The 120298-nt window shown below is 42.4% G+C and overlaps 5 protein-coding genes and 1 long non-coding RNA gene across 10 annotated transcripts; 3 read left to right on the plus strand and 3 right to left on the minus strand.

Moving 5' to 3' along the window:
• Positions 1-3861: 3861 nt before the first annotated feature.
• Positions 3862-22892, plus strand: LOC110528535 (stathmin-3). The gene is made up of 5 exons (XM_021610648.2): positions 3862-3990; positions 19255-19350; positions 19678-19853; positions 20035-20226; positions 20889-22892. The coding sequence occupies exons 1-5, from the start codon at positions 3972-3974 to the stop codon at positions 20946-20948; spliced, it is 543 nt and encodes a 180-aa protein (XP_021466323.1). The 5' UTR covers positions 3862-3971; the 3' UTR covers positions 20949-22892.
• Positions 17251-20110, minus strand: LOC118965318. Its single transcript, XR_005052674.1, has 3 exons — positions 20007-20110; positions 19662-19833; positions 17251-17756 (listed from the first exon to the last, which is right to left on the minus strand). It is a non-coding gene; the product is annotated as an uncharacterized LOC118965318 (long non-coding RNA).
• Positions 22893-23611: 719 nt separating the features above from the next.
• LOC110528534 (helicase with zinc finger domain 2) lies at positions 23612-59877 on the plus strand. 2 transcript variants are annotated; one of them, XM_021610647.2, is made up of 20 exons: positions 23612-23759; positions 40203-41357; positions 41660-41843; positions 42357-42464; positions 43033-43547; positions 45187-45825; positions 46560-47358; positions 47481-47556; positions 47866-51349; positions 51702-51787; positions 51934-52071; positions 52164-52319; positions 52447-52591; positions 52898-53014; positions 54809-55001; positions 57486-57629; positions 57992-58201; positions 58297-58453; positions 58594-58761; positions 59057-59877. In XM_021610647.2, exons 2-20 carry the CDS (start codon positions 40357-40359, stop codon positions 59170-59172), a joined length of 8436 nt encoding a protein of 2811 aa, XP_021466322.2. In that variant the 5' UTR covers positions 23612-23759; positions 40203-40356; the 3' UTR covers positions 59173-59877. The 2 variants fall into 2 exon arrangements, 1 of the variants encoding a protein (XP_021466322.2); XR_002474271.2 differs by lacking the exons at positions 58297-58453; positions 58594-58761; positions 59057-59877 and adding an exon at positions 56386-56438 and having other exon boundaries at positions 57992-58150.
• Positions 59878-64868: 4991 nt separating this feature from the next.
• Positions 64869-71252, minus strand: LOC110528536 (ADP-ribosylation factor-related protein 1). Of its 4 annotated transcripts, XM_036984109.1 has the most exons (8): positions 71116-71200; positions 70873-70971; positions 69276-69363; positions 69082-69164; positions 68861-68942; positions 68381-68451; positions 66449-66549; positions 64869-65939 (listed from the first exon to the last, which is right to left on the minus strand). In XM_036984109.1, the coding sequence occupies exons 3-8, from the start codon at positions 69313-69315 to the stop codon at positions 65852-65854; spliced, it is 465 nt and encodes a 154-aa protein (XP_036840004.1). In that variant the 5' UTR covers positions 69316-69363; positions 70873-70971; positions 71116-71200; the 3' UTR covers positions 64869-65851. The 4 variants fall into 4 exon arrangements, with proteins under 4 accessions (XP_036840004.1, XP_036840003.1, XP_021466324.1 ...); XM_036984108.1 differs by lacking the exon at positions 70873-70971 and having other exon boundaries at positions 71116-71252; XM_021610649.2 differs by lacking the exons at positions 70873-70971; positions 71116-71200 and adding an exon at positions 69475-70105.
• A 9220-nt stretch (positions 71253-80472) lies between these two features.
• LOC110528537 (NACHT, LRR and PYD domains-containing protein 12) lies at positions 80473-96475 on the plus strand. The gene is made up of 12 exons (XM_021610651.2): positions 80473-80586; positions 82009-82124; positions 87907-88046; positions 88231-88365; positions 88935-88964; positions 89528-91292; positions 91593-91766; positions 92420-92581; positions 92665-92838; positions 93953-94117; positions 94275-94324; positions 94495-96475. Exons 2-12 carry the CDS (start codon positions 82114-82116, stop codon positions 95142-95144), a joined length of 3456 nt encoding a protein of 1151 aa, XP_021466326.1. The 5' UTR covers positions 80473-80586; positions 82009-82113; the 3' UTR covers positions 95145-96475.
• A 69-nt stretch (positions 96476-96544) lies between these two features.
• LOC110529034 (neuronal acetylcholine receptor subunit alpha-4-like) lies at positions 96545-106160 on the minus strand. The gene is made up of 6 exons (XM_036984458.1): positions 106133-106160; positions 104316-104467; positions 103936-103980; positions 103723-103832; positions 97528-98878; positions 96545-96931 (listed from the first exon to the last, which is right to left on the minus strand). Exons 1-6 carry the CDS (start codon positions 106158-106160, stop codon positions 96794-96796), a joined length of 1824 nt encoding a protein of 607 aa, XP_036840353.1. The 3' UTR covers positions 96545-96793.
• Positions 106161-120298: the final 14138 nt, after the last annotated feature.

A 120298-nucleotide genomic window follows, 5' to 3' on the forward strand; every position in this document is an offset into this window, starting at 1 on the left:
TCTCATTCATTTGAAACCCTTGGCCATGGGGATCAGTTTGAGTGCACTAAAGATGGTGAAAAAGCGCTAATTCGGCTTAAACGGGCACTCCCGTTGTCACCTTGTTTGGGGTTATCTGATCACTCCAAACCTTTCCATTTGTTCGTTTCAGAAAATAATGGGTTTATGTAATCGGTACTGACACAAACTGTGGTAAGATGAGACCTGTTGGTTTCTACTGGAAACGTTTCCACACTGCTCCCCTGCCTCCGCTCTGTGGCGGCAGCAACGGAGGCAGTGTTGTCCTGTGCTGACATTGTAGCTATGCGGCCAATGACTGTTCATGTGCTTCATTCTGTATTTTTCCTTATCTCACAGGAAAGGACAGAACAACTCACCCCCGCAAGGCTGTTACATTGGAAGAACGTGTTGTTAACAAAGCCCCAAGTTACTCTGAAACTCTGCACTGTCTTAAACCCTGCAATCTTACTCCCCACACAGTCTGACGGTGATGCACATGACTGCAGTGAGGTGGTTGACCTCTTTTGTAAACCACGTCCTGATCTCCAAGATGGGCCAATTCCTAGCAGTGATTCAATCTATTTTGTGGATGGTTGTGCTTAACGTTCTTCTTCAGGTGATCCAGTTGCATCTTATATTGTGTGTACACCCCGCAGTATTGAGGAGGCAGCTAGACTGCCCTCCCACTTCTCTGCACAGGCAGCAGAGCTTTTTGCTCTTACAAGCGCATGTGTGTTGGGAAAAGGGAAAATCCCTCACAGTGTATGCTGACTCTCAGTACGCTTTTGGTGTCTGTAGCATATTTGGAACCCTGTGGCAACATCGTGGTTTCCTCACCTCAACTGGTAAACCAATAGCACACCATAACATGGTTAAATAACTGCTTGAAGTAGTACTCCTCTACACATGCAATTTGTAAATGTCAAATCAAATCAAATCAAATCGCACATGTGCCAAATACAACAGTTGTAGACCTTACAGCGAAAAGCCCTTAAACAACAATGCAGTTTTAAGAAAAAATAAGTGTTAATAAAAAATAGATGAGTAAAAAATAAGAAATAGATAAAGACAGCCGTAAAGTAACAGTAGCGAGGCTATATACAGGGGCTACCGGTGCAGAGTCAATGTGCGGGGTTACAGGTTAGTCGAGATAATTTCGGTAATATGTACATGTACTGTAGGTAAAGTGACTATGCATAGATAACAAACAGAGAGTAGCAGCCGAGTAAAAGGGGGGGGGGGAATGCAAATAGTCTGGGTAGCCATTTGATTAGCTGTTCAGGAGTCTCATTGGGGGTAGAAGCTGTTAAGATGCCTCTTGGACCTAGACTTGGCGCTCCAGTACCGCTTGCCGGTAGCAGAGAGAACAGTCTATGACTAGGGTGGCTGGAGTCTTTGACCATTTTTAGGGCCTTCCTCTGACTGCCTGGTATAGAGGTCCTGGATGGCAGGAAGCTTGGCTCCAGTGACATACTGGGCCGTACGCAGTACCCTCTGTAGTGCCTTGCGGCCGTAGGCCGAGCAGTTGCCATACCAGGCAGTGATGCAAGTCAGAATGCTCTCGATGGTGCAGCTGTATAACTTTTTGAGGATCTGAGGTCTCATAGCAAATCTTTTCAGTCTCCTGAGGGGGAATAGGCTTTGTCGTGCCCTCTACACAACTGTCTTGATGTGTTTGGACCATGTTAGTTTGTTAGGGATGTGGACACCAAAGAACTTGAAGCTCTCAAACTGCTCCACTACAGCCCTGTTAATGAGAATGGGGGAGTGCTCGGTCCTCCTTTTCCTGTAGTCCACAATCATCTCCTTTGTCTTGATCACGTTGAGGGAGAGGTTGTTATCCTGGCATCACATGGCCAGGTCTCTGACTTCCTCCCTATTGGCTGTCTCATCGTTGTCGGTGATCAGGCTTACCACTGTTGTGTTGTCGGCAAACTTAATGATGGTGTTGGAGTCGAGCCTGGCCATGCAGTCATGAGTGTACAGGGAGTACAGGAGGTGACTGAGCAATCACCCCTGAGGGGCCCCCGTGTTGAGGATCAGCGTCGCGGATGTGTTGCTACCTACCCTTACCATCTGGGGGGCGGCCCATCAGGAAGTCCAAGATCCAGTTGCAGAGGGAGGTGTTTAGTCCCAGGGTCTTTACTTAGTTATAAGCTTTGAGGACACTATGGTGTTGAATGCTGAGCTGTAGTCAATGAATAGCATTCTCACATAGATGTTCCTTTTGTCCAGGTGGGAAAGGGCAGTGTGGAGTGCAATAGAGATTGCATCATCTGTGGATCTGTTGGGGCGGTATGCAAATTGGAGTGGGTCTAGGGTTTCTGGCATAATGGTGTTGATGTGAGCCATGACCAGCCTTTCAAAGCACTTCATGGCTACAGACGTGAGTGCTGTGAGTCAGTAGTCATTTAGGCAGGTTGCCTTAGTGTTCTTGGGCACAGGGACTATGGTGGTCTGCTTGAAACATGTTGATATTACAGACAGGTTGAAAATGTCAGTGAAGACACTTTCCAGTTTGTCAGCGCATGCTCGAGTACACATCCTGGTAATCCGTCTGGCCCTGCGGCCTTGTGAATGTTGACCTGTTTAAAGATCTTACTCACATCGGCTACGGAGCGTGTGGTCACAGTCTTCTGGAACAGCTGATACTCTCATGCATGCTTCAGTGTTGCTTGCCTCGAAGCGAGCATAGAAGTAATTTAAATAGTCTGGTAGGCTTGCGTCACTGGTCAGCTCACGGCTGTGCCTCCCTTTGTAGTCTGTAATAGTTTGCAAACCCTGCCACATCCGACGAGTGTCCGACACGTTTTTCTGACAGTGATGATGTTTTGCTTATAATGTGATTTCATTGGTGTGAAGCCAAATCCAAACTGGCCTCTCCTGTTTGGCTAACTCTGATATATTTTTATTCAGGGAGGCCAAATGCTTGCTGGCATCAATCATACAAATGCTCTAGCGCCAACATACTCTTTTGTTTCAGCAAGCGGTATTGGAGCACATCTAGGTCCATGAGGCTTCTAAACAGCTTCTTCCCCTAAGCCATGACACTCTAATCAAATGGCTACCCAGACTATGGCTACCCAGACCCCCCCCCCCCCTCTTTCACACTGCTGCTGCTCTATGTTATTATCTATACATTGTCACTCTAATAACTCTACCTACATGTACCTCGATTAACCGGTGCCCCCGCACATTGACTCTGTACTAGTAGCCCCTGTATATAGCCTCGCTATTGTTATTTTACTGCAGCTCTAAAATTATTTGTTACTTTTATTTCTTGTTCTTTTAGGTATTTTTCTAAAAACTGCATTGGTTAAGGGCTTTCTAAGTAACCTTTTCACTTTTCACTTGTGACTGTCTCCACCCCCCTCCAGGTGTCACCCATCTTATTTTTTATTACCCGTTTTTTTCTCCCCAATTTCATGGTTTCCAATTGGTAGTTACAGTCTTGTCTCATCGCTGCAACTGCTGTACGGACTCGGGAGAGGCGAAGGTTGAGAGCCACGCGTCCTCCGAAACACAACCCAACCAAGCCACACTGCTTCTTGACACAATGTACATCCAACCCGGATGTGTCGGAGGAAACACCGTACACCTGGCGACCTGGTCAGGTGCGTCGCCCCATGTCAGAGATAAATCCACTTAAATCACTGTAGATGAAGCGGAGGAGACGTGGATTGTGTATGTGTGCCATTCAGTGGGGGAATGGGCAAGACAAAATATTTACTGTATGTGCCTTTGAACAGGGTATGGTATGTGCCCCCCCACCCCGGCAGGTTGCAGCAGCCCCTAGTGCTGAACCGGCTGCACAATGTTAACGCAGCCACGCAGAAAAGCTTGTGCACTGCGCCACTCGTGGGCAGATATATACACTCAGCCCTCTGTCTCTCCTTCTCCTCCTCCTCGCTCACATTCTCTCTTCTCCTCTATCAGGCAACATCCTGCTCTCGCCTCCATCTCCAGCAACCATGTCCAGCACTGTATCAGGTAAGGCATATGTTACAACCTATCGTTTATAAAAGGGGGGGGTATGTATTTATCAGATAAAATCCTTCTGTTGTATGTTTTAGATGGAATATCTAGATGTTATGGGAGATGCGCTGATGGTTGGGGTGTATTTTGATTGCTCAAATAGCTTCTTCATTTTATATGTCTTTTTTTTTTTTTTTTTACATGTAAAATAGATCTTCAGAGCATGTTTTGTTTGATCTAATGTCTGGCCACATCAAAATCTAGGTTTCGCATTTGTTTCATTTGAGTGCTTCTAACGGTCGTATGTTGAAACTGAGTATGTTTCTCTAAAATGACTTTGTGTGGATTATTTCAGGGGATCAGATGGTTTCCATTTGTGATTAGAGATCTCAGGGATTTACATCTAGTCATACCAAGGGCTGCGTCTCAATTGGTACCTTATTCCTTATGTAATGCACTACCTTTGACTAGGGCCCCAGGGGGAACTGAGGGGCCATTTGTGACACAGCCAAGGTGTGCCTGCTGGTAAAATGCCGGCTTGATGACGCAGATCTGAAAAAAGGAATCTCACATTGTGTCTTGCAGTGCACGCAGCAGATTATACAGTTCAAATTCTAGGTCCTATACAGTTCATTATATAGGAATCACCAGGGGTGTAAACCTCTGACAAAACTATGGTACAGTATCGGATACAAAATATTATATTGAATTCATCTGATTTGATATAGTTTGATACTGACCTTTATTTGCTAATCCCTCTTTTGATGGCGTTCATGATCATGACATTTCACTTTTGTGTGTGTGTGTGTGTGTGTGTGTGTGTGTGTGTGTGTGTGTGTGTGTGTGTGTGTGTGTGTGTGTGGGGGGGGGGGGAGGGGGGGGGGGGCACCCTAACCCTAACCCTAACCCTAACCCTAACCCTAGTGTATGAATTGTCTTTGAAAGGCCTAATGGTTTAAGTTGGCATGTGGGTAATTTGCAGTGATCTCTGACATGATTACCCCATCCAATTAGACATGTACATAGGATGTCAGTTCAGTTGGATGTCATATACATTTTCAGCCCTAAAAGTTAAATCCAACATTTCTGTTATTATGAATTGTAATTTGCAACCTTATATTTAAAATACAAACATTTTCCTTAACTATTGATGGTCTATTGCAACCCCCATGGGCCACCGAATTAACACGAGGGATATTAACCAGCGCTAACTCAGTGTTCCATGCTCTGTGCAGCTTCTTTAGGTCTTGTCCTTCCATTCATCTGTTCACACAGATTAGTCTCATCTCTGTCTGAACATTGACCTACAGTATAATTAGCTCCACGCTTGATTGAGGAAAAAGACAATAGGCACCTCATTGACAACAGCTATAGGATCTGGAAGCATCATTCCCCATGCATCCAGCTAAAAGTCAGGCAGATTAACAACCATACTAATTTCACCACTTTTTCATCAAAGAATAACAGTTCTCTGCACAGGTATTACTGATGAAGTATATATACAGCACGGGAAAAAGTAGTAAACATTTTATGGCAATGTGGATTATCATCCTTTCTTGTCATTACTGTTGTTACAGTGTCAAAAGAATGTCTCAAGTAACCGTTTACATAACAATATCCTGTCAGTCAATAATGTATTTTGTGGGAGTATGGTGTTATCCTAACCGCTGCGCTCTCAAAGCTTCAGGGTGGTTGTACGAGGCTAGTATACTGTACGTTCACATTAGTGATCTTTTAGCTAAAACCATGGTAAATATACATTTTAAATCCTGTTAATAGGACGTTCATAGTATCCGTTTATGAAATTGAAGCGTTTGATCAACGTAAATCCCCAAAAATCGCTAAAACATTTATTTGCAGAAACCCAGTGAATTATGCATTTGCTCATAGCCTATGGCCCTAGTGGCCTAGCACTGATCATTCAGCTAGAGATACTCCTTTTGTGGTTTGAACCTGTTCTCAAACACACAGATTGTTATATGCTACTGGTTAAACACATCTCTATCACACAGTAGGGAGTCAAAAGGAAAGACTATAGGAGAAAAGAGATGCATGTGAATGTGTCTAATTTATGCCCAGATTGTCGAGCAAGACAAGAGTTCACATTCTGAAAATGAATCACTGAAACATTTCCTTAATCTCCTAAACAGGCCTTGAAATATGTCAGTTATATTTTCAACCTGAAAATGGGTTGTGATTAGATAGAGTGCAGCAACGGCCGGAAGGGACTTTTCGTGGCAGGTTAGGAGAGCAGCTTAGCTAATGCAATTAAAATTGTATGACTGCCTTAATTTCACTGGACCCCTGGAAGAGCAGCTACTGCCTTGGCAGGAACTAATGGAGATCCATAATAAATACAAATACAAACCCTATGTTATATCTGCTCCTGCCACACCCTCTACTGCTCATCCTGTGTCTCCTTGACCTGCCACCACTCCCCCAGTACTCTCTCCCTCTCTCTCTGTGTGTGTGTGATTGTGTGGGCGGAGACAGGTGTGCTGGAGTCACAGCAGATCCCCACCAGCTGCAACCTGTTCCATAATCAAGACCTCTACAAATACTTAGTCCTGCCACTTCCACACTGCCAGATCGTAATCTCTGCTCAGTCAGTCTAAGTTTCTAGCCGTTTGTTACTATTTAGATCCTGTTATCCTGTTGTGCCTGTTTTCCTTGCCTGACACGGTTTTCCTCTCCGCTACAGTCCTGCCCCGCTACTTTGGTCCCTGTATCCAGTCCCATATTGATTCCCCTCCGGACCTGCTTACCCTGTCCCAACCCCTCCCCCTCCAGCCTCAGCCAACCTGGTTTCCTGCAACCCGCCTGAGCTTCCCCTGGCCTGCACTCCATCTTCCCCCTGTGTTTCAATAAATACCTTGGTTACTTCATCCCAGTCTCCTCGTCTGAGTCTGCTCTTGGGTTTCTCTGTTCCACTCCGTGTAACACACTAACCCTTTTCCTAACCTTAACCCCAGTCTCCTAACCTGCTACGTTAATTCTCCTAACCTGCTGAGTACGTTCTCTTAACCTCCTAAAAAGTAAATTCTGGTCATGGTAAATTCTGGTCAACCTAGTCAGCACCCTGAAAATGACCTGGTATACAAGGCGGCCATTTTGAAGTATTTTCGGGGAATAATGACTTACAGCTCACACAGTAGGTGTCTCGTTAGGCGTTCACTTTTTTCACATTAGGTACATAACAATATACAGTATGTCATAGATCCATAGGCATCTCAGCTCATCATTGAGAGAGAGAGAGAGAGAGACAGGTGTAGTCTGTTTAGTCTCTCTCTCTCTCTCTCTCTCACTCTTTGTAATATACAGTGAAGGCTGCAGATGGGCAATCTGCAGTGAAATGACATGTTTTCGGCCTGGGGCTGAGAGGCTGGATATGATTCACCACTATGTCCTCTGCAGCTCAGATCTGTTTTAATAGAGCTCACAGAGGTAACAATATATACAGCTTAGTTCTGTTTTAATAGAGCTCACAGAGGTAACAATATATACAGCTTAGTTCTGTTTTAATAGAGCTCACAGAGGTAACAATATATACAGCTTAGTTCTGTTTTAATAGAGCTCACAGAGGTAACAATATATACAGCTTAGTTCTGTTTTAATAGAGCTCACAGAGGTAACAATATATACAGCTTAGTTCTGTTTTAATAGAGCTCACAGAGGTAACAATATATACAGCTTAGTTCTGTTTTAATAGAGCTCACAGAGGTAACAATATACAGCTTAGTTTTGTTTTAATAGAGCTCACAGAGGTAACAATATACAGCTTATATACAATATACAGCTCAGAGGTAATAATATGGCTGTATCAGTCCAAGGTTTTTACCTGTCTAGAGAGGGGTCATTTTTCAGCCATAGAGCCATGATGTTTCTCCACTCCGTTTCATAGATAGCTGACCACAGGGACTGATGTATGAAGATGTCACGCCCTGACCATAGTTTGCTTTGTATGTTGTGTTTGGTCAGGGTGTGATCTGAGTTGGCATTCTATGTTGTATGTCTAGTTTGTCTGTTTCTGTGTTTGGCCTGATATGGTTCTCAATCAGAGGCAGGTGTTAGTCATTGTCTCTGATTGGGAACCATATTTTCAGGTAGCCTGTTTTGTCATTGTGGGTTGTGGGTGATTGTCTTATGTTAGTTGCTTGTGTCAGCACATTTGGTATATAGCTTCACGGTTGTTGTTCATTTCTTGTTTTGTTCAGTTTACTTCTTGTTTTCGTCATCCATTAAAATGATGCATTAGGCCTCCCGGGTGGCGCAGTGGTTAAGGGCGCTGTACTGCAGCGCCAGCTGTGCCATCAGAGTCCCTGGGTTCGCGCCCAGGCTCTGTCGTAACCGGCCGCGACCGGGAGGTCCGTGGGGCAACGCACAATTGGCCTAGCGTCGCCCAGGTTAGGGAGGGCTTGGTCGGTAGGGGTGTCCTTGTCTCATCGCGCACCAGCGACTCCTGTGGCGGGCTGGGCGCAGTGTGCGCTAGCCAAGGTGGCCAGGTGCACGGTGTTTCCTCCGGCGCATTGGTGCGGCTGGCTTCCGGGTTGGATGCGTGCTGTGTTAATTAAGAAGCAGTGCGGCTTGGTTGGGTTGTGTATCGGAGGACGCATGACTTTCAACCTTCGTCTCTCCCGAGCCCGTACGGGAGTTGTAGCGATGAGACAAGATAGTAGCTACTACAACAATTGGATACCACGAAATTGGGGAGAAAAAGGGGGTAAAATTCAAAAAAAAAAAAAAGTATATATATATATATATGATGCATTCACACCACGCTGCGATTTGGTCTGCTTCTTACGACGATCGTGACAGAATCACCCACCACAAAAGGACCAAGCGGCGTGGTAACGGGCAGCAGCAGCAGCAGCAATGTCAGGATTTCTGGACATGGGAGCGAGATCTGGACTGTGTCACTACTTGGGAGGAGATAGACAGGTGGGCGGTCAACCCAGGGAGAGTCCTGGACCCCGCCTGGAGCAGTGTGAGGAGGGATACCGGCGAATGGAGTCAGCACGGCGGCTTGGTAGGAAGCCCGAGAGGCAGCCCCAAAAATGTATTGGGGGGGGTGGCGAAGCCAGGTAGGAGACCTGCTCCAACTCCCCGTGCTTACCGCTCTCCGGTGCGGGTGCATAGCCTGGTGCGGTACATTCCAGCTCCTCGTATCGGCCGGGCTAGAGTGGGCATCGAGCCAGGTGCCATGGAGCTGGCTCTACGCATCTGGTCTCCAGTGCGTCTCCTTGGGCCAGCCTTGTGCATGGTGTCCCCGGTTCGCCAGCACAGCCCAGGCCAGTGCTGGCTATTCCACCTCGCCGCACTGGCCTGGCTACCGGGAGCATGCAACCAGGTAAGGTTGGGCAGGCTCGGTGCTCAAGAGCTCCAGTGCGCCTGCATGGTCCGGTCTATCCAGTGCCACCTCCACGCACCAGCCCTAACGGTGGCAGCCCCCCGCACCAGGCTGTCTCTCCGTCTTCTGCCTACAGGTGCTCCCGTCTGTCCAGCGTTGCTAGAGTCTCCCGTCTGTCCAGCGCTGCTAGAGTCTCCCGTCTGTCCAGCGCTGCTAGAGTCTCCCGTCTGTCCAGCGCTGCTAGAGTCTCCCGTCTGTCCAGCGCTGCTAGAGTCTCCCGTCTGTCCAGCGCTGCTAGAGTCTCCCGTCTGTCCAGCGCTGCTAGAGTCTCCCGTCTGTCCAGCGCTACTAGAGCCGCCAGTCTGTCCTGAGCCATCAGCCAGCCAGGAGCTGCCAGAGCCGTCAGCCAACCAGGAGCTGCCAGAGCCGTCAGCCAGCCAGGAGCTGCCAGAGCCGCCAGCCAGCCAGGAGCTGCCAGAGCCGCCAGCCAGCCAGGAGCTGCCAGAGCCGCCAGCCAGCCAGGAACTGCCAGAGCCGCCAGTCAGCCAGGCGCTGCCGGAATCCCCCGTCCATTCGGGACCCATGTCTAGGGTCCCCAGTCCAATGTCGGTGGCGAGGGTCGCTGCTTTAAAGAGGCCTAGGAGGCCACAGAAGCAGACTAAGACTATGGTGGAGTGGGGTCCACGTCCAGCGCCAGAGGACCCCCGCGAACAGATGCCCACCCAGACCCTCCCCCTATGGGGGGGGGGGGGGGGGGGGGTACTGTCACGCCCTGACCATAGTTTGCTTTGTATGTTTATATGTTTTGTTTGGTCAGGGTGTGATCTGAGTGGGCATTCTATGTTGTATGTCTAGTTTGTCTGTTTCTGTTTTTGGCCTGATATGGTTCTCAATCAGAGGCAGGTGTTAGTCATTGTCTCTGATTGGGAACAATATTTAGGTAGCCTGTTTTGTCGTTGTGGGTGATTGTCTATGTTAGTTGCTTGTGTCAGCACATTTGGTATATAGCTTCACGGTCATTGTTCATTTATTGTTTTGTTCAGTTTACTTTGTGTTTTCGTCATCCATTAAAATGATGCATTCACACCACGCTGCGCTTTGGTCCGCTTCTTACGACGATCGTGACAGAAGATAAAACCATGATCCATCTCTGTGGAGGTACTGAACATTTGGTCCTGTCAGAAGCTGCCCTCTGGTATTCTAGGGTACAATTCTAGAATTTTTGTGCATGCTACCCCCTCTCCACACGTATGCATGCACACATGCAAGAACACCCTAATCCTAAAATTAATCCTAGCTCCTAACACTAGCTCCTGTCCTTAAAATTAATCCTAGCTCCTAACCCTAGCTCCTGACCTTAAAATTAATCCTAGCTCCTAACACTAGCTCCTGTCCTTAAAATTAATCCTAGCTCCTAACCCTAGCTCCTGACCCTAAAATTAATCCTAGCTCCTAACCCTAGCTCCTGACCCTAAACTTAACCCTAGCTCCTGACCCTAAAATTAATCCTAGCTCCTAACCCTAGCTCCTAACCCTAGCTTCTAACCCTAAAATTAACCCTAACACACACACACACACGCACAAGCAAACACATATACACATCTTTTCCTGAGTGGGTCTAATGTGCATCGTACTCAGCCGAGCGTGTCAATAATTGATGATGGTGCCTGTGAGGATGCCCTTTATCCGTGATGTAAGCAAGGAACATAAAACTAGCAATCTGCTCCACTGTTATTACATCACTAGGCCATTAGCTGTAATGCATCTTGCCATCTTGATGTAATAAATGTATCACTAGCCACTTCAAACAATGCCACTTTATATAACATTTACATACCCTACATTGCTCATCTCATATGTATATACTGTACTCTATACCATCTACTGCATCTTGCCTATGCCGTTCTGCCATCACTCATTCATATATTTTTATGTCCATATTCTTATTCATTCCTTTACACTTGTGTGTATAAGGTAGTTGTTGTGAAATTGTTAGGTTAGATTACTTGTTAGATATTACTGCATGGTCGGAACTAGAAGCACAAGCATTTCGCTACACTCGCATTAACATCTGTTAACCATGTGTATGTGACAAATAAAATTTGATTTGATTTGTATATCTAAATAGCTTTATGTATGTATTGATGATGATTGAATGTTGTGTCTAGGGTTGATCCCACCTTGAGTTGAACAATTGTTGTCCAAGGTCCTTTTGGGACTTTATCCCGCTCTCTTGTCCCACGCACTTTCATTTGTTAACTACAGTGCATTGCCCATTGAGAATTGTTGTGAGAAACACCCTGAAACGTCAACAAACATAGAAAAGTCTGCATTTTCACGGACGGCTCAAGCTATTTGGGGCCCAAAGCAGGATTTGAGTTAGGGTTAGATTAGAGCACAGTGTGGATTGTTTGAATAGTGGCCATGGACAGAGAGTACACACATATATATATATATATATACAGTTCTTAATTCAAGTAGTACTTGGGAGAGCGTTGGACTAGTAACCGAAAGGTTGCAAGTTCAAATCCCCGAGCTGACAAGGTACAAATCTGCCGTTCTGCCCCTGAACAGGCAGTTAACCCACTGTTCCTAGGCCGTCATTGAAAATAAGAATTTGTTCTTAACTGACTTGCCTAGTTAAATAAAAGGTAAAATAAAATAAATAAATAAATAAATGAACCATGTAATGACAATACTTGACACACTACTGCTATTCTCAGTTTATTATCTATGCATAGTCACTTTAACTCTACCTACATGTACATATTACCTCAATTACCTCAACTAACCGGTGGCCCAGCACATTGACTCTGTACCGGCACCCCCTGTATAAAGCCTCCCTATTGTTATTTTTTTCTTGCATTTCACTGTAAGGTGATACCTGTTGTATTCGGCGCATGTGACAAATAACATTTGATTTGATTTGACTTGTATGTGGTATGATTTGAATAATGAATGACGAATCAGAATGAAGAAACTGATAAATAGATTCGTCAGTGAAAAGAGGCCCTTGAATAGCCCGATAGCCAGGTGTTATTGTTGGGGCACAGTACTAGAGGTAGACCACAGCCTCAGGGTGTTCTGTCTATGCCTGCTGCTTCAGACATGGCCTCCTCTAGCTGATATAGAGAACCTGTTCCCTGCCTAGCAGCCAGAGATGCCATCTTGGCAGCACACTGTGATTGTAGAAATTTTTAGGAGCACTGAACTCACAGACACACAAGCTACCCCTCCACTCTCTCTCTATCTAGCTCTCTCTCTCGCTCTCCCTCTCTCTCGCTCTAGCTCTCTCACTCACTCGAATGCACACACACACCCTCCCGTCTCTGAGCTGCTGATTTGAGTACTCCTGCTGCAGTGAGTGGAGAGAAAGGGAGGGTTGGGTTGGGTTTGCACTCTGCCTAGCTAAGACTGCGATTTCCAGAGTGCCTTGCTGCCGCCCACGCCCATCAGACATCTACCCGCAGTGACAATGCTTTCAACTCGGCACAGCACGAACCCACTGACCCACATACTGTGTCGCCCGGGAAACGGTGCCTGTGTGTGCCATTGTCTGATTACATCCGCCTCTATTAAATTACCTGGGGTGTCTGTGAGAATTTACGAACATGCATTCAATGATAAAAAAGTACATTCATCTAAGTATACGGTTTCTTAAAGCAGGAAGACTGTTCCTTTGGACTCCTGCTAGATAACACCTGCCTGGATTTGATTATAAGGTTCATTGTGTCATCCTAACATTTCTCTATGACTGCTGCCTGACTGTGTCCAACACCTAACAACAACAAAAAAGTCAAACAATGAGGATGCACTCTGCATATTTTCACAACATTATTTTGATATGAGGAAATCTCTGTGGCTTCCCCCTCCCAAGGCAGGCTACATACCAACACAATGACTGGATCTTTGCGGTATTTTAGATTGTTTAGATGTTGTTTAGATATGATTCATTTGGATAAAGTGATATTTTGGGGAGAGGAAATGAGTAATACACATGCATAACAATTACCTCTATAAAGGTGATATAAACGCTAGAAGCTGGTTTCATTAGCATAGTGTTTGTTGTACATTCAGATAAGATGTGCTGTTCATACTCTACTGGGGTGATTTCTGTTCATACAGCGTCATGACTCATTTCAGAGAAAAGCTAACGTTTGTGTCAGTTGTGGGCCTACCAGTATGTCCAGATCTAACACTGTGTTGTATACACAAAAATAATGGTTCTAAACAGTACCAGATAGGGGTTATTTGGCTTATAAACATTGTTTAACCTTTTTTTGGTGCTATATAGAACCCTTTTTAAAAAGCTCTATAAAGAACCATGCTCATAAGGTTCTAAATGGAACCTGTATGGTGCTACAAAAAAATGTAAAACTTTCCTAAGGTTCTATAATGAACCATTAAATAAGATTTTATTAAGCACCAAAAATGGGTTCTACTATGGTTACAACCCTGATTGGGGCTATATAGAACACTTTTTTGAGTTCTTTATAGAACCTTTATAGAGAATGTTTTTTTATACCTTTATTTACCTAGGCAAGTCAGTTAAGAACAAATTGTTTATTTTCAATCACGGCCTAGGAACAGTGGGTTAACTGCCTTGTTCAGGGGCAGAATGACAGATTCAGCTCGGGGATTCAAACTTGCAACCTTTTGGTTACTAGTCCAACGCTCTAACCACTAGGCTACGCTGCCGCCCCAGGTTATATAACAGACCTTTCTCAATCTGATAGGTTCTTTGTGGATCCTTTTGAAGAATCATACAGTTCTTTTTTTTATTCTAGTCAGCCATTTTACATTGTTAAAATTATTATTGTGTTAATTCACAAGTTGCGTTGTTCTGTGAAGGGAGTAGTACAGTTGTGGCCAAAAGTTTTGAGAATGACATGTGTCTTTAGATATTTTTGTTAGATGTTACTATGGAATACTGAAGTATAATTACAAGTATTTCATAAGTGTCAATGGCTTTTATTGACAATTACATGAAGTTGATGCAAAGAGTCAATATTTGCAGTGTTGACCCTTCTTTTTCAAGACCTCTGCAATCAGCCCTGACATGCTGTCAATTAACTTCTGGGCCACTGATGGCAGCCCATTCTTGCATAATCAATGCTTGGAGTTTGTCAGAATATGTGGGTTTTGTTTGTCCACCCGCCTCTTGAAGATTGACCACAAGTTCTCAATGGGATTAAAGGTCTGGGGAGTTTCCTGGCCATGGACCTAAAATATCTATGCTTTATTCCCCGAGCCACTTAGTTATCACTTTTGCCTTATGGAAAGGTGCTCCATCATGCTGGAAAAGGCATTGTTCATCACCAAACTGTTCCTGGATGGTTGGGAGAAGTTTCTCTCGGAGGATGTGTTGGTACCATTCTTTATTCATGGCTGTGTTCTTAGGCAAAACTGTGAGTGAGCCCACTCCCTTGGCTGAGAAGCAACCCCACACATGAATGGTCTCAGGATGCTTTACTGTTGGCATGACACAGTTCTGATGGTAGCGCTCACCTTGTCTTCTCCGGACAAGCTTTTTTCCAGATGCCCCAAACAATCGGAAATGGGATTCATCAGAGAAAATTACATTACCCCAGTCCTCAGCAGTCCTATCCCTGTACCTTTTGCAGAATATCAGTCTGTCCCTGATGTTTTTCCTGGAGAGAAGTGGCTTCTTTCCTTTCCTTCTTGACACCAGGCCATCCTCCAAAAGTCTTCGCCTCACTGTGCGTGCAGATGCACTCACACCTGCCTGCTGCCATTCCTGAGCAAGCTCTGTACTGGTGTTGCCCCGATCCCGCAGCTGAATCAACTTTAGGAGAAGGTCCTGGCGCTTGCTGGACTTTCTTGGGCGCCCTGAAGCCTTCTTCACAACAATTGAACCTCTCCTTGAAGTTCTTGATGATCCGATAAATGGTTGATTTAGGTGCAATCTTACTGGCAGCAATATCCTTGCCTGTGAAGCTCTTTTTGTGCAAAGCAATGATGACGGCTCGTGTTTCCTTGCAGGTAACCATGCTTGACAGAGGAATAACAATGATTCCAAGCACTACACTCTTTTTGAAGCTTCCAGTCTGTTATTCGAACTCAATCAGCATGACAGAGTGATCTCCAGCCTTATCCTTGTCAACACTCACACCTGTGTTAATGAGAGAATCACTGATATGATGTCAGCTGGTCCTTTTGTGGCAGGGCTGAAATGCAGTGGAATTTTTTGGGGGGGATTCAGTTCATTTTCATGGCAAAGAGGGACTTTGCAATTAATTGCAATTCATCTGATCACTCTTCATAACATTCTGGAGTTTATGCAAATTGTCATCATACAAACTGAGGCTTCAGACTTTGTGAAAATTAATATTTGTGTCATTCTCGACTGTACACAGCGTTGTACGAGATCTTCAGTTTCAATTTCTCGCATGGAATAGCCTTCATTTTTCAGAACAAGAATAGACTGACGAGTTTCAGTTCCTTGTTTCTGGCCATTTTGAGCCTGTAATCAAACTCACAAATGCTGATGCTCCAGATACTCAACTAGTCTAAAAAAGGCCAATTGTATTGCCTCTTTAATCCGAACAACAATTTTCAGCTGTTTAAACATAATTACAAAAGGGTTTTCTAACAATCAATTAGCCTTTTAAAATGATAAACCTGGATTAGCTAACACAACATGCCCTTGGAACACAGGAGTGATGGTTGCTGATAATGGACCTATGTACGCCTATGTAGATATTCCATAAAAAATCAGCCGTTTCCAGCTACAATAGTCATTTACAACATTAATAATGTCTACACTGTATTTCTAATCAATTTGATGTTATTTTGCACACAATGTATATAGACTCTCTTTTTTTTCTACTGTGTTATTGACTTGTTAATTGTTTACTCCATGTGTAACTCTGTGTTGTCTGTTCACACTGCTATGCTTTATCTTGGCCAGGTGGCAGTTGCAAATGAGAACTTGTTCTCAACTAGCCTACCTGGTTAAATAAAGGTGAAATAAAATAAAATTAAATAAAATTATGGACAAAAAATTTGCTTTTCTTCTAAAAACAAGGACATTTCTAAGTGACCCCAACTAAAACTAGTAACTTAAACCCCTGTTGAAAGAGCTTGTGATACTAAAAGTCGCTGTGATAGTAAAAGTCGCTGCTACAAAGACAAATGAACTTGATGAACCTAGCCAAGTTCAGTTGTGTTGAGGCTATCCTTGCTAACATGGGAAGCCTGGCACATGCGTTTCGTGAGGGCCCTTCTGCTCATCTACACTATATAAATATTACATGAGCCAAAGCACAGTGAGTCGAGAGGGAGTAGGAGGTTTGCGGCATACAAGTATTACTTTAACGTCATTGAACTTGTAGCCTGTGCGCCAGTTTGTTTCTGCCTCAGTCAAATCCTTCATCGCTGCCCAAACATGATTTGGCATGAAAATGACAAGGGAGTTGACTAAAGCCTGAACAACTTACTTTATGTTCATTGTTGAGTTGGTTGGAAGTATTTTTTCAGCATGAACCAGTTCTATTGTCACTTACTGTCGACGACAATGGAGCAGAACCAACCGCTGACTCCAAATGTCAACATGGTTAGCGTCATTCCCAAAGCTGAATCAATACGTTTACTTGAACATCAAGATGTATATTTGTATTTATTGTGGAACCCCATTAGATGTTGCCAAGGCATCAGCTACCCTTCCTCCGGTCCAGCAACATTAAGGCAGTTTTATACAATTTTAAAAACATTACATTCACAGATTTCACAACACACTGTGTGCCCTCCGGCCCCTACTCCACCACTACCACATACTGTATCTACAGTACTAAATGCATGTGTATGTGTGTGTATAGTGCGTTATGTTATTGTGTGTGTGTGTGTGTGTGTGTGTGTGTATGATATTGTGTGTGTGTGTGTGTATATAGTGCGTATGATATTGTGTGTGTGTGTGTGTGTGTGTGTGTGTGTGTGTGTGTATAGTGTGTATAGTGTGTATGATATTGTGTGTGTGTGTGTGTGTGTATATAGTGCGTATGATATTGTGTGTGTGTGTGTGTGCAAGAGGTGTCAAGAGGTGAAACAAAATATAATTCTCTGCGGTTGTGAATAAACACTTGTTATAATTATATATTATTTACACGAGGCACAGGGTTCAGTGGAGATGCTACTGGCAGCTTGGGCTGTTTTTGTGGCAGTGCTCCCAGTAACTTGACTGAAAGGCCTCCTTAGTAAGTTGACTGAACGGCCTCCTTAGTAACTTGTCTGCACGGCCTCCTTAGTAAGTTGACTGAACGGCCTCCTTAGTAAGTTGACTGAACGGCCTCCTTAGTAACTTGTCTGCACGGCCTCCTTAGTAAGTTGACTGACGGCCTCCCTAGTAATTTGGCTGAACGTTTTTTTCTGGCAAGCTTCATCCATTTCCATTTAGAGTGGAGGGAACCTAACCCACCTGCACACACACACACGATCACACACACACACGATCACACACACACACACACATCACAGTCCCAGTGGGTGGAGTTAAAACCAGAGATAAAAGTATATGTATGAATAATTGAGAATACTTCACGTTACTGGAAGTCGGGTAAAAAAATAAATAATTTAAATGAATGAAATACCTCCTGGCATATACAGCATTCGGTAAGTAATCAGACCCATTTACTTTTTCCACATTTTGTTACGTTAAAGCCTTATTCTAAACTTTATTTTAAAAAATGTCCTCATCAATCTACACACAATACCCCAAAATAACAGAGCAAAAACAGGTTTTTAGAAATGTTTGCTAATTTATGATGAATTACAAAAGGAAATATCACATTTACATAAGTATTCAGGCCCTTTACTTGGTTGAAGCACCTTTGGCAGCGATTACAGCCTCAAGTCTTTTTGAGTATGACGCTACAAGCTTGGCACACCTGTATTTGAGGAGTTTCTCCCAGTCGATCCTGATTAGTCTTCCAGTCGATCCTGATTAGTCTCACAATCCCTGCCGCTGAAAAACATCACCACAGCATGATGCTGCCACCACCATGCTTCACCATAGGGATGGTGCCAGGTTTCCTCCAGACATGATGCTTGGCATTCAGGCCAAAGAGTTCAATCTTGTTTCTCATTCTGGAAGGTTCTATCTCCACAAAGGGACTCTGGAGCTCTGTCAGAGTGACCATTGTTTTCTTGATCACCTCCCCGACCAAGGCCCTTCACCCCGATTGCTCAGTTTGGCCCGGCGGCCAGCTCTAGGAAGAGTCTTGATGGTTCCACACTTCTTCCATTTAAGAATGATGGAGGCCACTGTGTTTTTAAGGACCTTCAATGCTGCAGACATTTTTTTGTACCCTTCCCCAGATCTGTGCCTCGATACAATCCTGTGACGGAGCTCTACGGACAATTCCTTCAACCTCATGGCTTAATTTTGCTCTGACATGCACTGTCAACTGTGGGACCTTATATAGACAGGTGTGTGCCTTTCCAAATCATGTCAAATCAATTTACCACAGGTGGACTCCAATCAAGTTCTAGAAACATCTCAAGGATGATCAGTGGAAACAGGATGCACCTGAGCTCAATTTCGAGTCTCATAGCAAAGGGTCTGAATACTTATGTAAATAAGGTGTTTTTTTTGTTTGTTTAGCTTTGTCATTATGGAGTATTGTGTGCAGATTGATGAGGGGAAAAAAATTGTTAATACATTTTTGAATAAGGCGTAACCAAATGTGTAAAAAGTTAAGGGATCTGAATATTTTCCGAATGCACTGTACAGTACAGCCTTGATTCACCATTTTACCATTAGACTGTTCACGCATACATTATCTAGTCATATGACGATATCAGCCAGTTTAGCAAATGCTAAATTACTGTGGCATTCACAATAAATTACATATGCCAATTTAAATGTAGATGTAAGGATAACCGTGGATGTCTTTTCTCGTCTCCCTGTTTTTCAGCCTACTCCGACAAGATCAAAGAGATGTCCATGCTGTCTCTGATCTGCTCCTGCTTCTACTCACAACCACACCCCAACAGCCTCTACCAATATGGAGGTTAGTAGTGAAGAGCTCTGTGTTTGTCCGTGCCCCATAGAGATTATATAAATTCTGTATGATCTCTCTATGGTCTGTCTCTCTCCACTTCTCTCTCTCTCTCTCTCCTGTCTGTCTCTCTCCTGTCTGTCTCTCTCTCCTGTCTCTCTCTCCTGTCTGTCTGTCTGTCTGTCCTCCCCTTCTCTGTCTGTCTGTCTTTCACTCTTTCTCTCTTTCTCTCTTTAAGCTGATGTGTGTTAGTACCATAGCAATGTGTACAAACAGGCCAGTAATTCTGAGTCCTGGCCGCCACAGCCTTACTGCCCTAATACCTGCTGTTCTCCACAGACATGGAGGTGAAGTCCCTGAACAAGCGGGCATCCGGCCAGGCCTTCGAGATCATCCTGAAGGCCCCTGCTGACCTCTCTCCGGACAGGCCCCAGCCCCTGCTTTCTGCTCCCAAGAAGGACCTCTCCCCGGACGAGCTCCAGAAGAGGCTGGAAGCTGCGGAGGAGAGGAGGAAGGTAAATGGAGAGCATGACAGAGAATGGGTCAACATCTCTTCTCACCCTTCGATTCTTCTCACTCTTCACAATCTCTCTCATCATCTATCCCCTTTCCTCTCGCCCCTCTCTCTTTCTCCCTCTTCACTATCATTGTCTCCTTCTCTCCCTCACCATCTCTCTCCCTCGTCTCTCTCTGCAGTCTCAGGAGGCCCTGGTGCTGAAGCAGCTAGCTGAGAAGCGGGAGCACGAGCGACAGGTGCTCCACAAGGCCCTGGAGGAGAACAACAACTTCAGCAAGATGGCCGAAGAGAAGCTTAACTACAAGATGGAGGTCAACAAAGAGAACCGCGAGGCCCAGCTGAATGCGCTGAAGCAGCGGCTCCGGGAGAAGGTAAGACACCCACTGACTGTCAATCAAAGCTATGGCCTAACTTAGAAAAAGTGTTTTGTGGGTAGAGAGTAGAGTATCCAAAACAGGATTGGAGGTGATCTTTTGTTTAGGGGTCTACTGTAATGAAAAAACAAGGAGAACTAAGGCCATAGACATGGGCATTGTGAATACTTACTGGAGGAGTGTGATGACCTAGCCGCCTTTCTGGCAACAGGAGGATATGCATTAGCATGAAATTATTAGCCTGAACGCCAGTCTGTAAATGGATGACCAGTCTGTAACTTAAATTGGCAAGGAAACAATTTAGCATTGCTGAATGCAGAAACAATCAGATCCCTCCATTCTTCACTTTTGTTTGATGGCAGTTGATGTTGAAACTCTAACCAGTGTTAGAAGAACAAAGGAAAGAAGGGCGCTGAGGAGTATTTCTCTCCACTCATACAGGAGTAATAAAAGCCTAGTTCACTAATTTGGTGGATTTTTTTATATATATATTTTTTTACTGCAGTACCCTCAACACCCCTACTTCCTGCGACTAAATTTCTGTTTAAAATATGGAAATAAAAAGAGAATAGAGAACAATGGTGGTGACTATGTAAATGACCTTCTATTGCAGTATTTTATAGCACATCTTCTCTAATTTTCACTTTGTTTCATCACAGGAAATCCATGCCGCTGAGGTCCGTAGAAACAAAGAGCTCCAAGCTGACCTCTGTGGTTGAAAACATTTTCTACAGTTTTGTCAAGAGATTCTCAACTGATGGGTTTTGGTTGGAGGAAATGCTACTTTTTAAAATGTCAATGTCTCAAAGGCTCTTGCATTGTTCAGTATGCACTGGTTTCACAAGCTAATAATTTACACAGATTGTTTCTCATCTCTGTGTGTATTTTTTTTTTTAAACGACAAACATTTTGAAATGCGATTCACAGTAGGTCAAAGGTCAGATTTACTAAACCTTTGTACCTGTGTTAAGACTGCACCTGTGAGTTCATACAAAGGAACAACATGATAACAATTGAAAAGTTATTTCTCTGACCTTTTTTTTTAACCTTTTGTTTAAAATAATTATGAATTTTTGCACTAGTGTAAATGCTTGGAAAATCTGTCTGTGTGTCAGACCTAAAAAGCTACTGTAAAAGTGTGGCATATGGTGAAATATTTGATTGTTTTGGCACATGGGGCAGGCGAGAAGAGCTGGTGTGTGTGTGTACATCTTTACTGTTTGTTTCTGTGTTGGGGATGTTGGGGATTTTGTACAGATGCTAGTTTTATGTGTGTTCATGCACACCTTTTCAGAAGGGTGTGTCTGCGCCTATGTCAGAGAGAAAGGCTGTGAGTCGATTCAAAACAATAGGTAATGTTCAATTCTCATAGGAAGTCAATGTCTACACTGCATCTGTACTGTACTGTGAGTGAATTTGTTCCACATATTTCCAAACTGTCATTATCTTGAAAAATGAGCTTGAGGTCATAACACAATCCCTAATTCTATTGCATAAGGTACTTTATGACATGGGAGCAGAGCCACGCTAAAAGTTGCCCCTGTGCTAGAGGCTTGCTCAGACCTCGTGAAACGGGATAATATACCATATTCAGCACAATCTACAGGCAAACACACTAACCTGGCCATTCATCATGTATAGTGACACCCATTGTCAGTTTGTGTAGCTGTCTTCAATCAAACTTGTAAAGTTAATCAATTGAGTGTATAAAATGGAGCATAGTCACATTTAGGCCTCAGTTCAATAAAGTTCAGTATTCACGTTGCTGTAGGTCAGGAAATGAATTAGGTTACGACACATATGTTTAATTTGCTTGAAGAGTGGCTTTCGTTCTCGCTTCAGTTTCATTTCCGAGCTACTGAAATCTCCCACACAGTCTGTTTATTTCTGAGAGTCACTCACTTGTGACTGTTGAGTAAGTACCACTGTAGGGGACTACATTGAGTAACAAGATGACTCCACGACAGAATGCTGTAGTTAGTTTGCAGTGAGTTAGAGTCAATGTGACAGAACTAGTTTTATGCAAATAAGAAGGATTATGATGTGAAATTTGGCATGTGATGTAGAGGTATCAAATGCTGACATAGCCTGAATGTATTACCAGACACACTTGCCCTTCTAGCAGCATATAGGCAGGCCTAGGTTACCCGTGCCAGGTTTCCCTATACAGTATTATACAGGGATAATGCTGGGATAATGCTGCTAAGCTTCAGTGGGGTTATGCTAGGACACAATCCCATTATGCTGGTGCTTGACTTGGTTGGTTGTCGCCTTAAGTAACCTTGACATCGTGCCAACTACTGTTTAATTATCTTTGTCTAAGATGGGTCCACCAGTCCATTATGCTTACATACACACAGTCTCTGCACATACGACTCTATGTGAATAAATCAACAATAGCTCACCTTTGATACAAGGTCAGCTGTTGTGGCTTGCATATAAAGTCTGATAAACTATAATAAAGTTGGTGATACCTTATGTTTTTATTTACATTTGTGACATTTAATAATTTACATATGTATTGTTTACAATTGTAGTAAAATATATCACCTGAGATCTGATATCATACCCTTCACACGTCTTTGAAAAATCTAGCCTGGTAAAAAAATTATGCTTCAGAATGAATTTCACTGGATCAATAAACCCTTCATGGCACGTTCAAACATTTTTGATTTTCTGGTTCATCCGAAGAGGAGCAGGGGACTGGTGCCAAATCATCAACAGGTAACGAAATGGATGATGAATCATCATGTGATAGTTATCTGCTATTTCCCAGACGTTTGCATGATTTGTCTGTCATAACGTTTGACCAGTAAAATGTGTTATGTGATAACGGATATAATCGAGGCTCTATAGCAGAGATTATGGAAGAATTCTCTAGTCTTATTCGTATTATTTATCAACTGTTTGTTTATACTAGAGTCATTCTGCACAGTATCATATGATGATGCCCTCATGCTGACGCCCAGAATGACAGAAACGAAACTTAACTGTGCATACAATACTAGTGATGGGCATTCCGAGTCTTTTCGGTGTAGGCCAAACGGTTCTTCGTTGAAAATGCTTAAGAATCGACCTACAACCACAAAAAATAGCTAAATTGAATTCAAATAAACGTTTACCTGGGGCCAAATTAGATGGCCTGCAAAGAAATCTGGACTAGATTGACGTATTCTCCCCCGTAGTTGTTGTTTCTGCCCTGAATATTCACCCTCCTTAGATAATTATTTTGTAACTTCTCTGCAGAAAAAAGTTATTTTGTGCTCAAAAAGCAGTAGCAGGAGGGAAAAAGCAGTACTAGCAGTATGCAAATCAGGGAGCCAAATGATCGGCTCTTTCACCGATGCGATTCGGTTGCCGACGTTCACCAAAAAGATCCGTTCAAAAAGAGCCGTTCGTTCGCGAAATTATATTCCAGCGATGGGAGGGATTTATTGGCCCCATATCCACTATAACAGATACAACGGAAGAAACTGGAGTTTCAATTTAATGTGAAATGTCTGACTGTTAAAACTCCTGAAACTATTGCGGTGAGTTCAGCATTTTAAAATGACTTAATTAACCATGTGTGGGTTATAAGCGAACGTTTTGAAAATAATTGTAAATGTGACGAACCTGCCACTTCCTTCTAGATCAAACCAGGAATTACTTGATGTTGTATTTTTTTTTATTTATGAAAACAAATGATCTAATTGTTTCCTGGTGAAAGGTATGCAAGGTAAAGCGGCCTATAAGATCCGTCCAAAACGTGTACGCACAAATATTGGACCATATGTGTCGTTCATACTTTTCGCATTCTTAGCTCGGCTCTAACAATTTCTGTAAACTGTAAACACATTCAAATTAATAGAGGACGGGTACGGAGCCGCGTTGGTTGGGAATTTGAGCTGTGCGTCCATCGTGGACCGTGGTCAATAGATCCATATAGCAAGTTGGGGGCGATGAAACAACAGAAGCACATTAATTTTCAATGAATGAAGCGAAGTGCGCGGGAGGACCGTTGGGCGATGCTAGAATGGCCAGAGAGGGAGAGGAAGAGAGGCCCAGCTCGGCAGAAAATCTGTCTCCCTCTAGCAGGTGGCGTTTTTTCGTTGTTTCGCCCACCAAGCAAGTAGTTTGGTCAACAAAAACATTTATGGCTTATTTGCTACACGAGGCTTATTTGATGGAATAGGCGTTTTGTAAGAATGTACTGATATAAATAGGACACGTGACATCCCGGTCACTGAGAGAAAAAAAACTTAACATCAATATCAGAGTTGTCTCAATATGGTTTTGCATATTCATGACATGAGGCTCGTAGCTTAGCATATCTTTCCATTGAATACTGGTGGTTGACGTCAACAACCTAATCTAATATATATTTTAAAAAAAACATTAAAATAATGAGATGTATTCACCAATCCAAAGAAAGGATAGGTGGGAGCTAGACAGCCCGCAGTGGGGCTTTGCGGACAAAGACTCCCATTGTTTAGGGCGGAGAGAAATGTATCTTGTCAGTATATCCATAGTCTTTGGAATGGGCGAGGGAGCTTGAACAGGGCTGGACCAAAGTTGGGAAAACTTTGTACTTGCTATTGACCAATCAACTCTCACTATAGTTTCCAACCCCTAGTGGATTGGCTGTTGATACTTAGCACTACCTAGCCTGGTTTTTAGCTTGCTATCACCAACATGAGGGCGAAGAAATCTTGACTATCTGAATTTACGAGTTAAAAGGATCTCGGCTATCGCAATCGGACACTGGTGTCTCAGCGTCTGTGAACTATGATTTAAGAGTAAACAATAGTCCACAGACTGCTTTACTAAATAAATCTCTGTTGGCCAACAGCCTATCGACCAAACAATCGACCAGTCGACTAAATGGGATCAGTCTTAGTTGACTCCATTGCTTCCAACAGTTGTGTCAAGTTGTCTGGGTGTCCTTTGGATTGTGGACCATTCTTGATACACACATCTTTTGTCTTGCCTATTCACCCTCGGAATGGCACACACATACACAATCGATGTCTCAATTGTCTCAAGGTTTAAACATTCTTCTTTAACCTGTCTACTCCCCTTCATCTACACTGATTGAATTGGATATAACAAGTGATATCAATAAGGGATCATAGCTTTCACCTGGACTCACCCGGACAGTCTGTTATGGAAAGAGCAGGTGTTCCTAATGTTTTGTACACTATTTGTCTTTAAATAGGCCTACCTCCTTTCTGCATTGGACTCAGGCCTCATGTCTGGGGTGGAAAATTAACTTCTGAAAGTACAATGCTTAGATTCATAATGACATCTTAGATTTAAATCTTTACAAAACAGCGATAGTTTCTTTGCAAAGAAGACACACAGGTTTGGCATTGGAGAAATGCTGTACGATGAATATCTTTTAATAGAGTAGGTAGGTAAAATCTTTCCTCATCAATAGCGCTTCAAGCTTGGCACACCTGAGCACTCTGGAGCAGGTTTTCATCAAGGATCTCTGTACTTTGTTCTGTTTATCTTGGCCTCGATCCTGACTAGCCTTCCCCAGCATGATGCTGCCACCGCCATGCTTCACCGTAGGAATGGTGCCAGGTTTCCTCCAGACGTGACACTTTGCATTCAGGCCAAAGAGTTCAATCTTGGATTCATCAGACCAGAGAATCTTGTTTCTCATGGTGTGAGAGTCTTTAGGTGCCTTTTGGCAAACTCCAAGCGGGCTGTCATATGCTTTTTAGGAGGAGCTCTGTCAGAGTGACCATCAGGTTCTTGGTCACCTCCCCGATCAATGCCATTCTCCCCTGATTGCTCAGTTTGGCAGGATGGCCAGCTCTAGGAAGAGCCTTGGTGGTTCAAATTTCTCCCATTTAAGAATGATGGAGGCCACTTGTGTTCTTGGGGACCTTCAGTGCTGCATACATTTTTTAGTTTTCTTCCCCAGATCTGTGCCTCGACACAATCCTGTCTCGGAGAACTATGGACAATTCCTTCGACCTCATGGCTTGGCTTTTGCTCTGACATGCACTGTCAACTGTGGGACCTTGTATAGACAGGTGTGTGCCTTTTACAAATCATGTCCAATCAATTGAATTCGCCACAGGTGGACTCCAATCAAGTTGTAGAAACATCTCAAGGATGATCAATGCAGACAGGATGCACCTGAGCTCAATTTCGAGTCTCACACACACCAAACTGGCTGCGCACGTGCGCCATCGTGCATAAATATATATTTATATTTACACACACCAAATATGATCACGACAAGCAGGTTAAAAATATCAAAACAAACTCTCAACCAATTATATTAATTCGGGGACAGGTCGAAAACCATTAAACATTTATGGCAATTTAGCTAGTTAGCTTGCACTTGATAGCTAATTTGGCCTATTTAGCTAGCTTGCTGTTGCTAGATAATTTGTCCTGGGATATAAACATTGAGTTGTTATTTTACCTGAAATGCACAAGGTCCTCTACTCTGCCAATTAATCCACACATAAAACGGTCAACCGAATCGTTTCTAGTCATCTCTCTTTCTTCCAGGCTTTTTCTTCTCTTGACTTTATATTGCAATTGGCAACTTTCATAAATTAGATGCATTACCGCCACTGACCTCGTTCTTCTTTCAGTCACCCACGTGGGTATAACCAATGAGGAGATGGCACGTTGGTACCTGCTTCTATAAACCAATGAGGAGATGGGAGAGGCAGGACTTGCAGCGTGATCTGCATCAGAAATAGAACTGATTTATATTTTAGCCCTTGTTAACGCAGACGCTTGTTGGAGCGCGCAATAATTGAATAACGTAGATTTCTAAATTTATTTTGCAATACGTACGCGACCGGTGTGGTCAGCCTGTCAAACATAGCAAAGGGTCAAAATACTTATGTAAATAAGGTATCTGTTTTTTTTATTTTAATACATTTGCTAAAGTTCTAAAAAACTGTTTTTGCTTTTTCATTATGGGGTATTGTGTGTAGATTTCTGAGGGGAAAAAAGAATTGAATCAATTTTAGAACAAGGCTGTAATGTAACAAAATGTGGAAAAAGTCAAGGGGTCTGAATACTTTTCGAATGCACTGTAGCTCCCCAATACCGTCTGATGAATAAATTTAATTTAATACATAAATGGTGACCACAGCCCTTCAAAATACCTCTGAATCGTGTTCTAATGCGATTTTTCCCACCCTGCTCCATGTATTCACTGTATTCGATTTCAAATTTGGCTCCCAGTGCAGCTAGTTCCGGGGGTATTTTGACGCATCTGACAGTTCCTTCTCTGTATGTTCCGAGACGCGTACACGTTTGCTACACTGATAGACTGTCTATCAGACACAGCATGTTGGTGGCACCTTCATTGGGCAGAACAGGCTCGTGGTAATGACAGGAGTGAAATTAGTGGAATGGTATCAAATACATCAAACACATGGTTTCCAAGTGTTTGATGCCATTCCATTTGCTCAGTTCCGGCCATTATTATGAGCCGTTCTCCCCCCCCAACAGCCTCCTGTGCTATCAGAGTACCAAACTGTACACATAAGCACAGCAGAGTTATAGAATATTGGACCGTTGGCTTTCATACTTTTCTAATTCTCAGCGCAGCTCCAGCAATTTCTCCAACTGTCAACACATTCAAATGAATAGAGGACAGGAACCAAGAGACACGTTGCTTGGGTATTGTGGGGAGGTGCGCATTCAGGCTGTGCGACTCCCGTGGATGGTGGGGGCCGGACTATCGCTTCCTCATTAACGCTTAAGATTGAACAGTCAAAGACAAAGGTTTCCTCTGAAGTAGCCTACATGACAGCAACTTCAGATATTTTACTGTTACTGGAAGCACATTGCTGGACTGTTGGGACTGGAAGTGAAATGTGATGGGAAAGTATACACTGTCTTTTTTCTTTAAAGAGCGACTGAATGCACAGATGTGTTAAGAAAAACAAGATTTCAGTCTTGGGGGTGTGGTTCATGTGGCAGTTACTGATGTTTGTCTCCCATGAGACACCCTAGTAACAAAGCCAGTATTTATTACTTCCTCAAAATAGTAGTGCTGAGCGATTTAGTGTTGAGGTCATTTCGGTTCGATTATAAAACATGTATAATGGTTTTTGATTTCAATTTTGATAATTTTTTAAAACATTAAATGCATTATGAAATAGAGCTTTTTGATGGAAATTACAAGGCCCAAAAGAGTTAGCATTCAACTGCCAAAACATTGTAAGTAAGTCCACATTAGGTAGACATCAGTAGGGAAATAGGAAATTAATATGAAATAATACAATATTTAAGGTGTGTATGTTACTTAGTTTTTATTTGATGACTTTATTATTTTTCATTTCATAAAGTCTTCATCTGATCTCTGCTCAGGCAGTAGCAGTCTGCCAGCCAGACCTAACGTTATCTATGTGCTCCCCATACTGTATTGTATGTCTTTAGTCATCCTATTTAGCTACCTTGCCTAAGTAGTCTATGCCAAAGAGCTGTCTGACAAAATCATTTTACTACTTCTTCAAAGGCATACTTTCACGAACTGTCTCTGTCCCTCTCGTCATTGTGTAGATTCCTCTCTCATGCGGTCTATATGGTCTGTGTGTATCTAAACTAATGACACGTTTACATCTTAAAGTATTTCATTATGCAGTAAGTCTTCCTCAGTCTTGCCCCGCTACTGAACGAACAAGTTTAGCGTTTGTGCAAAATGGAGGAGAGACTTTTTTTAAATTCAAGACAGGATACATATATTATTTCAGGAGATAAAAGATTAAACATGTTTTGTTTAACTACTTTATCCACAACTTGTTTCTCAAAATGTATAGCAAGTCAAGCAAACTTGCACTGCAGAACAACTAGCTAACTAAAAGCTAGGCTAGGTTGAAGATACCATTGTAGCTAGCGAAAATACCGATAATACCTAATAATTATCATCAAAAAGCAAATGTCATTACAATCACAATAAACTTAGATGCATTATGCAGAAATAGCTCTGCCATTGCTAAAATTTCAGTTTATGTGACAAAACAAGAAAGTATAGTGTAGAGCAGTGGTTGTCAACCTTTTCTGAGTCAAGATCACTTTCTGAGTCAAAAATCTGAGTCAAGATCTACCGCTCAGGTAAAAAAAAAATATTTAAAAAAAGACTTAAAAAAACATAAGCCTATTCAACTTTGACCAATTCAAAACAGTTCTGTAGCAATACGATTTGCGCAGTAGGCTATAGGCCCAATACATTATCACTGCACATAGAATTGCCCTGCCAATGTTTTTCTTCTCAGACCATTTTGAGAATTTTTTTAACTTGCTGTGTCTCTCTAGTCATGGTTTTAAAAGTTTTGAAATCTCACAGTATCAACGTTTTACAGTCTTCTTATACTTCTTTTTACAGTCTATGTCTCGAGGAAACCTTGCAGGCACAGTGATCTGAGCTATCTGTTGGGCCAGTTTATAGGTGCAGTTGATTAGCTCTCTGGGCCTGCCAGATAGGTGGAGTTCTACCTACAGACACATGAAATTGGTCAAAATGGGAACATTTTGCCTTCCTGTCGATAAGGCTGCTGAAGGAAGTGCATCTACCGCCAACAGCGCAAAACAAATAAAAAAATTGGAACGCAAGGCATTATCATATTTTTTTTTTTACAGAAATGTTTGGTAATCAACTAGGTTGGTGACCACTGGTGTAGAGAATCATTGTACCACCTTAACCACTGTGAAATATATTTTCCATAACCCAAAATATTGTAGATTCATCTGTCTGGAGTTGGTGTACAAAACCTAAAGTTCAAGACAAACAGGAAGCATAGAAATGTCGCACATAGAACAGTTCTACAGCTTCTTAGACATGCTTTCAATGAGAATGACAGATCTATAACACAAATTTCTATGGTCATTTGGTTGGGTCGCCCAAAAAGTTAAGTATTGCAGCTTTAAACGGGAGGCAACAGTCATATAATATAATTGGCTTAACAGCCAATGTGTATTATTTAACATGAACTATTAAAATAGTAGGTAAAGGTAAAGCCCCACGTTATCTCAGCTCACTGGTCACCATAGCAGCACCCACTCGTAGCAAGCGCTCCAGCAGGTGTATTTCACTGGTCATCCCCAAAGCCAAGTCCTCTTTTGGCCACCTTTCCTTCCAGTTCTCTGCTGCCAATGACTGGAACGAATTGCAAAAATCTCTGAAGCAGGAGTCTTATATCTCCCTCTTTAACTTTAACCATCAGCTGTCAGAGCAGCTTACCGATCATTGCACCTGTACACAGCCCATCTGTAAATAGCCCACCCAACTACCTCATCCCCATATCATTATTTTTTTTGCTTCTTTGCACCCCAGTATTTGTACTTGCACATTCATCTTCTCCACATCTATCACTCCAGTGTTTAATTGCTAAATTGTAATTATTTCGTCACTATGGCCTATTTATTGCCTTAAATCACTAATCTTATTACATTTGCACACACTCTAGATTTTTCTATTGTGTTATTAACTGTACGTTTGTTTATCCCATGTGTAACTCTTTGCTTTATCTTGACCAGGTCGCAGTTGTAAATGAGAACTTGTTCTCAACTGGCCTACCTGGTTAAATAAAGGTGAAATAAAAAAATATACATATATTTTCATATTTTCTGTGGTTTAGTAACTTCTTGTTCATCGACGAACTCCGGCTGGACTGAAGACAATGTAGAGTTAGAAAAATGTCAAAGTATGCGGTGTCCTTCAACCGCAAATTGCGTTTCCACTCTATTGTGGATGTCCCCATTGAAATGCATGACATCCAGCGCATCGTAACAGAGTGCTTATGGGTAATATGAACAAGGCTTAACGTAGCAGGCTTAAAAGTGTATTCGTCCAGAGATCTGCATATTATGACAAGATGCTCATGTCGCCGCCCTTACAATGGGGTCGTTGTCCCAAAGGCGGGAAGGCAGGCGACAAAAAAATAAATGCATTAGGATTATTTTTGATAGATTTTTGGTGATAGTGAAATCTCCCTCTTCACCTCTTGCTCTATGATTCATCTCCGTCTTGAAAAAAACTGCCGCAATGGATTATTGTCATTGTAGTTACTGCATTTCTGAGCAGAACTAGATTGAATATTTGCTGAATGAAAACTACAACTCCCTCCAGCCCAGCATCCTACATCAAATAAAATAAAATGTAATTGTATTTATCACATGCGCCGAATACAACTGGTGTGGACTTTACAGTAAAATGCTTGCTTACAAACCTTTCCCAATGATGCAGAGTTAAAATAGTAACTAACATGAGGAATAAAATAAAATACACAAGAATGGAGCTATATACAGGAAGTACCAGTATCAGATCAATGTGCATTGGTACTAGGTACTTGAGGTAGATATGTACATAAAGCCAGGGTAAAGTGACTAGGCATCCAGATAGATAATAATAAGAGTAAAATAGATTACCAGCAGCAAACGATGAGTGTAAAAGTGTGTGTGTGTGTGTGTGTATGTACAGTATGTTTGTGTTGTGTCGGTATGCGTGTGTGTGCGCGTATGTAGTGTTTGAATGTTGGAGAGATTTCTGTGGAAGTGACAGTGGAGTGTGTGTGAGTTAGTGTGTATATAAAGTCTAGTGAGTGTGCATAGGGTCAGTGCAAGATAGAATCAGTGCAGATAGTGTGGTTACTATTAATTAGCTATTTAGCATTTGTTTCAGAGCCTGTTGGTCCGAGAGCCGATGCTCCGGTACCGTTTGCCGGATGGTAGCCGGGTGAACAGTCTATGGCTTGGGTGGCTGGAGTCTTTGGCAATTTTTGGGGTCTTCTTCTGACACCACCTTATATAGAGGTCCTGAATGGCAGGAAGCTCAGCCCCAGTGATGTACTGGGCTGTCCGCCAACCGTGTTGAGGGTCAGCGTGGAGGAGGTCTTGTTGCCTTCCCTCACCTCCTGGGGCCGACCCGTCAGGAAGTCCAGGATACAGTTGCTGAGGGACGAGTTCAGTCCCAGGGTGCGTATCTTGGGGATGAGCTTGGAGTGGACTATAGTGTTGAATGCTGAGATGTAGTCTATGAACAGCATTCTCACGTAGTTATTTCTCTTCCTCAGGTGGAAGAGGACAGTGTGAAGTGCAATTGATATTGCGTCATCTGTGGATCTGTTGGGGTGGTATGCGAATTGGAGTGGGTCTAGGAAGATGGTGTTGATGTGTGTCATGACCAGCCTTTCAAAGCACTTCATCATTACAGATAGTCATTTAGGCTGGGTACTTTGGAGCTCTTGCGAACAGGGACAATGGTGGTCAGCTTGAAACATGTTGGGATTACAGACTGGGACAATGAGAGATTGAAAATGTCTGTGAAGACACCTGCCAACTGGTCTGCACATGCTTTGAGAACGCGCCCTGGTATTCCGTCTGTTAACCGGTTTAAATGTTTGGCAACGGACAGCGAGATCACACAGTCATACGATGAGCTTCGTAGCTGGTGAAATAGGATTCCACCTTCCTCCTATATTGTCCTTTTGCATGTTTGATGTCTCGTCAGAGGTCGTAGCGGGATTTCTTGTATACGTTCATGTCTGTGTGTTGTTCATCGTAAGTGGTAGTTACAGCTTTTAGCCCAGCACTGATGTTGCCTGTAATCCATGGATTTGGTTGGGATATGTTCTTATAGTCACTGTGGGGATGACATTGTCTATGCACCTATTGATGAAGCCTGTGACTGTTGTGGTAAACTCCTCAATGTTATCGGATGAATCCCAGGACATATCCCAGGCTTGTACAAGTAAAACAGTCTTGTAGACTTGTTTCTAATTCGTCTTACCACTTCCGTATTGAGCGGATCACTTGTACTTCCTGTTTGAGCTTTTGTTTGTAAACAGGAAGCAGGAGAATTAAGTCACGGTCAGATTAACTGAAGAGAGAATGAGGAAACACCATTATGACAAAGCAAAAACAGGTTTCTATACATTTTTTCAAATGTTTCATTTTTTAAAACTGAAATATCACATTTACATAAGTATTCAGACCCTTTACTCAGTACTTTGGAAAAAATCACATTTGGCAGCGATTACAGCCTTGAGTCTTCTTGGGTATGACACTACAAGCATGGCACACCTGTATTTGGGGAATTTCTCCCATTCTTCTCTGCAGATCCTCTCAAGCTCTGTCAGGTTGGATGGTGAGCGTTGCTGCACAGCTATTTTCAGGTCTCTCCAGAGATGTTAGATTGGGTTCAAGTCCGGGTTCTGGCTGGGCCACTCAAGGACATTCAGAGACTTGTCCCGAAGCCACTCCTGCGTTGTCTTGGCTATGTGCTCTGGAGCAGGTTTTCATCAAGGACCTCTCTGTACTTTTCTTTGTTCATCTTTGCCTCAATCCTACTCTCCCAGTCCCTGCCACTGAAAAACATCCCCAAAGCATGATGCTGCCACAACCATGCTCACCTTAGGGATGGTGCCAGGTTTCCTCCAAACTTGAAACTTGCCAATCAGGCCAAAGAGTTCAATCTTGGTTTCATCCGAACAGAGAATCTTGTTTCTCATGGTGTGAGAGTCTTTAGGTGCCTTTTGGCAAACTCCAAGCGGGCTTTTGTGTGCCTTTTACTGAGGAGTGGATTCTGTCTGGCAACTTGACCAATAAAGGCGTGATTAGCGGAGTGCTGCAGAGATGGTTGTCCTTCTGGAAGGTTCTCCCATCTCCACAGAGGAACTCTAGAGCTCTGTCAGAGTGACCATCAGGTTCTTGGTCACCTCCCTGACCAAGGCCCTTCTCACCCGATTGCTCAGTTTGGCCGGGCGGCCAGCTCTAGGAAGAGTCTTAGTGGTTCAAACTTCTCCCATTTAAGAATGATGGAGGCCTCTGTCTTCTTGGGGACCTTCAATGCTGCAGACATTTCTTTCTTTCGGGATTTGTATACCGAGTATGTCCACATCACCGTCAGACCATTTTATTGGTAATGTCAAAGTTGTATTTTTTTGTGATCCAATTAAGTAATAAAGGCCCGATTGGGAGTGGTATATGGCCAATTTACCATGGCTAAGGGCTGTTCGAATGCACTGTGCCTGGATACAGCCCTTAGCCGTAGTATATTGGCCATATGCCACAACCCCCCGAGGTGCCTTATTGCTATTATAAACTGGTTACTAATGTAATTAGAGCAGTCAAATGAAATGTTTTGTCATACCCTTGGTATGCGGTCTGATATACCATGGCTGTCAGCCAATCAAGCACAGGCTTGAATCACCCAGTTTTATAATACATAATATAGTACACTTGTAATCCAGAGAGGTTAGAAAAAGTATCTAGATCCTCTGTAAGGCTTGTGGAGGGATCCAAATTGTGGATTTATTAAAAAAAACATGAATCATCAAAAACAAACGACACCTTTGTTTTTAAGCCATGGATTTCGAATCCCTTAATATTATTGTTGGATCTGATTTTAGTAGCTAACATTTCAATGTCCATAATAAATACAGCTGAAGTTGGAAGTTTACATACACCTTAGCTAAATACATGTAAACTCAGTTTTTCACAATTTCTACCATTTAATCCTGGTTAAAATTCCCTGTTTTAGGTCAGTTAGGATCACCACTTTATTTTAAGAATGTGAAATGTCAGAATAATAGTAGAGAGAATGATTTATGTTCAGCTTTTCCCCCCATCACATTCCCAGTAGGTCAGAAGTTTACAAACACTCAATTAGTATTTGGTAGCATTGCCTTTAAATTGTTTAACTTCTTATGGCTTGGGGGCAGTATTTTCGACATCTGAATGAGAAGCGTGCCCAAAGTAAACTGCCTGTTACTCAGGCCCAGAAGCTAGGATATGCATATAATTGGTAGATTTGGATAGAAAACACTCTAAAGTTTCCAAAACTGTTAAAATAATGTCTGTGAATATAACAGAACTGATATGGCAGGTGAGGAAAATCCATCCAGGAAGTGGGATTTTTTTTTTATGTGGGAAGTTTTCAATTGAATGCCTATAGAGTATCTAATGGGTTAGGCCCCAGATTGCAGTTCCTATGGCTTCCACTAGATGTCAACAGTCTTTAGACATTGGCTTGTTTTCTGAAAAATGAAGAAGAATGTGACCTTTCTGTCAGTGGACTGGAGAATCATGCAGTGCTGGGTTGCGCGCGTGACCGAGTGCGAGCCCTTCGTTATTTTTCTTTCTATTGAATATGCTATTTTCCGGTTGAAATATTATTGATTAATTAGACAACTGCCAACCTATGGATTAATTATAAACATCGTTTGACATGTTTCGACGAACTTTACCAGTACTATTAGGATGTATTCGTCTGCATGTTAACCGCCTTTGAGACAGCTGCGGTCATCCCCCTCTTCAAAGGGGGGGACACTCTTGACCCAAACTGCTACAGACCTAAATATATCCTACCCTGCCTTTCTAAGGTCTTCGAAAGCCAAGTCAACAAACAGACTACCGACCATTTTGAATCCCACCATACCTTCTCCGCTATGCAATCTGGTTTCAGAGCTGATCATGGGTGCACCTCAGCCACGCTCAAGGTCCTAAACGATATCTTAACCGACCTCGAGGTCTACAAATTTTTTTTCTGAGGTCTTGGCTGATTTCTTTTGATTTTCCCATGATGTCAAGCAAAGAGGCACTGCATTTGAAGGTAGGCCTTGAAATACATCCACAGGTACACCTCCAATTGATTCAAATGATGTCAATTAGCCTATCAGAAACTTCTAAAGCCAAGACATCATTTTATGGAATTTTCCTAACTGTTTAAAGGCACAGTCAACTTAGTGTATGCAAACTTCTGACCCACTGGAATTGTGACACAGTGAATTATAAGTGAAATATTCTGTCTAAACAAGTGTTGGAAAAATTACTAATGTCATGCACAAAGTAGTTGTCCTAACCGGCTTGCCAAAACTATAGTTTGTTAACAAGAAATTTGTGGAGTGGTTGAAAAACGAGTTTCAATGACTCCAACCTAAGTGTATGTAAACTTCCAACTTCAACTGTATGTCCCCATTACCAGTAAAACATAATCTAGACCTATTTCTTTCACTTACTTGCTGTGTTGTTTCGTTGTTGATTTGTTCAGTCGTTTCATTCTCAACCAGGATTTCTATGGAACGCCGTTTGGGTCTTTGCGTGTCAAAAAATATACTAGAGTCAAATAACACTATTTCACGTGTCAAATAACACTTTCACGTGTCAAATAAGCTTGTTGGCCAATCTGGACCTAAATATGACTGCATGTCACATAATAATTTAATGCATTAATACATTTTTTACGTAGTTATTACACATTGATTACAGTATCACTCATATTTCATATGTGACAACGATTAATCGATACGTATGCTATGATGCTGGTACAGTTGTCTCGCGCACCTACAGTGCTGGTCATAAAAAAAGCTAGCTAGCTAATGGATGCAAACAATGTTCTTCCTAAAAACATAGCAAAACGACAATCTGGTTCAGTAGCTATATTTAGCTAGCTAACTATATAGCTAGGTGTCATCTAAAATAACCCTAATTTATAAAACAGTTGTTATTTGATTAACTGGTGGTCGGACCCATCTATGAGAAGCTAGCCACAATAAGGATTAGCCGCAATAGTGAATTGTGCGGTTAGCCTTCAAAATAAAAGTATGTCATTGACATTTATGCAAATTAATACAAATAATAGAATTATGCCTTAATTGAATAGATCATGCTAAACGAAAATCTGCTAAACAAAAATCTGTTGAAATCACACTGGATGTATTATACTTTAGAAATGCATTAGGGGCAAACGTATTTCACTGTACACCCTTACTTATGGATTGTGGATCAATGACATGGGGTATCAGTCTACTCAGTGACACCCAGAGAACATTAGCGTCGTAGCTCTTATTGCGGGACTCTGAAACAACTGTGAATTGAGCCACATTTATTTTCAACCTATGTGTATTGAACACTATTCCTGAGGATAAACAATACTGCGTGGATGTTTTGGAGTCTGATAACTCTGAGGAGGACGTTAGAAAAAAATATATTGGGTATTGAGAGACTGATACCTCATTTCATGGATCCCCAATCCTTAGGTAAAACTGTACAGTGCAATATTAATGTCAATACACATAATAGGCTGACTGGAGAAGTGATTTCACACAATCACAGTCCCGCGATAAGAGCAACAACGCTAATATTTGCGTAAACTCTTCAGAGTTGTGTTCTGTGGGTGTTACCGAGTAGACTGAAACCTCATTTCATTGTTTCACATTCCAAACTTGTTTAACATTATCTAGTCTATTTATGGCATGATTCCACCAATTGTAACTTTCAAAGAGGTACTTTTATTTTGAAGGCAAACCGCAAATCCACTATTGTGCCTAATCGTTATTGTGGCTAGCTTCACAAAACATAACCTGGTCCGGTTGATTCTCACTAGCCAGATGAAGCTATCTGGCTGCTTATAACATTAGCTTTGGGCAACAGGGTTAAGTAGCTGGCTAGCTATTTATTTTCATGAACTGAAGTTAGGAGGCAGCTCCTGTTTTCTTTGTGACTTGTGGTATCTCTCCGTTGTTCTAAATAAATTTAGTAGTCCGAATATGTCGGAAACACTAACTTGCTTGACCATGCTGTAGGTCATGTAACTGTTTGTTACATGCTAAGTATGCTTTGTGTACTTGACCGGACAGATGTTGCTTTCTGGTTTTGTGATGAAACAAAGGTGTGGTTGAATTAATTCTGCCACTGTGTTGTCTTGTCGTCTCGGCCCTAGGTCTATATATCACGGTCGCAAGGCATATGGACTAACAGGTTATAGAACAAACAATGCAATTATCACAACACATACGTTGTAAAATGGTATTTTTTTCTGGCTTGGCTTCCCCAGCTATTTTACCCACGCACCGCTACTGGATAATAGTATGAACATTCTGTATAAAATAAAGTAAAGATACATACAATAAAACTAACTAAATAGCAAAGTTGGGTTGGAACTCGTAAGATGTCACCCTTCTCCGTTGGCGCCATCTTCATCCAGTTAAAAAATGAAAAAGGGAAGGATTTGATTTCTCATTCGAGAAACGGTGCGTTGGGCTCACAAAGAAACAAACTAAATGGAATTCAAGTAATTGTTTAATAACCCAAAATAGTCCGAATGAAGCAACATCGCATTAGTGGAAACCAAGACTGTTCTCAGGACAGGCCTGGTTGTAGCTACATTTTTACATTTTAGTCAGTTAGCAGATGCTCTTATCCAGAGCGACTTACAATTGTATCAAGTACATTTTCCCTCAACATAGTATTTATCAGCAAAGTTTGTGCTAATGGGAAAGACGAGTTCTGTTTTTTTTAAAGATACTCTTCGAAGTTGGGTTTCGGACGTTTTCTGAAGATGGGAACCTGCCCTGAGAACAGTCTTGGTTTCCACTAATGCAATACAGCCAGAATGAATCTAAGATAACTCAATAAATCTTGAATTAATTTTGACGTTATTGCCGAGGAGGTTTTAGTTACTCAATTTTACATCTAGCTAAGGTGTTTGGTGCATCATGTGCATCATGTTGTCTTACGCCAAGTTAACAAACAGATTACTGACCATTTTGAATCACATCGTACCTTCTCCGCTATGCAATCTGGTTTCCGAGCTGGTCATGGGTGCACCTCAGCCACGCTCAAGGTCCTTAACGATATCATAACCGCCATCGATAAGATACATTACTGTGCAGCAGTATTCATCGACCTGGCCAAGGCTTTCGATTCTGTCAATCACCACCACTCTGTCAATCTTATTGGCAAACTCAACAGCCTTGGTTTCTCAAATGATTGCCTCGCCTGATTCACCAACTACTTCTCTGATAGAGCTCAGTGTGTGAAATCGGAGGGCCTGTTGTCCGGACCTCTGGCAGTCTCTATGGGGTCCTGTACGCTCTCGTTGGCTGGCCCTCGCTTCATACTCGTCGCCAAACCCACTGGCTACAAGTTATCTACAAGTCTCTGCTAGGTAAAGCCCCGCCCTATCTCAGCTCGCTGGCCACCATAGCAGCACCCACTCGTAGCACACGCTCCAGTAGGTATATCTCGCTGGCCACCCCCAAAGCCAATTTCTCCTTTGGACGCCTATCCTTCTAGTTCTCCGCTGCCACTTCCTGGAACGAACCGCAAAAATCACTGAAGCTGGAGATTCCCATCTCCCTCACTAGCTTTAAGAACCAGCTGTCAGAGCAGCTCACAGATCACTGCACCTGTTCATAGCCCACCTGTATACAGCCCATCTATCTACCTCATTCCCATACTGTATTTATTTATTTTTGCTCCTTTTGCACCACAGTATCTCTACTTGCACATCCATCTTTTGCACATCTACCATTCCAGTGTTTAATTGCCATATTGTAATTACTTCACCACCATGGCCTATTTATTGCCTTAACTCCCTTATTTGCACTCACTGTATATAGACTTTGTTTTCTACTGTATTTTTGAGTGTATGTTTTGTTCATTCCATGTGTAAATCTGTGTTGTTGTATGTGTCGAACTGCTATGCTTTATCTTGGCCAGGTCAAGCTTACCTGGTTAAATAAAGGTGAAATAAAGTAGTAAAATGTAATGATCTGCTGCGCTGGGCAGGTGTTTCACTGTCCGTGTGTTCTGCCATACGACTGGATAGAGCACAATCACCGCATCTGTGTATCTGTATTAGTGGGCAAGTGAGCATTGTCGAATCAACACCAAACCCTTAAGTAAGTTACCACTTGCAAAACTCAGTTTTTAATGAGACTGACCTTATGACCAAAAGTATCCTTTTGTAGTCAATTTTGACTTCACTGTGTTGGAGCTCCCAAGTGGCGCAGCGGTCTAAGGCACTGCATCTGTGTGCTAGAGGCATCACTACAGACCCTGGTTCAATTCCAGGCTGTATCATAACCGGCCGTGATTGGGAGTCGACATAGGGCGGTGCACAATTGGCCAAGTGTCGTCAGGGTTAGGGTATGGCCAGGGTAGGCTGTCATTGTAAATAAAAATGTGTTCTTAACTAACTTGCCTGGTGTTTTCATCTCCTCTAGAATCAACTGGCGAAAGGAGGCCATGGACATAGATTACATTGTCTTTGAATAATTGCCACATTCTTGACATTTGCAAATCTTGAACACCATCGTTGTGTTCCCTCCATAACGTAAATCCCACTGTCTTTATATCGGATTCTATGAAGATTCAACAATGCCAGCCGAAGGGACAAGTAGGTCCAACCTGACTGGTCTCTTGTTGACATATAACTTCAAAGTTGTGTGTTCTGCATGCTCTGTAAAAGAAAACGAAATCTCGTACACCCTTAAAGCAGTCGACCACCATTGCAGCAGGGAACTTCTATTGGCTAAAGGCAAAGGTACTAACAAATGGAGGCTTGTTTCCCGTCGCCCTGAATTTCCAAACCCAAGCCAGTATGAAGTTTGTTGGTTCTTCAAGGAGGGCTCTGGGTGTATGAAGCACAGGAACCGCTGCACCTTCGCAAGGAGTCATGAGGAGGCCACAGTATGGAACTTTGTAAAGCACCAGAGGATAGATCACAGCACGTTAATTAGACTGATAACCGAGTCGGATAGAAGTGCCGTCCAACTGCAAAACATGGCTGAAAACATCCTCACTGAGTTCTCAGGGACATTTCAAGAGCTTTGTAAAGACTGCTTCCTCGGCACTCCACCAACAATTACAGGTAAACGGTGGAACAACACTTGCTCAGTGGATGCAGCCCATGTCTGGAGCCCAGTCTTGGTTCATCACCTGGCAGAAAGTCAGGGGAAGCAAGTCTACAATCAGATAAGGCCTCTGCCCCCAGTCTGCCCTTTCCAGTACTGCAACCATGTCATGCAAGGTATGCCCTGTTGGCATGGGCCCAGACAGTGCCAGTTTGCCCACAGCGAGGTGGAGATGGCTGTCTGGCGAGCAGAGGCTCATGGGGGGAGTCGCCAGGAACTCCTGCAGCTCTCCCAGGAGAGGCAACGTCAGAAGCAACAGTCGGCTCAAGACGTAGTGCCCGCCCCTAACCTGCAGGTGGCGATCTACTGCAAGGCTTGCCTCGTAACCCTCTCCTCCCGGGAGAGCTTTTTCAAGCACTGTGCCTCATTGGAGCATGCCCAGATGATCTCCGGGGACACGACCACAGATTGGAAACATCGTCCCCCGCCCCACGGCCGCAAAGCAGAGTTTTGGCTGTGCGAGAGGTAAACATGTTTTTGTAAACTCAAGGAGACAACCTCCACACACAATGCACATTCCAGAACGTTTTTGTATACACCTGAGTGACTGCGAACACTGCAAAGCCTAAAAGTGCCATTTGTATGATAGATGCATATGTAAATAGCCCTTATTGTCTATATTATATTGTCATCAATAAGCCATTTTCTTAACAAATCATGGGATATACAGGAAATGTAATTTGTTGAAATGATCAATAAGCAGCAATAAATCTTACTGGTTGTGCCTTTAGCGTCTCATTATAGTTTGTACTGACATTTCTTCTCAGGCCTGACACCTGTGAATATGGCACCAACTGTGTGAAAGCTCACTCTGAGGAGGAGCTTGAAGAGTGGGTAATGCGAGCCAAAGAGGACAAGGAGATAAGGCGCAACATAGAGGCTCAAGGCCTCATGTCTTACAGGGATCGTCTTTTGGAGGAGTACAGACACAGCAGCAATGAAGTGCACATTGTAAGTCATCATAGTTCAGATCAGGAACAAATGTCTCCATGCAATTGAGATTCAATCAAACCTGTACTTGATAAACCTGCACTGCTTCATAATAATAATGTTCCTGCACAATTCCACTGAGGCAAATAATTAGATGATGCCTCACGTGTGAAATTAACAAATCAATATTAAATGTTGACAAAGTGGTGCATTCTTCCAGGAACAGAGTGATTAGTCAGCAACACAGGTTTCCTGCATTGAGTGTCAGTTATGTTTCAATGTAAAGAACAAATGGTTGATTTATTCAAGTGAACAAGTGACATGAACTATTACATCTGTCAACATATGCCATAATAACACCGGTCATAACTGTTTCCAATACATTTAATATGACACTGTTATACCGTTTTGTTACTGCCCTCCAGCACACTGATATAACTTTTAGATATTCTACCTACTACATGTTATCTACATTTGTTTACTATAAAATGCTCATTGTCCCCAAACAACTAACAGTGTGACTAAATGTTACAGATGTCAGAGCAAGTTGATGACGTGACTGTCACTTTTGAAGAGGATTTGTGTGTGGAGTGTGTGGAGACTGATGCAGAATTCCAATGGAAGTTCCAGATCAAAACAGAGGTAACAGTTGGCCAGAAGTATGACATTCTGTTGTTTTGATGGTTATTCCTAACTGCCCGTTATGTCAATATATAGGGCTCTTGAATACAGTCAATACACTGTGAGAACATTTATCTGCTCAGTGTCTGTGAATATAATACGCTGTGCTTTTTCTTTGTGTCCACTCCATCTAAGTTTACTGTTGGCAGTAAAAGATTCAAGGCCAGGGCTCTTTCTCACAACTGTTTCCACTTTTTTGTCCTTCATTGCTATCTCTTTGGGCTCTGGGAAACAAGAGTACATTCTCTCCACTAAAGTTTCTATGTCCAACCTCTAATTTCAAGTGGAATGATTCTCATATTCGTGATTTTTATCAACTGGCTGGGGTGGAAACAAACTGGGCTACTACTAATTAATTTTGTCGTACAAAACAATAAATGAATTATTTTCGCCCCTCAGCTAGCCAAGTTAGCGAACTAGCAAGGATGAGGTGACTCATGAGCGAATTTAGCATTTTGCAAACATAATTCATATTGTATTGTGTTTAAGTGTCATTGGTCACCTGTATATTTTGCCTGTGTCTTCACAGAGACTACTTGCACATGTAGCATTACTGAAACAGGAACCTGGAGCCTCTTTCTCCCTGGATGAAAACAGTCCTGAGCCCTGCACTTACTCCATGGGTGAATCGTTCTGTAACTCAGACATGACCTATGACATCACCGTGTCCTTCAAGTCCAACAACCCGGGTCTTTACGAACAGTGGTTGGTGTTCGACTTTGACATGAGGCCAGTGCTCCTGCAGAAACTGAAGGTTAAAGTCGGACAGCAGCTATCCCCTAAGCTCGAGGAGCCACCTGAGGACGTTGGGCCCCCTTCCCAGAATCTGGAACGCTGGCATCGGGGGAACAGGGTCTTCATCCCCTGCTTGGAAAAGACAGAAGTACAGGAAGAGCTTCTGAAGGAGTACAAGCCTCCTCAGATTAGTTTGCGGTATAAACCACTTGACGACCGCAACACGCCCATGAATCACCAGAATTACAAAGAGAGGATGCACAGCTTCCTGTACACAGAGGAGCAGGCAGAAGATCAGGTGGTTTCAAGGTAACTTTTTTTTCATGGTTTTAATTCCTAGCTGATCATCAAATCAAATCAAATGTATTTATATAGCCCTTCGTACATCAGCTGATATCTCAAAGTGCTGTACAGAAACCCAGCCTAAAACCCCAAACAGCAAGCAATGCAGGTGTAGAAGCACGGTGGCTAGGAAAAACTCCCTAGAAAGGCCAAAACCTAGGAAGAAACCTAGAGAGGAACCAGGCTATGTGGGGTGGCCAGTCCTCTTCTGGCTGTGCCGGGTGGAGATTATAACAGAACATGGCCAAGATGTTCAAATGTTCATAAATGACCAGCATGGTCGAATAATAATAAGGCAGAACAGTTGAAACTGGAGCAGCAGCACGGCCAGGTTGGACTGGGGACAGCAAGGAGTCATCATCTTTAATAGTATTGTGTCATTCCACAAAATGAGTGCACATTTTAATATCCCTTTGATATTTTAAATAGAAATTGTTCACTAATATTACATCTTAAAAGCCTGTTTTATTCAATGAAGTGCCCATTATTATAGACCACATGGAGAATTCAATGAATCAGATTGTAGTCTGTTCATGACACTATACTCCAGTAGGCTCTGCCCTGTGGCCCCAGTAGAGATTTATGATGATCTATAAAGATATGCTAAAGTCCCAAAATGTCCTTCTGTGAGTTCCAGGAAGATTTGAACCCACTTCACCCTAACATTTCACCTAGTTATTTTGTTGCTTTGACAAAGTAATTTATTATTATTCGATTTTTATTTATTTCATGTGTTTAAGGTCAAAGGTCAAATAGGGGATAACCTGCACGAGTGTGAGATAGAAATGTGAGTGGGGTCGTGGCCAGGGATCAGCCATTATTAATGGCGACCATGGAGCAATTATGGTTAAGTGCCTTGCTCAAGGGCACATTGGCAGATTTTTCACCTAGTCAGCTCTGGGATTCAAACCAGAGACCTTTCGTTTACTGGCCCAACACTCTTAATCACTAGGCTACATTCCGCCCCTAGTGATTCATAAAAAAATGTAAGTTCAACCCTGTTACGCGAACTGAACTCTCGTTTTAATATGGTGAGACTATTTTTAAATACCTTTTATTTTATTGAACATGTAATAGTCAAATCATAGTGTAAAAGCAGGTGAGCTGGTTCTACTCTATTTGGCCATTTTCTGGTGTTTTGTGTTAGAAAACTGAGTGGATCACGCATAACACTCCAACCCTGTTACCTATAGATCGGTAGGCTAGACATTTTTTCAACAATACATTTGTTTTGGTGAAGCTTGCATTCAATTGTCCCTCCCTGTTGCAGACAAGCTTCCATTTCCTCTTTCACAAGGGATTTATGGCTGATTTAAGATTAAATCGTCAACCCGGTTACAGTCAACCTTGTGACTTTATTTGGCACTTATACTATAGTATATATTATTTTTATTTAACCTCTTGAGATGGGAAAACGCATGTTTTATTAGGTTGAATGTGTGCTCTTTATGACAGAATGTTACATTTATGTGACATCAAACGTTTTTCTTCTCACCAAGTTACACATCTCAAAAGACAACGAATTGGGGGAACGACCCTATTATAAATTATCTTCGGTTAAAAGGACAACAACCTCAAAGTCCCTCCATTTTATTTTGTGTTTTAGACTCAATGTTCGAGGGACCATCACCTTGTCGGCCACCCTAGACAACCCTCTGTTCGGGATGAAGATAGCTCCTCTGGGGGAACTATTCTGTGCCGTCTCAGTTCCTTATAATCTCACCCCAGACACCCCAGAGGGTTTGATGCTGAGACGAGGCATCCAATCAGCTCTCATAGCACCAGTATCTTCAGATAATCAAAGTCACAAGGTCTACGAAGCCATCATTCTCAGAGACGCCACCAGTGAGTATAAAATACACTTGCAGCTGTCTAAAAGATGCTGCTCTGACCTGAAGCTCCAAAAAAATGAAACATGTGAAATGGAAGTTCAGTTCCAGCTGAATCGTCTGAAGTTTTGTGAGATGCACAAAGCCATAGATCTCCTTCCAGACACAGAGAGAGTGTTACCAGACTTCAGGAACTGCAGTGTCCCTGTTAACAAAATACAATACCCCAAACTCAATGCAAAGCAGCAGGCAGCCATTGATTTCATCATAGGGGACTCCGATGGAAGAGAAAGTGTGGCCCCCCTCCTCATTTATGGACCATTTGGAACTGGAAAAACCTTCACGCTCGCTACAGCAGCCAAAGAGCTGGTACGGCAGCCTCACACCAGAGTACTGATCTGCACTCTTACAAACAGGTAATGACCCCAATGTTCTATTGACCCCAATTCACTTACACCGAGTTCAACTTTCTAGTCCCTTCATGTATTTTCAGTCTTACCTAATGCAATTCATTGACTGGCACAGATACTCATCTTTACATAATACATAGTGCTTAAGACTGGTAAAAACTTGTTTGTGCAAGTATTCCTACTTATGCGAGCTTTTTGTAAACATTAGATTAGCAACAAAGGAAGTTTATTTGACATCTTTGTAATGATTACTTAAAAGAACACAGTGAGGCTGTTGCACTATTATGAGTGGGTCCATCAATCATTTGTATTGTGTAAGCCTCATATCAGTTTGACAGTTACAGTATACACTGACATTTAAGTATTATGTAACAAATTGTGAAAATACACTGTGGTTAATAATCCTGCAGCAACAGGAAATTTGAATTATGTGGATTATAATAAATTGACATTTTGTTGCATTTTTCATTAGGACAAATCAAGTCTGAAATGTTAAAGTGGAAATTACAAACTGTATATACTCTTAAATTGGCATTTTCTGCGACAACAGAATGATCAAATTAAGATGGCACATCTGTATGCCATGTATTAATCCCAATGTTAATACATATTTGAATTCCACTCGTAGTTACAGTGTAAGCATCAATTTCATTTAAAAAAGTAGGGCAAGCAATTTTCAGTTCTGGGTTTAAGGACAATCACTGTTAAAAGTTAAGCACGACTAAACTCTCTCTTGTCAGCTCTGCAGATTTGTATGTCAAAGACCACTTCCACTCATACATTAACTCTGGACACCCTGAGATGAAGCCACTGAGGATAAAAGCAAATAAACTAGGGGTTCCAGTGAGTGCCACAGATGAGATCACACAGAAGTACTGCCTTCTATCAGAAAACGGACAGTTTTTCCTACCTCCTGCCAAATGTGATTTAGATTGCCATCGAATAGTCATCACAACTACTGCAATGGCAAGGCACTTCCAGGACCTGAAGCTCCCTGGCGGCTACTTCACCCACATCCTGATTGACGAAGCGTCCCAGATGCTTGAATGTGAAGCTCTGATGGCCCTTGGTCTGGCTGGGCCAGTAACTCGAGTGGTTCTAGCTGGAGATCACATGCAGATGGGACCAAAGCTCTTTTCAGTGGACGATGACCAACGCTCCAATCACACCTTGCTGAACCGTCTGTTCCACTACTATCAAGCCCAAGAGAGTAGTGCAGCTTTGAAAAGCAGAATCATTTTCAACGAGAACTATCGCTCCACCAAAGAGATAGTAGAATTCGTGTCCACTAACTTCTATGTTGGCAAGTCTGATGCCATCAAGGCTGTAGGTAATGTCCCAGCTCATCCGAACTGCCACCCCCTGAGGTTCCACCATGTCAGAGGAGAATCTCACTTGGACAACACATCCATGTCGTGGTTTAATCTTGAAGAGGTTACATGCGTGGTTAAAATAGTGCAAAATCTACTCAGAGATTGGCCACCCGCATGGGGGAATAAGGATCAACGCTCAGTCTGTGTTCTCTCTGAAGGATGCCAGGTAAAAATTGTTATTTGTCATTTGAACTTAGTTTAGGAAATCTAATAAATTTCTTGAGTAAATAGGGGAACAGCAAAAAAAAATGGTGACTTTTTTGTATCATCGTTTGTCTTTTTTCGTAGGTTCCAATGATCAGGAAAGAGCTTCGGAAAATATCCCTGAGCCGAGTGACTGTGGAAAATATTGCCAATGTTCAAGGTATTTATCATTAGATGTTAGATATTACTACACTGTTGGAGCTAGTGTATTGTAGGAACATAAACATTTCGCTACACCCGCAATAACGTCTGCCAAATATGTGTATGCAACCAATAAAATGTTGTGATTTGATTCATTTGCAAACATTGGTTCCAATAATTTGTTATTGTTTCCTAGACATGTACATTAAATAACACTATTTTGTAGATTTAACTACTGGTATGTAATTTTGATCTTTGTATAGAAACCTTTTTATCTGTCAAAATAATGAGTCCTTAACCATACAATTTTTTCATTATTTCTTGACAGGCAAACAGTTTAGAGCAATAGTATTGACAGCCGTTCAAACCCGTGACAGCATTCACCCTTCTGACTCACATTGTGTGGAGTTTTTCAACGATGCTCGCGTGCTGAACACGGCCATGACTAGGGCTCAATCCCAGGTTGTTGTGGTTGGAGATGCTGCCGCTCTGTGCTACTTTGGAAAGTGCTCAAGAATCTGGAGGAACTACATTGACCAGTGTATAACAAAGGGAAGTGCTGAACCGAAACACCTTACACAAGACATAATTGATAGTGATATCAAGGAAATGTCAAGATTCCAGCGGTCAGAAGACCTGGATGAGACCAGCGCTCAGTCAGTTATGTTCGGCACAGGGAACAACGTGGATGCGATTCTCCAACAGCTGCAAGAGGAGCAAAACATGGCAATGTACAATTCATCTGATGGAGACAAATCGGAATCGAAAAATGTAGACCAAAAAAGACCATACGATAGTACCAAAGATGAAAGAGTTGAGTTGTTGCGGTTGTTGAGAGAGCAGCCAAATGTGTACAAGCAAGGTGAATTGGTCATGGAGAAATATAACGCCGGTTATATCATACCATCTGACAACCCAACTAAGCACATTATCATCAAAGGTAGAGCTAACCTCGGCAAGTCCTTCGCTGGTGACGAAGTGGTGGTAGAAGAATTTCTTCGTGAGGGCCATTCACAGGGAAAGGTGATAGGCACCATCAAGGCAGCTGAATCCTCTCGTGTGTTTGTTTGTACCCTCGAAGATGAAGATTACCATAAACGCAAAACGTCTGAATATCAATATCTCAGAAAGATAATGGTACCCCTCAATAAGAACACTACCAAAATTTGCACCTTGGTCAATAAGAAGAGTCGCAATTTTATTCCAATATGGAAGCACGATGACGGAGAATGGGAGATTGTCAGACGTCAATACCTTGATGAAGACATCAAACGCAATCATGTCTTTGTGGTGGAGGTCTTTGACTGGAAAACGAAAAAAGAAAGCAATGAAATCTATCCCTTTCCGTTAGGGAACGTGATAGATATTGTTCCCATAGGATCATCTTTGGAAGAGGGCTTAAAGATTTTGGACGCAGAATTTCAAGTCGAACCATCGCCTCCCAGACATGTTTTAGATGAAGTGTGTTCCTGGGAAGACACCCACATTGGTAACAGAGAGGACCTCCGAAGGTTGACTACTTTCACTGTTGACCCAAAGAAGTCCCAAGACTTGGATGATGCAATTAGTGTCATTGACAAGGACAGCTATTATGAGATTGGAGTCCACATAGCAGATGTGGCAAGTTTCGTGAAGATTGGTGATTCGTTGGATGATTGTGCACAAAAACAGGGTGCTACATTTTACAGTCCTAAAGAACCAGTTTACATGTTCCCAAAACCATTTAGCCTCAACCACTTGAGTCTCCTGCCTGGTCGAGATCGTATGGTGATTTCATTAGTGGTACAAGTAGACAAGGCAACAGACAAAATCATTGACAAGAACTTCAATCTTTCTCAGATCAATTCTGATAGAAAGTTATCTTATGAAGAGGCGGAGGACATCATCAGTAAGCAGTCAAGAGAAGAGGCCAAGTTTGATACTGTAGAAGACTGTGTTGCTGTGGCATATCGTTTTGCCAAAGTCCAAAGGAAGGCCAGGCTTGGCAAGGATTGGAACTATAAACGACTGGATGATCACCAGATGCCGGGGAAGAGGAGATCCCATCAGATGATTGAGGAGCTTAGTGTACTGTTCAACAATTCTGTGTCTGAATTTTTGATCAACGCAAAAGAAACCACGCACTGCACTCCTCTCCGATGTCAAGCAAGACCTGACCCTAAAATGGTCAAAGACTTGAAAGCGCAGTGCAAAGACATCATATCACTGTCCTCACACCTAAGGCACAACCTTGACCACGACCAAGAGGTCTTGGAGAGCAAAAGCTTCCCCGTGCTAACATCAGTGTGGAATGAGATCCTATCAGCTGCTGGGAACGGGGAAGTTGACACTGACAGAATGATTGATCTGATAGCTACAGATGACATCTATCCCCAGCTCCTTCCAGTGATATATAAGTTTAGGAAGTGTCTTGGCAAAGCGTATGTCATCCGTTCCAATTCATCCCCTAAGGCAACTGTTGGGCACTATTCCTTGCATCTGAAGTCCTATACACAAGCATCCTCGCCCATACGTCGCTACATGGATGTTATCCTGCAAAGGCTTTTGCATTCAATTCTAAGCGGCACTCCAGTCCAATATTCTCCACAAGACATTGACATTCTGGGTCAGAAGAATGAAGAAAGATACAAGAAGGCCAATGAGTATGAAAAGAGGGCTGAGATGATTTCCTTTGCCATGGACATGAAGAAACAAAATGCTTTGAAGATAGCATTTGTTGTTGGTGTTGAGGTAGGAGACAGTTTCAAGCTGTCATTTCCATTTGACAGTCACTCATTTCCAGACAGTTTGCCTGTTATGTACAGAGATTTGCAACTGGAGGATCAACCACTGTACGACTCAAACGAGAATCACATGACTCTAACATGGAGAAGACGAGTGTACTCAGTTGACACTGCCAAAACTCACCAAGAGCTAAAAAGGGTGCAAAATTCTTCTGCATGTACCGAGCTTTCACAAAAGACTTGGCGAGACATTGTTGATGCAATTGACCAGGAAAAATGGAACATAGCAAGGTCTCTCATACTAAGCGCCACAACAAAGCAAATGGAACATTTTAAGAGTGTGCCAAAACATACCACAATGGATTTGCTTGACACTGGGAATGACTCTCATAGAACTGCACATGGACAAGATGAAAAAATTGAAATGGAGCACTATGTTGATCTTACTCTCCGGTTGAAGCCAGGAGACACACTTCCGGTCCAAATTACATCTGAAAAAAAGCGAGGTTATTGGACACCCACTCTTCAGTTGGTGTGCATCAAACCAACATTTGAGGTGTGTGTAGACCATGCGCACAGCCCTATCACATGCTTCTCCAAATGTGCAGACCGTCCATCCAAGAGTGAATATAGAAACGCTGAAGAGTATGTGGGAATCTGGAAACCACTTTGTGAGATGGAGTCTGCAGCCAATGCTGTGGATGAAAGTGACATCATAATCATTGAGGACCTGGAGCTGAACTTGCAAGCAAGCAAACGAGAAGGAAGTTTTGACCTTCCTCTCGTATACATTAAAGAATGGGCCATTGAATGCAACCTTAACAAGTGCTTACTGTGTATCCGAAAAAGAGGGTTGAAACTGGCCTCAACCCCTGACCAATCAGATGAAGTAGTTGACCCTCAAAACTACACATGGGTGGCCCATGGTTTTACAACCAAGTTCGACGAACCAAAGAAGAACTCTCCAAATCAAGCCAGAAAAGTGCACTTCTACATCAACCATTTGCCAATGGTTACCATTCCAGAGTGTGTCTCCCAGAGAAAGACAAAATATACAGTTGAGATAATCCCAAAGCTTCTACCAGACGTGTAAGTATTACATTCATTAGTAAGAGAAAGAAGAGAGAGCCATGAATTTATCAATTGTCATTTCAAATGTATAGACATTTCAGTAACACTTTATATTACAGTTCCGGTACTTATTTAAAACTAAGTCAACAAAATGTTGCTTAAAATGTCATTACCATTTAAACATGTAATGTTTTAGTAAATACCTGATAATTTCTGCACCATAAAATACATTGTTACCAACGTTGCATTCTGTTTAAAATAAGGTCCTAATGTAAAAGTACTATCCCATATTTGTATTGGATGGGCATAATGTTCCTATATTAATTCAGTATATTATAATTAATGGTGTTTAACATTTTCTACTATCTAGACGTAAAGAAATGGCTGTGAACAATGTTGTGCATGCAAATGAGCTTGTGCAGAAAATAGCCCTAGGACAACCTATTCCAAAAGGAGGTAAGTGCTGGACAATAACATAAATAGACAAAAAAAAAGTGTCTCAAGTAATCCCATTTTACATCTGAGGAGGTTTACAGTTCACAATGTCATTGTTAAACTATATGTTTGAAAGTATTGTTTTGTTGTCTTTTTTGGGATTGTAGCTTCGCAATCTGTTGTACCACGACACATACGCATGAGAGAAAAGGCACCAGAAGGTCTCCCAGAGCTGAATAAGAGTCAATATGATGCAGTGGAGAAAGCTCTGAATAACAACTTCACACTCATACAAGGACCACCTGGTAAATTATTAAATTGTACTACCAGAGTACATGAAGCTGTTATATGGCTCTTTGATATGTTTACTGGAATAAAAACCACACCTGTTTCATAGGGACTGGAAAGACCGTTGTAGGAGTGTACATTGTGTACTGGTACCATGTGCTAAACTCCCACAACCCCAGGATATTTGAAGATCCCAAGGACAAGGACAAGAAAGAAGTTATTCTCTACTGTGGTCCTTCCAACAAGTCTGTTGATGTGGTTGCTGGCAAGTTTCTTAATGCATACATTTAAATTGTCATTACAAAATAATGTATAATACATTCACAGCTTAAACATGAGTAAAGTTCTGTAGGGAACATTCTAGCATTCTATGAATTGTGAACATTCTGTAGAGTACCTGTTGAGGTTTGGAGACAAGCTGAAGCCCCTCAGGTTGTACAGCCGACAAATGGAGATGCTGGAGTACCCATACCCAGGCAGTATCCTTCAGCTGTCTCCCAGGTCACTTCGCCAAGAGCGGTCCAAGCCAAAACTCAGGTATAAAACACATGAAATCACTCTGCAGTTGTGCACTGTAAAAAGTCATTCAGCTTTTTAGTTGTTTCGGGTCATTTTCCAATATCGACTCAACTGAAAAAAAATATAAATTGTTTACATGTTTTTTATGAAAACAAATTAAATGTTTTTTTGGCCACTTTTTCAGGGAAACCATCTCACTTGTCTTTGATAACCTGGTCGTAGTGCTGGCTTCATCATTTGTCTGACCGGTGTCAACAAGTTTTTTGTCAAATGTTTCCTGCAATTGTTAATGAATTTGGATCTCACACTATGTACCATTTTCAGAGCTATTACCTTGCATCATCGCATACGGGAAGAACAAAATCCGCATTCTGGGGAAATACAAGAGTTTGACCGCAGAATACAGGAGAGAGAGGAGCTGACAGACGAAGAAGTTGAGGAGTGAGTAAAGATGTATTACAGTATTCCCATGTAATATACAGTACATTCTTATTGAATTTTCTGTGAAACCTACATCTGATAGAATTGGTAATATGTATTACAGTATTCCCTTGTAATATACAGTACATTCTAATTTCTTTGAAACCTGATAGAATTAGTCTAATAAATTAAATTAAATAAATGAGTCAGTGCATTCGGAAAGTATTCAGCCCCCTTGACTTTTTCCACATTTTGTTACAGCCTTATTCTGAAAAATGTTTTAATTGTTTTTTCCCCTCATCAATCTACACACAATAAATACCCCATCATGAAAAAGTGAAAACCGTTTATTTTTATTTTTAGCAACTGTAAAAAAAATAAAAAAATGAAATACCTTATTTACATAAGTATTCAGACCCTTTGGTATGAGACTTGAACTTGAGCTCAGGTGCATCCTGTTTCCATTGATCATCCTTGAGATGTTTCTACAACTTGATTGGAGTCCCCCTGTAGTAAATTCAAATGATTTGACATGATTTGGTAAGGCACACAGCAGTCTAAATTAGGTTCCACAGTTGACAGTGCATGTCAGAGCAAAAACAAAACGATGAGGTTGAAGGAATTGTCCGTAGAGCTCCGAGACAAGATTGTGTCGAGACACAGATCTGGAGAAGGGTACCAAAACATTGCTGCAGCATTGGAGGTCACCAAGAACACAGTGGCCTCCATTCTTAAACGGAAGAAGTTTGGAATCACCAAGTCTCTCCCTATAGCTGGCCGCCCTGCCAAACTGAGGAATTGGGGGAGAAGGGCCTTGGTCAGGGAGGTGAACAAGAACCCGATGGTCACTCTGACAGAGCTCCAGAGTTCCTCTGTCGGGATGGGAGAACCTTCCAGGACAACCATCTCTGCAGCACTCCACTAATCAGGCCTTTATGATAGAGTGGCAAGGCGGAAGCCACTCCTCAGTAAAAGGCCCGCTTGGAGTTTGCTGAAAGGCACATAAAGGACTCACAGACCATGAGAAACATTCTCTGGTCTGATGAAAGCCAGATTGAACTCTTTGGCCTGAATGCCCAGCGTCACATCTGGAGGAAACCTGGCACCACCTACAATGAAGCACGGTGGCGGAACATTCTGCTGCAGGGATGTTTTTCAGTGACGGACTGGGAGACTAGTCAAGATTTAGGGAAAGATGAACGGAGCAAAGTACAAAGAGATCCTTTATGAAAACCTTCTCCAGAGAGCTCAGCACCTCAGACTGGGGCAAAGGTTCACCTTCCAACATGACAATGACCCTAAGCACAATGCCAAGACAACGCAGGAGTGGTTTCAGGACAAGTCTCTGAATGTCCTTGAGCGGCCCAGCCAGAGCCCGGACTTGAACCCAATCTAACATCTCTGGAGAGAACGGAAAATAGCTGTGCAGCAACGCTCCCCATCCAACCTGACAGAGCTTGAAAGGATCTGCAGAGAAGAATGGGAGAAACTCCACAGATACAGGTGTGCCAAGCTTGTAGCGTCATACCCAAGAATACTCTAGGCTGTAATCACTGCCAAAGGTGCTTCAACTAAGTACTGAGTAAAGGGTCTGAATTCTTATGTAAACGTGATGTCAGTTTTTTATAAATTAGCAAACATTTCTAAAAACTGTTTTTGCTTCGTCATTATGGGGTGTTGTGTGTAGATTGATGAGGGGGGAAAAAACAATTGAATACATTTTAGAATAATGCTGTAACGTAACAAAGTGTGAAAAAAGTCAAGAAGTCTGAATACTTTATGAATGTACTGTATATACATTGTTTTTTTTTCTAGCTACAAAAAGCTTCTGAATAAAGCTCGTGTGTATGAGCTGCAGAGACATGATGTCATTCTGTGCACCTGCACAGCAGCCTCCACTCCTAACCTGATTAAAACAGTCAGTGCACGCCAGATCCTTATTGATGAATGTGCTATGGCAACGGAACCTCAGGCCCTCATCCCATTGGTCAGCAACAAACCAGAAAAGGTAAGTTAATATAAGGTAATATAATTCATCAATAAGGCCCGAGGAGGTGTGGTATATGGCCGTATAGCACAAACCTCCGAGGTACCTTGTTGCTATTATAAACTGGTTACCAACGTAATTAGAACAGTAAAAATCTATGCTTTGTCTTACCCGTGGTATACAGCTTTCAGCATTCATGTCTCGAACTACCCAGTTTATAAGAGACAATATACACTACATGACCAAAAGTATGTGGACACCTGCTTGTCAAACATCTCATTCCAAAATCATGGGCATTAATAAGTTGGTCCACCCTTTGCTGCTATAAAAGCCTCCAGACTGGAACTGAGGGGCCTAGCCCAAACCATGAACAACAACCCCAGACCATTATTCCTCCTCCACCAAACTTTACAGTTGGCACTATGCATTGGGGCAGATAGTTCTCCTGGCATCCGCCAAACCCAAATTCATCCAACGGACTGCCAAATGGTGAAGTGTGATTCATCACTCCAGAGAACGTGTTTCCACTGCTCCAGAGTCCAATGGCGGCGAGCTTTACACCACTCCAGCCAATGGTTGGCATTGCGCAACACCCACAATAACATCTGCTAAATATGTGTATGTGACCAATAGAATTTAATTTGATCTTAGGCTTGTGTTCGGCTGCTCGGCCATGTAAACATATTTCACAAAGCTCCCGACTAACAGTTCTTGTGCTGACATTGCTTCCCGAGGCAGTTTGGAACTCGATAGTGAATGTTGCAACTAAGGGCCGACGACATTTACTCACTTCAGCACTCAATGGTCCCGTTCTGTGAGCTTGTGGCCTACCACTTCGCATATGAGCCATTGTTGCTTCTAGACGGTTCCACTTCACAATAAGAGCACTTACAGTTGACCGGGGCAGCTCTAGCATGGTATACATTTTATGAACTGACTTGTTAGAAAGGTGGCATCCTGTGACTTTGCCACGTTGAAAGTCACTGAGCTCTTCAGTAAGGCTATTCTACTGCCAATGTTTGTCTATGGAGATTGCATGGCGATGTGCTCGATTTTATACACCGGCAAGCAACAGGTGCGGCTGAAATAGCCTAATCCACTCATTTGAAGGGGTGTCCACATACTCTTGTGTATATATAGTGTACCAACGGTATGACACAAAACTACTTGTTTACTGTTCTAATATCATTGGTAACCTGTTTATAATAGCAATAAGACACCTCTGTTTTTTTATATATATGGCCAATTGCTTAAATATATACCATAAATATTTAGTTACCTTTTCTTATAGAATGGTGTGTACTTGTTTAAAATAAAAGGTAAAACATTTATAGGCCTATGTTTGTGATGCTGCTTGTTCATTATGTAGTAGAATGACTTTGTCTTCCATCGGTGTTCAATCCAGCAGCAACTGTTTAGGCCTGGGCCATACAATGTTCATCTCAGTGGGGCTCCTCAGTAAGATTTTCATTTGTGTAAAAATGTTCGGTAAAAAAATTGATTTTTTGGCATGTTGTCTAACCCTTGATTTTGGACATGGAAACAGTGCATTGTTATAGAATCACACTGCTAACCTTATGCCTAACCTTAAATAAAGACCAAAAGGCACATTTTGACTGTGGCTATAGATTCTTGTGTAAACCCAACTGGAGGGTTGCTGGCATCAATTTCTCAGGTGCTACCTACTCCCTATGTTCCCTTAAGAAAGGAATTTAACCCCCTTATCTGCTCACTGGGCACTGCACTGCAGCTGCTCTCTGCTCCAGCTTCTCAAACCTAATGTGTGTGTGTGTGTGTGTGTGTGTGTAAACTGAGTGGACAAAACATTAGGAACACCTGCTTTTTCCATGACAAAGACTGACCAGGTGAGTCCAGGTGAAAGCCATGATTCCTTGTTGATGTCACCTGTTAAATCCACTTAGATGTAGATGAAGTGGAGGAGACGGGTTAAAGAAGGATTTTTAAGCCTCGAGACAATTGAGACATGGATTGTGTTTGTGTGCCATTCAGAGGGTGACTGGGCAAGACAAAATATTGAAGTGCCTTTGAACGGGTATGGTAGTAGGTGCTGTGTTTTTTTTTTTCAAGCTTAACAGTTTTCTGTGTGTATCAAGAATGGTTCATCACCTAAAGGACATCCAGCCAATTTGACACAACTGTGGAAAGCACTGGAGTAAACATGGGCCAGCATCTCTGTGGAACACTTTTGACACCTTGTAGAGTCCATGCCCTGACAAATTGAGGCTGTTCTAAGGGCAAAGGTGGGGTGAAACTCAATATTAGGAAGGTGTTCTTAATATTTTGTACTCTCAGTATATCAGATCGGTTGGAAAAAGGGAGAAGACAAAATTCCATCTCATATGGACTAATAAAGTAGATCTTATTTTAAACTAAGCTTTAACAGCAACCCTGTTTTATCAACTGCATGCCAAGGCCAATGTAAGTCATCATCGTTTTTGCAAGTCATGAGGATTGATGGCGACATAACCTCTTTCCACTTCCAAGATTGTGTTGCTTGGTGACCACAAACAACTACGTCCCATCATCAAGAATGAACTTGTGAGGAAGTTGGGGATGTCAAAGTCTCTGTTTGAGCGCTACTTTGAACGCCGGTCCCAGACAGTGATGCTGGATACCCAGTACAGAATGGTAATATCGTCTTCATATTTATATTTATTAATTACATTCTTTTACTTTTAGATTTGTGTATTGTGGTGAATTGTTAGATATTACTGCACTGTTGGACTAAGGAACACAAGCATTTCGCTACACCCGCAATAACATCTGCTAAATTTGTGTAGGTTACCCATGATTGATTTGTGATTTGATTTCAGAGGGGGTCATATTTAGTCTTTCATGAATTCATTCAAAATGGTACTCTTAATTCACATCATAAAATCTCATGATTGTTGATCAAGGGTAAAATGCTACGGTGCCTTTGACTATACAGATACGGATAGAGATAGATTGATATCCAATGAGAAAATACAAATACTTATATATTTTTGTAGCATGAAGATATATGCAAGTTCCCATCAGAGGAGTATTATGAAGGCAAACTGAAGACTGACGTGGATCGCCCAAATAGTGTCCTTCAGGCTGACGGCAGGCAGACGCACATTGTTTTCGGCAACGTCAGTGGAGAAGAGGTCAGCCTGGTTGTGAGCACAGAAAAAGGAAATGAAAACTCCAAAGCGAATATGGAGGAGAGAGACATAGTGGTAAGGAACCTATTGGTTTTCTCAACTCCAACACTCAAATCTTGCCATGCCACTGGTACACCGAGATTCCAAAATCAACTTTTTGTTTATTACAGGTTCGGCTCGCCGAGCAGCTGGTGACAGAATCCAAAGTAAAACAACAGAGTATGGCGATCCTATCTCCCTACAATGCCCAGGTGGCCGAAATTAAGAAAGAACTGAGAAAAATGAAACTGGACGAAATCACGGTCACCACCATCACAAAAAGTCAAGGTGATAATTTTACTCTTTCTTACTTTACCTTCAGTTCCATCTTGATTGTGATTCTATGGTTGTCCCCCGCTGTCCTTTTGAACTTTGAACTGGTTAGGTTAGCCCTGGGTATAACCAACGCTGCTTCGTCTCCCATGCAGGAAGTGAATGGCGCTATGTCATCCTGTCCACTGTGCGCTCCTTACCCAGCAAGGAGATCGAGACAGAGCCGGACTGGGCCTGGCTGTCCAAACATGTGGGCTTTGTTCGTGACCCCAACCAGATAAACGTGGGCATTACCAGGGCCAAAGAGGGACTGTGCATTATCGGTGAGAGAGATGTTTCCTCAAGGGATAAATGTTAAAGATCACTGGAACGAGTATGATCTAAACCAATGTTTCCCAACCCTGGTCCTCCAGTAACCCACAACAGAACACATTTTCATTGTAGCCCTGGACAAACACACCTCATTCAACTCATTGAGGGCTTGATGATTAGTTGACAAGTTGAATCAGGTGGGCTTACAATAAAGATGAGTACTATTGGGGGTACTGGAGGACCAGGGTTGGGAAACACTGACATTACAGTGTCATTGTACTCGTTTATTTTCTTCCCTTCTCAAAGGTAACCAGGAGTTGTTGAGCCGCAGTGGCGCTTGGAGACAACTCCTCAAACATTATACGGCAAGGAACTTTGTCACAGAAGCTAAAAAGATCTCTGTGCGCAAAGTAGCAAAATAGCCTGTAAGCACTGTCTACATTGAGCGACGTGGTCTCGGCACCGGTTCGGTGCACAATGAAGAGTAAAAATCACTTTTTTCAGGATACATTTATGATGTTGCTTCAGTTTCAATGTTGAGTCAAATGAGTTAAATACTGCACTCACTGTCATTTTTAATGTGACCTTTCAATGTTATTCAATGGTCTCCTTTTTTAATTACCACCTATGCTCTTAATGTCTGGTTTTTGTGTTTAAACTGTGAGATGTTGTTCTGCAATTATTTACAGTGAAGTTGAAATTATATTTTTTGAGAAATGTTTTATATTTTTGTTGAATCAAATACTGTGATCTTTAAAATCAACTGTACTAGATAGTGTACATTCGTATGGCTGTATTCTCTTTTACTATTTGTATTTTACAATTTCATTTCAACTGTGTTCTACACTGTTTTTTACTGCAGACCTTTTTGGTCAAATTTTTCAAGGTATCGCATTCCATTTATAAATGATCGTATTTTCCCAAATGAAGCTTAAATCTGACTGAAATGTTACGCTATAAAATAGGTTTCATAGTAAAAGAACTATGCATTAGTTAATCCTAGTCTGACTGCTGTAGGTGTATTCCAGTGTGTAGACTAGATATAGATTATATTAGATGTAGTATGGTAAAAATTGGATTCTTTTTGATCTAAATCATTTAATAAAGTAATAGCTGATCATAAAAATGGCTTTGTTCTTTTTGTGATAAAGCAGTTTTTTTTCTGTTCACAGGACTTTACCTGAATATTGTTTGCCATGTCTAAAACTAACCTTATATACATTACATTTATTATATCAATATCAAAGAATCACTGACTGACAGACTAATAGTAATCCCCACACTTATGCAAATCTAACCAGTCATATACAAATAGTATGCTAGAGGAAAGATTATGATTGTATGCATTGTAGACTAGGGGGCATGGTATTAGTCTGATTGGACCTTGGCCAGCACACTGAGAATTGGTCCACTACTGATTAATAATGACTACAGTGAGTCAAGGCTTGACTGATCATGTTCTGGCATGTCATCACTCATCACTGGATGGATGAAATGGAATCCAATTGGACCAGAGGGAGGTTGTCCTCTAGTGGCTTTGAAACACTACTTCCTGCTTCACATGTACTTTATTCATGATTGTGTGTCTGCCGCCACATCCATGAGTGACAAAGGAGTATGACATTAATATGGTGCTTATATTAATTTGCTGAGATATTAATTTGACATAAATGTGGGGTTCTGATGACTATTCCTATGGGAACTAAAATAGGTTGTGCCTTCAATTCAGTACAACTTCATCAACCCAGTCGGAACATAAGCATACAATAACATGAATACGTATATACCAGAGGAGGCTGGCGGGAGGAGGTATAGGAGGACGGGCTCATTGTAATGTCTGGAATGGAATTGGTGGAACGGAGTCAAACGTGGTTTCCATTTGTTTGGTGTGTTTGATACCGTTTCATTTATTTCATTCCAGCCATTACAATGAGCATGTCCTCCTATGGCTCCTCCCACCAGCCTCTTCTGGTCAAATTCCTTCTGGCATCTGAACTTATTTTAAGGTCCAATACAACAAGTAACCTTTAATGTGTGTACATGCTTTAGCATATTGTAAAACAGCTTGCTGTTACAGGTGTATACTCGGCCCTAATTGATGTGCTCTCTGACACCTGGAGCTGCATGGCAAATGGTCAAGGAACATAGCACTTCGCCCTCTGAGGGGCGAAAATGTATATCTCTGTTACAGTATCCAGACCACTGAATATTGACTGTGATAGAATAATACTATAGTATCCATGTAGGGTTTCTATCTGAAACTCTGATGCTATCTATATGTATTTATGATCTCTGTGGTTATCTGTATAGGGTGAACTCAATTACTATATGCAAAAAGGTGTTATGGTCCTCTCAGGAATTCTGTCTTATTTACATTGGTTTCATCCCCCACACAATCCTTTAAATGCTGTGACACCCTGTGGAGATTGGGCCTGGGTGTGTTTAGGTTACTGTAAACTTGGTATTGTTTTGATTGGTTAATGGTGGTTGGTTTGGGGTAGGAAGGGTACACATTCAGATGTTATAAAGGGAATTAAATAGCCTTTGTTCTCTCTCTTATCCTCTATCCAGTCCATGGAGGAAGGTTGTATGATCTATTCTCATTTCCTAGGCTTTTAGGCCTCGGGCCTTTTAAAAATGTCTTTGTTCATGCTTTGTCTTCTCAGTTAACCTTAGGATCTATATGCCTAGAAGTATGCTTTGTAATGTTAATTAAATATCTGCCTTTAATATAGACAATTATCAGATCAATTCTTGCTAGTCAACATCAACTCATTGCCGAATGCTTGCATGTATATTTTAATGATCTTTATGTAGTCAGATAAACATTTTAGTAGGCTAATTGCTTCGTCGTATTACGAGTCATGGGAGGTATTTATAAAATCATATGTGATAAATAATATTGCCCACTGCTCAGGTTTTTCATTTCAACTCTTTCCTGTCCTAGTTTCATTTCTCTGGAAGTCATTTGGTCAGATCTGATTTTACAGCTACACAATTGACATGACATTTCCTGTCAAAACACGTTCTATCCTCTCTGACATACAGTCAGGTTCAGAATTATTGGCACCATTGATAAAGATGAGCATAAAATACTATTTATTTCAAACAATACAAATACAGAGCTATTTATTGTATGCAAAAAAAAAAAAGGGAAATTATATTATTTTAAACTAATACAATTACTCAGAGAAATATATTTTGTTTAATAAGTAATAAAACCAAATCTCAAAAGGATAGGTGTCAAAATTATTGGCACCCCTGATTTCAATACTTGTCTTGCACCCTCCCCTTGCGAGGATAACAACACTGAGCCTTCTCTTTTTTCAATCCTTTTTCTCCCCAATTGGTATACAGTCTTGTCTCATCGCTGCAACTCCTGTACGGACTCGGGAGAGGAGAAGGTCCACAGCCGTGTGTCCTCCGAAACACAACCCCGCCAAGCTGCACTGCTTCTACAATGCTCGCTTAACCCCGAAGCCAGCCACACCAATGTGTCGGAGGAAACACCATACACTTGGCAACCGTGTCAGCGTGCATTGCGCCTGGCCCGCCACAGGAGTCGCTAGCGCGCTATGGGACAATGACAACCCGGCCGGCCAAAACCTCTCCTAACCTAATTGTGCGCCGCCTCATGGGTCTCCCAGTCGGGACGGCTGCAACACAGCCTGGGAACAAACCAGGGTCTGTAGTGACGCAGCTAGAACTGCGATGCAGTGCCTGAGACCGCTGCACCACTCAGGAGGCCCACTGAGCCTTTTTCTAAAAATCTTTTATGAGGTCGGAGAACACATTGGGAGAGTTCTTAGACCATTCCTCCATACAGAATCTTTCCAGATCCTTGATATCCTTAGTCTGTACTTATGGACTGCCTTCTTCAATTCAAACCGCAGGTTTTCAATTGGATTCAAGTTCGGAGACTGAGATGACAATTCAAAATGTTGATTTTGGGATTATTACCTTGCTGGAACATCCCCTCCCCGCCTTAGTTTCTGTAACAAGTTGAGGGCTGAGGCTGGAGAAATGTAATTACTATTACATTCAGAGATAGAGCTATGGATGGACTGACCATCCATGACATCAACATTGAAGTTCTAACCATGTTCTGAGGCTGTACAGTGTTTGTTTACCTTCACTTTGGTTTACAACGTTGGAGTACATCAAGTTTATAATTTGGGATCTGATGGGGTATGATAGTTAAACTAAGCTCATGGAGGCATTTATAAGTTATATTCTTCAATAATTAATAGGTACATATTCATTTATAAGTCAAAATGTAGCAATTACGGAATGATCCTTTAAGTAAATATTACTATTTAACCTATATGAAGGTGAATAAAGGTATACTGCAAATACATCTGAAATACCTGCGTTTTGATTCAGTCCAACCTGCATCAAAGTATAAACCCAGTAAAATAACATACTGGCTCACAGGGCAAAACGTAGAACACAAAAAAGTTTGAGAGAGTCTCACCTTTCCATAGAGGTGTCATAATATATAGTTTGTAGGCCACACCATTCAGACGCTAAAGACGATTTTCAGAATGTCTCTTGGTCTGACAAACACTGCTCTAGCTGTCACCTTTCATCGCAGATGATGTGGTGGATTGAGACGCATCCAATGCACAAAACATATCTCTGGCTTAAACTGACAGATTTAAGGATTTTATTTTATTATTATGATAATTATCACAGGGGGTGAGGACATCGACTCTAGGGGGTTAAAAGGAATTACATTTTTCAGAGGATACATTAAATACAAAGACGGGTTAAATTGGAGCGATTTCTTATATTTTATGGTTTTATTATTGTGCCAGTTTTGCATGTAAGCATTATATAACTGGTGTGGGAATCCCTTCCTGATAAACAAAACCAGATTTCCTTGCAAAGCCATCCTCCAGCTGTGGTGGACACTGCAGTATCTCAACAGTTCATCCAGGAAACCCATCGTCAGAATTGAGAATGGAGCTGAACACAGGCAAAATCCTAGAGGAAAACCTGTTTGTCTGCTTTCCACCAGACACAGGGACATGAATTCACCTTTCAGCAGGACAATAACCTAAAACACAAGGCCAAATCTACACTGGAGTTGCTTACCAAGAAGACTGTCAACGTTCCGGGGAGGCCGAATTATAGTTTTGACTTAAACCTGCTTGAAAATCTATGGCACGGCCTGAAAATGGTTTTCTAGCCACGATCAACAACCAATTTGACAGCTGTAATAGCTGCCAAATGTGATTAACATTTTGGACTCGGGTGTGAATACTTATGTACATTAAGAGATATTTCTGTATTTCATTTTCAATAAATTTGCCAACATTTCTAAAAACATGTTTTCACTTCGTCATCATGGTAATCCGTCATTGTAAATAAGAATTTGTTCTTAACTGACTTGCTTAGTTACATTTATAAGATATGGATGAGAAAAAACACATTTAATCCATGTTGAACAAAATGTGGTATAAGTCAAGGGGTATGAATATTTTCTGAAGGCACTAAGTCAAATAGATAAATCCAGGGAACTTGTGAAGTGGAAGCAATATGTTTGAATAAAGCGATGGGAGACCACCACTACCTCAGTCCAATATTTAGGAATGCAAGCATTTGTATAAGTAAGGTCTATAATAAGAGATTGGTGGTCAAATGTATTCAAACAAGTTTACACCCTGGAACAACGGATATCGCAGTAACACTGCATAACTTGCCCTAATAAAATAAGTTTTCTTATTTTATGTAATAAATCACCAGATAGCATAATAAACATGTTGAACATGAACAGAAAGTAATACCTTTTTCTCAATAGCGTAATAACTTAATACATTTTCCAGTGGGTATTACATGCAGGTGAGTAAGAACATTCTGATGAAAAATCAACTAACTTCAACTGATAAAGTATTACCATTACCCTGGTGACTAGGCTTTGAATCCCATCATGTCGGTTTTCCCCTCTTCATGTGTATCCCACTCTACCTTCCTAGTGGTCTGTCTCAGATAGAATATAATAAAGGAACCGGAATTTCCGATCTCCTTAAAAAATAAAATTTTTTAAATGCTGACATTCTATACATGATTCATCACACCAATGGAAATCTAAGAACCAAAGGTCAAGTCAAACTACAGTTAACTGTTCTGAAATGTTTATTACATAATCTTCTTCATACTGTAATTAAAATAAGTTTTCCGCCTGATCATCGGCATTACTTTACATATGTCACCAAGGTTAGACTGACCGAGTAAAAAGAGAGGGCGTGTCCCAAATGGCATCCTATTCCCTATACAGTGCACTACTATTGACCAGAGCACTATGGGGTGCCATTTGGTACTCAACCATACACAAACACCACACACGGCATTGCAAACTCGAAAACTAGTATTTCCCGTCTATGAATATATCGTTGACCCTCTGTTACAATGTACAATTCCATTACATGTAGTGTCGTTGCATAATATGAATCATAAAGTTGTCATGTTTCATCCTCTTGACCGTTAAATGAGACTACTAAGCCTAATTGGGTTGAGAGTAATATAATCCATATAAATCTGATTCTTTATGATCTAAAAGGCTAAACTGATCCTAGATCAGTACTCCTATTCAGAGATGCTTTATGAATAGAGGTCCTGGAATTATATTACCGAAGGGAGGTACTTAAGAGCCAGGGAGAAACTAACGACACGATGACACTATAATAGTTTGATCAGAAAGACACACATTAGCTGAGGCCAAAAGGAAAAAGCCTTCAAAAGCTTTACACCTCAAGGTACATAACCAAATAATACACAATAATCAATTGTTTCCCCAATTGTATCCCCTTGACGCTAAGCTGCATCTGAAAACTAAATTAGTTCAGAGCACCCAAATAAGAGGACATGGAGCCGGGGCTAGAGGGTAGGGTTCATCACGGTTTCTGGAAGTCACATTGTAGTAAAAGGGACACCTGGGTCGTTCGTATTCATTAAGGTTGCATTTCAATCGAAAACGGTTCATATTAGACAGTAAGTCCATATAGTCCCTCCTTGTTTCAGTCTGTTTTCTACCATTTGGTGGCAAATGAATACCTCCTGGTTGTGGGAGCTCTGGAGTTGGGAAGGTCATGGCTTGTTCTATGTGATGTCCTTCTGTCTCGGTGTCCGGTGAATGTTTCTGATGACGCACTTCACCATCCACTCAATGCCTTCGTTAACCCCCTGCCTAAGAGAGAATTAATGCCTTCATTAACCCCATCTGAGAAATAATTCATTATCAGCAAGAGTACAGCTGTTCTTTGAGCCATGATGATATACAGTTAATTTGTGCACAGAGACAGAAACCGATTTACATGTAATCTGATTATTTTTTTAAACGAATTAATCAGTTACGTTACCAGCTAAAATATTGTAATCAGATTACAGATATGAAAAACTAGATGACTTCTTGGAGTACTTTTAAACTCTGAAAGGATGTTTGTGGGGATGCTTTCTGTCTTCTAATGCCTCTTAAGGGGAAAGTAATCCAGAAATAACTCAAAGTAATACAATGATGATACGGAGTTTGGGTTATCCAAAATTACATTACTGATTACAATTTTGGACAGGTAACTTGTAACTAACGGATTACATTCAGAAAGTAACTTAACCACTCCTACGGCCGGAAACACACACCTAATGGAGTTCTCAAATCAGACCCAATATACAACAGAGTAATGCGGACTCTGTTCTTACCCTGTTAGGGCTGTGCAAGGCTGCACCAGGCAATCTCTTTTCCCAATCTTTGGAGCACAGTCGCTAAAAGCAGTTTTGATGTCTGGCACAGACATGCAGTTCTAGGGGAGAAACAAAAACATAAGCCTAAATGAATACAATCCTAGAGGATCTTCTAAGAGAGAATTCACCCATCTGTACCCTAATCACATGGATTTAGATTAAGATCACTTTATTGGTCAAAGACACACAGTCCAGCTGAAATATGACTTCCACTTCTAATCCAACCCCTCTGAAAGACACACAGTCCAGCCGAAATATGACTTCCACTTCTAATCCAACCCTTCTGAAAGACACACAGTCCAGCCGAAATATGACTTCCACTTCTAATCCAACCCCTCTGAAAGACACACAGTCCAGCTGAAATATGACTTCCACTTCTAATCCAACCCCTCTGAAAGACAAGCATACATACACATATAGGTTTTTGGAGAGGTGCAGGGGGCTGCCATACTGGGCGCCCGGGGAGCTGTTGTAGTGGGGGATTAAGTGCCATGCTCTAGGGTACAACAGCAGGCAAATGGCATCTAGGATTTGAAACCAGCAACCCTCTGGTTGCCGGCTCACTTCCCCACAGATTTTTCCTGTCAGACCCGGGTTTCAAACTGTTAACTCTCCTGTTGCTGGCTTGCGTCTAAATATGACTTCCACTTCTAATCCAACCCCTCTGAAAGACACACAGTCCAGCCGAAATATGACTTCCACTTCTACCCCAACCCCTCTGAAAGACACACAGTCCAGACGAAATATGACTTCCACTTCTAATCCAACCCCTCTGAAAGACACACAGTCCAGACGAAATATGACTTCCACTTCTAATCCAACCCCTCTGAAAAACACACAGTCCAGACGAAATATGACTTCCACTTCTAATCCAACCCCTCTGAAAGACACAGTCCAGACGAAATATGACTTCCACTTCTAATCCAACCCCTCTGAAAAACACACAGTCCAGACGAAATATGACTTCCACTTCTAATCCAACCCCTCTGAAAGACACACAGTCCAGCCGAAATATGACTTCCACTTCTAATCCAACCCCTCTGAAAGACACAGTCCAGACGAAATATGACTTCCACTTCTAATCCAACCCCTCTGAAAAACAAACAGTCCAGCTGAAATATGACTTCCACTTCTAATCCAACCCCTTTGAAAGACACACAGTCCAGCCGAAATATGACTTCCACTTCTAATCCAACCCCTCTGAAAGACACACAGTCCAGCTGAAATATGACTTCCACTTCTAATCCAACCCCTCTGAAAGACACACAGTCCAGCCGAAATATGACTTCCACTTCTAATCCAACCCCTCTGAAAGACACACAGTCCAGCTGAAATATGACTTCCACTTCTAATCCAACCCCTCTGAAAAACACACAGTCCAGACGAAATATGACTTCCACTTCTAATCCAACCCCTCTGAAAGACAAGCATACATACACATATAGGTTTTTGGAGAGGTGCAGGGGGCTGCCATACTGGGCGCCCGGGGAGCTGTTGTAGTGGGGGATTAAGTGCCATGCTCTAGGGTACAACAGCAGGCAAATGGCATCTAGGATTTGAAACCAGCAACCCTCTGGTTGCCGGCTCACTTCCCCACAGATTTTTCCTGTCAGACCCGGGTTTCAAACTGTTAACTCTCCTGTTGCTGGCTTGCGTCTAACTGTCAGGCTGAATTTCAAAGAGTTAAAAAAATGATGCATTATGCTGAGCTTGGCAACATATAGTATGTTAAACACTGTTTTTGTCATCTACCAAGGTGTGCATGAGCGATGGATCATAGGGGCAAAACAATTTCTTTAACAGGCCTCTTCATATTTTGTTTATACAAGACGTGGTCAGTTTAGACAGGGCTACTCGTGATTTCAAAACAACCAGACAGGACTGTAATACCTCCACATCCTGCTTGTTGGCGAGCACCAGGAGAGGCACACCTTCCAAAACCTCACTGCTGATCATTTTCTCTGGAAAAAGAAAACAGAACTGTCAGTCCAAGCTAAGGTTAAATTCTCTACCCTTCTCTTATGAGTGGATCTGCTGACAGCCTCTCAACAGTGTCTACTCTGTACTGAAAGTGCTGTATCTTGAAAAGGTCATTGCATTGGGATTGTATTAAGAGTAAACTAATGGACAAAATACTAATAGACAGTTTGAGTGAACTATCCCTTTAAAGTCATTTGATTGGTGTAAGCAGTGCCTAAGGAGTTTCTACCATATTCTCACACCAGTCCATTCCTTTGACAGCTATGATATGGAGTGAACAAGTGTACACTTCAGGAAGTGAATCGGACTGTAGCCCATGACAAAGATAAGTCCATAAGCCTTGTTGACATTCTTCACCAAATGCCTTGGACAACCTAGTGAGAAACTCACCAAAGGCCTCTTTTGATTCTGATAGGCGCTCCTCATCGGTGGAGTCTATCACATAGATCACTCCGTGGGACTCAGCATAGTACTGTGAATTCAAAGTTAACAAAGCCATGTTCCAGCAATCAACCTCAAATCAATGTAATCAGTTGACAGATAATGAGGCATATTACATCATGCTAGATATAATTTATTTTGAGTGTGTGTAATTTGATATTGGTGTTCACTTTGTCCCACAGCGACTGAAGCTCCTCTTGACCACCAAGGTCCCAGAACATTAGACGAGCCTTGCCCACATCAATTGTGCCGACTTGTGAGGAGAGAGTAGCAGAACATATTACAATGGCATGAACTCATGGAAAGCAATGTACTACAATTGAATGCAACACAACAATGTCGGTCTTGCTGGTTGGCTACTTACTGTTAAGCCCAACTGTAGTGGTGATTTTGGACAAATTCATTCCCTTGTAGTTCTTACTGAACTTGGTCTTAGTCTGTTCCAGAAAGGTCTGTGTGTGTAGGAAAGACATGCCTAATCAAACAAGCAGCAGCACTTTCTCCAACAAAGAGACAAACAATAAACAGTAATATCAACCTGCTCTTCTAACTAAAAGACTAACCGTTTTTCCTGCATTGTCCAGTCCTAGGATCAAGATGCAGTATTCGTCCTTCTGGAACACGTATTTGTACAGACCAGATAATAAGGTGTACATCTTAGGATTGTAAACAAACACTAGCTTAGGCGCAAGGCGAGCACCAACTCACATCGTGGAAAGATCCAGCTGTGAGGCTAGCCAGAGTTAGCAAGTCGAATTAGCTAACTGTTACCTGACTAGCTGTTTAGCTAGCTAACGTTACCTGTGGTTTGAAGCAAGCAAGTTAGCTAACGTTACTAGTTCGTAATCGATACTAGCTAGCTGACTTGACACCAAACACTAAAGTAAAATATAACTAATGCGCCAATCAAGGCATAAATACTTGGCTAACTACAGTAGCTTGCTAATGCTAACTTTTATAGCTGTATATCTCGTTAATGCCGCTGACGAGTATAAACCGATATTTGCTAGCGGACAATTTCAGCAACTCACAAATCGCAAAAGGAGATCAAGGGCACGCTAGCTATCTCAACAACATGACATCATGCTATATTTACTTTGACAGCGGTATCGTATTTTATCTAGTCTCATTTTAGTAAACACGGTGGCCACCTGAATGTATGAAGGCACGAAAGCAATGCATTGTGGGACTTGTTGTCTTGTGGCAAATTAAATAGCAACTGACCAGTATTGGCCATAATGCGTGTGGCTTTAGGACGTACGCAGCAAAAAGTTACACGTTTGTAGTTTTTACCACATATACCACACTCTTTTTTTGTTTGGGAAATGCTATTATAAAGTACCACATTATGAGTAATAATACCCATAAAACTTAGCAGTCAAACAAGAAAATGGTTCCTATCGTTTTTCCACCATTCATTTTTCCAGTAGCGGATTTTAGAAACACTTAAAATAAGGGCTGTGTTTTGTGTAGGCTTACCCTGGTCAATATATTCACCTGTATTGACCCCCGAAAAATGAAATGCTAATTAGCTGCTAATGTGGCTATCATAAAGAACTACCAATTTGTATTTAACCTTTATTTAACTAGGCAAATCAGTTAAAAACAAATTATTATTTACATTGACTGCCTACCCCGGCCAAACGACGCTGGGACAATTGTGCGCCGCCTTATGGGACTCCCAATCACAGCCGGTTGTGATACAGCCTGGAATCAAACCAGGGTCTGTAGTGACGCCTCTAGCACTGAGATGCAGTGCCTTAGACTGCTGCACCACTTAGACTGAGCCCCCAAATACCATAATAATCTGGGCAAGATTGACGAATCGAGGCAACGGTAAGAATCTCTGGATTAACTATCTAATGTTAGCTAATTTTAGTAATGAATAAATTAGCTACATTTACATTTAAATGGTCAATTCTGTGAAATGTCTTGTGCAAGGTTTAAATTGACATTGATACCTGTTAACAAAGGTGTCAGCCGGAGAGAACGTGCAGGAGCTTGCAGGGATTTGTAGTCTTGCATGATATCTACTTTGATGCTAATTAGCATTTTCGAATCTGAAAGTAAATATAGCCGAATATGTTGATAAGTCACATTTTCCAAGAGATTTACATTGCTATCAAAACGTCACGCCAGGGTAAGCCTACATGAAACACAACCCTTATTTTAAGTGCTTCACCCTGAACCTATAAACTCGGCACCTTCTCAGGATCGTCCTGGCCAGAGCTTCCTCTTCAGCACACTATGAGCGGGTCGCCCTCCTCTGGGTTGGCTTTAGCCCAGAGACACCCCTCCTTACGACTCCTACCAATGCACTCAGTACCTATAGTTGGGTCTCAGGTTAGGTTCCTTTATACCAGCCACTCGGGCCCCCAACAGGCTAATTAACCAGATGCAAAAAAATACTCAATTAATCAGGTCTATTTCAGAAACCAAGAGTAAATCGACATGCACATGGTGACAGAACAATAAAGCAGGTTTATTCAAAATTCCAGAAACAATAAAAAATCCAAGTTCAATCAATCAATCAATCAATCACAAATCAATATCACCAATCAATGACAGGCAAACATCAACAGTAAATTTAATTGATAGACCCCTTCAGTGCCCTTAACTAAACCCTTATCGGGGTGTGCCAATAAAATATTTTTTGTCTTTTATAATTTTATGAGAAGCACAATATTTAATAACAAGAAAAAACGTCTTACCAAGTTCTACAACTGTATAAAGTCACTTAGATGGCATCTAAAAACTCAGCTGAGCTACTTCAGCACACTTCCATCAATGAGGTGATATTAACTGAGTACAATAACAAAAATACACTACCATTCAAAAGTTTGGGGTCACTTAGAAATGTCCTTGTTACTGAAAGAAAAGCAAAACATTTTGTCCATTAAAATAACATCAAATTGATGAGAAATACAGTGTAGATTTTTAATGGAATATCTACAGTGCCTTGCGAAAGTATTCGGACCCCTTGAACTTTGCGACCTTTTGCCACATTTCAGGCTTCAAACATAAAGATATAAAACTGTATTTTTTTGTGAAGAATCAACAACAAGTGGGACACAATCATGAAGTGGAACGACATTTATTGGATATTTCAAACTTTTTTAACAAATCAAAAACTGAAAAATTGGGCGTGCAAAATTATTCAGCCCCCTTAAGTTAATACTTTGTAGCGCCACCTTTTGCTGCGATTACAGCTGTAAGTCGCTTCGGGTATGTCTCTATCAGTTTTGCACATCGAGAGACTGACATTTCTTCCCATTCCTCCTTGCAAAACAGCTCGAGCTCAGTGAGGTTGGATGGAGAGCATTTGTGAACAGCAGTTTTCAGTTCTTTCCACAGATTCTCGATTGGATTCAGGTCTGGACTTTGACTTGGCCATTCTAACACCTGGATATGTTTCTTTTTGAACCATTCCATTGTAGATTTTGCTTTATGTTTTGGATCATTGTCTTGTTGGAAGACAAATCTCCGTCCCAGTCTCAGGTCTTTTGCAGACTCCATCAGGTTTTCTTCCAGAATGGTCCTGTATTTGGCTCCATCCATCTTCCCATCAATTTTAACCATCTTCCCTGTCCCTGCTGAAGAAAAGCAGGCCCAAACCACGATGCTGCCACCACCATGTTTGACAGTGGGGATGGTGTGTTCAGCTGTGTTGCTTTTACGCCAAACATAACGTTTTGCATTGTTGCCAAAAAGTTCAATTTTGGTTTCATCTGACCAGAGCACCTTCTTCCACATGTTTGGTGTGTCTCCCAGGTGGCTTGTGGCAAACATTAAACAACACTTTATATGGATATCTTTAAGAAATGGCTTTCTTCTTGCCACTCTTCCATAAAGGCCAGATTTGTGCAATATACGACTGATTGTTGTCCTATGGACAGAGTCTCCCACCTCAGCTGTAGATCTCTGCAGTTCATCCAGAGTGATCATGGGCCTCTTGGCTGCATCTCTGATCAGTCTTCTCCTTGAATGAGCTGAAAGTTTAGAGGGACGGCCAGGTCTTGGTAGATTTGCAGTGGTCTGATACTCCTTCCATTTCAATATTATCGCTTGCACAGTGCTCCTTGGGATGTTTAAAGCTTGGGAAATCTTTTTGTATCCAAATCCGGCTTTAAACTTCTTCACAACAGTATCTCGGACCTGCCTGGTGTGTTCCTTGTTCTTCATGATGCTCTCTGCGCTTTTAACGGACCTCTGAGACTATCACAGTGCAGGTGCATTTATACGGAGACTTGATTACACACAGGTGGATTGTATTTATCATCATTAGTCATTTAGGCCAACATTGGATCATTCAGAGATCCTCACTGAACTTCTGGAGAGAGTTTGCTGCACTGAAAGTAAAGGGGCTGAATAATTTTGCACGCCCAATTTTTCAGTTTTTGATTTGTTAAAAAAGTTTGAAATATCCAATAAATGTCGTTCCACTTCATGATTGTGTCCCACTTGTTGTTGATTCTTCACAAAAAAATACAGTTTTATATCTTTATGTTTGAAGCCTGAAATGTGGCAAAAGGTCGCAAAGTTCAAGGGGGCCGAATACTTTCGCAAGGCACTGTACATAGGTGTATAGAGGCCCATTATCAGCAACCATCACTCCTGTGTTCCAATGGCATGTTGTGTTAGCTAATCCAAGTTTATAATTTTAAAAGGCTAGTTGATCATTAGAAAACCCTTTGCAATTATGTTAGCACAGCTGAAAACTGTTGTGCTGTTTAAAGAAGTAATAAAACTGGCCTTCTTTAGACTAGTTGAGTATCTGGAGCATCAGCATTTGTGGGTTCGATTACAGACTCAAAATGGCCCACTTTTCCCATTGAAAAAGTATTCAGACCCGTTACTCAGTACTTTGTTGAAGCAACTATGGCAGTGATTACAGCCTCAAATCTTCTTGGGTATGACACTACAAGCTTGGCACACCTGTATCTGTGGAGTTTCTCCCATTCTTCTCCGCAGATCCTCTCAACCTCTGTCAGGTTGGATGCGGAGCATTGCTGCACAGCTTTTTTCAGGTCTCTCCAGAGATGTTTGATCAGGTTCATGTCCGGGCTCTGGCTGGGCCACTCAAGGACATTCAAAGACTTGGCTGTGCGCTTCGGGTCGTAGTCCTGTTGGAAGGTGAACCTTCACCCCAGTCTGAAGTCCTGAGAACTCTGGAGCAGGTTTTCACCAAGGATCTCTCTGTACTGTGCTCTGTTCATCTTTCCCTCGATCTTGATTAGTCTCCCATTCCCTGCTTCTGAAAAACATCCCCACAGCATAATTCTGTCACCACCATGCTTTACCGTAGGGATGGTGCCAGGTTTCCTCCAGATGTGACGCTTGGTATTCAGGCCAAAGAGTTCAATCTTGGTTTCATCCGACCAGAGAATCTTGTTTTTCATGGTCTGAGAGTCATGAGGTGCCTTTTGGCAAACTCCAAGCAGGCTGTCATGTGCCTTTTACTGAGGAGTGGCTTCCGTCTGGCCGCTCTACCATAAAGGCCTGATTGGTGGAGTGTTGCAAAGATGGTTTTCCTTCTGGAAGGTTTTTCTATCTCCACAGAGGAACTCTAGAGCTCTGGCAGAGTGAACATTGGGTTCTTGGTCACCTCCCTGACCAAGGTCCTTCTCCCCCAATTGCTCAGTTTGGATGGGCGGCCAGCTCTAGGAAGAGTCTTGGTGGTCCAAACTTCTTCCATTTAGGAATGATGGAGATCACTGTGTTCTTGGGGACCTTCAATGCTGCAGAAACGTTTTGATACCCTTCCCCAGATCTGTGACTCGATACAATCCTGTCTCGGAGCTCTTCGGACAATTATTTTGATCCAATGGCTTGGTTTTTGCTCTGACATGCACTGTCAAGTGTGGGACCATATATGGACCACATATTATTTAGACTGCTGTTTGCCTTTCCAAATCATGTCCAATCAATTGAATTTACCATAGGTAGACTCCAATCAAGTTGTAGAAACATCTCAAGGATGTTCAATGGAAACAGGATGCACCTGAGCTCAATTTCGAATCTCATAGCAAAGTGCCTGAATACTTATGTAAATAGGTTATTTATGGGGTATCATTATGGGATATTGCGTGTAGATTTGAGGAATTGATTGTATTTAATCCATTTTAGAATAAGACTGTAATGTAACAAAATATGTGTCATTTAATTCTTAAAAAGCTATAGAAAAATCTTCCAGCATTTGACAGGTTCTTCTAGCAAGCTCAAAGAGTTTTACCTCTCCAAAAATTCATGGCTCTTTTAAACCCTCCATTTCTCTTTCTGCTAACTCATTGAGGCTAACACCTGCTTCGATGATGCATTCAGTGGTTAACACCTTATGCAGCCATCGCTCAGAATGTGCTTTCTCAGCACCCACCTTTCCTCGCCTAGACAGGATGTTTGCTTTCACAGGATGCCTGCCTTGACAGGATGCCTCCTTCTGGCTGTTCTGACTTTCTGGAATTCATACATTTTTAAACATAATTTAAAAAAAAAAAGTAACATTCCCTACTTCACTCCAATATAATCTCACTCTATGCTCAAACATTTTTGCGTGTTCTTTCTTACATTATTAGCCCAGAATTGTTTTTGTGTTATTAAATGCAGCCGGAAATAACTTTTAGATATCAAAGCGGTGATAACTCACCAGCATTACGATCAGGAATACTACTTTCCTGAATTCGATCCTTTGTTCGTACCCCCCAGGGCAATTTAATTGAACCCAGAGGCTGCTCCAAGATGCCGGCGGCGGAGAAGAGGTATTCGGAGTGGACTTCTAGTCCGACTCAGGAGACATGCACACCATCCACCGCTTCTGAGTATATTACTTGCTAATGTTCAGTCTCTGGACAATAAAGTAGATATGCTCAGGGCGAGGATCTCCTTCCAGAGCGACATCAGGGACAGTAACATACTCTGTTTCACGGAATCATGGCTCTCTCCGGATAGACCTTCCCCGTCCATACAGCCAGCTGGGTTCTTAGTACATTGCGCAGACAGGAATAAAGAACTCTCCAGGAAGAAGAAAGGCGAGGTGCATGTTTCATGATTAAATACTCATGGTGTGATTGTGGTAACGTACAGAAACTGAAGTCCTTTTGTTCACCCAACCTAGAGTACCTCACAATCAAATGCCGACCATATTACCTCCCAAGAGAATTCTCTTCGGTTGTAGTCACAGCCGTGTATATTCCCCCTCAAGCCGATACCACGACGGCCATGAAGGAACTACACTGGACTTTGTGCAAACTGGAAACCACATATACTGAGGCCGCATTTTATTGTAGCTGGGGATTTTAACAAAGCAAATTTGAGGAAAACGCAACCGAAGTTATATCAACACATTGACTGTAGAACTCGTGCTGCTAAAATACTCGACCACCGCTTCTCCAACTTCCACAAGGCCCTCCCCCCCTCCCTTTGACAAATCAGATCATGACTCCATTTTGCTCATCCCTTCCTATAGGCAGAAACTCAAACAGGAAGTACCCGTGCTAAGGTCTATTCAAAGCTGGTCTGACCAATCGAAATCCATGCTTCAAGATTGTTTTGATCCCGCGGACTGGGATATGTTCCAGGTAGCCTCTGGGAATAACATCGACGTATACACTGACACGGTGACTAAGTTCATCAGGAAGTGTATAGCGGATGTTGTTCCCACTGTGACTACCCAGAAACCGTGGATAGATGGCAGCATTTGCACAAAACTGAAAGCGCGACCCACTGCATTTAACCATGGCTAGGTGACTGGGAATATGGTTGAATACAAACAGTGTAGTTATTCCCTCCATAAGATGTCAGTACAGAGACAATGTGGAGTCTCAATTCAACGACTCAGGCACGAGACGTATATGGCAGGGTCTACAGACAATCACAGATTACAAAGGGAAAACCAGCCACGTCGTGGACACCGACGTCTTGCTCCCGGACAAGCTAAACACCTTCCTTGCTCGCTTTGAGGATAACACAGTGCCACCGAGGCGGCCCGCTCCCAAAGACTGTCGGCTCTCGTTCTCCACGGTCGACGTGAGTAAGACATTTAAACGTGTTAACCCACGCAAGGTTGCCGGCCCAAACGCCATCCCTAGCCTCGTCCTCAGAGTTTGCACAGACCAGTTGGCTGGAGTGTTTAAGGACATATTCAATCTCTCCCTATCCCAGTCTGCTGCCCCACTTGCTTCAAGATGCCCACCATTGTTCCTGTACCAAAGAAAGCAAACGTAACTGAACTAAATGACTTTCGCCCCGTAGCACTCACTTCTATCATCATGAAGTGCTTTGAGAGGCTAGTTAAGGATCATATCACTTCTGCCTTACCTGACACCTTAGACCAACTTCAATTTGCATACCGGCCAAATAAATCCACAGAAGATGCAATCGCCATTGCACTGCACACTGCCCAATCACATCTGGACAAGAGGAATACCTATGTAAGAATGCTGTTCATTGACTATAGCTCAGCCTTCAACACCCTAGTACCCTCCAAGCTCATCATTAAGCTCGGGGCCTTGGGTATTAGCCCCGCCCTGTGCAACTGGGGCCTTGGGTATTAGCCCCGCCCTGTGCAACTGGGTCCTGGACTTCCTGACGGGCCGCTCCAGGTGGTGAAGTTAGTAAACAATACCTCCACTTCGCTGACCCTCAACACAGAGGCCCCTCAAAGGTGTGTGCTCAGAATGTGAATGCGTTGGGACTGCTTTCTGTTCTTCTTTAAACAGCTTTATTTTGGCATACAAGCACCTTGGTTTCTCACATTCAACACAGTTGATGGTGGCTTTCACCTTTGCACTGATCATGGCAGCACTCCTTTTTACATGTTCTATATTTCTCGTCAGAGAAGGCCTATCCTTGTCAGTGGTGTCCAAGCTGTACAGATAATCAAATGTCTGGTACTCACGTCTGTCTGAAGTCAATGTTTGATCGGGCACAAACCTTAATTTCTTAAACTGTTCTTCTGGCAAGCATGAAGGATTCATTAAGCAGTACCAGCATGGATCTTCTCCCTCACATTTATTGATCTGTACCATGTATAGTGACATTTTGAAATGTATGTCCTGGAATTGCTTGTACTGTTCCTTGTCAAGGCCTTTTCTGCTGAGGTCATGCATCATGTCAACTTTTGTATCAATGATGTTGAATTGTTGTGAAATATTGGCAATTTCTTCCTGTGTTGTGGGCTGATGTACTTCTATGTGTGTTCCTTTCCAGGCACTCAAACCGACCAATCACAAGAGCTGCAACAGGATGCATACGCTTTTCAAAAGCCTCTTTCATATCTGGTTGTTTGGTGGCTGCTTCATGTAGGCTTGTCATTGTGCCTCACTTCTTCACACGCTTCTCATTTGATTCTTCCATCTTCTAACTAGCCAGGGCTGTTCCCTGAAACCCCAAGTTTAGAAGGGAATTAATTATCTTGGCAGAGTTGGCCCAGCTGTCACCTGATGCTGTTCTACAAGCGATAAGCATGTCAAGATCCAGTTGAACAAACAGGAGTGTGTGGAATGCTTGAACAGAGGCATAAGTTCTGTGGTCTGGCCCACCATCAGATCGAATGATCAAGATTGACTTGTTGAGAGACACATCTTCACTGTAGTTCTCTCCTCTGAGGATGCTGAGATTTTCAACTGTGTGTCGAAGGTGGCTGGATGGCTGGAAAACCTTGTCCTTGACAGTGACATGAACGTTCCCATCATAGAATGAACTAGATGGAGATGCTGGGATCAACATGATAGATGGTACAAGTCTACTGATGTGGTAACCATGGTCGGCAGCTGCTAGAACTGGCCCACTCACAAGAGCAATGCTTGGGTGTAAACTGCAGTCTTATCCACTCTATTGATGGGATTTTAGTTTCTTGTGGAAGCCGCTTTTCCACTGCGTCAAGCAAATCCTCAACTGATATAGCAAAAAAGGTAAGTACAAGTACTCCCCATGTCTGCGATCGTTGACCTGAGCTGTGAATTCGTTAAAATACTTCTGTACTTCCTCCCAAAGGGGCTGGAATGAGGATTGTGGTCAGTACCCCCCCAAAGGTGAAAACTCCCGGCCGCAAACCTGAACCTATAGGGGAGGGTCCGGGTGGGTATCTACCCTCAGTGGCGGCTCTGGTTCGGGACGTAGCCCCCGCTCCCTGCGCTGATCCCTCCGCTTCTGTGGAACCGGACCGCGAATCATCGCCGGAGGCTCTGAACTGGGAACCACCGCTGGAGGCTCCGGACTGCAGATCGTCGCCGGTGGCTCTGGACTGGGAGCCCCCGCTGGAGGCACTGGACTGCAGCTCATTGCTGAAGACTGCGGACCATCGCTGGAGGCTCCGGACTGCGGACCGTCGCTGGAGGCTCCGGACTGGGGACAGTCGCTGGAGGCTCCTTGCCCTGGATTTTCACTGCAGGCTACGGGCCATGGATCATCACTGGAGGCTTCGTGTCATGGATCATAACTACAAGCTCCATGCCATGGATCATCACTGGAGGCTTGGTGCCATGGATCATCACTACAGGCTCCGGGCCATGGATTATCACTGGAGGCTTCGTATGTGGAGCCGGAACAGGTCTCACAGGACTGGCTGGACGCCCACTTTCGCCCGGCAAATGAGGGGCGCTAGCACAGAGCGCACCGGCCTGTGAATGCTCACTGGAGACACCTTGCACATCACGGTGCCTGACCAGTCACACGCTCCCCACGGTAAGCACAGGGAGTTGGCTCAGATCTAAATCCTGACACCACCAATCACCCCGTGTCCCCCCAAAACATTTTTTGGGGGCTGCCTCTCGGGCTCCCGTTGTTGTCGCCGTTCCTCTAATTCCTCATATCTTCGTCGTTCCGCTCTTGCTGCTTCTATCTCCTCCCTTGGACAGCGATACTCTCCAGCCTGCGCCCATAGTCCTTTTCCATCCAGGATCTCCTCCCATGTCCACTCGTCCTTTTTACCACGCTGCTTGGTCCTTTGGTGGTGGGTAGTTCTGTAACATCTCATGTTGGAAGGCATGGACAAAACGCAGCGTCGTAAGTGTTCATGATTCTTTATTACTCAAAAACATAAAAATGCTCTCTCAGGTCAGGGTGTGACAGTACCCCCCCCCCCCCCCCCCGCAAATTAGTGTGCGCGTGCCAATGGTAATGTACTTTGCAGGACATGCTAGCTGTTCTTGGCGGCGCACCATCACTTCAAATGCATTCCATCTTGGTGTTAACGGTTGGCCTAGACTACTGGTAGTACCGGTAAAATGTAAATTATGAATCTCAAGTCACCCTACAGCTGACACACTTCGATTTCATCAATAATTTTGACTTCAATTTGGTTGTCCAAAATACTATCAGTCTTTGCTGATGAATGCCCTGATCTCTGGACAGTGAATTGGTTCAATGACATTGTTGTTTCGTCTCTTAATCACTTTTAATATATCTGAAAATGATGCATTAACCATGAATTTAACCGACTGTTTGTTTATAATTCATCTTTGCTCGGCCTTATTATCTATTTCACTTGCTTTGGCAATGTAAATAGAGAGAGAGAGAGAGAGAAAATAAATGCAGATTTGCGCTTGTAAGGACGGACTGTTGATAAGTACAGTCAATATCAACCTGACAATAACTGAAACCAAAAGTCAGACTCAGGAGGTCTTGGGTGTAATAAGAAGGAAGAAAATCGCACATCATAACCATCAAACGAACAGAGGGTAAGCAGAACAGACCAGATGATATCACTATACATTTCCAGTTGGTTAGTTTTTGTTTTCTTAAAAGGGAAAATGTTTGGTTTTATATTACAGGATTCACTATGACCTAGGCAACGAAGTTGTGGGCACATACTGTTGTGGCGGGTTGGACTGGAATGTGCTTTGGGGATTACTTATTGGCCCAGTAATGCATTTCATTGTTGTCCACATGATATAGTAATACCTCTACTCTGATGTAAAGTATTACTGCTCCAGACGTCACGGCTTAGGAATTGTTCAACTGTTTTCTGTGATGCATTTGGCTACTCACCACTGTGGCTAATGATTGACAGAAGTTTTACAGTAACCAAGTTATTTATCAGGAAGAGACATATAAACCTCAACATATCCAGACAGATTGGTATTTGTGCAATGAGACTGATCAGAAAACATTTATTTTTTAGAGTAAACAATTGTACAGTTAATAAAGGACAAATCAAATAGAGAATAACACAATAATGTTTTTTTTATACAACACTTGTTTTCAGTGTGGGTCTCAGGCTTTCATGCTGCCCACTTGACAAAACTAGAAATATTGGTATGGCTGCATACCAACCGTCAACATGACGTTAATAGCATGTGGCTAGACTGTGCACGTACCTCTCTTTAGGCCAGGCCAGTCGAACAAAGTGTTCTTTTATCACATGTCCATGTTATGTAAGATATCCGTAGATAACACATACCTAGAGAATGCAGTTTAAGATAGTGCCGTGTTCCAGGCCGACTGGATTGCGGACGCCTAGCTGCCAGATCTCACAACGCATGGATTGGTATTTAACATATCAGCTAACCACATCTTATGATATAGCAATCTGATGCCCATTGTTTAATGCAATGTAATGCTTGAAATGTAGTTTGTCTGGAACGTGACTATTATAAAAACAGTGGTGGCGTTGTGAGATCTGGCAGGCATCTTAAATATAGTCAGCCTGGGATGTGCACAGCACTAATGACTGTATAAGTGCTGCCCTTTTAGAGAAAAACAACATATTTGTTCACCAAACTGATAGAACAAAAGCAAAGGGCACAGCTCCACTGCATCAAAACTAGTTTTATTTACACCTGTGTTTGTCCCACTGTGTGTAAGAAATAATAAAATAAAGATCTCACTGCTCCGGACCGAAACGTTGCTGCTATGGATTTATTCTGTAAATAGAAAGTGAGTTCTGAAAAGAGCAAAATTGCGCCCTTTAGTTCTGAAGTAATAATAGGAGTAGATAAAGATAAATAAATTGGTTATGAGTCTCAGTTTTACAGAGTTTCGTTCTCATCTGGTGGCCATGCTAACGTGCATGTTTCAGCTTGTCAACATGACACACTCCCTTATAGACCTTCTGGGTGTCCTGGAGATGAGTTGGTTCAGGTTTTTCTGTGACTCTGTAGGACTTCCCACCCATCCCAAGAGGCGTGACAGACATTGTTGAAAAGATGTTGAAGGTCTACCATGATGAAGGATCCAACTCCATGTGCTGAGTAAAATCCGCTGTAATGGAACACAGGTGGGTTTTTGTCCTATGGGTATTGAAGAAGAGGGGGATACATGGGCTTATACACATGTTTATTCTACCTCCCAACAATACAACACCCTGCGTGTGGACGCCTGTCATGAAAATAAACAATGACTTCCTATTAATGGTATTGATTGCTAAACACTCGTGCTGGCTCAGCAGGCAGTTTCGCCACAGCAGAGGGATGGCACAAGCTTTCTTAATTGGTCGTTCTTCCTGTTTTTTTTATTTGTTTCAGTCTTTTATGTTGCGTCAACATCCCTCAATGAAGCCATAACGACATGTGACAGACACATGACACTCACACACAAAGCTATGTTTTTGTGAAATTCCAGAATTTTTGGACTGTACAAATGCTTGAACATTAAAAATCCTATTTCCCTAACCTTAAACCTAACCCTAAATCTAACCCTAACCCTAACCTTAATCCCAAAAACCTAAAATTAACCCTAAAGCTTAAAATAGCATTTGAACAAATTCAGGACCTGAAAAATGTCCTGACTTGTTTTCTTACCTTTTCAGGACATTAGGGTGAAATGTTAGGACAATGAGGTCCTGATAATGTAGGAAAACAAGTACACACACACAAACACACTGAATAGCTCTTCTCTCTCGCTCAGCAATGAGTGGAGCTGGAGGGAAGGTCTGAACGAGCATCAGTGTCATGTACTGTCATGTTGTGTCTTGTCTCTGTCCTTTCCCTTCACCCTGTCTCCCTCTGCTGGTCGTTGTTAGGTTACCTTTTCTCCTCCTCTTTCCCCCAGCTGTACCTTGTCTCCTCCTAACTACCCATTCACCCCGTTTCCCACCTGTTCCCTTTTTCCCTCTGATTAGGTCCCTATATCTCTCTCTGTTTTTGTTCCTGTCCTTGTCGGATTCTTGTTTGTTGTGTTTCATGCCTGAACCAGACTGTCGTCATGTTTGCTGTAACCTTGTCTTGTCCTGTCGGAATCTGCCGGTCCGTCTGAGCCTACCTATGTTTGGTAATTAAAGAAGCTCTGTCTAAGTTAATTCGCTTTTGGGTCCTCATTCACGCACCGTAACAGAAGAATCCGACCAAGAATGGACCCAGCGACTTCGGATCCTCTCCACTCAGCCGTCGGGATCCAGGGAGCGATGCTAGGCAGACACGAGCAGGAAGTGTCTGCTGCTCGACATGCCGTTGAGACCCTGGCCACCCAAGTCTCCAACCTCACAGAACAGGTTCACCATCTCCGCCTCGATCCACCGGCCACTCCCAGGGCTTTCGAATCTCCGGAGACCAGAATCAATAACCCGCCGTGTTACTCTGGGGAGCCCACTGAATGCCGCTCGTTCCTCACCCAGTGTGATATTGTGTTTTCTCTCCAGCCCAACACTTACTCCAGGAGCACTGCTCGTGTCGCCTACGTCATATCTCTCCTTATTGGACGGGCTCGTGAGTGGGGCACGGCAATCTGGGAGGCAAGGGCTGAGTGTACTAACCAGTATCAGGACTTTAAGGAGGAGATGATACGGGTTTTTGATCGATCTGTTTTTGGGGAGGAGGCTTCCAGGGCCCTGTCTTCCCTATGTCAAGGCAATCGATCCATAACAGACTACTCTATTGAGTTTCGCACTCTTGCTGTCTCCAGTGGCTGGAACGAGCCGGCCTTGCTCGCTCGTCTTCTGGAGGGTCTCCGCGCAGAGGTAAAGGATGAGATTCTCTCCCGGGAGGTTCCTTCCAGCGTGGATTCCTTGATTGAACTCGCTATTCGCATTGAGCGACGGGTTGATCTTCGTCACCGAGCTCGTGGAAAGGAGCTCGCGCTCTCCGTCGCCCCCCTCTCCGCATCACTACCATCTTCCTCTGCCGGCTCGGGTGCTGAGCCCATGCAGCTGGGAGGTATCCGCATCTCGACTAAGGAGAGGGAACGGAGAATCACCAACCGCCTCTGTCTCTATTGCGGTTCCGCTGGTCATTTTGTCACTTCATGTCCAGTAAAAGGCCAGAGCTCGTCAGTAAGCGGAGGGCTACTGGTGAGCGCTACTACTCCTGTCTCTCCTTCAAGATCCTGCACTACCTTGTCGGTCCATCTACGCTGGACCGGTTCGTCAGCTTCCTGCAGTGCCTTAATAGACTCTGGGGCGGAGGGCTGTTTTATGGACGAGACCTGGGCTCGGGAACATGACATTCCTCTCAGACAGTTAAAGGAGCCCACGGCCTTGTTCGCCCTGGATGGTAGTCCTCTCCCCAGGATTCAGCGTGAGACGCTACCTTTAACCCTCACTGTTTCTGGTAATCATAGTGAAACCATTTCTTTTTTAATTTTTCGTTCACCTTTTACACCTGTTGTTTTGGGCCATCCCTGGCTAGTTTGTCATAATCCTTCCATTAATTGGTCTAGTAATTCTATCCTCTCCTGGAACGTCTCTTGTCATGTGAAATGTTTAATGTCTGCTATCCCTCCTGTTTCCTCTGTCTCTTCTTCACAGGAGGAGCCTGGTGATTTGACAGGGGTGCCGGAGGAATATCACGATCTGCGCACGGTGTTCAGTCGGTCCAGGGCCACCTCTCTTCCTCCACACCGGTCGTATGATTGTAGTATTGATCTCCTTCCGGGAACCACCCCCCCCCCGGGGTAGACTATACTCTCTGTCGGCTCCCGAACGTAAGGCTCTCGAAGATTATTTGTCTGTAGCTCTTGACGCCGGTACCATAGTCCCCTCCTCCTCTCCCGCCGGAGTGGGGTTTTTTTTTGTCAAGAAGAAGGACGGGTCTCTGCGCCCCTGCATAGATTATCGGGGGCTGAATGACATAACAGTGAAGAATCGTTATCCGCTTCCTCTTATGTCTTCAGCCTTCGAGATCCTGCAGGGAGCCAGGTTTTTCACTAAGTTGGACCTTCGTAACGCTTACCATCTCGTGCGCATCAGGGAGGGGGACGAGTGGAAGACGGCGTTTAACACTCCGTTAGGGCACTTTGAATACCGGGTTCTTCCTTTCGGCCTCGCTAACGCTCCAGCTGTCTTTCAGGCATTAGTCAATGATGTCCTGAGAGACATGCTGAACATCTTTGTTTTCGTTTACCTTGACGATATCCTGATTTTTTCACCGTCACTCCAGATTCATGTTCAGCACGTTCGACGTGTCCTCCAGCGCCTTTTAGAGAATTGTCTTTTTGTGAAGGCTGAGAAGTGCACTTTTCATGCCTCCTCCGTCACATTTCTCGGTTCTGTTATTTCCGCTGAAGGCATTAAGATGGATCCCGCTAAGGTCCAAGCTGTCATTGATTGGCCCGTCCCTAAGTCACGCGTCGAGCTGCAGCGCTTTCTCGGCTTCGCGAACTTCTATCGTCGTTTCATCCGTAATTTCGGTCAGGTGGCAGCTCCTCTCACAGCCCTTACTTCTGTCAAGACGTGCTTTAAGTGGTCCGTTTCCGCCCAGGGAGCTTTTGATCTCCTCAAGAATCGTTTTACATCCGCTCCTATCCTTGTTACACCTGACGTCTCTAGACAGTTCGTTGTCGAGGTTGACGCGTCAGAGGTGGGCGTGGGAGCCATTCTTTCTCAGCGCTCCCTCTCTGACGACAAGGTCCACCCATGCGCGTATTTTTCTCATCGCCTGTCGCCGTCGGAACGTAACTATGATGTGGGTAACCGCGAACTGCTCGCCATCCGGTTAGCCCTAGGCGAATGGCGACAGTGGTTGGAGGGGGCGACCGTTCCTTTTGTCGTTTGGACTGACCATAGGAACCTTGAGTACATCCCTTCTGCCAAACGACTTAATGCGCGTCAGGCGCGTTGGGCGCTGTTTTTCGCTCGTTTCGAGTTCGTGATTTCTTATCGTCCGGGCTCTAAGAACACCAAGCCTGATGCTTTGTCTCGTCTCTTCAGTTCTTCAGTAGCCTCCACTGACCCCGAGGGGATTCTCCCTGAGGGGCGTGTTGTCGGGTTGACTGTCTGGGGAATTGAGAGGCAGGTAAAACAAGCGCTCACTCACACTCCGTCGCCGCGCGCTTGTCCTAGGAACCTTCTTTTCGTTCCCGTTCCTACTCGTCTGGCCGTTCTTCAGTGGGCTCACTCTGCCAAGTTAGCCGGCCACCCTGGCGTTCGGGGTACGCTTGCTTCCATTCGCCAGCGTTTTTGGTGGCCCACCCGGGAGCATGACACGCGTCGTTTCGTGGCTGCTTGTTCGGTCTGCGCGCAGACTAAGTCCGGTAACTCTCCTCCTGCCGGCCGTCTCAGGCCGCTTCCTATTCCCTCTCGACCGTGGTCTCACATCGCCTTAGATTTTGTCACCGGACTGCCTTCGTCAGCGGGGAAGACTGTTATTCTTACGGTTGTCGATAGGTTCTCTAAGGCGGCTCATTTCATTCCCCTTGCTAAGCTTCCTTCTGCTAAAGAGACGGCACAAATCATCATCGAGAATGTTTTCAGAATTCATGGCCTTCCGTCAGACGTCGTTTCGGACAGAGGTCCGCAATTCACGTCTCAATTTTGGAGGGAGTTTTGCCGTTTGATTGGGGCTTCCGTCAGTCTCTCTTCCGGCTTTCACCCCCAGTCTAACGGTCAAGCAGAACGGGCCAATCAGACTATTGGTCGCATCTTACGCAGTCTTTCTTTTCGTAACCCTGCGTCTTGGTCAGAACAGCTCCCCTGGGCAGAATACGCCCACAACTCGCTTCCTTCGTCTGCGACCGGGCTATCTCCTTTTCAGAGTAGCCTCGGGTACCAGCCTCCGCTGTTCTCATCTCAGTTCGCCGAGTCCAGCGTCCCCTCCGCTCAGGCTTTTGTCCAACGTTGCGAGCGCACCTGGAAGAGGGTCAGGTCTGCACTTTGCCGTTATAGGACGCAGACTGTGAGGGCTGCTAATAAGCGTAGAACTAAGAGTCCTAGATATTGTCGCGGTCAGAGAGTTTGGCTCTCCACTCAGAACCTTCCCCTTAAGACGGCTTCTCGCAAGTTGACCCCGCGGTTCATTGGTCCGTTCCGTATTTCTCGGGTCATTAATCCTGTCGCAGTTCGACTTCTTCTTCTTCCGCGATACCTTCGTCGCGTCCACCCGGTCTTCCATGTCTCCTGCATCAAGCCCGTCCTTCGCGCCCCCGCTCGTCTTCCCCCCCCCCCCCCCCCATCCTTGTCGAGGGCGCACCCATCTACAGGGTCCGTAGAATTTTGGACATGCGTCCTCGGGGCCGTGGTCACCAGTACCTCGTAGATTGGGAGGGGTACGGTCCTGAGGAGAGGAGTTGGGTTCCCTCTCGGGACGTGCTGGACCGTGCGCTGATCGAGGATTTCCTCCGTTGCCGCCAGGTTTCCTCCTCGAGTGCGCCAGGAGGCGCTCGGTGAGTGGGGGGGTACTGTCATGTACTGTCATGTTGTGTCTTGTCTCTGTCCTTTCCCTTCCCCCTGTCTCCCTCTGCTGGTCGTTGTTAGGTTACCTTTTCTCCTCCTCTTTCCCCCAGCTGTACCTTGTCTCCTCCTAACTACCCATTCACCCCGTTTCCCACCTGTTCCCTTTTTCCCTCTGATTAGGTCCCTATATCTCTCTCTGTTTTTGTTCCTGTCCTTGTCGGATTCTTGTTTGTTGTGTTTCATGCCTGAACCAGACTGTCGTCATGTTTGCTGTAACCTTGTCTTGTCCTGTCGGAATCTGCCGGTCCGTCTGAGCCTACCTATGTTTGGTAATTAAAGAAGCTCTGTCTAAGTTAATTCGCTTTTGGGTCCTCATTCACGCACCGTAACATCAGTCCAGCTGTTCAGTGTGTGAGCAGGGGCTGAGAGACCCCGTCTCTTTTAACTGTGGACACAGAGTGTGCAGACAGTGCATCGGCAGCTACAGGGACCAGCCTGCTCCATCAGGAGACCCTGGCTGCCCCGAGTGTGGAAAGAGATCCAGAACACATTCTGAACCGAACCTACTACAACAACATGTTATTAGACACCAAGAAAGTAAGACACATTTATGAAAATAATGATTATTTTTCCGATTTATTTGTAAGAAAAAGTATCCTTATAATGTTTAAGGCTCAAAATGATTGACCAAGTACATTTGGATCTACGTGCAATTAGAATGTTCACCACCAATTTTCAAGTCACTATGCCAATGTTGTTCTGTTTGATTGTCAATTAACAGAAGACCAGCATGTTGAGGAGCATAGAGTAGTTTCTATCCCAACCTCCATTAGAGCGCAGGATGGAAGCACTATCATCGCCCCATTCATCTACAACTCTACTGTAAGAGACATCATCATCACTGTGCCAAAAACAGGTGAACACTTTATCATTCTCACACAGTTGATGTCTGTATGAACAGATACCGGTTTTAGTGAAACATCTCAGGTCAGATGTTATGTTGTGTTGTGTTGTGCAGACCTGGGATAACTATAGTTTTAACTATGCTTTGTGGAAAGTAACTATTTTCCCTGGGGAACAAATAGTTACTTTGGAGGTGACTACAACTATTGGAATACCGTATTTGTCAGCCATCAAATACATTTTTTTTCTTCAAATAACTTGCATATAATCAAATACTTTCAAATATTATTTGGTTTTCTGAGAGTTATTCAAAATACGTTCAGATATGATTAGTTTTTTTGAGACCTGTATTTGAATATCGAAGAAAAAAGTTGCCTTTAAGTTGAAACTCTATGTAAACTATATTTGACTACCTTACAGTAAGTATTTGAAAAGTTGGTATTTACAACTATTCTCTGCCCAGGTCAGATGGTAGCTGATGTGTTGTCATACGGTTGATTTACTTACTCCAGGATTCCTTAAATTCATATTCAGAACTGTAGGATTCCTACAATAATTATTGTTTTTCTTTATTATTTCTAGAAGCCCCACATAGCTGTTCCACACAACAAGGGTAAGGCATCAAACATTGTATTTCTTGTAATTCTATCTACTGCCTATTCTCCATCAAGTGTTGCTACTGTTCTATATACTACTAAAGTAAGGCCCTATACACTTTATTGTGCACATTCAATTTCCTGACACCTTATATCAATGATGATTGTCCTCTTTAGGAATAGAATGGTGGACTACTTTAACTCAGTCTCTGTCTTTTCTCTCTTTTGTTTCTCCAGTGAGTTGAGCATCAGTTCATTACGCCTGCCCCAGGCGTACCATACGACCTGGTATTTGACAGCACAAAAAAACAACACCACAGATTTAGGCATTTTCCCCAGATCTAATTCATTCAACTCAGCATAAATATATTTTGATCTGGTGTTAATTCAAAATGGTGATATAAGTTTGAATCTCAGAATCAGTTGGCTGGAGCAATATACTCCACATGAATGTTTGTTCTGAGACTTTGAGTGGCTTCTGAGTGACAGAGTAAACTTATTCAAAAGAGGGTTACAATAAGAGTAAGGTGCTTTACTTCATAACTTGAACTTCATGTTTTTGTTTACATTTCATTCTAGCGAATGATATTCTCAAGACATACAAAGCCAGTCTGAGGAAGAAGTTTGCATTGGTGTTAGAAGGCACTGCAGTAGATCAAACTCCCCTTAATAGGATTTACACACAGCTCTACATCACACAGGGAGAGTGTGAAGGGGTTAATAAAGAACATGAGGTTCGGCAGATTGAATATACATCCAGGAGAAAAACATCACCAGACACCCCTATCGACTGTAATAACATTTTTAAACAATCACATGGAGAAGAGGAACGCATAAGGACTGTGCTGACGAAGGGCATCGCTGGAATCGGAAAAACGGTCTCAGTGAAAAAGTTCATCGTCGACTGGGCAGAAGGACAAGCCAATCAAGATGTAGATTTCATATTTGTGCTTCCTTTCAGAGAGCTGAATCTGATTAAAAAACAATGCAGTCTTCATGGACTTTTAAATGGCTTTCACCCTGAACTTTCTGAGATAGAAGATGTAAAGAACTACACTGATGGTGAAGTTCTGTTCATCTTTGATGGTCTGGATGAAAGCAGACTTCCCTTGGATTTCCAAAACAACGAGACACTGTTTGATATGACACAGATCTCATCAGTAGACGAGTTGCTGACTAACCTCATCAAGGGGACTCTGTGTCCCAAAGCGCTCCTCTGGATAACCTCCAGACCAGCAGCAGCAAATCAGATTCCCCGCGACTTGGTCAGCCGGATTTCAGAAGTACGAGGATTCACTGACACGCAGAGAGAAGAATACTTTAAGAAGAGATTCGGTGAAGGGAAACTAGCCAACAAAATCATAACACATGTAAAGACATCAAGGAGCCTCCACATCATGTGCCACATACCAGTCTTCTGTTGGATCACTGCAAAGGTTCTAGAGGATGTGTTTTGTAAACAGAGAAATGAGAGAGGAGAGATCCTTACAACTCTGACTGAGATGTACGCTCGCCTCATGGTCATTCAGATAAACCTGGCAAATGAAAAGTATCAAGGGCAGAATGAGAGGGATAGACAGAAGATCTTGGCATCAAAGAAAATCTTCATTTTGAACCTGGCACGATTAGCATTTGAACAGCTGCAAGAGGGCAATATCATATTCGACGAGGAAGACCTGAGAAACTGTGGGATTGATGTTAGTGAAGCCTCAACATACTCAGAGTTTTGCACAGAATTCCTGAAAGAAGAGTGTGGGTTGTATTCAAAGGTGTACTGCTTTGTGCACCTGACCTTTCAGGAGTTCCTTGCTGCACTGCATGTCTTTCACTGCTGTGTGAGCAACAACATCAAGGCCCTTGAGTCTTTCCTGGAGAATACTTCTGCAGCGCTTCCCTTGCATGAGTTGCTGAAGATGATGGTGGACAAAGCCATGAATAGTCTAAATGGACACCTGGACCTATTCCTCCGCTTCCTTGTTGGCATAACACTGGATTCCAATCAGAGATTGTTGCAAGGCCTACTGCCAAAGACAAAGATCAGCTCAGAGACTGTTGAGGAGATTAGAAAATACCTCAAGAATCCTGGTGCACATCATGTGTCACCTGAAAGGTACATCAACCTTTTCCTCTGTTTGACTGAGATGAAGGACAATTCAGTTCAGGAGAACGTTCAGAAGTTCCTTGAGTCTGGAGAAGAACTGTCACCTGCTGACTGCTCAGCACTGGCCTATGTGCTTCTGATGTCAGAGGAGGTGCAGGATGAGTTTGACTTGGTGAAATACAACACATCAGAGGAGGGGCATGACAGACTGCTCCCAGCTGTAAGAAACTGCAGAAAGGCAATGTAAGGCTTCAGTCAATACTAATCTCACACATACCAGAAAATGATGAAATCTGAATAATTCTAGCCCACATTTTTCATAATATGTATGTATGCTGAGAGACCTAATAGCCCTAACCATTTGTGTGCGTTTGCTTTCATTTCACTTATATATCTATATTTTTTTATCAGAACAACAGGTTGCATGAGATCAAGTTATTATGAACCAATCCTACTCAGCAGACACCAAATAAAATAGGATTTAACAGTTTGCCATGGCCTGCACAACATCAGACTGAAATGATATGTTCTCTGTTTCTGCAGACTGTCTGGCTGTACTCTTTCAAATCAGGTCTGTGACACACTGGCCTCCGTTCTCCAATCTGCATACTCACCTCTGAGAGAGTTGGACCTGAGGAACAGTGAGCTGTTTGATGATGGAGAGTTTATACTTTTTGCTGGACTGGAGGATCCACACTGCAAACTGGAGACACTGAGGTCAGTACATTTGGAGACATCTTTATATCACCAAATCAAATTGTATTTGACACATGCGCCGAATGCAACAGGTGTAGACCTTACAGTGAAATGCTGAATTACAAGCCCTTAACCTACAATGCTTTAAGAAGTTTTAAGAAAACCAGAAACTGTAACATTGTTGGATTGTTTTGTTAAAGACATAGTTTGGAACTTTATCTACTTCCCCAGAGTCAGATAATCTTGTGAATACCATTTATATGACTGTACAGTGTAAAGGAAGTTAGAGGCCAATGCTAACTACAGTAGCATTTGCTTGCCCTAAAGCTAGTTTCAATTGCGCTAACGCAAGTTAGCAATTGCGCTAACGCAAGTTGGCAACGTCCATCACACTGAACACAGAGACATAAAAATGGTTTACACAAGTTCAACTGACTCTTGGGAAGTAGATAAAGGGCATCGTTGCCAATATCCCAAACAATCCCTTTGAGGTTAATTTTCAGAGCAAGCTCTAATGCATTCTGTTTTCGTTGATCATAATTAGCATTAAGATCATCTTAAAAGTACATTGGTAGAAAATGGACGAACAATAATCTTAATGCTAAAGATGATCTTTATGTTTTTGGGAAGTTCATCCCAGCCTGTTTCAATGGTATGTTCTCACATCTTTATAGACTTACTGGCTGTGGCATCACAGGGGAGTCTTGTGAAATATTGGTCTCTCTTAACTTATCTCTTATTGAGTTGGACCTGAGTTACAACAGACTGAAGGATTATGGAGTGAAGCTGCTTGCTGCTGGATTGTTGAGCCTACACTGTAAACTGGAAAAACTGAGGTCAGTCAATACTTTGTGATTTTCCTCTTTTTATGGCTACTTGTTGCCTAGTATGTTGTAATATTATTATTTCTTTCATTTAGGCTGAATCGATGTTGTCTGACAGAAGACTGTTGTGAAGAGTTGGCCATAGCTCTCAGCTCAACCTCCTCTCACCTGAGAGAGCTGGACCTGAGTCACAATGACCTGCAGGATTCAGGAGTGAAGTTGCTCTCTGCTGGACTAGGCCATCAAAACTGTAGACTAGAGATACTGAGGTCAGTATTTACGAACATACTGTACATTACTATGGCTTGGATTCAATCAGATTGAGCGTTAACCAGCGTCAGCCAGCGTTGGAGGTGTAACTGCAGTATGAGGTGACATATCAGTGAGCAGCTGCACTTTTGTGTCACAAACCAGTCCCTTTCTTATATCCCTACTGTGTTAGATGTTCAAAATGGCGCTAGAAAGTGTCGGCTCTATCGATGTTAGAAATAATGACTCTCCAATGTCAAACCATTGATGTGAGGCTAATGCATGTTTTCATGTTCATTTAGATGGGGGATTTATGCATCAGTCTAATTTGAGTGTTTGTAATGCGGCTGCATGGGATTTGTCGGATTATAGTCAGGTGTGGTTTCGTTGTATCCAATGGCAGTGTCTGTGATCAGGTAACACAACGAGCTGCTTGTGGATTTGACAGCTCTAACGCAGTTCCACCTTTGACACCTCCAAAACAAAGCTATGCGTATGTCATTCTGATGTCATCTAGCCCTAGATCATAAAAACACGTTACTGTCTTTCTTGCTCTAACACTTGTCTTTCCTCACTTGCTCTGATTTCTCTGATAGACGTTTTAGAAAGTTTATACTTACAATGACTGTGATATGTGGTTCTCTTACCTACACTACCCTATTTGAATGCACTGGCTGGATAAGCGTGTCTGTGTCATGCCCTGACCTTAGAGATCCTTTATTCTCTATTTTGGTTAGGGTGGGCATTCTAGTTTATTTATTTCTAGGTTGGCTTGGTATGGTTCCCAATCAGAGACAGCTGTCTATCGTTGTCTCTGATTGGGGATCATATTTAGGCAGCCTTTTCCAACCTGTTTGGTGTGGGATCTTGTTTATGTATTATTGCTTGTGTGCACTGCATAGCGTCACGTTCGTTTTTGTTCTTTATTGTTTTGGTGAGTTTCATGAATTAAACATGTGGAACTCTATGCACGCTGTGCCTTGGTCCATTTATTCATTAGACGATCATGACAGTCTGCTAAATAACCAACATGTAGATGTAAATGCTTTAACAGTAGTGTATCTCTGAAAAGATAGTTCAGCTCTCACCAGCCTCAGTCATGTTGTAAAAGCCCAAATTGTTTTTTTTCTGCAGGCTGTCATTCTGTAAAGTCACAGAGGAAGGCTGTGCTGTTCTGGCTTCAGCTCTGTGGTCAAACCCCTCCCACCTGAGAGAGTTGGACCTGAGCTTCAATCACCCAGGAGACTCAGGCGTGAAGCTTCTTTCTGCTAAACTGGACGAGGCCCATTGTAATCTCAAGTTAGTGCAGTAAATCTGTGCCAATCTTTTCATTTGTATGCATATTTCTCTCCTATTTGAACCACAAGATTGAATTCTGACCTTCAGTAATTCCAATGGCAACACTTTACTTGATTCCTTGTCACTCACTCACTCACTCTCTGTTCCTCTGCCACAGTGTGGACCATAATGAAGAGATCTGGATAGAACCACAGCTGCTTAAGCAGTGTATGTATGTTTCTTTGTTTTAACATCTCATCTATTTTGGTCAATGTACTAAAATAACACATTCATTATTCCTCTAAATGTAGTGGAGGTAAGACACTTTAGTGATGAGGTAGTTCAGATCCCACCCGTGGGTTGATCCAGCTTATTTCCCCTCCTCTTTTCATCCACAGATGCCTGTGAGCCCGCTCTAGACCTAAACACAGTAAGCAGACTCCTATCACTGTCTCAAGGAAACAGACAGGTGACAGGGGTTCGACAGCAGCAGCTGTATCCTGACCACCCCGAGAGATTTGACTGTCCACAGGTGCTGTGTACAGAGGGTCTGAGTGGGCGCCATTACTGGGAGGCAGAGGGGAGTGGCCACTTGACTGTCATAGGAGTGGCATATAAAGGAATCAGCAGAAAAGGAAATGGTCGTGTCTGTAAGCTTGGATCCAATGGCAATTCCTGGTGTCTTGCCTGCTCCAAGTACCATGACTCTGCCGACTACAATAATGAAACCACTAAAATAACCTCCCCTCCAAAGCTATCTGAGCAAAACAAGAGAGTAGGAGTGTTTTTGGACCATCCTGCTGGAACTGTGTCCTTCTATGAGGTCTCCTCTGACACAATGACCCACCTTTACACTTTTCAGACCACATTCACTGAGCCCCTCTATCCAGCGTTTGGAATCCAGAGTACAAACTCCTCAGTGTCTTTTGGGGTTGCCAGTAATCCTGTAAAGGCTAAGAGGCCATCGGTGGAAGAATTTCAAGAAATGGGTGGTATTTCCTTAATTGGAGGAGTTCTTCATAAAGATCTTTTCCATTACAGAAACTGAAGAAGCACAAATGTTTCTCTATTGCTAATTTGACACAATGATTGTGGTAGATGTTTCAATTGTAAGGTGACCCTGAAGAAATCACAACATTTACAAAAGGGAAAAACGTCTGCATTGTGAATTTTAGTTTTCTTGCAAGTGAAAAAACAACAGCACTACAGCACAGAGAAAGAGGATAAAAACGTGAAAGTCAACGTGAAAATGTGTTGATTACAACAAGATTTAAGAGCACGTTAAACCTTACAGCTTTAGGAAAATACCACCTACGTAACATAGTAGCTGCTGTAGGGCACAGCTGGATTGAATAGGTGTAAGTTTCAGGTATAAATGACTTAATGCTAGAAGTAGAGGAATATTGTTGAGATCTAATTTCCAAGAGTATGTACAGTATTTACCTTTCACCCACTGTTACCGGACAGAGCCACTATCCTCTATGTTCTCTTCTGTTAAATAATAAGGTTCCTTGTTTGGATATTAAAATATGTCCCATCTAGGCTACTTTCGCTGAGTTTACACAGGCAGCCCAATTTTAATATTTTGACCAATCAGAACATTGCCAGTAATTGGACAAATGATTAGAATTGGACTGCCTTTGTAAACTTAGCCTAAGGCTCTGTGTTTTAAACTAGCTTAAATCTTGTTAGAAATTATGCTCTAATGCTTTATTAAAGCTGTTTTTAAACATCATTTTATAAAACTTTATTAGCTTATTATTCCTATTGTTTCCGGATAGTATCAGGTACAGGTAAATGCCGAAATAAAGGGAACACCAACATACACCAACAGCTTCAATGCACTTTGGCATAGATTCTAGTGTAACTCTATTGGAGGGATGAGACACCATTCTTCCACAAGAAATTCCATAATTTGATGTTTTGTTGATGGTGGTGGAAAACCCTGTCTCAAGGCCCCGCTCCAGAATCTCCCATAAGTGTTCAATTGGGTTGAGATCTGGTGACTAAAAAAGCCATGGCATATGGTTTAAATCATTTTCATGCTCATCAAACCATTCAGTGACCACTCATGCCCTGTGGATGGGAGCATTGTCATTCTATGGGGGCAGAGCCATAGTAGCCAAAATAATGGCCTGCCCAGCATTTTTATACATGACCCTAAGCATGATGGGATGTTATTTGCTTAATTAACTTAGGAACCACACCTGTACGGAAGCACCTGCTTTCAATATACTTTGTATACCACATTTTCTCAATTGTTTTCATTATTTTGGCAGTTATCGCTATGTTTTCACAATCCCAATGTAACTTCTGTCCTTCACATTAGAGACCTTTGGCTCCATCTGCTGGCTTCTGGAAAATAAAGCATATCCAAAACAATTATGTGTCACTTTTTATCTACAAATGCCATTTCACAATTAATTAATTAATGAGAAGGTTTCCTGTCCATTGGTCACATCCTCCATGGCCCTGTTCACACTCAGGTCTGCACAACTGATATACAATGCATTTGACACAATGGTTGTCCTTACAACTGATATTTTCTGCACACAAATGTTTACACAAGCATTGTGCAGTGTCTCCACAATGCTTGTGTAATTAATGTTGTGCAGAACAAAATTGTGGCAAGTGAGTTGTTCATCAGTTGTACAACTTGAATGTGCATAGGGTCAATGGCTTCAGAAGTGTTTGGAGTCAGACAGATAGGTCTATCATTCCAGCCAGCCAGGGAGGGACGAAGAGTCCGAGGGTCCCCAGGAGACACACCAAGATGAACAACCACAGAAAGATCCGGTCTAGGACCATAGCCACGTACTTCCACTCCTGCTTCACCTGAATAATGACAGAAATTCGTTTTTAGTTACTTCAAACACAAAATGAATCACTGTTGAAATATTGAATTTGATAGAATTTGTGTTCCTACGGTTCAGGTTGTTCACCATTTAAAAAATAAAAACAATTAACCTTTATATAACTAGGCAAGTCAGTTAAGAACAAATTCTTATTTTCAATGACGGCCTAGGAACAGTGGGTTAACTGCCTGTTCAGGGCAGAACGACAGCTCGGGGATTTGAACTTGCAACCTTCCGGTTACTAGTCCAACACTCTAACCACTAGGCTACCCTGCCACACCATTGAAATACAGTATGCAGCATTGTGCGGCCAAGTCCTGTATCCACTGGCATTCCTAACTGTAAAGCCCGATTGAGTTTTGTGCCATGTACCTTTTTTGATATATTTTAAATAATTATCCGTAGAAATAAACAATATTATCTTCAGCATACAAATTGCTAAAACTGAGGGTGCCCTGACGCACCCTATTCTCTATTTTCAGAGTGCAAATACTGTAGATAAACTGAAGGGGCCTGGGTCTGTGCTCATAGATTTGCCTCCTCAGTTTACATGTTAATGATGAGACCCTTGCTTACAGAGAAGTCGATATCCTCCGAACGGAGGTGGTCTGCGATGTACTGCACACCTTCCATGGCCATCTTCATGGACGGGGATAAGACGAGGAGCCGCTGGTCCTTGGTCATTGCTTTGGCTTCCTTGGCCAGGCCTGAGTGATACTTGCAGACAGCTGAGCAGCTCTGCTTCCTCTCCTCCATCAGGGACGGGTGCTGAGAGAGAGGCCGCTGCATGCCGTTACCCATGGAGGAGACCTCCTCATGCAGGCAGCAGTACTGGATGCTGCGCGAGCGACAGCGGATGCTGGTCTGGGGCTGCTCCCTCTCACCCAGGCCGTACTGTAAGCTGAGGGAACGCATCTTGGGCCTGGCCGCGTGGTGCTTGTCCATGGGCGGGAAGAGAGGGTGGAGGAACAGAGGAGAGCAGCCTGGCTGGGACGAGGTGGTCGGCTCCTCCGGGAGGATGGAGTACTGGCTGGACTTGTCCAGGGGCTGCTGCTGTTGCTGGGGAAGCTTGGGGGGCAGGGAACCCTCCATGGGTCGGCCCAAGAAGAGAGAAGGGGAGCGGGCCAGGATCTCCTGGACCTCCAGCTCAGCCTCCAGCTCACCCCATAGCATGGCCCTCTTCTGCATGGCCTCCGCCAGCCTCTTCTTGTTGTCCTTGACCGCGGCAGGCCGCCGGATGAACAGGAAGCCGGGGACAACGTCCAGGAAGACGCGGCGCACCCAGCGGGGCATGGTGTCCGTGCGCGGCGAGCGGTGGTGTACGTTGAGCACGAAGATGGTGATGCTGATGGAAAGGGTGACAAAGATCATGGTGAAGAGGAGGTACTCCCCGATGAGCGAGATGACCAGCGAGGTGGACGGGATGATCTCGGTAATAAGCAAGAGGAAGACGGTGAGAGACAGCAACACAGAGATACACAGGGTGATCTTCTCTCCACAGTCAGAGGGCAGATAGAACACCAGGACAGTCAGGCAGGAGATCAGCAGACAGGGCACGATCAGATTAATGGTGTAGAACAGCGGTAGTCTTCGGATGATGAAGGAATAGGTGATGTCAGAGTAGACCTCGTGGCAGCACTCGTACTTCTTGATGTTGTAGTTGCCCACGGCGTCCACCAGCACCCACTCGCCACTTTCCCAGTAGTCCATCTGGTCCACATTGCCCGCCATGCTGATTAGGTCGATCTTGGAGCGGTCGTAGGTCCACGAGCCAAACTTCATGGTGCAGTTCTGCTGGTCGAAAGGGAAGAAGGTGACGTCGATGCTGCAGGAGGACTTGTAGATGGCCGGGGGAACCCACTTGATGCGCCCGTCGTGGAACAGGTGGGCCTTGGTCAGGTGGGTCACGGAAAAATCACCATCTGCACTAGAGATAAGAAGGCATGATAGAGCTTGATTATATGTTAAGGAATGGCCTGACAGATTAGACAATTAAGATAAATTGCCCGTCCACTCTCAATGGTAGAAAAGAGTGGCTGTGGCTATATATACAAACATTGTGTTTGTATTGCAGCATGTCCTATTGAAGTCGAATTGCAGTGGGTTCGCCACATAATAAAATATGATTTTATTTAGATATACCAGGGGTACGACACTTAGACTCTTAGTGGAGTGTATTCATGGAAGCCAAGTGAAGCCAAGTGAAGTCAGGCTTCACCCAAAAATTGACATTGAAAAAAATAAGAAAATATACAAAATAATGTATCTTTCGTCTCTTTGTGTTTCATACATTTCCTTCAATTCGCAAGAGGCTGAATATATCTCACCGGAGAAAGCATCCATGCGAATGAAACAGCGCTCCTCTGTCTCTGTATATGTAGCCCATCTATGTCTATGATGTTGCCGCCAGTAGCATAGATTGCAAGGGAAGCCAACGAGCATTTGGCCTCCCTTGAATTTGTTTTATTTTAAAATAATAGCCAATCAGCGTTGAGCTAAACTGAGTGAGCTCAGGTGTGGATGGTCCTTCCATCTTTTAGTCATTGTAGTAGACTTAACATAGGTGATTAGATGATGTTGAAATGGTGCTGGAAAAGTGGAGGCAGGGCTTGTTTTATTTGCGAGTTGCGGTAACTCTCCATGGTTCTAATCAATAGTTGTTTAGTAGTTTGAAAATGTTGGAAACATTAACTTACTTGAACATGCTGTTGTCATGTAACTGTTTGTTGTGTGGACTTCACCAGACAGATGTTTCTCTCTGGTTTTGTGATGAAACAAAGGTGTGGTTGAATTTATTCTGCCACTCTGTCTTCTTATTGTCTCGGCCTTAGGTCTTACATCATGGTTACAAGGCATATGAACTAACAGGTTATAGAGCAAACAACGCAATTATCACAACACAGGTTGTAATATGGAATTTTTCTTGCTTGGCTTCTCCAGTGATTTTACCCATGCAACGCTATTGTTGACTGGCACTGTTGATTGGGCAGGATGATCTTAAAGTGGACTGGGTCAATCAGGTCACTTTAGGGATTATTCTATTTCAGAAATAATGATCTACTGTGGTATTGCCATATTATATTTCCATGACTATGTTGGTATAATACTAAAATCTACCTGTACCTATCATCTAAGATCATAAGAGTTGGTATAAGAAAATATGAACTTTGAACTGTAAAATGGTTTGGTCCATTTCCTGTGAACTTGTTGCATTGCCCATTTTACTTCCTCTTTCCTTCTGCTCTTGTGAGAAGGTTTCCACTAGTTACCACAGTCACAATGTCTATATCGTAATAAATCACGAGAACAAAAATGTGTTTTTTGGTCTTAATTCAAGTTAGGCATAAGGTTAGCAGTGTGGTTAAGGTAAAAAATCTGATTTCTGGGAAATAGGTGGGATTTATGAGTTGGTGTGGTAACTAGTGATGACCTTGTGAAAAGGTATGTATAGTTTCTGCTCTGCTAATTCTGTCATTATATCTGCTAATTATGTCATTAAAAGAGTGACAATATCATTACATGTCCAGTAAAAGAAGTGAAATGTGTTTCCTGTAAACGTTATTCTTACGTTTTGTCTGAATTCTGTTTGTTTAGAATTTTCAATTTGTACACAGTCATAATGGAATGTTCACCGAGCACGAGCTGCTAGCTCTCTGTGTTGTTTTTAGCATTCTATGCTAGCTATACAGCCCAGCATGTTAGCGTTGTGGCTATGCTGTTATTGCTGTTGGTCAAACGAAATGAGTATTCATATTCTCTATGGGCACGGAGTTATATTGTTTTAGGTGAGCAGGGGCGAAAGTAACCGTGCCCATTTTCTCAGATAACACAGAAGCTAGAATGACGTAGTGAAGTCAGCATGTTCCTAATGTGGAGGAGGACCTCCCTGCAAAACAAAACGGTCTAACCTGACCATGTTTCGCCGAGTTATCAACAAAACGTTTTGATGTAAGTAAAAAAACGGACCCGGAGGTGTTTTTAGTTGTAGAGTTGTGTTTAGTTGTTTAAGGTTCCAAACATTTGTAATTTTCTTAACCAATCTAGTGACTAAATGATACCACAGGTTTCAAATATCATTCTAGCTGGTTTTGGCTGTTAGCCTGGGAGAAGTTACAGGAGAGATGGTGGGATGAAAGTAACCCAATGTAAACGGATGACCTAGAATCAAATCAAATAAAACCATTAAGCTCAGGCCAATGTTTCCTCTAGTTCATGTTGCTGTTAGCAAAATATCAACAAGTGACTGAATGTTTGAAAATGATATAAGACATCATTAGAATTATGCCTTAATCAATTGACTTGATGGATCAGTTTCTCACATAAGCTTTTATTGACAGGTTAGTGGTTAAAAATATACACTGAGTGTACAAAACATTAAGAACACCTGCTCTTTCCATGACATAGACTGACCGGGTGAAAGCTATGATCCCTTATTGATGTCCCTTGTTAAATCCACTCATCAGTGTAGATGAAGGGGAGGAGACAAGTTAAAAAATGATTTTTAAGCCTTGAAATAATTGACACATGGATTGTGTATGTGTGCCATTCAGAGGGTGAATGGGCAAGGCAAAATATTTAAGTGCCTTTGAAGGGGGTATAGTAGTAGGTGCCAGGCGCAACGGTTTGTGTCAGGAACTGCAATGCTGCTCGGTTTTTGTTTCAACAGTTTTTTACTGTTTCTATCAAGAATGGTACACCACCCAAAGGACATCCAGACAACTTGATACAACTGTGGGAAGCATTGGAGTCAACATGGGCCAGCATCCCTGTGGATGCTTTCGACACCTTGTAGAGTCCATGCCCCGACAAATTGATGGTGGGGGTGCAACTCAATATTAGGAAGGTGTTCTTAATGTTTTGTACACTCAATGTATATCTTTATAATTCTGTCAAGCCATGGAAATGTGATATGCATGATGACTTTGCTGTTTATGAAGAGAATGAAGACGTTTATTCTATTAGGACGCGAGGAGCGTGCATGACAAGGACAGCTGGAGCACCAGATTTGTAGGGCTAAGCATGAACAGTCATTGAAAATGGTGAAAAACATTTACAACATTCAAAGTAAAGTGAGATGAGAAAATTATGGTTAATAGGCTGTGTTACTCTCGCCCTGCCGGCAGGTACAAAAGTAACGTTGCGGTAGTTCTGTTCTCGGTCTATTTAATTTGAACTCAATTACAATAGAAATGAAATTACAGTTGATAATGGTAGAGGACATACATTGCCTTCAGAATGTATTGAGACCCCTTGACTTTTTCCACATTTTGTTAGGTTACAGCCTTATTCAAAAAAAATTTACATAGTTTTTTTCCCTCATCAATCTACACACAATACCCCATAATGACAAAGCAAAAACAAGTATTCAGACCCCTCACTCAGTATTCGTTGAAGCACCTTTGGCAATGATTACAAACTTGAGTCTTCTTGGGTATGACGCTGCAAGCTTGGCACACCTGTATTTGGGGAGTTTTTCCCATTCTGCTCTGCAGATCCTCTCAAGCTCTGACAGGTTGGATGGGGAGCGTCTCTGCACAGCTATTTTCAGGTCTCTCCAGTGATGTTCGATCGGGTTCAAGTCCAGGCTCTGGCTGGGCCACTCAAGGACATTCAGACACTTGTCCCGAAGCCTCTCCTGTGTTGTCTTGGCTGTGTGCTTAGGGTCGTTGTCCTGTTGGAAAGTCACCCTTCTCCCCAGTCTGAGGTCCTGAGTGCTCTGGAGCAGGTTTTCATCAAGGATTTCTCTGTACTTTGCTCCATTCATCTTTCCCCCGATCCTGACTATTCTCCCAGTCCCTGTTGCTGAAAAATATTCCCACAGCATGATGCTGCCACCACCATGCTTCACGGTAGGGATGGTGCCAGGTTTCCTCCAGACATGATGCTTGGAATTCAGGCCAAAGAGTTCAATCTTGGTTTCATTTGACCAGAGAATCTTGTTTCTCATGGTCTGAGAGTCCTTCAGATGCCTTTTGTCAAACTCCAAGCGGGATGTCATTTGCCTTTTACTGAGAAGTGGCTTCCATCTGTTGCAGAAATGGTTGTCCTTCTGTAAGGTTCCCCCATCTCCACAAAGGAACTCTAGAGCTCTGTCAGTGTGACCATCAGGTTATTGGTCACCACCCTGACCAAGGCCCTTCTTCCCCAATTGCTCAGTTTGGCACAGGTGGACTCCAATCAAGTTGTAGAAACATCTCAAGGATGATCAATGGAAACAGGATGCACCTGAGCTCAATTTTGAGTCTCATAGCAAAGGGTCTGAAATCTTCTGTAAACAAGTTTTTCCTGTTTTTTTATTTTAATACATTTGCAGAAAAATAAATGAACCTGTTTTCTCTTTGTCATTATGGGGTATTGTGTGTAGATTCCTGAATCATTTGTTTTATTTAATACATTTTAGATGAATTCTGTAATGTAACAAAATGTGGAAAAAGTAAACGGTCCTGAATACTTTGCGAAGGCACTGTATATAATTTGTTTGACATAACAAATTGTGTCTGTAGCTCTATTGATCTGAGTAATTAGGGAAAAAAGAAAAGGATCAGGCAGTTTAGACACATGCAACTAATGCCTGTTATGTCTATATATAAAAACAAAAATCCATCCAGACAGAAGTCCATCCTGTACTCTACACACAACACAGAAGGGAACTATTAAACAACTTTTAAAGGTAAGGAATCATGTAAGTAATTTCTTAATATGGGTGAACATTTAGGACATGTTTCAAAGTATATACTTAGCATGCATACTTGGCATTAAAACGTTACATACTTGTTGTAAAGAACTATATCTGGTCTCCAGATTAGATGGGATGGGATGTGCATGGAGGTGACATTCTCGTATTCCTTTGGATTCCAGCAGAGCTTGTAGTCATTCCACTCCTGGAGGAAACAGACCAATAGAAACTCAGTGTGAGCAAATCACACTACAGATACAATAGATCGTTCAGACACAGAAACGTTGTGTCATTTTGATTGGACTCACATGTTTCACCCAGACATTGGTGATCATCATTTGATTTTTCTCATCCTGATTTTGAGAAAAGACAAACAGTATAAAGATGGTTGATGATGGTATGCACCTACTCATTGTAGTATCTGCATAGACAGGCTGGGATTCAGTGAACCCTGTCATAACGATGTTTTCAAAGTGTGTTAGTTCTGACCATGCACTCAAACAGTACAGTCCAGAACCACTGTTTGATTTTATTTGATCTCAAGAAAAAGAGCTACTGTGTAAATGCAGATTTGACTGAATCGACCATTAGTATTCTCCAAACAATAATTAGTCAATTAAAATCAACATTTTTGGCACTCAGGCGTATGCATGGCTTTGAAGGATTTAAAGTTGTATTTCCTCCTCACCACATCAATGAGCTGGGCAATGGACAACCCAAAGTGCACATGCACCACATCAGAGACATTGGCCACAGGGCGTGCCAGTTTGTTGTAATGGCTGAACAGAGTCCTCAGTAGCCTGTCCTCTGCCTGAGCCCGCACCCTGGGGTGGCTACACACTGGAGGAGGAGGAGGAGAAAGGAGGAAGGAAGTCATCATAGAACAGAATAGAACAGAATCATAGTTAACCTCAAATGTTCCCAAAGTATTACTGTTGTTTTCCACATTGGGCTATTTCCTATAAATATATATATTTTTTTATACCCATGTGCAGTTCATATACTTTTAAACAGGACACTAAAATGCTGATTCCATGTATGAGGAACCCAAAGTGTGACCAATAATAAATAAATAAATACTTAACTACAGATACTGTTATCATCAAATAAAATAACATTATTATTTTACTGAATTTAGATGATTAAATGTACTCTAAACTTCAAAATGTCATTAGCAGTCCTTACGATGTAGTAGATGCCTCCAACTATTTGGCAGCATGATTTCTTAAATTGTTATACAGTAAATCACCTGTATACTAAACACAAGACTGAAAGTGGAATCCACATTTAATTAAAACTTTAAGTACTTTGTACAATACATTTGTGTGCATCACAATTATCATAAGGATATCAACAACACATTAGTTTAAAAGGGACTGACCTTGAAAGGGAAGAAGAGACATTAAAATTCCTACAAGAGGATAACACTTGACCGAAGACATTATCTTGACTATGTGAAATTCTTCTTTTACCCAGATTTGAAAACTCTTTCATCTGCTTGCGTCCACTGTTGTCATAAATCAATTACATGTTCACCTTCTGTGCTCTTTCTTCATTTTCATGATGCACTTAAATGATTCAATTGATATCTCTTTTCGCTCTGCGTAAAAAAAAGAGCAAAAGGTTGTCGTGTCCCTTTTGTATGTTGATTTGTTCCTGACGACATTCCTCTGGAATCCAACCTCCTCTTTAGCACATCCTTGGCTGCAGGTGGCACAAAAAATGGACTTCCATCCTCCGTTTCCCTTTGTGCCACCACGCTGTCAGATGGTCCTGTCTCTCTCTGTCCTCTTTAGAAGGTACTGCCTTTCACTCAAACACAAGACAAATGCTGCCAGTCCCTGTCCTCTTTCAACCCAGGACACTTAACCCTAAGGCACTTACACTCTCACTTCAAATGGGTTGGTACATTGTACTGTATTGTATGCGTACCATTATCTATTGAAAACGCATCCCTTAGAATGTGTTTTATCTCTCCATACAATACATATTCATATTTGAAAACATAGATTTTTTAAGTACATGGAAAATTGTATATAAAAAAATATAACATTAGATCATGTATTCAGCAAATGTATTTCCCAGGTCAAAATGGAACTTATGTTGAACTTAATATATTTTTTGTCCATCTTTGCCATCGTGTACAAGATCATCGAGACTGAAAAATTTGCTACTGTACATCAACAATTAGTTATGGCACTAAGTTAAGGCATGTGATTTATTGTCATGATAGGAGTCATGCATATACATTATTATAGTATACCAAGGCTTTCCCTCAGAAAAACAGTGGCATACTAAAGTATTTAATTCGGAGCTCTAGGTGAAAACATCACCGATGAATAAGGAAAAGCAGCTTTGTTTCTCTCAGAGAAGAGGAAGAATGACTAACACCTCCATTTTGTGACACTAGCTGCAGCCTGAGAGTGTGAAATGTCCTCTGGTTTCCCTGGTGATTCTTCACCTCTTGGGTTTGGACGAGAAAACAACACATCTGCACGCACCTACCTGTACGCTTCACTGAAAGTGTGGGCATTTTTTTGTTCAGAAAAATGAATTGTGTAGAACAGGCACGTATTATGAAAATGTTGATAATATTCAACATGTATTATTCTTAAATGTATTGAGAATACTTGGGATATTGCAAAACATATATACATACAGTTGAAGTCGGATGTTTACATACAACTTAGCCAAATACATTTAAACTCAGTTTTTCACAATTCCTGACATTTAATCCTAGTAAATATTCCCTGTCTTAGGTCAGTTAGGTTGACCACATTATTTTAAGAATTTGAAATGTCAGAATAATAGTAGAGAGATTGATTTATTTCAGCTTTTATTTCTTTCATCACATTCCCAGTGGTTCAGAAGTTTACATACACTCAATTAGTATTTGGCAGCATTGCCTTTAAATTGTTTAACTTGGGTCAAACGTTTTGGGTAGCTTTCCACAAGCTTCCCACAATAAGTTGGGTGAAGTTTGCCCCATTCCTCCTGACAGAGCTGGTGTAACTGAGTCAGGTTTGTAGGCCTCCTTGCTCGCACACGCTTTTTCAGTTCTGCCCACAAATGTTCTATAGGATTGAGATCAGGGCATTGTGATGGCCACTCCAATACCTTGACTTTGTTGTCCTTAATCCATTTTTCCACAACTTTGGAAGTATGCTTGGGGTCATTGTCCATTTGGAAGACCCATTTGTGACCAAGCTTTAACTTCCTGACTAATGTCTTGAGATGTTGCTTCAACATATCCACGTACTTTTCCTTCCTCATGTAGCCATCTATTTTGTGAAGTGCACCAGTCCCTCCGGCAGAAAAGCACCCCCACAGCATGATGCTGCCACCCCCACAACATGATGCTGCCACCCCCGTGCTTCACAGTTGGGATGGTGTTCTTTGGCTTGCAAGCCTCCCCCTTTTTCCTCCAGACAAAACAATGGTCATTATGGCCAAACAGTTCTATTTTTGTTTCATCAGACCAGAGGACATTTCTCCAAAAAGTACCATCTTTGTCCCCATGTGCAGTTAGTTGCAAACCGTAGTCTGGCTTTAAGGCAGTTTTGGAGCACTGGCTTCTTCCTTACTGAGCGGCCTTTCAGGTTATGTCGATATAGGACTCATTTTACTGTGGATATAGATACTTTTGTACCCGTTTCCTCCAGCATCTTCACAAGAAACTTTGCTGTTCTGGGTTTGATTTGCACTTTTCGCACCAAAGTACATTCATCTCTAGGAGACAGAATGCGTCTCCTTCCTGAGCGGTATGATGGCTGTGTGGTTCCATGGTGTTTATACTTGCGTACTATTGTTTGTACAGATGAACGTGGTACCTTCAGGCATTTGGAAATTGCTCCCAAGGATGATCCAGCCTTGTGGAGGTCTACCATTTTCTTTCTGAGGTCTTGGCTGATTTCATTTGATTTTCCCATTATGTCAAGCAAAGAGGCATTGAGTTTGAAGGTAGGCCTTGAAATACATCCACATTTACATCTCCAATTGACTCAAATTATGTCAATTAGCCTATCAGAAGCTTCTAAAGCCACGACATCATTTTCTGGAATTTTCCAAGCTGTTTAAAGGCACAGTCAACTTAGTGTATGTAAACTTCTGACCCACTGGAATTGGGATACAGTGAATTATAAGTGAAATAATCTGAGTGTAAACAATTGTTTGAAAAATTACTTGTGTCATGCACAAAGTAGATGTCCTAACAGACTTGCCAAAACTATAGTTTGTTAACAAGAAATTTGTGGAGTGGTTGAAAAACGAGTTTTAATGACTCCAACATAACTGTATGTAAACTTCAGACTTCAACTGTATATCAATTGAACATGTAGTGTGGTTTTAAGTTAACCAAACTGTCAATGCTAGCACTTGTACACTGTGGGTAGTCAAGCAGAACAATACCTGAGAGGGGGGGAAATACTTATTCTTAGAAGACTAGACTGCATTCCACCCATGGGATGTCAGAATTAGCAGAGCAGAAACCAAAATATCGATGAGTCCACTCTACCAAGGCATCTGGGGAGCAGCGGCAGTTTGACTTCCAAGGACACGCTAGAGTGCTTTTCCTCTAAGCTGTTCCACTCATAACAACCCCCACCTACCCACACACATCAAGAAAAATCTAGCATTTGCTTTACTGTATGTTGCAAGTGTGTCAGTGCACCATTTTCGGTTCAAAACAGACCATTTTGTTTAAGATGTGGGTTACTTTTGTGTCATATATATACTGCAAATGTGGCTTCCTACTGCATGTGACTGAAAGTCCTACTGAGTGATGGTATTTTCCAGAGTGGTCACAAGTGCATACGTGTTAAAAAAATAAATACATTTAAAGTGCATTTACGTGTATACAGATGATTCATGTTGGTATGTCTTTGTTTTCCCACATCTTATTTACTCTCTGCCTCCCAATGGTCATTGGCTTAAGATGCTACATGGATGGCCATGTAGTTTTAGTCTATTCTGCATCACTGCACCACCGTGGATGTGTGTGTGTGTGTGTGTTGGTGGGGGGAGGGGGGTTAACAAATCTAAAAAACAAGCTGCTTGTGGTTGATGTAGAATGGTAATTTCTGCATAAAGTAATTCTGAGAATTGTTAATCATTTGACAACAACACAGAATGCAATGTATTTTAAATGTATTTGACAGAAAACAAATATTTGAAAGCAAGCCTGGTGACAGTGAAAGAATGGGCCAAGTTTTTTGTGTTATTGGGTGTTATTAATTTAGCAAAGCCGTGGACATTTAGCTGTAATTCTTTTGCCAGTTTCTCTTAATAGCATTTATACCTGATGCAAATACATAAATACACATGTAGCTACACTACATGGCTTCCCCGAGTAGCTGCATTCTCAAATGTGCAGGACAAAATGTATAACATGACGAAAATGCAGACACTAAGGGCTCCATTTTAACACACCGAACACAAATAAATTATGTAAATCTGTGCTGGCAGTAGTGCTATAGGTTGGGTTTTCACAATCGGAATTATGGGAGCAGTAACTGGTGGTGGCAAGAAAGGGCTGGGTTTTGATGATTAAACAAGTTGAATGTGTGTCGAGGCTAAATATGGTGCCTTCAGAAAGTATTCACACCCCTTGACTTTTTACACATTTTGTTGTGTCACTGCCTGAATTCAAAATGGATTTAAAAAAAATCTCACCCATCTACACACATTAGCCCATAATGACAAAGTGAAACCATGTTTAGAATTTTTAGCAAAGTTTTGCTAATTAAATATAGAAATATCTCATTTACATACAGTACCAGTCAAACATTTGGACACACCTACTCCTTCAAGGGGATTTCTTTATTTGTACTATTTTCTAAATAGAAGAATAATAGTGAAGACATCAAAACTATAAAATAACCCATACGGAATCATGCAGTAACCAAAGAAGTGTTAAACAAATCAAAATATATTTTACATCTGAGATTCTTCAAAGTAGCCACCCTTTGACTTGATGACAGCTTTGCACACTCTTGGCATTCTCTCAACCAGCTTCATGAGGTGGAATGTTTTTCGACTACCACTTTGAAGATGCAAATTATTTTTTTATTGTGAAACAAACAAGAAATAAGACAAAAAAAACAGAAAAATTGAGCGTGTATAACTATTCACTTTAAGTCATACCACAGATTCTCCATTGGATTGAGGTCTGGGCTTTGACTAGGCCATTCCAAGACATTGAAATGTTTCCCCTTCAACCACTCGAGTGTTGCTTTAGCAGTATGCTTAGGGTCATTGTCCTGCTGGAAGGTGAACCTCCGTCCCAGTCTCAAATCTCAGGTTTCCCTTAAGACGTTCCCTGTATTTAGTGCCATCCGTCATTAATTCAATTCTGACCAGTTTCCCAGTCCCTGCCGATGAAAAACATCCCCACGCTTCACTTTGGGGATGCTTTTCTCAGGGTGATGAGAGGTGTTGGGTTTGCGCCAGACATAGCGTTTTCCTTGATGGCCAAAAAGCTCAATTTTAGTCTCATATGACCAGAGTACCTTCTTCCATATGTTTGGTGAGTCTCCCACTTGCCTTTTGGCGAACACCAAATGTGTTTGCTTATTTTTTTCTTTAAGCCATGGGCTTCTTTCTGGTCACTCTTCTGTAAAGCCCAGCTCTGTGGAGTGTACGGCTTAAAGTGGTCCTATGGACAGACACTCCAATCTCTGTTGTGGAGCTTCGTAGCTCCTTCTGGGTTATCTTCGGTCTCTTTGTTGCCTCTCTGATTAATGCCCTCCTTGCCTGGTCCGTGAGTTTTGATGGGCGGCCCTCTCTTGGCTAGTTTGTTATGGTGCCATATTCTTTCCATTTTTTAATAATGGATTTAATGGTGCCCCGTGGGATGTTCAAAGTTTCTGATATTTTTTTTAGAACCCAACCCTGATCTGTACTTCTCCACAACTTTATTCCTGACCTGTTTGGTCTTCATGGTGCCGCTTGCTTGGTGGTGCCCCTTGCTTAGTGGTGCTGCAGACTCTGGGGCTTTTCAGAACATATGAGATCTGAGATCATGTGAGACTTAGATTGCACACAGGTGGACTTTATTTAACTAATTATGTGACTTCTGAAGGTAATTGGTTGCACCAGATCTTATTTAGGGGTTTCAAATCAAAGGGGGTGAATACATATGCACACACCCCTTTTTCATTTTTTATTCTTTAGAATTTTTTAAAATAAGTAATTTTTTAAATTTCACTTCACCAATGTGGATTAAAGAAAAATCCATCAAACAAAATAGAAAAAATGCCAAGGGGGATGAATACTTTTGGAAGGCACTGCATGGGTTACATTCAGATGACTCCCGTGACACTTCTGGGGGTCGTAGAGCAAAACTAAAAACAGAGAGAGAGAGAGAGAGTCGTGAGAGTCTCCCCTTTCCATAGTGGGGTCATATTATACTGAACAAAAATATAAACACAACATGTGAAGTGTTGGTCCCGTTTCATGATCTGAAATAAAAGATCCCACACAAATTGCTTATTCTGTGCACAAATGTATTTACATCCCTGTAAGTGAGAATTTCTCTTTTGCCAAGTTAATCCATCCACCTGACAGATGTGGCATATCAAGATTAAACAGCACGATATGTGTGTTATGCATTTTATGTGTTTTCTTTGTTGTTTTGTTTCCTGTTTGAATCCCAGTAAGAGTAAGCGTTGCTGAGGCAGCGACTAATTGGGGATCCCAATAAATACAATAAATATATCCACTCCTCCCACCTCAGCGCAAGTCAGGTGATGGTAGACAGGTTATTTGCCGAACCTGGCGTAAATGCTGGAAAATGCCAGGGTGTCAGTTTTTACTAACGTCGTTTGAAACTTTCGTCTTCTTAGCACCAGCCAAAAATAGAGCCCTAGGTTGAGGATAATAAAAATGTGTCATCCAAACAGCTGAGATCCAGCAGTGTAAGCATTTTTACACACTCCTCCCGTTGCTTATTCATGCGCTTCTCTGCCCTTTTGTGGTCTACTTGTGTGTATGTACTGACATGTATGTGTAACTGATAGATGCACACATACTCACTACATGTTAATGTTTTTAAATATATGTCAATTGTAAAGGCTTTTGTCTCTGTCTTTTTTGTTAAGTGTCGGACCCCAGTACGACTAGCTGTCACCATTGGCTTCGGCTAATGGTGATCCTAATAAATCAAAATGCATTTCCCAAAAGCTTTACAGCTAACGTCAAATAGTAGAACTTAGCTAAGAATGAAGGAGAGGAAGAAAAGAGCTAGTGGTTGGTGGTCTGATATAAAGTCATCTCTGTTCCCTTTCACAATAGTAAGGGAGGGTCAGAAGTTGTGCAAGAGCTGTGATAGAGAGTACATAAGAACCATGGAACATCTCCCAGCGAGTGAGAAATGCATCAGTTATCCATATCTCAGATGTTCAAGTAGATGATGGAGGTTACTATTTTTGATGATGAGCAATGCCGTGCTTTCGAAAGATCAGAGCTAAGAGTTTGTGTGACACATCAGAACATCTTTTCAAGTTTGGGTGAGAAGGTAATTTTACCTTACTACACAAGACAACTGAATGGACAGTTTGCATGGAAGCTATGGGTTTATCAAAGATTCACAAAAATAATTTTACCAACCTCCGCTCAGTCCAGAGGGAATAGCAGTGAACAGCACATATACTGTACTTGCTCAATGCCAGCTCCTCTTCGAATTACTCCCTGTTACGCACGCTTCTTGGAGGGAACGCAACACCCTGCCACTCAACTCCCCATGGAGTGAAAAGAGGTATGGGATTGCGGGTAAGGATGACAAAGGCAAAGAATTTTACCATTAACAGGGAATTTATTCCTTCACACGGTAATATGGGGGAAAGGGGCTGATGGAACCAAAGCAAAGAAAGTTAAAGAACCCCCTTTCCTACCTTACCTACCCACAACTTACCTAACTAGCACCAACTGGCGCACTAAACAAAATACAGGGGATGGTCCGTCCAGGTCTTACCTAGTGTGCATAGACAGAGTACATACTACGGGTATATGTATGCCCGCAGGCCTCTAGCCTAAGCACTCCCAAGGTGCCTTCCCCTTCCCCTCCAGGAACACATGAAACAGACAAATACAAACAATTTCAATGAAAAACACTGCGTCCTATTGACACACACACCTCAGAAGTAGAGGCTACAAAATACTTAACAAAACCTGTCTCTGAGCAACAGCCAAGCCACTCTCCCTGAACACCAAACAATACTAGGGCATACCCAGAAGCTCTCTCCCTGAACACCAAACAATACTGGGGCATACCCAGAAGCTCTCTCCCTGAACACCAAACAATACTGGGGCATACCCAGAAGCTCTCTCTCTGAGCAACAGCCAAGCCACTCTCCCTGAACAGCAAACAATGTTGGAGCATACCCAGAAGCTCTCTCCCTGAACAGCAAACAATACTGGGGCATACCCAGAAGCTCTCTCTCTGAGCAACAGCCAAGCCACTCTCCCTGAACAGCAAACAATACTGGGGCATACCCAGAAGCTCTCTCCCTGAACACCAAACAATACTGGGGCATACCCAGAAGCTCTCTCCCTGAACACCAAACAATACTGGGGCATACCCAGAAGCTCCCTCTCTGAGCAACAGCCAAGCCACTCTCCCTGAACACCAAACAATACTAGGGCATACCCAGAAGCTCTCTCCCTGAACACCAAACAATACTGGGGCATACCCAGAAGCTCTCTCCCTGAACACCAAACAATACTGGGGCATACCCAGAAGCTCTCTCTCTGAGCAACAGCCAAGCCACTCTCCCTGAACAGCAAACAATGTTGGAGCATACCCAGAAGCTCTCTCCCTGAACAGCAAACAATACTGGGGCATACCCAGAAGCTCTCTCTCTGAGCAACAGCCAAGCCACTCTCCCTGAACAGCAAACAATACTGGGGCATACCCAGAAGCTCTCTCTCTGAGCAACAGCCAAGCCACTCTCCCTGAACAGCAAACAGTACTGGAGCATACCCAGAAGCTCTCTCCCTGAACAGCAAACAATACTGGAGCATACCCAGAAGCTCTCTCCCTGAACAGCAAACAATACTGGGGCATACCCAGAAGCTCTCTCCCTGAACACCAAACAATACTGGGGCATACCCAGAAGTTGGAGAAGGAGTCTGTAATGGCAGACAGCTGTATCCTCTGAGGAGAGGGCAGGGTCAGCTCCAATTAGCAAAGGGGTCGACCAATCATCTGCTTGGGGGAATCCAGGAAGCAATTTCCTGAAATACACACATATACATACAAACCCACAACAACACAGATACTGGGGAACGTAACAATCCCTAATTAACAACAAATCACTCGGGGGGGAAACGAATGCATTTCAAGGACATTAATAAGACAATATAACCTATTTTCCTGTGTTCAGCTAGACCCCATGCACCTGACATTCTCATGAGGTGACTGTGCTCTCTTGTAGTGTGATCCCAACGGAACAAATAACTACAGAGTGCAGTGGTATCAGAGAGGTCTGGAGGAGGAGGATAATGGCGACGGAGGGGATGGCTGCGGTTTTCCGGACCCCTAACAAACTGTTATTTTGTGAGTTTTTTCGCATTGTTTGTATCCTATTTTGTACATAATGTTGCTGCTACCACCTTTTATGACCGGAAAGAGCTTCTGGATATTTTGAACAGCGATTACTCACCTCAAACTGGACAAAGATTTTTTCTGTAATGAGTCCGAAGCAAAGGATATACTGCTTCTCCGAGACCAGGCCCAAATCCACGAATTACGTGGATTCACAACCTCACCTTGGAGGACAATGGTGTGTTCTGTTGCAGAGTTTGGGCCGATAGGTATTCTCCTATACATGTTTTTCCTTCATTGTACTGCGTCTCAAGAACAAGCAGGCTTACTCCTGATCTTACCTAAACACTGATCTTACCTAAACACCGATCTTACCTAAACACCGATCTCACCTAAACACCGATCTCACCTAAACACCGATCTCACCTAAACACCGATCTCACCTAAACACCGATCTCACCTAAAGACTTGACCTTTCCCATATTTACCTTTCCTATCATTAGGAACACCTGCTCTTTCTTTGGCATAGACTGAGCAGGTGAATCCAGTGTAGATGAAGGGGAGGAGACAGGTTAAATAAGGATTTTTAAGCCTTGAGACAAGAGACATTAATTGTGTATGTGTACCATTCAGAGGGTGTATGAGCAAGACAACATATTTGTGCCTTTGAACGGGGTATGGCAGTAGGTGCCACCCAAAGAATTGAATTGGATTGCATTGGATTCAACATGTGTCAGCATCCCTGTGGAATGCTTTTGACATCTTGTAGAGTCCATGTTAGGTAGGTGTTCCTAAATGTTTTGTACACTCAGTATATATCAGTCTTTAAATGCATTGATAATCATTTTCAGGTTTTATTTTGCCAAATAACAATTGACTGTGTAAATTACTATTGAGGGAATAATCTGAAAAATATTACCAGCCTGTCACTATATCTCTTCCTTCAGCCCTAGATCTTAATGAGTTTTACATGATAAGTATGCAGTGATATAGAGAACAATATGGAAAGTAGTTGTAAGAGAAACCACTGGCATGGTAAATCTGATAATATAAGTAATATAAGAGTTTGTCCCAATATTAATTTATGTCCTATATATCTAATTGGGTGTCCGTGGGTCTTTCTGTGTGTGTGTGTGTGTTTGTTTCTAGGAGAAAGGGGAGGTAAGACCACAAACACTTTTCAATAATGTGTGTGTGTGTGTGTGTGTGTGTGTGTGTGTGTGTGTGTGTGTGTGTGTATGTTTATGCAGTGCCTCCAGCATATGTGAGGACCCGGTGTCCTTCAGATCCTGTTAGAGACCAGAGAACACAGGCTCTTATAGCCATACCCCCAATTTTAGCGATTATTTACATTAAAAAATACCTAAAGTTGTATTACAAAAGTAGTTTCAAATGTTTTGGCAAAGTTTACAGGTAACTTTTGAGATATTTTGTAGTCACATTGCGCAAGTTGGAACCAGTGTTTTTCTGGATCAAACGTGCCAAAAAATTGACATTTTGGATATATCGACAGAATTAATCGAACAAAAGGACCATTTGTGATGTTTGTGGGACATATTGCAGTGCCAACAAAAGAAGCTTGTCAAAGGTGAGGCATGAATTATATTTTTATTTCTGTGTTTTGTGCAGCGCCTGCAGGGTTGAAATATGCTTTTCTCTCTTTGTTTACAAAGGTGCTATCCTCAGATAATAGCATCGTTTGCTTTTGCCGAAAAGCCTTTTTGAAATCTGACATGTTGGCTGGATTCACAACAAGTGTAGCTTTAATTTGCGATCTTGCATGTGTGATTTAATGAAAGTTAGATTTTTATAATTTATTTGAATTTGGCGCTCTGCATTTCCCCTGGCTTTTGGCCAAGTGGGACGCTAGCTTCCCACATATCCCAGAGAGGTTAACCCCCGAGGACACGGCACCAGCTTAACCCCCGAGGACACGGCACCAGCTTAACCCCCGAGAACACGGCACCAGGTTAACACCCGAGGACACGGCACCAGGTTAACCCCCGAGGACACGGCACCAGCACCACACTGAACACTGAGAAATTGATAATAAAAGACTGTGGGCCTGTTGTTAGACTTCAGTGCGGCTTTTGACATTATTGACCATAGTCTGCTGCTGGAAAAACGTATGGGTTATGGCTTTAGACCCCTGCTTTATTGTGGATAAAGAGTTACCTGTCTATCAGAACACAGAGGGTGTTCTTTAATGGAAGCCTCTCTGACATAATCCAGGTAGAATTCCCCAGGGCAGCTGTTTAGGCCCCTTACTTTTTTCAATCTTTACTAACGAAATGCCACTCACTGGCTTTGAGTAAAGCCAGGCTGTCTATGTATGCGGGTGACTCAACACTATACATGTCAGCTACTACAGCGACTGAAATGACTGCAACACTTAACAAAGAGCTGCAGTTAGTTTCAGAATGGGTGGCAAGGAAAAAGTTAGTCCTAAATAGTTCCAGATGAGTGTTCAGTAGCCCTCTTGTGGTTCAGCTCTGCAAGTACATGGTTACATTCTATTCCAGTCAGTATCACATCTTGAGGTCTTTTTTATTTAACTAGGCAAGTCAGTTAAGAACAAACCTTTCTGATCTCCCATCCCGGATCCGGGATCGTGAATACAGACTCAAGCTCATTACCATAACGCAACGTTAACTATTCATGAAAATCGCAAATGAAATGAAATAAATATGCCATCTCTCAAGCTTAGCCTTTTGTAAACAACACTGTCATCTCAGATTTTCAAAATATGCTTCTCAACCATAGGAAAACAATAATTTGTGTAAAAGTAGCTAGCTAGCGTAGCATTTAGCGTTAGCATTAGCGTTAGCATCCAGCACGCAACATTTCAACAAAAACATAAAAGCCTTCAAATAAAATAATTTACCTTTGAAGAACTTTGGATGTTTTCAATGAGGAGACTCAGTTAGATAGCAAATGCTCAGTTTTTCCAAAAAGATTCTTTGTGTATTAGAAATAGCTCCGTTTTGTACATCACATTTGGCTACCAAAAAAAAAACGAAAATTCAGTCCTCAAAACGCGAACTTTTTTCCAAATTAACTCCATAATATCGACTGAAAACATGGCAAACGTTGTTTAGAATCAATCCTCAAGGTGTTTTTCACATATCTCTTCGATGATATATCGTTCGTGGAAGCATGGTTTCTCCTCTCAATCAAATGGAAAAATACTTGCACCTGGCTTTGCGCACCAATTTCGACGCAGGACACCAGGCGGACACTTGGAAAATGTAGTCTCTTATGGTCAATCTTCCAATGATATGCCTACAAATACGTCACAATGCTGCCGACATCTTGGGGAAACGGCAGAAGGTCTAAGCTTATTCCTGTCGCATTCACAGCCATATAAGGAGACATTAGAAAACAGAGCTTCAGAAATTCTGCTCATTTCCTGTTTGACGTTTCATCTTGGTTTCGCCTGTAGAATGAGTTCTGGGGCACTTACAGACAATATCTTTGCAGATTCTGAAACTTCAGAGTGTTTTCTTTCCAAAACTGTCAAGAATATGCATAGTCGAGCATCTTTTCGTGACAAAATATTGCGCTTAAAACGGGAACGTTTTTTATCCAAAAATGAAATAGCGCCCCTAGAGATGCAACAGGTTTTAAGAACAAATTCTTATTTACAATGATGGCCTAGGAACAGTGTGTTAACTGCCTTGTTCAGGGGCAGAATTTGTACCTCGTCAGCTCAGGTATTTGATCTTGCAAACTTTCGGTTACTAGTCCAACGCTCTAACCACTAGGCTACCTACCGCCCCGTCTTCCTCATGTATCTTACCTAATTCTGGGTTGTGGTGAAACTCACCTTCATGAGATGAATTTGGAACAACTTGTGTTCTGTGAAAAAAACATTTATTTCCTTCTCTTCAACATGAAAATGAAGTCTGATTAGTTATAGGCTGAACCATTCACTGTATTCAGTCATTCTACACTCCCAACCACATTGATTGAATCAATGAAAACATAGTCTAAAACACGTCTAAATCTTATGATAAACAAAGTTTATTATACATTTTCCATATGTTCATGGACTTGCTACATAATAAATCAAATGTATATTCATGGCATACTGCGGTTCAAAACATGCCGGCAAGCAGTTTCCAAAAGATGGAGTTCTTCAGTAAACACAGCACACATAAAAACAATCATGGCTGAAACCATAGCGATGTAAACATAGCCAACCTTTTCATAACAGCTTTGGAAGGCTTTCAGCATGTCACAAACTCCATGTGACTGTGAAATGAATACAACATGCTAAACAAAGCCAAGCGTAAAGCGAGTAGGCTAAGTGCCATCAGGGGGGGAAGTAAGGAGTGCAGGGATTGCAACATGCAAGTGCCGTGAAATATTGTTCTGTCTGTAGTTCTCTGTACTCCTCTACAAACGTTGTCAATCTAATTTACAAACGTTGTCTTTATAATACATTTCTGTTTTTCTCCAAATAGCTTACCTATCTTTACGCATGCTGTGAGCTAACAGTGATGAGTATAGCTTGAGTGAGACATTCAAAAATACATTCGGGGGCACATTTTGTGAGATTTGCACTGTTCAAATGCTCCTGTAAGGCTGGAACACCACTCCCCCATAAAATACATCCAAGGCATTTGAGAAGTATGTAACAAGCATTTATGATATTTTAGCTGAGTAAATTGTGTTGCCAGTTGAACCTCGGAAATATAATTGTTTTGGGTCTTCTGAGTCTTTTCATTCAGTATGACAGGAGTACAGATAACGTCACTGGGACATTAACAAGGCAGTTCCTGAAAAGCTAATTTCACTCATTCATACTCCTTGATAATGTTAATTTGACCTCATGCATCACTGCATTTAAAAGTGTTTGAAGGTTGCTATCTATTTGAGGATTAATTTAACAATTTTGTGGGGGAATAATTTAACAATGTGTATATATATATATATATTTATCTCTGGATGAGCCTATTTCAATCCAGTTGCAGACTGGATCTTTCAATCATTGTGCACAATACCAAGTGTGAATGAAAAAAAAATGTATTCCGCTAGTAGTTCATACGTGTGTACCTTTACCCTCAATATTTGTCTAGATATCCTGATCGGCACTGGATGAAAATGGAGGGAAAACACCAGCAAGAATATTGGCAGAGTGAAGGGATGTTTTTGACAGAACGAATGTACAACGTTACACATACACTATTCTTTATTTTTACTATTTTCTACATTGTAGAATAACAGTGAAGATATCAAAACTATGAATCAACACATTTGGAATCATGTAATAAACAAAAAAGTGTTAAACAAATCAAAATATATTTTACATTTGAGATGCTTCAAAGTAGCCACCCTTTGCCTTGATGACAGTTTTGCACACTCTTGGCATTCTCTCAACCAGCTTCATGAGGTAGTCACCTGGAATGCTTTTCAATTAACAGGTGTGCCTTCTTAAAAGTTAATTTGTGGAATTTCTTTCCTTCTTAATGCTTTTGAGCCAATCAGTTGTGTTGTGACAAGGTAGGGGTGGTATACAGAAGATAGCCCTATTTGGTAAAAGACCAAGTCCATATTATGGAAAAAAACCTCTCTTTAAGTGCAGTCGCAAAAACCATCAAGTGCTATAATGAAACAAGCTCTCATAAGGACAGCCACAGGAATGGAAGACACAGAGTTACCTCTGCTGCAGAGGATAAGTTCATTCAAGTTACCAGCCTCAGAAATTGCAGGCCAAATAAAGTGTTCAACAGACACATCTCAACATCAACTGTTCAGAGGTGACTGTGTGAATCAGGTCTTCATGGTCGAATTGCTGCAAAGAATCCACTACTAAAGAACACCAATAATAAGAAGAGACTTGCTTGGGCCAAGAAACACAAGCAATGGACATTAGACCGGTGGAAATGTGTCGTTTGGTCTGGAGTCCAAATTGGAGATTTTTGATTCCAACCGCCGTGTCTTTGTGAGATGTGGTGTGGGTGAACAGATCTCCGCATGTGTGGTTCCCACCGTGAAGCATGGATGAGGAGTGATCGTATTGGGGTGCTTTGCTGGTGACACTGTCTGTGATTTATTTAGAATTCAAGGCACACTTAACCAGCATGGCTACCACAGCATTCTACAGCGATATGCCATCCCATCTTCTT

The sequence above is a fragment of the Oncorhynchus mykiss genome, chromosome 7, assembly GCF_013265735.2.
Source record: "Oncorhynchus mykiss isolate Arlee chromosome 7, USDA_OmykA_1.1, whole genome shotgun sequence".
In the NCBI taxonomy this organism is placed as follows: Eukaryota; Metazoa; Chordata; class Actinopteri; order Salmoniformes; family Salmonidae; genus Oncorhynchus; species Oncorhynchus mykiss.

Bases quoted from the DNA above. Each gene is read 5' to 3' on its own strand.
- LOC110528534 (XM_021610647.2), top strand. From the start codon at position 40,357: ATGCCAGCCGAAGGGACAAGTAGGTCCAACCTGACTGGTCTCTTGTTG. The intron at 51,350-51,701 runs GTAAGTATTACA...TCTACTATCTAG, and splicing joins CCAAAGCTTCTACCAGACGT to ACGTAAAGAAATGGCTGTGA. The intron at 58,762-59,056 runs GTGAGAGAGATG...CCCTTCTCAAAG, and splicing joins AGAGGGACTGTGCATTATCG to GTAACCAGGAGTTGTTGAGC.
- LOC110529034 (XM_036984458.1), bottom strand. From the start codon at position 106,160: ATGCCCACACTTTCAGTGAAGCGTACAG. The intron at 104,468-106,132 runs GTAGGTGCGTGC...CTCCTCCTCCAG, and splicing joins ACTTTCAGTGAAGCGTACAG to TGTGTAGCCACCCCAGGGTG. The intron at 103,981-104,315 runs GTGAGGAGGAAA...TCTCAAAATCAG, and splicing joins TTGCCCAGCTCATTGATGTG to GATGAGAAAAATCAAATGAT.
- LOC110528536 (XM_021610649.2), bottom strand. From the start codon at position 69,567: ATGTACACCTTATTATCTGGTCTGTACAAATACGTGTTCCAGAAGGAC. The intron at 69,364-69,474 runs GTTAGTCTTTTA...CTACACACACAG, and splicing joins TGGACAATGCAGGAAAAACG to ACCTTTCTGGAACAGACTAA. The intron at 69,165-69,275 runs GTAAGTAGCCAA...TCTCCTCACAAG, and splicing joins CACTACAGTTGGGCTTAACA to TCGGCACAATTGATGTGGGC.
- LOC110528535 (XM_021610648.2), top strand. The intron at 19,351-19,677 runs GTTAGTAGTGAA...TGTTCTCCACAG, and splicing joins CAGCCTCTACCAATATGGAG to ACATGGAGGTGAAGTCCCTG. The intron at 20,227-20,888 runs GTAAGACACCCA...GTTTCATCACAG, and splicing joins AGCAGCGGCTCCGGGAGAAG to GAAATCCATGCCGCTGAGGT.
- LOC110528537 (XM_021610651.2), top strand. The intron at 88,047-88,230 runs GTAAGACACATT...GTCAATTAACAG, and splicing joins TGTTATTAGACACCAAGAAA to AAGACCAGCATGTTGAGGAG. The intron at 92,582-92,664 runs GTCAGTCAATAC...TCTTTCATTTAG, and splicing joins TGTAAACTGGAAAAACTGAG to GCTGAATCGATGTTGTCTGA.